Source organism: Heteronotia binoei, chromosome 17, assembly GCF_032191835.1.
Source record: "Heteronotia binoei isolate CCM8104 ecotype False Entrance Well chromosome 17, APGP_CSIRO_Hbin_v1, whole genome shotgun sequence".
NCBI lineage: Eukaryota > Metazoa > Chordata > Lepidosauria > Squamata > Gekkonidae > Heteronotia > Heteronotia binoei.
This window is the reverse complement of record NC_083239.1, coordinates 38127996-38270017: the sequence shown is the minus strand read 5'-3', so window position 1 is coordinate 38270017 and position 142022 is coordinate 38127996. Positions and strand designations below refer to the sequence as shown.

The 142022-nt window shown below is 48.4% G+C and overlaps 4 protein-coding genes across 6 annotated transcripts; all 4 read right to left on the bottom strand.

Annotated features, from left to right (window-relative positions):
* On the bottom strand, window positions 1–7837 carry LOC132585803 (lens fiber membrane intrinsic protein-like). Its single transcript, XM_060257680.1, has 4 exons — window positions 7675–7837; window positions 3949–4095; window positions 1469–1600; window positions 1–65 (listed from the first exon to the last, which is right to left on the bottom strand). The coding sequence occupies exons 1-4, from the start codon at window positions 7835–7837 to the stop codon at window positions 1–3; spliced, it is 507 nt and encodes a 168-aa protein (XP_060113663.1).
* Window positions 7838–20321: 12484 nt separating this feature from the next.
* LOC132586276 (lens fiber membrane intrinsic protein-like) lies at window positions 20322–26612 on the bottom strand. The gene is made up of 4 exons (XM_060258291.1): window positions 26412–26612; window positions 22727–22873; window positions 22095–22217; window positions 20322–20414 (listed from the first exon to the last, which is right to left on the bottom strand). Exons 1-4 carry the CDS (start codon window positions 26572–26574, stop codon window positions 20374–20376), a joined length of 474 nt encoding a protein of 157 aa, XP_060114274.1. The 5' UTR covers window positions 26575–26612; the 3' UTR covers window positions 20322–20373.
* Window positions 26613–70671: 44059 nt separating this feature from the next.
* Window positions 70672–78978, bottom strand: LOC132586161 (lens fiber membrane intrinsic protein-like). Of its 3 annotated transcripts, none has more exons than XM_060258131.1 (5): window positions 78844–78978; window positions 77259–77457; window positions 75794–75958; window positions 74451–74585; window positions 70672–70855 (listed from the first exon to the last, which is right to left on the bottom strand). In XM_060258131.1, the coding sequence occupies exons 2-5, from the start codon at window positions 77431–77433 to the stop codon at window positions 70794–70796; spliced, it is 537 nt and encodes a 178-aa protein (XP_060114114.1). In that variant the 5' UTR covers window positions 77434–77457; window positions 78844–78978; the 3' UTR covers window positions 70672–70793. The 3 variants fall into 3 exon arrangements, with proteins under 3 accessions (XP_060114114.1, XP_060114117.1, XP_060114115.1); XM_060258134.1 differs by having other exon boundaries at window positions 75794–75943; XM_060258132.1 differs by having other exon boundaries at window positions 78840–78900.
* A 20105-nt stretch (window positions 78979–99083) lies between these two features.
* On the bottom strand, window positions 99084–119501 carry LOC132585801 (NACHT, LRR and PYD domains-containing protein 12-like). The gene is made up of 7 exons (XM_060257679.1): window positions 119161–119501; window positions 117490–117573; window positions 114053–114109; window positions 110091–111855; window positions 107391–107477; window positions 105090–105257; window positions 99084–99420 (listed from the first exon to the last, which is right to left on the bottom strand). The coding sequence occupies exons 1-7, from the start codon at window positions 119477–119479 to the stop codon at window positions 99084–99086; spliced, it is 2817 nt and encodes a 938-aa protein (XP_060113662.1). The 5' UTR covers window positions 119480–119501.
* Window positions 119502–142022: the final 22521 nt, after the last annotated feature.

Below are 142022 nucleotides of genomic sequence, written 5' to 3'. Positions count from 1 at the left end.
TCAGACCACGGCAGCAGATGTGGCTTTGAGTGTTGTCCCAGTGTGTTCTTTATAAGCAAGCCCACCTGTCAGGAGAGAAAGCAATGTGATACAGAGTTGCCAACATCCAGGTGGGGCCTGGAGTCCTCCAGGAATCACAACAGATCTCTGGGCCGCAGAAGTTAGTTTATCTGGAGAAAATGGCAGCTTCCAAGAGCAGACCTACAGCAGAGGTCTCTAAACTTGTTGAGCCTGCAGGCACCTTTTGAATGTTGAGCTATGGTTGGCAACCTCCAGGTGGGGCCTAGAGATCTCCTGGAATTATAAGTGATTACTAGATGACAGAGATCAGTCCCCCTGGCTGCTTTGGAGGATGAGTTCTAAGATGTAATTTCTCACTAAGGTCATCATACCCTCCCCCAAGCCCCATCATCCTCCCAGGCTCCACACACACACACACCCAAATCACCATGAATTTCCCAACTGGAAGCTTCCCACTCTAATTTTGACACCGTTAGGCTTCCCAACCCTCCCGCACTGGCGGGGGACCCCAGGATTCGCAGCCTCATCCCCCGCTCTCTAAAACAACGGAAGCGAGGGGAGGGGGGAAACGGCGCCAAGGAGCGTGGTGAGCCGCCCCATCTCGGAGTGGGCGACGCTGCTGCGCAGCTGCTGCCTCTTCTCTGCTTCACCGTAGCTGCTCCTCCGAGATGGGCTCAGGCTGAGCCCATCTCGGAGGAGCAGCTATGGTGAAGCAAAGAAGAGGCAGCAGCAGCGCAGCGGCATCGCCCGCTCCGCCTCTGAGGTGAAATCAGAGAAGGGGAGGGTGGAGGCAGGCCAGGAGCATGGCGAGCCGCGAATCTGGGTCCTTCTAGGACCTGGACTCGCGGCTCGCCACACTCCTGGCCTGCCTCCACCCTCCCCTTCTCTGATTTCACCTCAGAGGCGGAGCGAAGCGGGCGACGCCGCTGCGCTGCCGCCTTTTCTCCGCTTCACCGTAGCCTCTCTTCCGAGATGGGCTCAGCTTCGGAGGAGCAGCTACGGTGAAGCGGAGAAGAGGCGGAAGCAGCACAGCGGCGTCGCCCGCTCCGCTCCGCCTCTGAGGTGAAATCAGAGAAGGGGAGGGTGGAGGGAAGGAAGGCATTTAAAAAGTTGTGAGGTCCCTTTAATTGTGATGGACAGAACTCCCTTTGGAGTTCAATTGTGCTTGTCACACCCTTGCTCCTAGCTCCACCCCAGTGTCTCCTGGCTCCACCCCCAAAGTCCCCAGATATTTCTGGAATTGGACTTGGCAACCCTACACCATGTGGTAGGTGCAGCCAGAAAACGACTGCCACAAAAGAGGTGCTGCAGGAGGCAGAGCCGGCCACAAAATGGCTGCCATGGCTTACCTTCCATCGACACAGGGAAGATTCTTGTGCTGCTGTGGCAGCCACTTTCTATATAAAAAGCAGTATAGAAATACAGTAAGAAATACTATTTCACACACCTGTTGCAAGGAACAGAGGGCCGGAGACCCAGCCCAAAACAAAGGACCATCCAAATGATGCATGTGTCACAGGTATGTAGAGATCGGCATACACTCCTGTGAATATGGACATGGCAAGCAAGGCACAAAAACCTAGAACCAGAGAGACAGAGACAGAGAGGACATTAATCAACACTCCTTTTGAGAGATACGCATTTTTGCAGAGTTACCAGCTGTGTCTTGCTAAAATCATGTTATTTATTTTCCCTTAAAAATTTAGCAGTAGAGCAGGGGACATGGACTCAATTAACAAAACTAGGAGGAAGTTGAAGGGTTAAGCCCCCTTCCCTTTCCTACATAGCCCTAGGGCTAATTAAGGCTGCAAGGGCCTGCAAAGGGCATTTTGGGTAGAACTGTATGATCTTCACCTCATCCGGCTATTAATATATCTTCTGGCAACAAATTCCACAAATACATGGGTGCAGGGGTGGAATTCTAGCAGGAGCTCTTTTGCATATTAGGCCACACACCCCTGATGTAGCCAATCCTCCAAGAGCTTACAAAAAAGAGCCTTGTATGCTCTTGGAGGATTGGCTACAACAGGGGTGTGTGGCCCAATATGCAAAGGAGCTTCTGATAGAATTCCACCCCTGCATGGATGTGTACTCCTACTTTATGTTTCTTACTAGACCAAACAAGGGCTTGTGGGAGGAAATACTCACTTTTATGACTATCAATTAAAAATGTTAACTGTGGGGTTTTATAATGAAGTTAGAGTACAGTGGTACCAACAAAGTTTTACTCAAGATATGAGTTTTCATGCGGATGCACACCTCCTCAGATACATTGAAATGCAGGCATCTGTCTTATATATGAACTGTTAATGTCAGTTTCAATGAATCTGAGGAAGTGTGCGTCCACAAGAAAGCTCATGCCTTGAATAAAACTTTGTTGATTTTAGAGGTCTCACTGGACTCTACTGCTTCAGAACAACATGGCTGCCCACCTGGACCTATGGGGTTTTATGCCCTTGTTTGCTTTTGTTGAAGTGAGCGACTCAGAATGCCTGAACATTGGGGTAATTAGGGGGCACTACAACACTCTAAGTGTGTATAAGTGTTACTTTTTTGAGTGGAATCTCTCTCTTTGTCTTAAACTGGGGGTTGGCCTCTGATCTCTTTTCACTCTGTGTAGCTTTGTTCTTCTCCACTCTTTCACATGGCTTTAAATGGAGTTACAGGCCTATACAGGTTTTCTCTTGTAGAAACAATGCCCTCATACTCCTGTACATATAATGCTGGATTACCTGGCCATTTTGGTGTGGAGAGCCAGTTTGGTGTAGTGGTTAAGTGTGCGGACTCTTATCTGGGAGAACCGGGTTTGATTCCCCACTCCTCCACTTGCACCTGCTGGAATGGCCTTGGGTAAGCCATAGCTCTGGCAAAGGTTGTCCTTGAAAGGGCAGCTGCTGTGAGAGCCCTCTCCAGCCCCACCCACCTCACAGATGTCTGTTGTGGGGGAGGAAGGTAAAGGAGATTGTGAGCCGCTCTGAGACTCTTTGGAGTGGAGGGCGGGATATAAATCCAATATCTTCTTCTTATCTTCTTATTAGTGATAGGGAAAATACTCTGTAGATTAGGCTTGTCTCCCTCCTTTTGCGTGCAACATGACAGTGAACTGAATCTACTTGAATAAATGTAAGTTTTTACTTTTTGTAATATGCTTCCTGGGAGTTTTCTTTACTGCACTAAGAGCCATGCTTCTATGACTTCGTAAACTCTGCTGTATTAATCAAATATAGGGTTGCTAAGTCCCCACCAGTTGCTGGCAGGGGACTTTTTTCATATTCATGCAGTGCCCATGGCACAATGACATCACCCAGAAGTGATGTATCACACCGGGCACATCATGTAAGGATGCTCTAGGAATTTGTGGTGGGGAACTCTTTAGTTTTGCATGGGGCTGCTCTAGCAATTTGGAGGGAAACTCTATGGCGCCATAGAGTTTCCCCCCCAAATTGCCAGAGCATCCCCGTACAAAGCCATAGAGTTCTCCCCAAATTCCTAGAGTGTTCCCACGTGATGTGCCCAGTACGATATATCATTTCCAGGTGACATCATCATGCTGCCGCACATGACGGGGCTCTTTGGGGGTCCCTCTGGCAGCCTGCTCTGTACTGGCGGGTTGGGGGTCTCGAAAATGGGGGAACCTCTGCCTCCAGCAGGAGCTTGGGAAGCCTAATCAAATATCCCAATTGTTTTTATCCAGCCGTTATTGTTTTCACACTCTACTGTTTATAGCTTGTTTTTAAGCTGCTGTTCTACTATTGGATTCTATTGTTTCAATTGTGAGCCGCCTCCAGCAGTTCTCTGCAGAGGTGGCGACGACACATGCATCTTCTAAATAAATAAACCCCACCGAGCAATAATTTTCTTTTTAAAAAACCATGAAGCACAGAAACTTGCTTCTCCTATACACTTTTAGCTTCTTCCATGTGATACCTGCAGCAAAGCTGGCTATGGCTGCAATCTTGATTGTCGAGATGGAGCCAGCAGAGGGCTGAAAAAACGAAGCGCAAAGCCCAAAGAAGGAGGTGGCGCCAGCGAACGTCCCCAACAGCATGAAGGCTCGGGTGGCATGGATGTAATCTGCAAGGGAGACCGAGAAGAGGGAGGGAGAGAAGACCATCATCATGGCACCAGTGGCAAAAGCAATCACTGCAGAACAGAAAAGGCCCAGCAGGGACTCATTTGCATATTAGGCCACACCCATTGCTGCCAAGCCAGTCGGAACTGCATTTCTGCTCAAAAAAAGCCCTGCTCTTATCCACACTCAACCCCTGCCTCACCGAGTAAGATCAACGAAAGACCAGGGCTTTTTTTCTGGGAAAAGACGGGCCAGAACTCTCAAGAGGGAAATGAAGGAGAAACACATGGGTGCCCTTCATGAACTTTTAAACCTTTTTTTTTTTTTTTTGAGAATTTTGTTTCCGCTAAGAGGTTTTAGAACTCCATTCCGCTGCATTCCCCCAGAAAAAAAAGCTCTGTTCCTTTATACCTTTGTGCAGAGGTAAGGATTGGAGGATTGGCTACAACAGGGGTGTATGGCCAATATGCAAAGGGTAAAAATACGAAGCTGCCTTATATGAATCAGACTCTTGGTCTGTTAAGGGCATTTTCCAGTCTGCCAAAATTCCATTTTCATTCCCTGACGTTACCGGTTTTCATCCTAATGTGCAGACAACTTTGTAAACATCCCAAAGCTGTCCCAGCTCTTCCCTATTTTCTCCATGTTCCTTTTAGAACTGGTTTCTCCCGTATTTTTTGTTTCCATTGCAAAAGGAATTCTCAAAAAGCCTCTTCCTGGGAACCTGAACGTTTCTCCCTGGAAAATGCCAAGGTCGGCATTGTCCTCTGGGACTGGCAGCAGCTCTCTGGAGCAGGGGTGACCCAACTGGGGCTTGAGAGCCACATGTGGCTCTTTCACACACATTGTGTGGCTCTCGAAGCCCCCACTGCCCCATCGGCTGACTTGGGGAAGGCATTTGACTCTTTAAATTACTTCTCCAAGCCAAGCCAGCTGATAAATTTAAAGTTGCTTTCTTTCTACCTCCCCCATCAATTTTCCTTCCTTCCTTCGACAGAAATCCTGTCTTGCAGCTCTCAAATTCCAAACAACTGACATTCGTGTCTTGTGGCTCTCAAACATCTGACATTTATTCTATGTGGCTCCTACATTAAGACCAGGGATTGAACCTGGAACCTTCTGCATATCAGATGCTCTACCACTCAACCATGGCCCCTACCCCAACCTGAGAAAGGAGGTTTTTAGTGATGATATCTTGCCTGTGGAATTTCCTCACCTTAACACCTACTTTATTGTGGTTAAGGCTTAAGAACATGGCCAACACATTTCTATGGCTTTTAACGGAGAGCTTCCATTCTGTGTTTAGTTGTTTTTAAGTTTTCTGTTTTGTGTGAGGACAAGGGTTGCCAGCCTCCAGGAAGGGCCTGAAGATCTCCAGAACTAGAACTGATCTCTAGAGATCAGCTCTCCTGGAAGAACGGCGAGAGCCAGTAACAGAAAGAGCAATTAACATGTGTTGATCCAAGTTGTTAAATGTTGTACTGAGGGTGAGTGTGCATTGTCATATAAAATGTGTATATTATATGCATGGTTAATTGTTATTAGTCTGATATAATTTTTTGTGTAACAAATAGCTCCAGGATAAAACACTGAGAGAAAAAGGCTGACGAAGGTCTGAAACCCTGAGGAATCCCAGGCTGCGGTTCCTTACTCTCTCGGAGACAAGCTGTGCTGGAGATTTGAGGATTCCACCCAAGTTGCTGAATATAAGGGAGAACAGCAGGAAGGCAATTACCTCTGAGGAACTGTACCTTATTATCTTCATACAGCAGACAGTGTGGGGGAGTGAAAAGAACTCTTTTTCCAGCTGCGTTTGTATTATGAGTGTTTGTGAATTTAGTATCAGGAGTGGTTTATAAGTTACTAATGATGACTATTGCTATGCATGTGTTTTGATAAATGTAGCTTGCATATACACTATATGGTGTAAAAGTGTTATTGTTATTCCGGTGTTTTTTGACTTTATTACTCCTGGAAGAAACAGCCGCTTTGTAGAGTGAACTTTAGCAGGGATGGCCAACGGTAGCTCTCCAGATGTTTTTTACCTACAACTCCCATCAGCCCCAACCTGCATGGCTGATGGCTGGGGCTGATGGGAGTTGTAGACAAAAAACATCTGGAGAGTTACCGTTGGCTACCTCTGCTTTATGGCATTCTATTCTGCTGAGGCCCCTCCATTCCATAACCGCCCCCACCCCCGCTCCATCGCTAGGAATTTTCCAATCCGGTGTTAGCAATCCTAGCTGAGGACTGTTTTATGGATAACACTTTGAAGCTTCTAATTTATGAGGTTTTTATGCCACCCCGTAAGTTTATTAATAACATATTTGTTGTTTTTAAACGATTTTTATTGGGTTGGGTTTTTTTTTTTACTTTAAGCAGTGACTTGAGCATGTCTCCAAAGAAGCATCACATACTTTTTCTAAACAAAAATAACATGGTTGCCCCAACAATGCCATAGTAGGAAAGACCAGTTTATCAGGTTTCCACCCCCCCCCCCAAGCAGAGTTTCTAGCAGGAAAAGGGGTGGTTCATTGTTTGAACAGGAACAGGTAGGACATTGTTGTAGACAGGGGTCATTTCATAGAAAAATGGAGTGCCAGGGCTCATTAGCAAAACTCATTTGCATATGCCACACACTCCTGACATCCCTGGAAGGTGTACTAAATTATATCGGCTCAGCATCTACCTGAAAATGCTTTTTGAATTATAATGGTCATGATAAAACCTCACTCCAATCATACTTTTAAATTACTTTCTCCTACATGGCCATAGTGGCATGAGGAAGATTTCCATCTGTCTGCTTTATATGTTTTGCCATTTTCCCATTTTTTTGTGTGTGGAGGGAGAAATATGAAAAAGTTTGTCAAATCTTAGTGTTCAGCAAAATTCTCAAAGAGGGGTTGAACAATGGAGCCAAGAAGCAAGTTTTTTTGGGGGGGGGAGGGTGGAGTTAAGAAAGAAAGAACACAATAATAGAGGTTCCAGAGCTCCAGTCCTGTGAACTCCTTCCCAAAATGAGGCCTGGTTGTATGCAGACCTTGAATTCAGCTCCTGAACCTTTCTGATGGTTCCCCCCTCCTCCCCACCTACCTTGTCCATTGAATAGTAGGTTCAACTGCATACCAATCCCTGGATTAGGAAAGCAGGCAGCCAATCAGCCAGCAGGAGCTTTGCCACACCCCCAGCAGCCCTCATTAACCCCTGGAGAAGTCCACACACCACTCTTTCTCCACTTTTTATGTGATTTTGGGTGGTGGGTGGCTTGCTGGCCTTTTGACTGGGGGGGGGGGTAGGTAAGGAGAACCCCAGGTGAGCAAGGCCTGCTTGGATCTCTAGCCAGCCCAAGCAGGCCTCGTTTGCCTGGGGCTCTCCTTTCTTGCATCAGGTTGCTTTAAGCTAGTAGGGAAGGCAGCATATGCTAATGAGCTTCAGCACCTATTTTTCTACAAAATGACCCCTGGTTATACAGAAGCATAAAAAAAAGTGCACAACTGAGGTTGATCTCACATTGAGCAAGCGGTTGAACAAAATGGCCTATACAGCCCCTCCCACTTTACCCAGAAGAGGGAAGATCTTACCGAGCACCTTGATGCCATAGGATTGACACAAAGTACTTTTGCAGACTTTCCACAGGCCCGTGTGGTTAGAAGATTCCACCCAATAGTCTGAGACCAGGGAAGCGAGAAGCAGTATGAAGCTGAGGAAAGAGCAGATCGCAGCGCTCACCTGCAGGCAACCCATGGGGATGATTGGTCAGGCCTGGGGACTACACAGAACAATGAGCCTGCGGAAAGAAGCAAGTCATATTATTCCAGGGCAGTGGCAGCTTGTGTTGAGCAAAACAGTACCAGTTGCTGCTGTTCTAGCCAAGGTTGATTTCATGTGAGTGCAGTTTGTTCCAAAGAGGGAAGAGCACAAGAGTTGGAATTCTAGCAGGAGCTCCTTTGCATATTAAGCCACACTCCTCTGATGTAGCCAATCCTCCAAGAGCTTAGAAAAAAGAGCCTTGTAAGCTCCTGGAGGATTGGCAACATCAGGGGTGTGTGGCCTAATATGCAAAAGAGCTCCTGCTAGAATTCCACCCCTGGAGAGCACCATTCAGGTGCAAAAGGATATCGTCATCCATCGGTGCAGATCAGACTTACCATTTACTCACCTGGGCAGGGGTGGAATTCTAGCAGGGGCTCCTTTGCATATTAGGCCACACTCCCCTGATGTAAAAAGAGCCTTGTAAGCTTTTAGAGGATTGGCTACATCAGGGGTGTATGGCCTGATATACAAAGGGGCTCCTGCTAGAATTCCACCCTGCACCTGGGGTAAAAACTCAGTCCCAATCCCATCACCCTTAAGAAGTCAAGGAGTAGGAGAAAAACTGACCAGGAAATGACCTCCAGGGTGACACTCTAGGGATTTCCCTCATATGGACTTTACCATAGAGAAAGGGGAAATTCCTAGTGTCACCAGAAGTGATGTCACATCCTCCTCAAAACTCCACCCTCCCCAGGAACAACCCTCAAAATCTTGTGGCATTTGCCAATACTCCCTCTAAGTTGTGGAGTCTTGTGAGGAAAAATTCTACTTTGTGAGCGACTGGCATGAAAGCTGTGAGCTACAGCATAAATTTGTTTGCTCTGGGGCCATTCTTCCTGAGCTAAGACAAAAATGTGTGAGCCGGAGGCTAAAAAACGGTGAGCTAGTTCATGTCAACTCAGCTTAGACGGAACACTGGCATTTGCCAAGGTGGCGCTGGCAACCCCAGCTGCAGAAGCTGTAACTCTATATGTGAACTGGATTACAAAATGACAGTATAATTCCATACCATAAACAAAGCCAGGCATACAAAAATAGGCACACAATGGAAAATGGCTTGCTATGCAAAATGCATGCAATGGGAAATGACAGCATCATATTTACAGTAAACAGTGTAATAAAAACAGTAGTCTAAAAACATCTATCTGCCCATAAATTGGGGCGGGGGAGATCACCCTCTGCCTCCCCCTCAACAAATGCATCTCCTCACCTGCCTCAGAATCGCTTCTGGATTCTTCTTGAGCTGGAACAAGCTGTAGCACGTTCTGACTCCATCCACCACCACGGCAGAGGGTTTTATCAGGGATGGGACTGGCTCCTCCCCCGGCCAAAGTCCACAGAATCTCACTGGGATGGCTCTCATCTCTCCCACCCCAACCCTTTGTTCCATCTTTGTCATTTCCTCTTTTGGCCTGAGCCAGAGCAGGCTCTTGGTTAAAAATTATCCCCCCACTCCCAACCCCTTATGCTTTGTGCACCTGACCAAAAGTGGGGATGCCAAGGCCTCCAGGTGGCACCTGGGGATAGGATTGCCAGGTACCTCCTGGCAACTGGTAGGGGAGGGGGGGACTAAATAGGAGCAGCAGGAAGGTCCATTGGACATACAATGACATCTCTGCATCATTGCCCAGGTGATCCCAAAGTGATGTCATCACATCTGGGATGTCAGCAGGCCTTGAATTCAGCAGGAGCTCACAGGAGCGCAGCTCCTGAACCTTTCTGATGGTCCCCCCTCCTCCTCCCCACCTACCTACCTTGTCCATTGAATAGTAGGTGCAGCTGCATAGCAATCCCTGGATGAGCTCCACCACCTATTTTTCTACAAAAGGACCCCTGCTCGTTGGGGTGATGCTCTGGTATTTGGGCAAAAACTCTATGGTAGATTTGGCTTCTACCATAGAGTTTGTGCTCAAATGCTAGAGTTTTGCCCTGATATCTCAGATGTGATGACATTGCTTTTGAGTCATGTGGACAGTGAAGTAGACATGTCACTGAAGATCGGTGGATCTTCCTCTTTTAGGGGGTTAGTTCACCTCTGTCAGCCAACTGCTTAGTAGTGAGGAGGCGGGGCCTGTCAGCCAAGAACTCCCACCTCCACTGGGGTGGGGTCTGAATACCCTAACAGGGAATTCCCCAGAATTATTGCTCATCTCTAGACTACAGAGATCAGTTCCCCTGAAGAACCTGGATCTTTTAGAGGGTGGACTCTGTGGTATTGTACCACACTGAGGTCCTTGTCTTCCCCAGGCTACATCCTCAAATCTCCAGAAGCTTCCCAACCTAGATATAGCAACCCCCTCCCCCCATCCAGGGTTGCCAATCTCCAGGTGGGCAACAGAAAAAAGTCACACGAATAGGAGACAAGGAATAAGCAACATCTCCGTGTAGAATGTACCTCTTGTCAATTTCCTATCATCAAAAAATCCCCTCGAAATATTGGTTTTATATTCCAAATTTTTACTTTTTTGAATAAATCTGGATTTGCACAATTCATTTATTTGTTTGTTTGTTTGTTTTGTTTTATTTATATCCCGCCCTCCCCGCCGAAGCAGGCTCAGGGCGGCTCACAACGTAAAATCCCACAAACAATTAAATGAATAAGTATTAAAATTACACATCCATTAATAAAACAGATATGCAATGATTAAAACAATTAAAACAGAATATTGAGTATGGTTCTATTCTGGTGGCGATGGCCTTCTTCCACTTCTCTTCTTCCCTGGGCCAAAAGAGGCTAGACTGAAGACAACTAGAGAGCAAGCCTTTTCAGCAATGGCCCCCCGATGGTGGAATCAACTTCCAGAGATGGTGCGAGCCCTGCGGGACCTGAATCAGTTCCGCAGGGCTTGCAAAACCTCTCTGTTTCAACTTGCTTTTGAGACAGAACCTGGCTAAACGGATCTGTTCTGTACCCATCCAGCCATCTTGTCCATGATTGTGATCTGTAGCATTTTATAGCACCTGTTTTATCTATTTAATTAATTAATCATGTAACTGTATTTTAACTGAATTGTAATTTTAAAATTGTTCATTTATATTGTATTTCATGTATATCATGGTCTTCCATGTCTGTGAGCCGCCCTGAGCCCGCCTTTGGCGGGGGAGGGCGGGATATAAAAATAAATTTATCTTATCTTAAATACCGGTGCCGAGTCAATTGAATGCCAGCCGGAAGAGGACAGTCTTGCAGGCCCTGCACAAGGCTATGTAGGCAAAAGATACTTCAATACACTTTTTAGTATCAGCTTACAAGCATAACCGGTCTAAATTTTCCTGTTTCACGACTGATTTATCCAAGCCATATTTTAATCAATAATTTGCTTATATTTCTCACATTTCTATGTCATTCTCATTAAGTTTTCTCCAACCTTCAAAACTTAATGAGAATGACATAGAAGTGTGAGAAATATAAGCACATTATTGGTTAAAATGTGGCTTGGATAAAGCAGTTGCGAAACAGGAGAATTTAGATCGGTTATGCCTGTAAACTGATATCAAAAAGTGTTTTGAAGTATCTTTTGCCTACATTGTGCAAATCTGGAGTTATTAAAAAAAGTAAAAATCTGGAATATAAAATCAATATTTTGAACGGATTTTTTGATGATAGGAAATTGACAAGAGGTGCAATCTGCACGGAGCTGTTGCTTATTCCTAATCCCCGGGTGGGGGCAAGGGATCCCCTGGTTTGGAGGCCCTCCCCCCCGCATTAGGGTCATCAGAAGACCGATTCCCATAGGGTATAATGGTGACTTGATCTGCTGGTATCTGGGGTCTGGGGGCCCCTGTTTTTTGAGACAGAGACACCAAATTTGCAGCATCGCATTCAGTGCTTCTCTTCAGGGGGCCCAGTTCTATGAGCCCCAAAAGGAGGTGCCCCTATTCTTCATGATTTCCAATGGAGGGAAGGCATTTTAAAAGCGAGCAGTCCCTCTAAACGTTATGTCCAAAACTCCCTTTGGAGTTCAATTATGCTTGTCACAACCTTGCTCCTGGCTCCACCCCCAATCTCTCCTGGCTCCGTCCCCAAAGTCTCCTGGCTCCACTCCCAAAGTCCCCAGATATTTCTTGAATCGGACTTGGGAACCCAACCCCTATCCCACACCAGTGGCCAGGGGTAGGCTTGCCAGTCCCCAGGTTGGGATGCGGGGATCCCCCAGTTATGTGGGCTCTGGCCTGCCACTGGTCAGTGGGCTGGCAAGGGAAACTCAGCCCCCAAACAGCCATCCCCTCACCTCATCAGTGTGTCGGTGACATTGGGAGGCAATGCTCTATTTTGGGGGCAAAACTCTATGGTTTGTAGCTATTTTTACCATAGAGTTTTGCCCCAAAGGTAGAGTGTTGCCCTGACATTGCCAACTCAATGATGCCACTTCTGGAAGTGATGTTAACATGTTGCCGATGTCCCCGCCAATCCCTGGAACACGCCCCCCCCCCCAAATCCCCCTGCCAGCAGCCAGAAGACACCTGGCGACCCTAGCCAGAAGTTATTTCCTGTGCATAGATCTTCCCAGCCTTATTCCCTTTGAGGTTCTCTATGACAGGGGTTCCCAACCCCCAGTCCATGGACCGATACCAGTCTTTGGCTGCTAGCAACCGGGCTGTGAGTTGTATAATTATTTCATTATATATTACAATGTAGTAGTAGTAATGATGAAGAAGAAGACAACAACATTGGATTTATATCCTGCCCTCCACTCCAGATCTTAGAGTCTCAGAGCAGCTCACAATCTCCATTAACTTCCTCCCTCACAACAGACACCCTGTGAGGTAGGTGGGGCTGAGAGAGCTCTCCCAGAAGCTGCCCTTTCAAGGACAACTCTGCAAGAGCTATGGCTGACCCAAGGCCATTCCAGCAGCTGCAAGTGTAGGAGTGGGAAATCAAACCCAATTCTCCCAATAAGAGTGCACACTTATTCCATGCTACGGTCACCTCAAGAATAGATCACTGTAATGCTCTCTACATGGGGCTACCCTTGACGCTAACCCGGAAACTACAACTAGTGCAGAACGCTGCGGCACGGCTGTTAATGGGGCTGCCGCGACGGGAGCACATTCAGCCAGTGCTGAGAGAGCTGCACTGGTTGCCTGTTGTGTTCCGAGTTCGCTTCAAGGTGTTGGTATTAACCTTTAAAGCCCTCTATGGTCAGGGACCTGCCTATCTACGGGACCGCCTTTCCCCATATATCCCCCAGAGAGCACTGCGATCAGGGACAAAAAATCTGTTGTCTGCCCTTGGCCCAAAAGAAGCCAGGCTATGTATAACGAGATCCAGGGCTTTTTCGGTGGCAGCACCAGAACTCTGGAACACCCTCCCAGAAGCCATAAGGGCCCTGAGGGATTTGTCTGCGTTCTGCAGGGCCTGTAAGACCGAATCGTTCAAACAGGCTTTTGTGGTTTGATCGAAAAAAAGGCTGCCACCGGACATCCTACAGAATGCTGGCGATCTTGGTCGAGAAGTCAATACCGCCTATACTGGACTGAAATAGCGCTATAGAATGGTTTTAAAGTTAATATATGTAAATTATGGTTTTATATGTTTTATTGGACTGATTGTTTTTATAATGTTGTAAGCCGCCCTGAGTCCGCTTGCGGAGAGGGCAGGATATAAATGGGAAGTAATAAATAAATAAACACTTAACAACCACACCAAGCTTATAGAAATAGTGCACATATGTATCATTCCAAAACCATCCCCCCCCCCCCGCCCCAGTCCGTGGGGAAAAAATGGCTTCCACAAAACCAGTCCCTGGTGCCAAAAAGGTTGGGGACCGCTGCTCTATGAGATGGGATGCATTTTGGGAAAGCGGGATAAGAAGTGTAGCATTTCCTTCTTTTCTCTTTTCCCTACTTCACACAAGCAAATGTAGCAGAATGCCTCCTCTCCCCATGAGCGGAGAATATTAGAATCTGGCTACACTATACACGAGGGGTGGCCTGGAAAGTTAAAGTGGCCCACGAGCCAGCCAATCTGAGAGGCCCTTCCAGCTTGGGCCTAACTGCTGGGTTTTGTCTAATCTTTCTCCTGGCTACTAGGAGCCCTCCAGGTAGGGTTGCCAATTCAAGAAATATCTGGGGACTTTGGGGGTGGAGCCAGGAGACTTTGGGGGTGGAGCCAGGAGACATTAGGGGTGGAGCCAAGATAAAGGCTGTGACAAGCATAATTGAACTCCAAAGGGAGTTCTGGCCATCACATTTAAAGGGACGGCACACCTTTTCAATTCCTTCCTTCCATAGGAAATAATGAAGCATAGGGGCACCTTCTTTTGGGGCTCATAGAATTGGACCCCCTGGTCCAATCTTTTTGAAACTTGGGGGGTATTTTGGGGAGAGGCACTAGATGCTATACTGAAAATTTGGTGCCTCTACCTCAAAAAACAGCCCCCCCAGAGCCCCAGATACCCGTAGATCAATTCTCCATTATTTTCTATGGGAATAAATCTCCATAGGGAGTAATAAAGTTCCCAGAAGACATTTCCCTCCCCCGCCCCCCGCTTTCTGAAGACCCTGAAGCGGGGGGAGGGTCTCCAAACCGGAGGATCCCCTGCCCCCACCTGGGGATTGGCAACCCTACCTCCAGGGGAGTGACCCTCAAGAACTTGCCCTGTAAGTTAAACATAGGGTTGCCAGAACTTACCATAGAGTTCTTTATGCAAATGCTAGAGCGTCCCCACGTGATGTGCCCGGCAAGATTATGTTACATCTGGCTGATGTCATCTAGGGTTGCCAAGTCCCATTTTTAAAATATCTGGGACTTTGGGGGTGGAGCCAGGAGACACTGGGGTGGAGCTAGGGGGAGAGGGGGGAAACGGCGCCGGGGAGTGTCGCTGCGCTGCTGTGGGTGCTCCTCCAAGATGGGCTCAGGCTGGGCCCATCTCGGAGGAGCAGCTGCCGGGGGGGGAGGCGGCGCATCGTCGTCGCGCGCTCCGCCTCTGGGTTGGAATGGGGGGGTGGAGACGGGCCAGGAGCGTGGCGAGCCGCGAGTCCAGGTCCTAGAAGGGCCCGGATTCACGGCTCACCATGCTCCTGGCCTGCCTCCACCCTCCCCTTCTCTGGTTTGGCTGCTCTTCCGAGATGGGGTCAGGCTGGGCCCATCTCGGAGGAGCAGCTGCCGGGGGGGGGGGGGCGCGGCGCGGTAGCATCGCGTGCTCCGCTCCGCCTCTGGGTTGGAATGGGGGGGGTGGAGGCGGGCCAGGAGCGTGGCGAGCCGTGAGTCCGAGTCCTAGAAGGGCCCGGATTCGCGGCTCGCCATGCTCCTGGCCTGCCTCCACCCTCCCCTTCTCTGGTTTGGCTGCTCCTCCGAGATGGCTCAGCCTAGGCCCATCTCGGAGGAGCAGCTGCGGGGAGGGAGGGGGCGGCAGCAGCGCGGCAGCGTCGCCCGCTCTGGGATGGGGCGCCCGCCGTTTCCCCCCTCCCCCCGCTTCCGTTTTTTGGGGGAGCGGGGAAAGAGGGTGGAAATCCTGGCATCCCCCGCCAGAGCGGGAGGGTTGGGAAGCCTAATGTCATCACACCAGGCACATGAGGTGCTAATGGAGCTCTTTGAGGGCAGGGCTTCCCCATTGGCCAATCCTGTGTCGGCATGTTCAAGGCCCTGAAATCAGGGGGAAACTCACCCTCCATAGGGAGGCTGGGAACCCTACTTAAACAGCTAGAAATAAGGTTATCAGTCTCTAAACGGTGGCTGGAGATTTCCCAGAATCTGGTCTCCAGGTTACAGAGATCAGTTCCCTTGGAGAAAATGGCTGCCTTGGAAAGAAGGCAGTATGGCATTACACCTCACAGAGGTACCTCCCTTCCCCTGGCTCCACCCTCACAAATCTCCAGGAATTTCTCAACCCAGAGCTGGCAACCCTTAGACTTGCATGCACTGATGGGCTACACTTTGGGGAAACTCAGCGTCCCTCAGAACCATGGAGCACATGACCACTTGACAGGATATTGGGCAAACACAAGGACATGCCCAGGAACGGTGTGTTTGGTATACTGTATTGTTAAGCCCTGAGAAAACCTAGTTTCTTGTCTGACTCACTACAGTTGGTGCCTTCTTATAATACCAACAGGAAGTACTGGGCACAAGATTCCCAAAGGTGTTGTCTCTTTGTCAAGGCCCTTTAGAGTTACCACAGGTCAAAGACAATACGTCTTTCTTCCTGTGTAACGGTATGATGACTAAAGACAGTTAAACTTTGATGAGTAAGATCTTTCTTAGCTACCTTGTAAAAGAAACCAGCTTGTAAAAAGGCAATGCTCCATCTGCTCATGGAAGTTAAATTTGGGTGATGTTTCCTAACCAAACAGTCAAATTACTGAATGACATGCTATATCTTTACAGAAATATTACGTCTGTGGTGTCAACACTGCTTCCCCCCGCCCCCCCCCCCATGTTGTAAATTTTTATGGAGAGGGAGGCGACATGGATTGCCAGATCATTAACTCAACGTTTGTGCACACTCTGCCCTTTCAGAGGTGGTAGAAATCTTCCAGGACTATCCTTCAGCACATTCATTTTCCTTGTGATGACACACCCAAGGATATTTTCATGCTCTCTGTATATAGTGACAGAGCATTGTAAGTTGGTTGAATGCATGAACACGCAAAGCTGCTTTATCCTGAGTCAGATCATTGGGCAGTAGGGTTGTCAATCCCCAGGTGAGGGCAGGGGTTCTCCTGGTTTGGAGGCCCTTCCCCCCACTTAAGCTCATCAGAAAGTGTGTGTGGGGGGGAGGGAAATGTCTGCTGGGCACTCCATTATTCCCTATGGAGATCGATTCCCATAGGGTATAATGGAGAATTGATCTGTGGGTATCTGGGGCTCTGGGGGGGGCTGTTGTTTGGTAGAGGCACCAAATTTGCAGCATAGCATCCGGTGCCTCTCCTCAAAACACCTTCCAAGTTTCAAAAAGATTGGACCAGGGGATCCAATTCTATGGGCCCCGAAAGAAGGTGCCCCTATCCTTCATTATTTCCGACGGAGGGAAGGCATTTAAAAGGTGTTCGGTCCCTTTCAATGTGATAGCCAGAACTCCTTTGGACTTCAGTTATACTTGTCACACCTTGCTCCTGACTCCACCCTCCAGTGTCTCCTGGCTCCACCCCCAAAGTCTCCTGACTCCACCCCCAAAGTCCTCAGAAATTTCTTGAACTGGACCTGGCAACCCTATTGGGCTGCCAAGGTCAGTATGGTCTCCTCTGACTGACAGCAGTTTTCGAGGGTCCCAAGTATATTTGCAGTATTCCAATGTATTTCTCTTTTAGAATAGTGTATCAGAATAATGTTTTTTTGTATTGACGTACTCAAATAAGGAATATCGGCTGTTTTTCTCATTACATATACTAAACCCATCTTCCACAATATTTTAATGTATTTTTTTTTCTAATGGAAAACTCGAATTATGTTTATATGTATGTTACATGCTAAAAGGTAAATTAGTTGAATGGGCGAAAACTTCTGAGAAAGAAATGCCCTCATTTTGGCCCAGGCTTACCAGTAATAGAATACTTTGCAGACATTCTCATACTCCAACATGTTACTGTTTTATTGGTTTTACATGCTAACACTTCCCAGATCAAAGGTTTTCTCAATTTGTTAATTTTGCTATTCTACCATTGGATTTTAACTTTGTACCACTTTGTATTCTAAACCACTTCCCGTCAGCTCTATGTAGCTCTGCTCACTGTACTTCATTCCGCGTCTGAAGAAGTATGCATGCACACGAAAGCTTACATTCTGAATAAAACCTTGCTGGTCTTAAAGCTGCTACTGGACTCCTGCTTAGCAAAAAGAAATGGCACTGATGGGCCCCTACAGACACATAAGGACTCTAATCTGAAGACCAGGGCTTGCGTCCCTGCTCCTCCTCCACATGAAGCCTGTTAGGTGACCTTGGGCCAGTCACGGTCCTCTCAGAGCTCTCTCAGCCCCACCTGCTTCAAGGTGCGTTCGGGGGGAGACAAAGGGAAGGCAACTGTAAGCCGCTTCAAGATTCCGTAAGGCAGACAACAGCGGGGTATAAAAACCCCTCCTCTATTTTAAATAAACATTCAAACATGCCACCGTGAAGAGTGCTTGAGACTCACAGCTGCTAGTTGATGCTTCCTTAACGAATCTCACAAAATGTGTTTTTTTAAAAGAGTATTTTGTTTTTAAAAACATTGAGATAAAAGCACAGCATTTGCCAGCAAACAAAATTATCAACAAAGTTGGTGATGCCATTAGACAACTTGTTTGGGAGCAAGGAATGTCCCCCCTCCCCCCCGCCAAATAGTCTTTGCTTCAGTGGTGGTCACAAACCTAGTGTGTTTGTGTACCAAGGACATGAATTATCAATATGAGGCCTTGTTTGCATTGTTAAGAACAGATGAAAGATTGAGAAATGGGTAGTTCTGGGCAATAATCCTGAAACACTCAGCAGCAGGGGTGGAATTCTTGCCGGAGCTCCTTTGCATATTAGGCCACACAGCCCTGATACAGCCAGTCTTCCAAGAGCCTACAAGGCTCTTTTTTTGTAAACTCTTGGAGATTGGTTGCATCAAGAGGCATGGCCTAATATGCAAATGAGCTCCTGCTAGAATTCCACCCCTGCTTAGCAGTAATGAAAAGTATTTAGACTGGAGGGGGGGGTCACTTCACAGATGACATATTTAATGGAACTTTGTGCAGCGCTTTGAAAAATGTACAGGATGAATAAAACAAAGTTGTGTTTGCAAAGCCAAGTATCTGACAAATGCATAAAGTAGTTCCTTGCTATGCACATGGATCTGTTTTCAGAAACACTGTTAATGGGAAAATTCACAAATACTGGGGGGGGGGGGGGTCTACTGTCTCCTTTTAGGAACCTCCCCCCCCACACACACACGCATCATTTCACACAAAAGTTAACAATTTAGTGATTATAATGATGGTGCAATGGGTAAAAACAGGATAGAAACCATGTCAAGGGATCAAATCATGGACCATGAATCAGGTGAAATAGTGAATCATGAATTCTTGAATGCCAAGGGTCTATTGCAGGGGTGGCCAAACTGTGGCTTGGGAGCCACATGTGGCTCTTTCACACATGTTGTATGGCTCTCAATGTCCCCATTGCCTGGCTTGCAGAAGGCATTTGTCTCTTTAAATTACTTCTTTCCACCATTCTCTTTGTCCTCTCTCTCGCCAATCTGTTTTCCTTCCTTCCCTTTTTCCTCTCTCCCTCACTTCCTGTCTTGCGGCTCTGAAACATCTGACATTTATTCTATGTGGCTCTTACATTAAGCAAGTTTGGTCATTTCTGGTCTATTGTATATGGAGTTGATAACCACCAGAAGGAGCCTGAAGATCTCCAGGAGCGATAGGTGCTCTCCAGACCTGGGATGCCAGCCTCCAGGTGGGATCTGGGGAATTCTCCAGAACTACAACTCACCTCCAGACTACATAGATTAGTTCCCCTGAAGAAAATGGATGCTTTGGAGGGTGGAGTCCAGGGCATTGTACCCCACTGAGTTCCTTGTCTTCCCCAGGCTCCATCCCTAAATCTCCAGAAGCTTCTCTACCTGGATTTGGCAACCCTACCACAGCATCTCCCAGCAGTGAGAAAGGGGGCTTCTATGGCATTATACCCCACTGAGGTCCGTTCCCTCCATAAATCTAACCCTCCATAGTCTTCACCTGCAAATCTCCAGGAGTTTCCCAACCTGGAATTGACAGCCCTAACTCTATATTCTACCAGTCTTATCTGGAAGCTTGATATACTTCAGTTGTATTGTAAGCATATAAATAATAGCAGGAGTGGAATTCTAGCCGTAGCTGCTTTGCATATTAGGCCACACACCCCTGATGTAGCCAATCCTCCAAGAGGTTACAAAAAAGAGCCTTGAAAGCTCTTGGAGGATTGGCTACATCAGAGGGATGTGGCCTAATATGCAAAGGAGCTCCTGCTAGAATTCTGCCCCTGCTCAATAGAATATCCAGATTTGCCTCAGGGTAATGTGTGAATTGGACCTTGGAGTGCAAAATATTGTGTAATCCTAATCTTTTTTGTCATCACAACTACCCCTAAGAGTGATTAGGTGGCACAAGGGTTTTGGAAAGGTTAAGGGTGGCACAGGGGTTTTGGAAAGGGTAAGGGTGGCACAGGGGTTTTGGAAAGCAACAGACAGACAGGAACAAAACATATTATTTGCAAGAACGAGAGGCAAATTTGGAACACCTGATACACCACCAAACTAAGGTTCATTTCAAATGATGGAAAGAAATTCAGGGGGGGGAAAGTTATTTCCTCAAACCAGTCTTACGCATTATGGACAGAAACAGGCAAAGACGACAGGGGGATTGCCAAGTCTGACTTCAGACCCAGTCTTCTGCTTTCAAAAGAAGATGCTGCAGGGGACAAAAATTTGGCCCAGGTCCAGTTTGGCCCAACACAGACTCTGTCAGAGCCCAACACTGCTCTGGACATCATCTCAAAGGCAGAATGGTCTTCCTCCAGAGTTCACATCTCTCTTCCAGCATGTATTTGGAAAGCAAGCCCACCTGTCCGAGAGAGAAAAGCAATGTGATTGGGGTTGAAGATGAAGCATAATGGAGCACCACTGGAAGCATCCAGACCTCCAGCCTGCAGGTATCTCCCTCTTTGTGTCCCTAGAATCATTGTCCAATCCGCCAAGTTGGTATGCCCTTGTATAAATCTATGGTGCAGCCTCATTTGGAATACTTGTACCAGGGGTGGAATTCTAGCAGGAGCTCCTTTGCATAATCGGCCACACACCCCTGATGTAGCCAATCCTCCAAGAGCTTACAAAAAAGAGCCTTGTAAGCTCTTGGAGGATTGGCTACAGCAGGAGGTTGTGGCCTAAAATGCAAAGAAGCTTCTGCTAGAATTCCACCCCTGCTGTGTACAGTTCTGGTCACTACACCTCAAAAAAAGATTTTCCAGCATTGAAAAAGATGCAGAAAAGAGCAACTGGAATGATTAAGAGGATGGAGCACCTTTCAGATGAAGCAAGGCTGAAGAGGTTAGGGCTCTTTAGCTTGGAGAAGAAGAAGATGAAGAAGATATTGGATTTATATCCCGCCCTATACTCTGAATCTCAGAGCAGCTCACAACCTTCCTCCCCCACAACAGACACCTTGTGAGGCAGGTGTGGCTGAGAGAGCTCTCCCAGCAGCTGCCCTTTCAAGGACAACTCCTAGGAGAGCTATAGCTGACCCAAGGCCATTCCACCAGGTGCAAGTGGAGGAGTGGGGAATCAGACCCAGTTCTCCCAGATAAGAGTCCGTGCACTTAACCACTACACCAAACAATGATTGAGGGGTAACATGACATGACAGAGGTTGAGTAAATTATGCATGGAATGGAGAAGGCAGAGAAAGAAGTACTTTTCTCCCTTTCTCACAATATAAGAATTCATGGGCACTCAATGAAATTGATGAGCAGTCAGGTTAGAACTGATAAAAGGAAATACTTCTTCACCCAAAGAGTAATTAACACATGGAATTCATTGCTGTGGGAAGCGGTGCTGGTTACAAGCTTCAAGAAGGGATTGGATAAACATATGGAGCAGAGGTCCATAAATGGCTATTAGCCACAAGGTCTAGATGAAACCAGGGCTTTTTTTGGGGGGGAAAGAGATGCTGGAACTCTTCCTTGCTGGTGGAACCAACTGCCGGAGCCCTGCGGAACCTTGGGCAGTTCCGCAGGGCCTGTAAGACAGTCCTCTTCTGGTTGGCATACATCTGTGCATCTGTATATCTGAATATCTGAATACCTGAATATCTGAATTTTAAGGAAGACTGTAGCATAGCACGCTGACAATTGTGTTTATTTTATTGTGTAAATTATTAATGTATTTTAATTTTTGTTTTTATTGTTAGAATTTTGTGTTGTGAGCCGCCCTGAGCCCGCTTCGGTGGGGTAGGGCGGGATATAAATTGAATGAAATAAATAAAATAAATAAACCCTACATTACTTCTGGGTTTTCCCAGGAAGTGATGTCACAGCATGACAATGACACACCCCAATCTCCCTGCCCCAACCTTATTTGCATGGGGAAGGATTGATCTCCCCATGCAGCATAAAAATGTTGTATTCCCAGGAGGACCCCTTCATATTGAAGCACAATCATGTGGTGATGAAACATACCAGAAATGTGTAATAAGTGAATGGGGTGTTTGGAGGGGGGATAAATGCATCCCTGTTTGGCACATACTCACCTGTTAACAGGAACAGAGGGCCAGAGGCCCATCCTACAGCAAGGGACCATCCATATTGCCCCTGGCTGAAGGAACGATTGTACACTCCTGTGAAAATGGACATGGCAATAATAGCGCAAAGACCTAGGAATGGGAGAGGAGATATTAATATTCCTTCTGATCTACATAAGCTCCTAACCATCCTTGCTAGAGAGCAGACCTGACGGAAATATATGTGGGATGTCTTGAAAACAAACAAACAAACAACCCTGAGAAGATCTTTGCTGGATCTGACTAACAGTCCATCTAGTCCAGTTAGGGTTGCCAAGTCCCTCTGCTGCATCGCTCTGGGCATATTGCATGGATGACACTCTAGGAATCATGATACAACTCTATGGTACCACAGAGTTCTATTGTGATTCCTAGAACGTCCCCCGTGTGACATGCCTGGTGTGATGATATCACTTCAGGGTGGCATTACTGCACCGCGTGCGCAAAAGTATGCATGAGAGAAGTCCCCCACTGCAACAGCAGAGGAACTTGGCAACTCTACCACAACACCAAACTGGAGAAAAGGGGAAAGGAGAAAAGGGTCTTCCTCTCAATGTGGAAATTGGCTTGTCTTCACATTGTAGCCCTCTTTGATGGAATACCTGCCACCAAGCTGGCTATGGCTGCAATCTTGGCTGTTGAGACTGATCCAGTGTAGGAACGGCAAACCAAGGCCCAGAGAACGAAGAAGGAGACGGCACCAGCTATGGCCCCCATGAGCAGGAAGGCTCGAGTGGCATGGATAAAGCCTAGAGCAAACAAGAAAAGAGAGAGAGAAAGGGAAGGTGACCATATGTATCAACTGGCAGGCAATACAGGAAGTCCCAGGAGAAGGTGACTATAGTGGCATATGGTGGAAGACATTTGTGATTCGAGGAGATAATGTGGTAAGCCACAAGCTTCTCTCTCTGTGCCTAGATCGCTCTGTGACAGCATCAGGCTGCAAGGGGTTAAATGCACATTTCCTACTGGACTTGAATCTAATTGTTCTGCTCTCTGAAATGATCTTCCACAGTTCTGTCAATTATATCATATGGGAGTTCCATGCTTAGTATTTATTTCCAGACACATGCAGTCCCAGGACTGAGGAGTTATGGACTTTAGGCCATCCAACAGGAAACAGTGTGGGGAGCTGGAGTTTTGAACTACTGCCAAAGCTGAGGCCAAAATAGATGAGATGGATGATCCTGGTAGGGTTGCCAATCCCCAGGTGGGGGCAGGGGATCCCCCGGTTTGGAGGCCCTCCCCCCGCTTCAGGGTCAGAAAGCGGAGGGGAGGGGAAGGAAATCAGAAAGCGGGGGGAGGGGAAGGAAATGTCTTCTGGGAACTCTATTATTCCCTATGGAGATTTATTCCCATAAAAAATCATGGAGAATTGATCCGCAGGTATCTGGGGCTCTAGGGGGGGGGTGTTTTGGGGGGTAGAGGCACCGAATTTTCAGTATAGCATCTAGTGCCTTTCCCCAAAATACCCCCCAAGTTTCAAAAAGATTGAACCAGGGGGTCCAATTCTGTGGGCCCCAAAAGAAGGTGCCCCTATCCATTATTTCGTATGGAAGGAAGGCATTGAAAAGGTGTGCCGTCCCTTTAAATGTGATGGCCAGAACTTCCTTTGGAGTTCAATTATGCTTGTCACAGCCTTGATCTTGGCTCCACCCCAATGTCTCCTGGCTCCACCCCCAAAGTCTCCTGGCTCCATCCCCAAAGTCCCCAGATATTTCTTGAATTGGACTTGGGAACCCTAGATCCTGGGTTTGCCCTGTGGACATGCCACCATTTTAAACAGTGAGTTCCAACCTGGGAATTCCTTTAAGCTGTGCTAGGGTTGCCAGGTCCAATTCAAGAAATATCTGTGGACTTTAGGGGTAGAGCCAGAAGACTTTGGGGGTGGAACCAGGAGACTTTGGAGGTGGAGCCAGAAGCAAGGTTGTGACAAGCATAATTGAACTCCAAAGGGAGTTCTGGCCATCACATCTAAAGGAATCGCACATCTTTTGAATGCCTTTCCTCCATTGGAAATAATGAAGGATAGGGGCACCTTCTTTTGAGGCTCATAAAATTGGACCCCCTGTTTCAAACTTTTTGAAACTTGGAGGGTCTTTTGAGGAGAGTTGCTCGATGCTATACTGAGAATTTGGTGCCTCTACTTCAAAAAACATTCCCCCCAGAGCCCCAGATACCCACAGATCAATTCTCCATTATACCCTATGGGAATTGGTCTCCACAGGGAATACATTTTCCTCCCTGCCCCTTGCTTTCTGATGACCCTGAAGTGGAGGGAGGGTCTCCAAACCGGGGGATCCCCTGCCCCCAACTGGGGATTGGAAAAACTAGAGAACCACAGTGAAGGTTAATAGCAAACAGGCAAACAACTGTGGAAAATCACGAAATACAATGAATAGCTATTAAAAATACTTAAAAATTCAAAAAGCAGCAGCAACAATAATTTCATAAAAAGTTTTTAGTAAATATGCAAAACACTGATCATTACAGCACCTATTAGATCAAAATAACGACAATACGATTAATAACATCACTCATAATTCATTATAAACAGTTCATTAATATCCTAAAGCATGTCGTTCCTCCAGACGACTTCCAAGAGTTTAGCAAGACGATCCTGCGGCGGATTAAAGCGCTAGTGTGCTCCAACAGCCCTGTGGCCAATATCGATTTTATATGTTGAGAGATGTTTTCATAGAAATTCCAATCCAGCCAAGATTAACACTTCAGTTCTTGAAAAATTATATACAAACAAGTGGGTGTGTAGAAAACCTCTGACGGGGACGCACATATATCATCGTTTCTGACCCAGTCTTTTATCGAAGAGGCTTCTCCCACTCATCAACTCGCCCAGGTAACAGCCACACAGCAGTACGCACAGAGAAGGGAAGCGGCAGGATCGTCTTGCTAAACTCTTGGAAGTTGTCTGGAGGAACGCCATACTTTAGGATATTAATGAACTGTTTATAATGAATTATGAGTGATGTTATTAAATGTATTGCTTTTTTTTATCTAATAGGTGCTGTAGTGATTAGTTTGTGTATTTACTTAAATTTTCTATGAAGTTATTGTTGCTGCTGCTTTTTGAGTTTTTGTTTAAGTATTTTTAATAGCTATTCATTGTATTTCGTGATTTCCCACAGTTGTTTGCCCAACTGGGGATTGGCAACCGTACTGGCAAAGCTTAGGTCAAATTAGATGAGATGGGTGAGCCTGGGTTTGCCCTGTGGACGTGCCACCATTTTAAGCAGTGAGTTCCAACCCGGGAATTCCTTTAAATTGTGCCATGTGTGTGTGGGGGGAGGGGACAATTCCATCTGGGCTGCCTCACTTGCTGAGAAATGTATCTGAGGGAGAGAAGAGGATGAAGAAAAGTGATCTGAGGCCCCCACGCATATCTTGGTATGTGGACAGATGGGCTAGTACCAGTTTCGCATTGGCTAGTAACTGAGGGCAGCCTCTAGTCCAGGAGTCCCCAAACTTTTTGAGCCTGTGGGCCTCTTTGGAATCCTGACACAGGGTAGTGGGTGCAACCACAAATTGGCTGCTGCTGGAAGAGAAGCCACACAGAGACAGTGGAATTCCAGGCACAGGGGAGAAGACTGCAATGTTCCCTCTAAGCCATGGAGTCTTGTGAGCAGAAATTCTACTTTGTGAGCTACTGGCATCGAAGTTGTGAACAACTGCTCAAATTAGTTTGCTCTGAGGCTATTTTTCCTGAGCTAAGACAAAAAGATGTGAGCTAGAGGCCAAAAATATGTGAGCTAGCTCATGCTAACTCAGCTTAGAGGGAGCACCGGAAAAGAGGGGAGAGTACAAATTAAACAGGATGCTGGCATCTGTCACTGAAACAGTGCTATTTTAATTTGCAGAGCCAATCAGCTCTTTGGTAGGCAATCAGAAGACCTGTTGGGTAAAAACCTCACATGGCCAAACACCCAGGGCTTTTTTCGTAGCAGGAACTCCTTTGCAAATTAGGCCGCACCCCCTGATGAAGCCAGTCCTTTTGGGGCTTACAGTAGGCCCTGTACTAAGAGCCCTGTAAGCAGGGGTGGAATTCCAGCAGGAGCTGCTTTGCATATTAGGCCACACACCCCTGATGTAGCCAGTCCTCCTGGAACTTACAGTAGGCCCTGTACTAAGAGCCCTGTAAGCTCTTGGAGGATTGGCTCCATCAGCGGTGTGTGGCCTCATATCCAAAGGAGTTCCTTCTACAAAGAAAGCCCTGGCCATGTTGGGGACCCCTGCTCTAGTCATCCTATTTCAATCCAGGGCAGTGCTTACCCAACACATCCATCCCATAAGTATGACAGATGGAACCACGGCATAATTGCCAGAGGCCTGTGTGGTCCGAGCCCACCACCCAGTAGTCCGAGGCCAGGGCAGCAAGGAGCAGCCCGAGGCTGATGGAAGCAAATATGGCAGTGCCAATTGTCAGTGAGCCCATCCTGGGAGGTTGTCCGGTGTGGATAGCAGAGCTGGGAGGAACCTAGAGAGGGCAAGAGGATAATGGTTAAGCCACAGCCAGCCTGCAAGAGGAGGAGCAGTGTCCTCAGAAAGCAGACAGATGTGAGCCTAGAATCATAGAATCACAGGGTTGGGAGGGGCCATACAGACCATCTAGTCCAACCCCCTGTTCAGTGCAGGATCAGCCTAGCACAGGGGTGTTGAACTCATTTGTTATGAGGGCCGGATCTGACATAAATGAGACCTTGCCGGGCCGAGCCATGTGTGTCATAAAATAGGGTTGCCAAGTCCAATTCAAGAAATATCTGGGGACTTGGGGGTGGAGCCAGGAGACCTTGGGGGTGAAGCCAGAAGACACTGGAGGTGGAGCCAGGAGCAAGGTTGTAACAAGCATAATTGTACTCCAAAGGGAGTTCTGGCCATCACATTTAAAGGGACTGTGCACCTTTTAAACGCTTTCCCTCCAATGGAAATAATGAAGGATAGGGGCACCTTCTTTTAGGGCTCATGGAATTGGATCCCCTGGTCCAATCTTTTTGAAACTTGGAGGGTGTTTTGAGGAGAGGCATTGGATGCTATGCTGGGAATTTTGTGCCTCTACCTCTAAAAACAGCCCCCTCCCAGAGCCCCAGATACCTTCAAATCACTTCTCCATTATACCCTATGGGAATTGGTCTCCATAGGGAATAATGGAGTGTCCAGCAGACATTTCCCTCTCCCCCACTCCAATCCCCAGATGGGGGCAGGGGATCCCCTGGTTTGGAGGCCCTTCCCCACTTCAGGGTCATTAGAAAGTGGGGAAGGACCTCCAAACCAGGGAATCCACTGTGCCCGCCTGAGGACTGAGATAATTAGGAAACTTGCAGTGTGGAATTTGGTAAGACGAAAGAAACATCCTGTACTAAATGTTGCAATATAAGTGGGCATACTCAAACAATATAACAAAACCTAAACAATATAGCAAACTTTACTCAAACAATATAAGAAAAGAATTCCTGAATGTCTCTTAGAGCAAAAAATCAGTCTGTTGTAGAAACTTAGACTTTAAATATTGTCAGGTGCAAAGTCTGCTGTCATTCTCTTCCTTCTGTTGAAAGACGCAGATAGGCCCGACTGTTCCTCTTTGTAGAATAATTCAACAGGTGTAGCAGCGGCGACATGAGTCCTAGGTTCAATTCCGTGTTTCCTTTACACTTCTTCTGGCCACAATTATTACACCCCGGAACCTGTGCTTAAGGCAACAGCTCACAGTCACATATTACTAAATGCACAAACAGTTCTCAACATGAGAACCGAAGGATTCCATTATTATGCTGTGAACTTTATGTCCGGAACACTGAGATGCTGAAATCAGGTTCCATTGAAGCAGCCTACTAGATGAATTTTGCAATGGATGAAGAGAAATTGAAACACCACAATTTCTGGAATGGGTGTCTTATTGCTGCTTAACTGCGTTTATGATTTATATCGGCTGTCACTGTGTTCCTTTTTGTGACTTTGTATGCACTATTTGATTTGTATTGGAACTACAGTGTTACTTGCTCAGTACTCAAATTGCACTATATGTTTACATATTAATGTGATGGTATTTACTTAGCGTGCCTTTTTGGCTTGCTCCTCTACACAGTCAATTATGTTAAGTTCCCCTTGTATCTGTATAAGCGCAACACTTCAAATACTTATAGCGGAGCAATCGTGTCCCCCTTCAACCTCCTCTTCTCCAGAATGAACATGCCCAAGTTCATTAACCTTTCCTTATAAGGCTTTGTCTCCAGGCCTCTGATCGTCCTCGTCACTCTCCTCTGCACCCATCCATTCTATCCACATCCTTCTTGGTATGAGGCCTCCAGAACTGCACAATATACTCCAGGTGTGGCCTGACCAATGCCGTGTGCAGCAGGACTATGATTACTTGCAATTTGGATGTTATGCTTCTGTTGATACACCCCAAGATGGCATTAGCCTTTTTTGTCGCTGCATCACACCGGCTGCTCATATTTAACTTACAGTCCACCTGTACCTCACGATCTTGTTCACACACAGTTTCACCTCCAAACTGGGGGATTCTCTGCTTCCAACTGGAAATTAGCAACCCTAGGGCAGGACCAGGTACGGCTTTTGCTCCACAGGGCTTCTGATTGGCCATGAGAGATTTGATTGGCTGTGCAGACTTCTTAAAAAAATATTGCTTTGGCAGCAGCTGCCACCACAGCCCAAGGATCTTTACTGTGGGATTGGAGGTAAGCTGCAGCAGCCATTTTGTGACAAATTCTCCATCCTGCAGCAGCCATTTTGTGGCAGCTGTTATGTGGCTGTATCCTTCACAGGGTGTTAGAATTTCACAGGTGCTTGAAGGTTTAAAAGGGTGGGGACCCCTGGGCCTAGGATGAGGGAGACCCAGGTCAAATCCCCACCCTGCCATTGCCAGATGACCTTGGGCCACCTTCTCAGCCTCAATTACCTCACAGTGTTGTTGTTCAGGTAAAAAGGAGGAGGGGGAAACATTGTTGAAGAAGAAGAGGAGGAGAAAGAGCTGGCTTTTATACCCCACCCTTCACTACCCAAAGGACACTCGGGGTGGTTTTATAATCGTCTTCCATTCCTCTCCCCACAACAGGCACCCTGTGAGGAAGGTGGGGCTGAGAGAGCTCTGAGAGAACAGTGACTGACCCAAGATCACCCAGCTGGCTGCATGTGAAGAAGTGGAGAATCAAACCCGGTTCTCCCAGATAAGAGTCCATCACTCTTAACCATGACACCGTGCTGGCGTTGGGGAGAAAGTTGGGATACAAATGAAGAAGTAAATCAATTTTTTCCAGCCTTCAGCCAAAGAGTTTCTTGCCTACATGGCCCTCCATTTACCCTCACAACTACCCTGTGAAATAAGGTAGCCTGAGAATGTGATCAGACCAAGGGTCTACCACAAGAGTGGCCAACAGTAGCTCTCCAGATGTTTTTTGCCTACAACTCCCATCAGCCCCAGCCATCAGCCATGCTGGCTGGGGCTGATGGGAGTTGTAGGCAAAAAACATCTGGAGAGCTACCATTGGTCACCCCTGATCTACCACATTACAAATCAAAATTTCAGGCAAAAAATGCCTGCAGTAAAATGGCCACAGCATCCTGGTTTGTCCCCAAGGTCTCTGTAGTTGAGCTCTTAGAATTTAGTCCAACTCTTGAACTGCTATACTGTGCAGCATCTATTGGGTACCTCTGCATTTTCCAATTCTGAGGAGCAAAGAGTTTGGGCTACCCACAACCGGTACTCCCTCTAAGCTGCGGAGTCCTGTGAGCAAAAATTCTACTTCATGAGCTCCTGGCATTAGCGTTGTGAGCTGCTGCATAAATTAGCTTGCTCTGGGGCCATTTTTCCTGAGCAAAGACAAAAAATGTGTGAGCTGGAAGTTAAGAAACTGTGAGCTAGCTCACACTAACTCAGCTTAGAGGGAACACTGCCCACAACTGAGGCTTTTCAGTATTGAGTGCAACTTCTGAAAACCAAAACAAGCTAGCAGAATTGTCACTCATAAGGGACAGAGATCCTCAAAACCTTTGAAGAGCTGTGATACAGCACCCAAGCCGAAAAAGTGATACTCCAAAACCCCACAGACATATTTCTCCACCCCTTAATAAGTTTCTTCTTTTTCTGTTGAACAGAACATATTGCAAGCAACTGCCTAAAGTCCAAAGAGCTCTCAGTTCCTCGGGCTGGAAGCTATGCCTACAGCTTTCTAATTTCTTGTTATATTCTTGGGTAGAAAGAAAAGGAGGAAAGTGCACATTGTGCAGTGAAACAGCTCACAAAGCAAATAGGAATGAGAAGATGTTTCAGAAAGAATTCTGCTTGTCTCCTGACTTCAATCTGAACACAAAACAACATCTTCATAAACTTACCTTTAGATGTCTCTGCCTTAGTTCTGCTCTGACATAGTCTTAAAAATTCACCTACTGATGAAAAAAAGACTGCTTTCCTTTCCCTTCCAGAGAACTATAAATAGAAATCTCTTCTTTTCTAGTCTGGAAGTGCTACCTCCTTTCTTCAACAGGCTCTGAGAAAACCATCCACAATCATCATCCACAACAGAAGCTTTTATCTGTGGTAGACAGGGTGGCTCCTCCTCCTATCCAAATCTGGTTAGGGATGGCCATCACTGTTCTATTCACTAATGGTGCATTCCTAAGGACATCTTTTCTGGGCGTAAGCCCCACTGAAAGGACCTAGGGAGGATTGCTCTCTGAGTCATCTAATGTATTGTTATTAAGATCATTTGATTCTCCTGCAATGTCACTGATATGTGCTATGATTAATTAGGGATGGGGACAAGCTGCTTTTTTTCGTGGGTTCGTTCGTGTTTCACAGTTAAGTCACAAACCGAACCATGAACCTATGCGAATTGATATACCCATTCCCAAACAGAACCCATTGGTATAGGTTCGTGAGCCATTTAAAGTTTAAACTCTGGATTCCTGCCCCCTGTGAAAGCAGCAGGAAGCACAAAGCAGAGGTTTTGCTCCCACTGCTTCAAAGTGTGTGTGTGGGGGGGGGGGGAAGCAAAATCAAAGGGTCAGATGGCTCCTGTATGGAAAATTTTTCTGTGAATTTGATGTCACTGGCTTGTTCCTGAGCCAACCCATAGACTCCTGTAACTGCAGCTGTCTTTTCCAGAGATAGCACTGGGGAAACCTCTTTTCTTTTCTTTTTTGAGGGGGAGGTCTGTAACTGGGACAAGTGATCCCTCTAAGCTTAGTGTGAGCTAGCTCACAGTTTTTTAGCCTCCAGCTCACACATTTTAGTCTTCGCTCAGGAAAAATGGCCCCAGAACGAACTAATTTATGCAGTAGCTCACAACTATAATGCCAGTAGCTCACGAAACAGAATTTTTGCTCACAAGACTCCACAGCTTAGAGGGAACATTGACTGTTAATCAATGTTAATCCACCTCCAGCTTGTTAAGAATGTAGAAGAGCAGGCAGCTGGGTGACATTCCCAGTATATTCGGTGTGAGTAGCTTGCAGGGATTTTGTTCTATACACTTTTGAACCCGTGCCTGACACTTCCCCCAGAAGCACTCTCCTGGCTTGACCTTAGTCCTGTTGAGTTTGCAGTGCTACAGTGGTACATATGAACATATGAAGCTGCCTTCTACTGAATCAGACCCTTGGTCCATCAAAGTCAGTATTGTCTTCTCAGACTGGCAGCGGCTCTCCAGGGTCTCAAGCTGAGGTTTTTCACACCTATTTGCCTGGACCCTTTTTTGGAGATGCCAGGGATTGAACCAGGGACCTTCTGCTTACCAAGCAGATGCTCTACCACTGAGCCACTGTCTGCTGCACCCATTGTACTGGTTCTGCTGGGCTTTTAAAAATCCACCCTTCCCCCTTTCAGTTTCTACTCCAGAGAGTCTTTGGAACCTTGATTCCGTTCTGTTGGGCTTCTATTACCCTTACCTTTTTGCTGATTTTTTCTCCATTGGAAATAATAGAGGATGGGGTACTTTCTTTGGAGGGGGGGCATAACAGGCCTTCCTGCTTACATTCTAGGTTTGCCGTTTGTGGGCATAGTTTCACCTGTGAAGCTCTTCATTCCATCAGGATCAAAAAACTGGGATGCGAAACAACATCATGTGCTGTTGCTTCTGTTCCTGTAAATCTGATTATTGCCAGATTTGGAGGGCTGGTAGAGGAGAGTCAGCCAAAGATTCACTGTGAGTTTGGTGTCTCTAAGTTGTGCAGGATCTGTTCTATACATTCCCCAGAAAGCACTTTCCTGGGGGCATAACTCGACCCCTGTAACGTACTCGAAGCGGAGACGAGAGTAGGGCAACATAGTTTATTAGAAGCACGTTGCAAGAGGGAGAGCACGCGGGCCGGGCCCCGCTTATATACAATTCCCGGTACAGCCTACTGGGTCGGTCAGGCCAATCCTGACCTGTTGAACTACCCGCCGCAGCTGTTGATTGGCGGGTGGTTCCGCGCCCTGCGCTGGAGGCTTCTGGGACAGCCCAGTTGCCTCCGCGCGGGGCGCATGTTGTTACTGATACACTACACCCCTCCCCCCCTAGTTAAGGAACATAGTCCTTGAGATACGCGGGAGGTCGGCGCTCCAGGGTGGACCGCCTAGGGAGGTCCGGTGGGGGAGGCGCTGCTTCCGCGGTTGGTGCTTCGGCGGCCCGTGGTGTGGCCGGAGGCGGCGGGACTGGTTCAGCGGGTCTTTCGGGCTCGGACCGTTCTGGTGTTCGCTGCGTCGGCGTGATGGGCGTTGGGGCCTCGTCCTCAGGTCGGCTCTCGGTTGGCCCCTCCCCGGACCACGCCTCTTCTGTGTCCGCCGGCTCCTCCGGTAGCGTGCGGCGGCGCAACTGGTCTATGTGCCGCCATAATACCTGGCCCCCCTCGGTTGATATATCGTAGTGGCGGGACCCCGTCACTCATAGCACTCGGCCCGCCACCCAATCAGGCCTCCTTGCATAGTTCCTGGCGTAAACTGGGTCGCCCGCAAAGAACCCCCTGACTGCGTCCCGAACCTCGGGGCTCTCGCGGGTGTCTGACGCCCGGTCGGGGTGTAGTCTGTCCAGTCGGGTTGTCAGCTTGCGTCCCATTAGGAGCTCTGCCGGGCTCACCCCTGTGACCGGGTTGGGGGTGACCCTATTGTCGAAAAGGAACGCCGCTAATCGGTGGTCCCAGTCACCCTGCACAATTCGGCCCAGGGCTTCTTTCGTGGTGCGGACCATCCGCTCCGCCTGGCCGTTGGTGGCTGGGTGGAAGGGGGCAGATCTTATGTGCCTAATCAGGTATCTATGGAGGAATGCCTGGAAGTCTGCAGACGTGAACGCGGTCCCGTTGTCTGAGACTATGGTGTCCGGGATACCGTGTGTGCATGAGACCCTGCGCAGCGCTCGGATTGCGGCGGCGGATGAGGTGGACCCTACGGGGATGACCTCCAACCACTTGGTGTAGGCGTCCACTATTATCATGAAGATCTGCCCCTGGAATGGCCCCGTGAAATCGAGGTGGAGTCTCGACCATGGTTTCCGGGTTGACTCCCACCTAGTGGCGGGGGCGCTGGGAGGCTCGGGCCGCGACTCTTGACACGTTTGGCACCGTCGGACCCAGCTCTCTATCTCCCCATCCATCCCCGGCCACCAGACGTAGCTTCTGGCCAAGGCCTTCATTCGGACTATGCCGGGATGGGTCTCATGTAAGGATTCTAGGACACGCTTTTGCAGCGGGGGCGGAATCACCACCCTACTTCCCCATAACAGGCACCCCTTGTGGGCTGCTAGTTCCTCCCTCCTGGTCTTATATGGCTTGAATTCTTCCCCCATGTTCCCCTCCGGCCAGCCCCTCACCACCCAGTCGAGCACCCGTGCTAGTGTCTTGTGTTTCTGGGTGGCCTTGGCGACCTCCGCTGCGTGGAGGGGCGGCTCCGGGAGGCTCTCCATTAGCATGACCTGGTGTGCGGGGGCGGGGTCTGGACCCGTTTCAGGAAGCGTCCGCGTGACCCATAGCCTTGCCGGCCCTGTGTACCAGTGTGTAAGTGTAGGAGTTGAGGAATTGGTTCCACCTCAACACGCGCTGCGACAGTATTTGGGGGGTTTGTCGGTCGGGGGCCAGCAGACCTAAGAGGGGCTTGTGGTCCGTAGCTATGGTGAACCTCCGCCCATACAGGTATTCATGGAACTTGCGGACCCCCGCCACGATTGCCAGAGCCTCCTTGTCTATTTGCGCGTAGTTGCGCTCGGCTGGTGTCATTGTGCGGGAGTAGTATGCGACCGGTACCTCCCTCCCGTCTGGGAGTTGGTGCCCCAGGACTGCTCCCACCCCGTATGGCGACGCATCGCAAGCCAGGATGACGGGGAGGCCCTCGTCAAAATGGTGGAGCACCGCATTAGACACCAGAACGTCCTTGACCGCCTGAAACGCGGCTGCTTGGCGTTTGCCCCAAACCCAAGGGGCTTTTTTGTCCAGCAGGCGGTGCAGGGGCTCTGCTAGGGCCGCCTTGTGGGGGAGAAATGAATGGTAAAAGTTAAGCACCCCCAAGAAGCTTTGTAGCTCCGCTTTGCAGGTGGGGGCTGGCGCTTTCACAATGGCTCGGGTCTTTTCTTCCGTTGGGTGGATCCCCGCTGCGTCTACGGCGAACCCCAGGAACTCCACCCGTGGGACCCCCAGCAGGCATTTCTCCCTCTTGACTTTGAGCCCCGCTGCCTGGAACCGGCGGAGTACCTCTCTTAGGCGGTTGCCGAATTCTTCGGGGTCCGGGGCGGCGACTAGCACGTCATCAAAGAACGGCTGGACTCCGGGGATCCCTTTCAGGAGAGCGTCCATTATACTCTGGAAGATCCCGGGAGCGATGCTAACCCCGAACTGAAGCCTCCTCACCCGGAAGGCCCCCCTGTGTGTCACAATAGTTTGGGCCTCCGCCGTCTTAGCATCTACCGGGAGCTGTTGGTAGGCCTGTGCCAGGTCCAGCTTCCCGAAGATCTTGGACCCCGCTAGGGCAGCCAGAACGTGGCTCACCACCGGCACTGGGTAGGGGTTATCCTGCAGTGCCTTGTTTATCGTGCATTTATAGTCTGCACAGATCCGCACCTCCCCGTTTGGCTTGATAGGGGTTACGATGGAGGTCTCCCAGGTGGCGTAGTCCACGGGCTCCAGGACTCCCTGGGCTGTGAGGCAGTCTAGTTCGGCCTCTATTTTTGGCTTTAAGGCGAACGGGACCCTCCTCGCCTTGAGCCGAATCGGCCTGACCGTGGGGTCTAGCGGTAGGGAGATGGCCGGCCCTTTGTAGCTCCCTAGAGAACCATCGAACACGTCAGGGAACTCTTGGCATATCTCCCCGAACCCCCTGGGTATTAGGGTTTGCCCCACCCCCTCCAGCCGGATCCCCAAGGGTTTGAACCACGCCAGGCCCAGCAGGGTGGTAAGCTGGCGCTTTACCACCAGGATGTCCAGCGGGCCGTAGAAGGACCCCCGCTCGACTTGCACCCGCGCCCACCCCGCGATTTGCACCGGATTCTTCTGAAAGTCCCGGAGTATGAAGTTCGCCGGCCTTAGTTGCAGCCGCTGGGGGGGACACAGCTTCCTCAAGGTTTCCTCTGCTATAATGGAGATGGAGGAACCAGAGTCCACCTCCATTTGGCAGGGGTTCCCTTCGATGAGGACCGTCATTTTGATTTTATCGGGGGTGGAGAGGGGCAAGTTCAGTACCTGCAGGGACGTGGAGTCCGTGGAGTGGAACTCCGCAGACTCGTGATGCGTGGTCGGCCTCCGGCGGTTGGGCTTGGCTCGGCAAGCCCTTGCGATGTGGCCCGTCTTTCCGCAGCTCCGGCAGTCCCAGGTCCGGTACCGGCAGTCCCGCCTGTCGTGGGGGTCGCCGCAGCTGGCGCACTTGGTGGCCGGGACCCTCTCCGTCGCTGGGGGTCGTTCGGCCGCTCGGGGGCGTTGGGCGGCTCTGCTGGGTGGCCCGGCTGGGCGGCGCAGCTGGTGGGCTTCTTCCTCCTCTGGGCAGTCGTGGTCCAGCTCCTCGTGCTGGGCGGCTTCTGTCCGGGCCTTGGGGAAGGTCCTGGAGGTCCTCTTGAACGCCACCGCCTCGCTGAAGGCGCTCTGGAGGGTGAGCTCTTCTTTGGCGAAGAGCTTCTGCTGGAGCCTCTCGTCGCGGAGGCCCCACGTGAATCGGTCGGCCAGGGTGTCTTCCAGCTGGGGGAAGTTGCAGTTCCCGGCGATCTTGCGGAGGGCCGCCAGGTAGTCGGTGGCTGATTCCCCCACTGCCTGGTCCCTTCTGTGGAACAGGAACCGACGGGCCACCCGCGAAGGCTGTGGCAAGAAATGGCCGGTGAGGAGTCTGATGATCTCCTCGTAGGACTTCTCCGTGAGGCGGACGGGAGCCGAGAGACCCTTGGCGATCTCGAACGTGGCTGGCCCGCAGACGCTCAGGAGAACGTCCCTCTTCGTGCCGGCGTCGGTGACCTTGTTGGCCCTGAGGTAGAACTCGACCCGCTCCGCGTAGGACTCCCAGCCCTCGGGATTGGCGGGGTCGAATGTCTCGATGTAGCCGGTGGTTCCGTTCTGGGTGGCCATGGCGGCGGCGGTCAGGACTCGTGGTTGCCCTAGATCTCCGTGGTAGCCGCTGAGGCTAAGATCCCACCTTCGTCGCCAGTGTAACGTACTCGAAGCGGAGACGAGAGTAGGGCAACATAGTTTATTAGGAGCACGTTGCAAGAGGGAGAGCACGCGGGCCGGGCCCCGCTTATATACAATTCCCGGTACAGCCTACTGGGTCGGTCAGGCCAATCCTGACCTGTTGAACTACCCGCCGCAGCTGTTGATTGGCGGGTGGTTCCGCGCCCTGCGCTGGAGGCTTCTGGGACAGCCCAGTTGCCTCCGCGTGGGGCGCATGTTGTTACTGATACACTACAACCCCCATCAATCATCAGCAAACTTGGAAGACAGGTAGTCAGTCAGAGAGTCCTTGAGAGTTTGGTGCCTCTAGTATACTGGGGGGGGGGGGGTGTATCTACCGCATCATGCACCTCACAAACCGAACCGGTTCATGCAGAGCAAAAATTTTTCGGATGATTCATGATTCATGAACTGTGTGTGCAATGCACCAAGAACCACATTTTACCAGTTCATGCCCACTCCTAATGGCAGCTACAAGCATAAAAATCTTCAAAATGGAGTTGGATAAATGTATGGAGCAGAGGCTATTAGTAGCTATTAGCCACAACATAAAGATGGAACACTATGTCTGGGCAGTGATGCTCTGTGTTCTTGGTGCTTTGGGGAGGGAGAGCAATAGAGGGAGGACTTCTAGAGTTCTGGCCCCACTGGTGGACCTTCTGATGGCACCTGTTTTTGGGGGGTTTTGGCCACTGTGTGACACAGAGTGTTGGACTGGATGGGTCATTGGCCTGATCCAACCTGGCTATTCTTATGTTCTTAAAAAGGACCTAACTATCCACAAAGATATGATAAGCCTCTGTGTACTCTGGAGACTGTATGGACACATAAAAAAAAATGATTTTGCAAATTAACCAATCATGTAGACACACACAACACAGACATAGTCTAATGAGGACTAAATATGCTCTAGAAGAAAAGATACGTTGAGAGCAAATAAGAGTCAGTTAAAGTGTGGAAAAGTGTGGAGGGGAAAGTTTGGAGAGGGGTCTTATCATGGTACAATGCCATAGAGTCCACCCTTCAGATCAGTCATTTATTCCAGCTGCCAGCTGGAGATCAGTTGTAAAAGCAGGAGATCTCCAGGCCCCACCTGGAGGCTGGCAATCCTAGTTTCTGATTGCCACTGGATGATCTGATGGGATGTGAAGATTTTTTAAAAGCTTTGGTTTGACAGCAGCTGCCACCACAGCACACCATGTGACTGAAAGTGAGACATGGGAGCCATTTTGTGTCTGGCTCTACCTCCTCCAGCAGCCATTTTGTGGCAACCATTTTGTGGCTGAGACCACCACAGTGTGTCAGAATTCTAACAGCACCCAAAGGCTCAAAAAGCTTGTGGACTTCTGCCTTATACTTTCAAAGAGGGGAGATTTTTGTGGGGTCCACGCTGTTCTCTCCTGCCATCACACATACCGCCCGTGATCCACATAGTGGCATGACATCACTTAGTCACATGGGGGTGCCCTATTTGACACCCCCCAGAAGACCAGCACCTTAGGCAATCACCTAGTTTGCCTAGTGGTACAGCTGCCCCTGCTTCCCTCTCACCACAAAAGAAAGGAAAGCCATCAAGTAAACATGGTCAGTAGCAACCATGGGAGCGAGTGGGATGCAGAGACTGAGTTCACCGTCTCAAGCTCTTTGTCCTCCAGTCGCCGGCAATGACTTGGTTTACATTAGTGGTCTAAGGGAGCTCCTGTCCTTGGAAATGAATGCCCACACCAAAAATTGCAGCCAGATGAGACTGTGCAGCCCTGGGGTGTCGAACTCATTTGTGATGAGGTCCAGATCTGATGTAAATGAGACCTCGCCGGGCCATGTGTGTCATAAATGTAGTGCCAGGTAGCAGAAATATAAACTTTATAAAGGACACAGACAAACACAAGTTAAGAAGAAAAAGAAGACTGCAGATTTATACCCTGCCCTTCTCTCTGAATCAGAGACTCAGAGCAGCTTGCAATCTCCTATATCTTCTCCCCCCACAACAGACACCCTGTGAGGTGGGTGGAGCTGAGAGGGCTCTCACAGCAGCTGCCCTTTCAAGGACAACTCATGCCATAGCTATGGCTAACCCAAAGCCATTCCAGCAGGTGCAAGTAGAGGAGTAGGGAATCAAACCCGTTTCTCCTAGATAAGAGTCTGCCTACTTAACCACTACACCAAACTGACTCTTTTTGTATCTCTCCCATGTGATCAAGGGCAAAGGAAGCTCTGGCTCGTTCCCTCCCTCCCTGGGGGATGAGGAGGAGGGTAGAGCCTCAGTCAATAGAAGGAAAAGACACTTGGCTCAGTAGCTCTGCTGAGCGATTGAGAGAGCCTGGCAAAGAAAGCTCTCCCACCTCCCCAATGGAGGAGCCTCAGCCAATGGAGAAAATAGAGGCTTTGCTCTGTAGCTCCTGTGCGATTGAGTAAGCCTGGCAAAGCAAGCAAGAAAGAAGGAGAAGGAAGCAGACTTGCTTGAGGGCCTAATCGGAACCCTCTGGAGACCTGATCCGGCCTGGTGCAGCCAGTACCTTATAGTGCCAAGGAATGCCACTCTAATGGTCAGTGAGGCTGGACGGGAGTTTTCCTCAGGCTGTTTCAGGGCTGGGAATTGTCACTGCATGGTCCAGGGGGTGGTGGGAGATGCCTGTGGAAATGTGTGTTTGGGGTGCCGGAAGAGAAAGGGGGGGGGGGGTTCAGTAGGTACCTGTTCCTTCTCAGTTTTCATGGGCTGTGGTCCAACCTCACATGAGCCACCCACATCCCTCGGTCATTTCCCCTAGTCTCAGCAGTGCAATAGGAAGGGCAAAATAAATTACAGCAATTCAATTAGAGGCATCTGAAAGCCAGATGTAGGCTGTTGATGGATAACAGCCTTGCCAATTACTGGTGGCTTTCAGAGTTCACAGAGACTCTGTCTCTCTCTATCTCTCTCTCGGCTGGCTGCAGCTGCCTCAGGTTAGGTTACTTGCAAACTGTAAGGTACTGATACTGGAGATGTTCAGATGGCAACATGCTTTATTACCTAGTACATCACAAAGACAATATGGCGGGGCCAGCTCCCCTGTTATATACATTTCCTGGAACAACCTTCTTCCTAGTCAGGTCCAATCCTGGCCAGTTAAACTTCCCGCCACTGATCATCATAGGCAGGCTGCATTCGTCCCTTCCAGGCACCACCCACAGGTGTGCTGTGCTGTACTTCCTGGGACGAACACCAGACACAACACTCCTCCCCCTCAGTTCAAGAATCAAGATACATAGTCTTTCAAATGAGCGGGTGGCCACTGCTGTCTGAGCGACTGCCGAGGTTTGATCTGGGGAGCTGGGGCTGCTGCCTGGGGTTCTGTAACCACTGGTTCCTCACTTTGGGCCATGGTCAGCAGAGCGTTGTCTTGATCCTGCAGAGGTATCTCCCCCGCCCTGTACAGCTCCCCTGCCAGCGACCCCGGCGAGCTCAGCAGGGTTGCTTCTTGCGGCGACACTGTCCTCTTCCCGTTCCCCACTCCCCCTGGCCCTGCTGGTTCCTCTGGCAGGGTGTGGTGGGTGGAGTTAGTATATGTGTCTGCAAAGGAGCTGTCCCCCTTCCGATGAGAACTCGTAAGAGTGGGACCCAGTGAGCCACAGCACCTGACCTGGTATCCACTCCGACCCACTCGCAAAGGTCTTGGCATAGACCAGATCCCCCGGAAAGAACCCCCTAGTGGCCTCCCCGGTCTCAGGGGAGCTGCGAGGTCCGGGGCCTGGTCAGGGTGTAACCTATCTAGCCGGGTGGTTAACCACCTGCCCATGAGTAACTCGGCAGGGCCGGATTGGAGTTGAAACCTGTTTCCAAACAGGTAGGCGGACAGTCAGTGGTCCCCAATCCCCTTGGACTATGTGACCCAGGGCCTCCTTGGTTGTGCGAACCATGCGCTCTGCTTGGCCGTTAGTGGCCGGGTGAAAGGGAGCAGACCATATGTGGTGGATGAGGTACCTATTCAGAAATTCCTGGAACTCCCGGGAGGTAAACGCAGTGCCATTGTCCGTCACTACGGTGTCAGGGATCCGGGGTGCAAAAAACCCCTCCAGAAGGCTCTGACTGTGACCGCGGTGGAGGTGGAAGTGACTGGGATGACCTCCAGCCACTTCATGTAAGCATCAACCAAGATAAAGAATATTTGCTCCTGGTATGGCCCCCGCAAAGTCTAAGTGTAGCCGGGACCACGGCACCCGATTGGATTCCCAGTGGTGAACAGGGGCACCAGGCGGATTCGGCCGGGAGTCTTGGCAGGGCGGGCACCCTCTAACCCACCCCTCAATCTCTTAATCCATTCCCGGCCACCATACATAGCTCCGCGCCAGAGCTTTCATATGCACTATCCCCGGGTGCGTCTCGTGCAATGCTTCGAGCACTTGCTTCCAAGTGGGGGAGGGACCACCACTCTGCTGCCCCAAAGAATACACCCTTTGTGTAAAGAGAGTTCTTCTGGGCGAAAAACAAACAGTCTGAATTGCAGCGTCCAATTTGCCTGTGGGCCAATCCCTCCTCCCAGTCGAAGTGTTGAAGGGCTTGCGATGCTTCCTCCCTTGATGGAGTGGGGTGCCGTCCTGGCCAGCAGACTCCCAGGGAGCTAGAGGAGGGCCCCGGGGCCGGATTCTCTGGCACTTGGACCCAGCTGAGCGGCAACTATGCCCAATAGATAGAGGCATTGGCACTTGCTGGGGCGATCTACAGAATGCAACGACTGACCGTGTATGGTAGGACTGCTTCCACGATGGCCAGCTGGACCAGAATCTGCCGGTTTGTCTCGGCCCTACTCACCGCAGACCATTGTGGTCTGTGGCAATCGTGAAGCGCCTACCATACAGGTAGTCGTTGAATTTTGTAGATGCCTGCCACGATTGCCAATGCCTCCTTATCTATTTGGGCATAGTTGCGCTCAGCCTGGGTCAAAGTGCAAGAGTAATAGGCCACGGGGACCTCTCTACCATCTGGGAGTTGGTGGCCCAGGACGGCACCCACTCCATAAGGGGAAGCATCGCAAGCTAAAATCACAGGGAGGGACTCGTCAAAATGGTGGAGTTCCTCATTTGAAACCAAGATGTCCTTGACCGCCTGGAAGGCCGCGGCCTGCTCTTTTCCCCAGACCCATGGGGCGCCCTTATCTAGGAGTCTGTGTAGGGGTTCGGCCAGGACTGTTTTGTGGGCAAGAATGAGTGGTAAAAGTTCAGGAGCCCCAAAAAACTCTGTAGCTCCACCCTGCAAGTGGGGGCTGGGACCTGTACTATCGTCTTGGTCTTGTCGGCCATTTGGGTGAATTCCCGCGGCGTCACCACAAACCCCAGGAACTCCACCCTTGGCACCCCAAGCAAGCACTTCTCCCACTTCACCTTGAGACTCGCATTCTGGAACGGCGGAGCACCTCTCCAAGGCGGCCGTAGAACTCGTCGGCGTCGGGTGCCGCTATCAAAACATCATCGAAAAAGGGTTGTACTCCGGGAATCCCTTTCAGGAGAGAGTCCATTAAGCTTTGGAAAATTCCCGGAGCCACGCTGACCCCAAACTGTAGCCTTCGCACCTTGAAAGCCCCCCGGTTGTGTAGCGATGGTCTGAGCCTCAGCCATTTGCTCATTCACTGGAAGTTGTTGTATACTTGGGCCAAATCCAACTTCCCAAAAATCTTGGAACCAGCAGGGAGGCGAGGACATGGCTGACCACCAGGGTGGTCCTGTAGCTTTATTAATTGTGCACTTGTAGTCTGCACAGATGCGCACGTCCCCATTTGGCTTGACTGGGGTGACTATGGGGGTTTCCCAAGTGGTGTGGGAGACAGTCTCTAGCACCCCCTCGGCCATGAGGCAATCCAGTTCGACTTCAATTTTTGCTAACGGAATCCGCCAAGCCTTCAGCCTTAAGGGCCTAACCGTGGGGTCCAGCTGCAACATGATAGGTGGCCCCTTGTACGTTCCCAGAGCCCCATCAAATACTTCCGGGAACTCCTGGCACACTTGGTCAAAATCTGTATGTGGATCTGTATGTGGTCCGCCCCTACAATTTTGATGCTCAGGGGCTTAAACCAAGACAATCCCAATAGGGTGGTGAGCTAGTGCTTCACCACAAGAATGTCCAGGGTCCCTTTAAAAATTTTGAACTCCACCCTAACTCTGGCCCACCCCATGATCTGCACTGGATTCTTTTGAAAGTCCTGCAATATGAACTCCATGGGCCGCAGGGCCGGCTGGTTGTGGGGGCAGAGTTTACTGATGGTCTCCTTCGAAATAATGGAGATGGAGGATCCCATGTCCAATTTCATCAGGCAGGGACCCCCCTTGATCAAGACCTGCACTTTGACCTTGTTGGGGGTGCCCTGGGGCAAGTTCATTACCTGGATGCTGTTTGCAGCTGTTGTATGTGCGTCTGTCAACTCGTGGTGTGTGGACCGGGGCCTCCTGTTGGGTCTGGCCCTGAAAGCTCGGGCGATGTGGCCCACTTTTCTGTAGCTTCTGCAGTCCACGATTTGGTAGGGGCAATCTTGGCGCTCGTGTGGGTCCCCACAGCTGGCGCACTTGGTGCTTGGCTTCTCTGCTGCCCGTAGTTGGTTTGGTGTTTTCAGCCTGCTGCGTGGCTGGCAGAGAAGCTGATGTGCCCCTTCCTCGTTGGTGCCATCCGAGATCGAGGCAACAGCAGCCTGGTTTGCAGAAGGGCTGGTGTGCGTCTGTTCTAAGGCAGTTGCCTGTCGGAGTGCTTTCACAAGGTCGATGTCTTTGTCCTCGTATGCCAGCAACTTTCGGCGCATTTTCTCCTCCCGGACGCCAACCGTGAAACGATCCAGCAGGATCTCTTCCAGGTCCCCCATGAAATTGCATCTCAGGGCTAATCCACGGAGCTCTGCAAGATACTCGGCGGTGGACTCAGCTTGTCTCTGCTGTCTCGTGTAGAACGCGTGCCTGCATGTGAGACGGGACGGCTGTGGCGCCATGTGGTTCATCATCACCTTGACCAGCTGGTCGTAGGTTGCCCTTGCGAGGGCGGTCGGCGCAATGAGTCATCAGCTGGATGGTGTCCACCCCGCACGAACTCAAAAGAAGCGCCTTCTTCTCCGCCGCTGCCTCCATTTTGTGCAGCTCTATGTACTAGTTGATCTGGTCCAGCCATGATTCCCATAAGTCGGGCCGGGTGACGTCGAATGCCGGTAGGGTTTGCCCAGAAGCCATAGCTATGGCCTCGGCCACTGGAGCACTAGAGCTTGGATCGCAGGGCTTGCAGGCAGCTGGAGGCTGCTCTCTGCTCACTGGTATCCCACCTTCGTCGCCAGTGTAATGTACTGATATCAGAGACGTTCAGATGGCAACATGCTTTATTAGCTAGTACTTCACAAAGACAACATGGCGGGTCCGGGTCCCCCTGTTATATACATTTCCCGGAACAACCTTCTTCCTGGTCAGGTCCAATCCTGGCCAGTTAAACTTCCCGCCACTGATCATCATAGGCGGGCTGCGTTCGTCCCTTCCAGGCACCGCCCATAGGTGCGCTGTGCTGTACTTCCCGGGACGAACGCCAGACACAACACAAACGTCACCCCCTTTTTTTGCCTTGCCAGTGTTGGTTTGTCAGGGCCACAGGGGTGGTGCAGTGTGCTTGACCTCTGGCTGAAGGTGCTAAGCAGGGTTTTTTTGTAGCAGGAACTCCTTTGCATATTAGAACACACACTCCTGATGTAGCCAATCCTCCAAGTAGGCCCTGTACTAAGAGTCCTGTAAGCTCTTGGAGGATTGGCTACATCAGAAGAATGTGGCCTAATATGTAAAGGAGTTCTTGCTACAAAGAAAAGCCCTAGTGCTAAGTCTCTGAGCAGCCTGAAAGGGGAGGGAAGGAGGAAAAAGGAGAACAGTTGCTGGGGGTGGGAAGTAGTTAGCCTTGACTAGGGTGCCAAACAACCTAGGTTCAGTGCTGAGTAGGAACAAACACTGAGATCCCTAAAGGCTGAAGGAGCTGGGCATGTTTAGCCTTGAGAGGAGGCAGCTGAGAGGTAATATGATCACCATCTTCAAGTACTTGAAGGTCTGTCGTATAGAGGACGTATAGAGGATGGAATTGTTTTCTGTGGCCCCAGAAGGTAGGACCAGAACCAATGGGTTGAAATTAAATCAAAAGAGTTTCCGGCTCAACATTAGGAAGAACTTCCTGACCATTAGAGCAGGTCCTCATTGAAACAGGCTTCCTCAGGAGGTGGTGGGCTCTCCTTCTTTGGAGGTTTTGAAACAGAGGCTGGATGGCCATCTGACAGCAATGAAGATCCTGTGAATTTAGGGGGAGGTACTTGTGAGTTTCCTGCATTGTGCAGGGGGTTGGACTAGATGACCCTTCCGATTCTATGATTCTCATGAACCAGGGGTGAGATCTCTGAGTCCCTGGGGGAGAGCTCAAGCAATGGGAGCCTCTGCCACCTATCCCAGAAGTCCTGCAGGAGAACAACTCTCTTTGGCTGCGGGAGCCTGGGAACTGGGTCAAAAAAAGTCCATAGCAGTTGGTTGTGGGACCCTTGGCCTGAACCATACAAATCTGCAGGGCCCTTTTTTGTAGCAGGAACCCCTTTGCCTATTAGGTCGCACCCCCTGATATAGTGGTTTCCCTGTTGGTTTGCACCCATTCTAGAAAAGAGAACTGTTGCTTTCTAATTGTAGCAGATTTCTTCAGAGTAAGTTTTCAGGAAACTGCCAGGCAAAAAATAATCATTTTGAAAGAGTCTGTTTCAATGTAGGGGATGGTATTTTATATCTGAAGGAGATGGCACCGTTAGGTAACTTCGTGTTTCAGATCAGTGTGGCACAATTTTGCAGAACTGTGGCATTTATTTCAAGGGCTTCATCAGTTTTGAAAACAGGTCATGAATGTCTGTTAGATTCAAGTCAGTAGCTCCTTAGAGACAGTTGCCAATCTACAGTTGGGCAGGAGAGAACCAAGGTTCATGATACACCAGCCTCAAACTCTCTAGGAATAAATAATCAATAAACTACTCTTTCACCCAATAGACACATTCAAAATAAATACAAATTTTCAAGCAATGTTACAAATAGGAATCCGAAGGATGAGACAGGGACCTATATAATAAACACAGTCCAAAATCATAAAGGAGAAGAATATTCACAAATCAGAATGAATGAAGCAAAGTGCGGCTATGCACCAATGTCTTAAAGTACACAGCTATGCACGATGAATCCTTAGTTCGATGGGATGGGACTCAAGTGTCCCTGTTTCACTGACCTCTTCAGCTTTCTGCTTCTAGAATCAGAGGATGGCGAGAACGCTCCAAGGCACCAAAAACTCTCAAGTGCAGAAGCTCCAATCACCTTTAAATGTGATGGCCAGAACTCCCTTTGGAGTTCAATCGTGCTTGTCACAGCCTTGCTCCTGGCTCCAACCCCAATCTCTCCTGGCTCCCCCGCAAAGTCCCCAGATATTTCTTGAATTGGATTTGGCAGTCCTATTTAAATGTGATGGCCAGAACTCACTTTGGAGTTCAATCGTGTTTGTCACAAGCTTGCTCTGTCTCCGCCCCCAAAGTCTCTGGATCCCAAACTTTCAGACACAGAAGCTTATGCCTTGAATAAAACTTGGTTGGTCTTCAAGGTGCCACTGGACTCAAACTTTGTTCTGCTGCTGACCAACACAGCTGCCCATCTGAATCTTGGCACCATATCGTTAATGAGGCAAGCAGGACCCCAAGGTTTAGGGCTGCCAGGCCTTCTGGTCCCAGGCAGGAGATGGGTTGGGATGGGGTGGAGTAGGGTTGACAGCAGGGCTTTTTTTTGTTGCAGGAACTCCTTTGCATATTAGGCCACATACCCCTGATGCAGCCAATCCTCCTGGAGCTTACAGTAGACCCTGAACTAAGAGCCCTGTAAGCTCTTGGAGGATTGGCTACATCAGGGATGTGTGGCTTAATATGCAAAGGAGTTTCCTACTACAAAAAAAACCGCCGATTGACAGATCCAGGTTGGAAACTCTTGGAGATTTGGAGATTCTACTAGGGTGGACAGGACCTCAGTGATATACAGTGCCATAGAGTCCAGCCTCAAAAGCAGCCATTTTCTCCAAGGGGACAGATCTCTGTAGTGTGGAGATGAGGTGTAATTTCACAGGATCCCCAGATCCCACCAGGAGGCTGGCATCCCTACTGAGGTTATATTCTGAAGTTTAGTTGGGATGCATTGTGTCACGTCTGATCCAAATGACGAGATTGCTCCATTTCTGAAAACAGTGACATTTGGTAACATTGTTGTAAAAAACGGTGCTGCTTTGTGGATTTTGTTACTGCCGTGTTGAAACATCAGGAGATGATTAATGTTGTATTAGTCCTCCTGTTGAAATTTGTGTAAATGACTGGGCTGGAAGACTGAATTGAGTATTGGAGGTATCTTAGGTAGGGTTGCCAATCCCCAGGTGGGGCAGGGGATCCCGGTTTGGAGACACCCCCCCACACACACTTCAGGGTTGTCAGAAAGTGGGGGGAGGGGAGGGAAATGTCTGCTGGGAACTCTATTATTCCCTATGGAGATTTATTCCCATAGAAAATCATGGAGAATTGATCTGAGGGTATCTGGGGCTCTGGGGGGGGTGCTGTTTTGGGGGTAGAGGCACCAAATTTTCAGTATAGCATCTAGTGCCTCTCCCCAAAATACCCCCCAAGTTTCAAAAATATTGGACCATGGGGTTCAATTCTATGAGCCCCAAAAGAAGGTGCGTGCCCCTATCCTTCATTATTTCCTAAGGAAGGAAGGAATTGAAAAGGTGTGCCGTCCCTTTAAAATGTGATGGCCAGAACTCCCTTTGGAGTTCAATTATGCTTGTCACAGCCTTGATCTTGGCTCCACCCCCAAAGTCTCCTGCTCCACCCCCAAAGTCCCCAGATGAATTGGATTTGGCAACCCTAATCTTAGGTTGCCAAGTCAGATTCAAGAAATATCTGGGGTGGAGCCAGGAGACTTTGGAGGTGGAGACAGAGTAAGGGTGTGACAAGCAAGTGTGTGACAAACTCCGAAGGGAGTTCTGGCAATCACATTTAAAGGAATTGCACATCTCTTAAATAGTTTTCCCCAATTGGAAATAAATAAGAATGGAGTACCTTCTTTTGGGGCTCATAGAATTGGACCCCCTGGTCCAATCTTTTTGAAACGGGGGAAGGGGTTGAGGAGAGGCACCAGATGCTATGCTGAAAATGTGGTTCCTCTATCTTTAAAAACAACTCCCCTAGAGCCCCAGATACCTGCAGATCAATTTTCCATGATTTCCTATGGGAATTGGTCTCCATAAGGAATAATGGAGTGCCTAGCAGACATTTCCTGCCCCACTTTCTGATGACCCTGAAGCTGGCCTCCAAACCAGGGGATCCCTTGCTTCCACCTGGGGATCCCTTGCTTCCACCTACAGTATCTAGAAAGTGGGAAACCCGTGGCCACATTGTTAAAAGCATGTGGTTGCTAAAGCAAGGTCTTCTTCAAACCCTCCTGTCCTTTTGCAAGCAAATAAGCAGAAGTTGAAGAATAGTCATTCCTTTTCACAACCTTCAGGAAGGTCTTCATGACAAACCACTCAGGGTCATCCTTTTCCCACATGCTAAGGGAGATCAGGTGCCAACTTTTACAGTAACGTGCAGCGTAGGAACTCACATCATGTTCCCCGGAAGCCTTTTATGACTTCTGCCATAGAGGTTCAGAGCTGGTGCTCATTTTAGGGTCAAAGGGCACATATAACCAGGGGTCGTTTTGTAGAAAAATAGGTGGTGGAGCTCATTAGCATAACTCATTAACATATGCCAGCCCCCCCACCAGCCAAAAGAAATCCAACACAAGAAAGGAGAGCCCCGGGTGAGCGAGGCCTGCTTGGACTGGCTAGAGATCCATCCAGTCCAAGCAGGCCTAACTCACCTGGGGCTCTCCTTGGTCACCACAGTCAAAAGGAGCAAGTCACCCGCTGCCCAAAATCACATAAGAAGTGGAGAAAGGGTGATGTGGGCTTCTCCAGGAGTTAATGAGGGCTGCTGGGGCTGTGACAAAGCTCCTGGTGGCTGGCTGGCTTCCCGTTCTCCTAATCCGGGGATTGTTATGCAATTGCACCTACTATTCAATGGACAAGGTGGGTGGGGAGGAAGAGGGAGAATCCTCAGACAGGTTCTCGAGCCTCTCCCAGTCGCTGAACTCTCACAGGGAAGAAGTCTTGATTTTGTTTTGTTTGCTTTAAGCCGAGCTTGGGCTTCTGCCATAGAGGTTCAGAGCTGGTGCTCATTTTAGGGTCAAAGGGCACATATAACCAGGGGTCGTTTTGTAGAAAAATAGGTGGTGGAACTCATTAGCATAACTCATTAACATATGCCAGCCCCCCCACCAGCCAAAAGAAATCCAACACAAGAAAGGAGAGCCCCGGGTGAGCGAGGCCTGCTTGGACTGGCTAGAGATCCATCCAGTCCAAGCAGGCCTAACTCACCTGGGGCTCTCCTTGGTCACCACAGTCAAAAGGAGCAAGTCACCCGCTGCCCAAAATCACATAAGAAGTGGAGAAAGGGTGATGTGGGCTTCTCCAGGAGTTAATGAGGGCTGCTGGGGCTGTGACAAAGCTCCTGGTGGCTGGCTGGCTTCCCGTTCTCCTAATCCGGGGATTGTTATGCAATTGCACCTACTATTCAATGGACAAGGTGGGTGGGGAGGAAGAGGGAGAATCCTCAGACAGGTTCTCGAGCCTCTCCCAGTCGCTGAACTCTCACAGGGAAGAAGTCTTGATTTTGTTTTGTTTGCTTTAAGCCGAGCTTGGGCTTCTGCCATAGAGGTTCAGAGCTGGTGCTCATTTTAGGGTCAAAGGGCACATATAACCAGGGGTCGTTTTGTAGAAAAATAGGTGGTGGAACTCATTAGCATAACTGTCAGAACTTGTAACTTTGATTTCTTTGCTTTAACCAAACTGACTCCATGTTGTAACTTAGAAAGCTTGACAGCGGTCATTGACCCAGGCCTCTCTGCTATGCCAAATATTTAGGGCAGTAAGGCAGGCAGCAGAGAGTCTCTGCTTAACATCCACAAGTGCCCTTTGAAGCCAGGCCGTTTGGCCTTCGCAATAGGGGGGCATCCTCCTTTGCTGATAACGAAGGCTGGGAAGAAGAGACAACCGTTGAGACCGTGTGAATTATTGTTTTATTATGCTTTGCTGTGGGCATAAAATGTAACCAACTGCCCAGAATCGCCATTACTGTTATTTCGTTACTATAGTACTGTAGTTCTTCTAATAAAGATCCTAACTTGCAACAAGTATTGGACTCTTTTGAAGTTCATCCAAGTTCTGACATTATAACAGTAATCCTTTTGTTTGGGCTTATCGGAACTGGCAACCTGGCCCGATGGCGGCACTGGCACCAGACAACGGAGAGCCCAATATCCCACCAGAAGAGGAACCCCTCGACCCAAAGGTAACTGGAGCGAGGGGGAAGATTAAAGTCCCCGCGCCGTTTTCCGTCGACGCCTTCCCCTCACGAACCTGGAGCCCGAGGAAGTCTACGGCCGCTATGGAGGCCGCGGAGCAACGCTACCGAATCATCACCACGGGCGGGGGAGAAGGGGACGAGGACGAGCCCAGAGACGAGGGGCTCGGAACTTATGGCGGAGGGGACCCGATCCGAACACTACGCAACGAGTTGTTCGATTGGGTAAAAGAGATCCACGACGAGGTTCATGCCTCCAGGACCCTGAAGGCAGAGGAGATGCAGCAGAACCTGGGAGCGGTCCGCGACCAAATCCGCATGCTCCAAGGGGTCGTGGCAGCAGGACAAATCCTGGGGGGGGGGACCGGCGGGCCCTCCGGCCGGCGCGCCGGCCGGGCCCCCGGCAGGGCCCCCCGCGGGGCCGCCGGCTGGCCCTCCGGCAGGACCCCCCGCGGGGCCGCCGGCTGGCCCTCCGGCAGGACCCCCGGTTGGGCCCCCGGCCGGTCCTCCAGTAGGTCCCCCAGCAGGACCAACCGCGGGACCGCCAGCCGGCCCTCCGGTGGGACCCCCGGCCCCACTACCCGGTGGGCCGGTGGCTCCGGTAGTTCCGGCTCCCGTCGCCCCGGCAGGAGGGGACGGGGGAGGACACCGGGAGCTGAAAATTACCTTCGACGGGGACGGGAAAGCGGTGGAATACTTTACGATCCAGTGCAACACGTTTTTCACGCACTGGGGAGCGGGGTACCCCACGGAAGCAAGCCGCGTAGACCACATCGCCTCCAGACTGAGAGGACCGGCTCAGAAATGGTACGTGGGGCTCTATACGGGGCGGAAGCCCGAGCTAGCCACCGTGGCCGACTTCCTACAGGCGATGCTCCGCCAGTACGGAGACCCCCTGCGAGAAGAGAAAGCCATCGCGGCCCTACAAAGGATCGAGCAAGGCAACCGTACTACCCGAGAGTACGCTACCAAGTTCATGGGCCACTGCGCGGCAGCCAGGGGATGGAATGAAGTAATGAAATACACCGCGTTCAAGAACGGCCTGAACGCGAACATCTTGGACCGGTGCTACCACCAGGGAAGACCAGACACCCTGGTAGGATGGATCCAACTGGCCGGGGAGGTAGAGACCGACCTCCAGCACATCGGGATGCGACGCCAGCAACAAAGCAAGAAGGGAGGAAGGTCGAGCCCCTCGCCGAGCAAGACGGAAGGGAAGCGGGGCCCCGCAACCTCGACCCCCTCGACCGCAGCGCGGAAGTGCTTCAGGTGCGGGGAGCCGAATCACCTGGCTGCAAACTGCCCAGGGAAGCCGACACCAACTCCGACGCAGCCCAAACCGACGCCCACCGCGCCGAAGAAGAAAGACGGGCTCGAGCAAGGGGAGGGTGGACTTTGGCTCCACAAAGGGAAAATCTACGTGCCTAAATCTATGAGGAAGGAGGTATTAGAACAGAGCCACTCCAACCGCCTGGCCGGTCACTTTGGGTATGTGAAAACCCTCCACCTCATCACCCGACAATTTTGGTGGCCAAAACTAAAAAGAGACGTTTCTGAATTCGTGCTAGCATGCCCTACGTGCATCATGTCCAAACGCAGAGGAGGGAAACCCCCCGGCCACCTCGTCCCTCTCCCCACGGCCAGCCGACCCTGGGCTGTTGTGTCGATGGATTTTATAGTGGAACTTCCTCCATCCCAAGGGAAAACAGTGATACTGGTGGTGGTTGACACTTTTTCAAAGCAAGCCCACTTCATCCCCTGCAAGAAATTACCCACCGCTAAAAAATTAGCCCAACTTTTCTTTAATCACGTGGTCCGCCTACACTCATTCCCCGAGAAGGTCATTAGTGACCACGGGCCACAGTTCGTTGCCAACTTCTGGCGGGAGTTTTGCAAGCTTGCCGGCATCGAACAAGGTCTTAGCTCAGCCTACCACCCGCAAACGGACGGACAGACGGAGAGAGTAAACGGGCTTCTCGAACAATACTTAAGGTGTTACATTAATTACCAACAAACAAATTGGGTGGAGCTTCTGCCATTCGCAGAATATGGATACAATAACAGCCTCCATAGTTCCACCAAAACCTCCCCTTTCCAAATAGTCAACGGCTACGAAGGGAAGCCTTTCCCAAACCTCCCCCTTCCGGCAGGACCAAAAGAGCCCACTTCTTGCCTCCAGTGGTGGGAGGGAATAAGGGAGGGGTGGAAAGTGATTCAAGAAAACTTAGAAGAAGCAAAAAGGGAGTATAAGCGGTACTTTGACAAAAAGCATGCCCCGCAGTGGGAAATGAAGGAGGGAGAGACAGTGTTCCTATCCACCAAAAACTTGCCCCTTCCGCAAGGGTGCCGCAAACTTGCCCTCAAATATCTGGGACCATTCAAAATAAAGAAAGTTATCAATAAAGTGACTGTGGAACTGGAGTTACCTAAATCCCTAAGTAAGATCCACCCTGTTTTTCATTGCAGCCTTCTTCGCAAGGATCCTGGAGCTACGCAATTCCATCCTCGCCCCCCGGAGCCGCCTCCGACATTAGTGAAGGGTCAGAGTCATCATGAGGTGTTAGATATTCTAGACTCTAAGGTCCGCAGGGGGGTGCTGTACTATCTGATCAGGTGGAAGTACTTTCCTCCTAGCTGTGATGAATGGGTAAAAGCTACTGATGTATCTGCACCGCAATTGCTCAAAAAGTTTCACCTACTGTACCCACACAAGCCCAAGCCGAAGAGCTTAGGGGGGGCAGTATGTCAGAACTTGTAACTTTGATTTCTTTGCTTTAACCAAACTGACTCCATGTTGTAACTTAGAAAGCTTGACAGCGGTCATTGACCCGGGCCTCTCTGCTATGCCAAATATTTAGGGCAGTAAGGCAGGCGGCAGAGAGTCTCTGCTTAACATCCACAGGTGCCCTTTGAAGCCAGGCCGTTTGGCCTTCGCAATAGGGGGGCATCCTCCTTTGCTGATAATGAAGGCTGGGAAGAAGAGACAACCGTTTGAGACCGTGTGAATTATTGTTTTATTATGCTTTGCTGTGGGCATAAAATGTAACCAACTGCCCAGAATCGCCATTACTGTTATTTCGTTACTATAGTACTGTAGTTCTTCTAATAAAGATCCTAACTTGCAACAAGTATTGGACTCTTTTGAAGTTCATCCAAGTTCTGACAATAACTCATTAACATATGCCAGCCCCCCCACCAGCCAAAAGAAATCCAACACAAGAAAGGAGAGCCCCGGGTGAGCGAGGCCTGCTTGGACTGGCTAGAGATCCATCCAGTCCAAGCAGGCCTAACTCACCTGGGGCTCTCCTTGGTCACCACAGTCAAAAGGAGCAAGTCACCCGCTGCCCAAAATCACATAAGAAGTGGAGAAAGGGTGATGTGGGCTTCTCCAGGAGTTAATGAGGGCTGCTGGGGCTGTGACAAAGCTCCTGGTGGCTGGCTGGCTTCCCGTTCTCCTAATCCGGGGATTGTTATGCAATTGCACCTACTATTCAATGGACAAGGTGGGTGGGGAGGAAGAGGGAGAATCCTCAGACAGGTTCAGGAGCTGCACTCCTGTGAGCTCCTGCTGAATTCAAGGCCCGCATGTAACATTACATCTGTTGATTACATTTTAAAATTTATCACACTCTTCCTCCAAGTAGGGCTGTTGCTCACCCTCCCTTTTTTGGCAGAGTAATTAACACAGCTACAGTGCAGGACCTGATTCAAGAGCCAATGAAAGTTTATTTTCGGAACTAACACAGTTAATTAGAGACCAAGCCCTATGAGGAAAGGCTGAGGGACTTGGGAATGTTCCGTCTGGAGAAGAGGAAGTTGAGAGGGGACAGGATTGCTCTCTTGAGGTATTTGAAGGGCTGTCTCTTGGAGGAGGAGGAGGAGAGGGAGCTGTTCCTGCTGGCAGCAGAGGACAGGACTCACAATAATGGGTTTAAACTACAGGTGGAAATATACCAACTGGATAGTAGAAACAACTCTTTTATGGTAAGAGTTGTTCAGCAGTTGAATCAACTACCTAGGGAGGTGGTGAGCTTCCCCTCATTGGCAGTCTTGAAGCAGTGGCTGGACAAACACTTTGTCTAGGCTGATCCTGCATTGAGCAGAGGGTTGGAAAAGATGGCCTGGAGGGTCCCTTCCAAATCTGTGAGTCTATGAAAGAGGAAATACAGAGATAGGTTCCAAATCATGACTACATCTCTAGCTGAGAGAGAGAAAGAGTCCGGGTGAATAACTTTAGAGAAGGAAGAGGAAATTGCCCTCAGATTAGCAATCTGGAGGAAAACAAAGAATGACATTTAAAAGGAGAGAGATGGAGTTTAGTGTAGGCCCTGTACTAAGAGCCCTGTAAGCTCTTGGAGGATTGGCTACATCAGGGGTGTGTGGCCTAATATGCAAAGGAGATCCTGCTACAAAAAAAGGCATGGTTCTACCTAATTGCTGCCCCCTTCAGGGTCTTTTTCTCTTCTTCTTTGTACACCAGATATTACCTTTTTTCAACAACTTTATTCTAAGTCTCTATCTCATGAGGTCAGTCAAGCTGAGAGAGTGAGCCCAAGGTCCCTCAATGAACTTCACACCTGATCATGAATTTCAATGATATCTCTCTTAACATATTATGGAGTCCTCACGTTGGGTCTGGGATCCCTACCGTTTGTCCTGTGTAACATTCACACATGAACCCCAGATATTTCTAGATTCCCATGTATGTGGTGCCTGATTCTGATGATGACCATACAATGTGTGCAAGAGGGGCCGCTTCAGTCCTCTCCCCCTTTTCCCAACTTGGAACAGTCTTGGAAACAGGCAACGCATGTTTATGAACTTTTAGGAAGAACCTGCTCATCCCATCTAGCTGTCACCACAAGAACACATGAAACTGCTTTATACTGACTCAGACCCTGGGTCCATCAAAGTCAGTATTGTCTACTCAGATGGGCAGTGGCTTTCCAGGGTCTCAGGCAGACGTCTTTCACATCGCCTCCTGCCGGATCTTTCAACTGGAGATGCTGGGGATTGAACCTAGAACCTTCTACTTGCCAAGCAGATGCTCTGCTACTGAGCCACAGCCCCTTAGAAACTCTTTACCATAGAGTTTAGATAAGATTGCCAGATTGTCACCCAGAAGTGATGACACATCCTCCCCAATGTTTGCCCGCCCCTAGCACCACCCTCAATTATCCTGGTATTTGCCAAAGCAGTTCAGTAGCAATCCCATGACAGGAATGGTGTGCAGAAAGAGCAAAAAAAGTAATCAAACATGCTAATGCTGAAAACATTTTAATCTTCAAATAAGATCCAAGAAGATTCCCCAGGAAGATGAAACATGGGGGCAGGGGGAGGAGGCACCTGATAGGCCAAACAGTGCTGGAGGAATGCTGGGACCATCTAGGAAGTGGCATTACACTCATGCCATTTCTGATGTCCAAACTGAGCTTTCTTGTTAAAGTCACACCCATAGTATGCATCAGAATCCCACGTCCAGGGCTTTTTTTATAGCAGGAACTCCTTTGCATATTAGGCCACACACCCTTGATGTAGCCAGTCCTCCTGGAGCTTACAGAAGGCCCTGTAAGAAGAACCTTGTAAGCTCTTGGAGGATTGGCTACACAAGAGGGGTGTGGCCTAATATGCAAAGGAGTTCCTGCTACAAAAAAAGCCCTGGGCCACGTCCCTCTACAAACCCACAGAGACTCACACAGCCTGTAGCCAGCACTCAGACTAGTCTGCCAAGCTGCCTTCAGGGCAAGCTGTCCTCAGGACAAACTGTCCTTGACCTCAGGACAAACTGTCCTTGTCTCCAGAATAAACTGTTGTCTTGGGGAACATTGGCCTTACTCATTCCTCAGGACAGGAACCTGCAATTCTGTGTTCTTTTCAGACCTTCTCAGCCACAGTTGAAGGGTTTCTATTGGTGGTGAAAGAAGAAATGATTAGCAGCTGTTGACGTGAAGGGAGGGGGGGTGGCTTATGAGAGCAGGGGACGGGATGGTGGTGGTAGGCTCTAGCCCTCAAAGAGTGTGGCTTTATCACTCTGAGCCCCACCCCCCTTGTGAATCTCCACCTCCATCCACAAAACTGACAGCTGTTTTGCTATTCCTGCGCTGTAACAAAAGTTTGTGACTGGAACGCCTTTGTCGTGGTGAGGAAGTACAGTCACAAAGGTATGCTGCAGAGAAACCAGAGTGTGGTCTCCAGCTGTGGGTGACGGCGGCCCCAGAGGAAAGCTGTGATCAACACACGGAGATACTTAGGAAGTGGGATTCCGTGGCGCACCCTGTGCTGAATACCAGTGTTGCTGGCAGTCCATGATACAGAAGCAGCCATTGGCAGATCAGCAGGCCTTAGCAACTGAATGGCCCTGAAGGCTCAGAAGAGGGTGGTTCTGTGAGTGATCATTATTATTATACCTTGGAGATAAGGAGGAAAGAAAGAAACGTTAGTGCTCCCAGGAAGAAGAAGAAGACTGCAGATTTATACCCCGCCCTTCTCTCTGAATCAGAGCAGCTTACAATCTCTTATATCTTCTCCCCCCACAACAGACACCCTGTGAGGTGGGTGGGTCTGAGAGAGCTCTCCCATAAGCTGCCTTTTCAAGGACAACTCTTTCAAGAGCTATGGCTAACCCAAGGCCATTCCAGCATGTGCAAGTGGAGGAGTGGGGAATCAAACCCGGTTCTCTCAGGTAAGAGTCCACACACTTAACCACTACACCAAACTGGCACTCTCAAGTTGGGGGCAGGGGATCCCCCAGTTTGGAGACACCGGTTTAGAGGCCCTCCCCCCACTTCAGGGTCATCAGCAAGTGAGGTGGGAGGGAAATGTATGCTGGGCACTCTATTATTCCCTATGGAGACCAATTCTTGTAGGGTATAATGGAGAATTGATCTGTTGGTATCTGGGGCTTGGGGGGGGGTGCTGCTTTTTGAGGCAGAGGCACCAAATTTTCAGCATAGCATCTGGTACCTCTCCTCAAAACATCCCCCGTGTTTCAAAAAGACTGGACCAGGTGGTCCAATTTTATGATCCACCAAAGAAGGTGCCCTTATCCATTATTCAAAATGGAGGGAAGGCATTTAAAAGGCATGCAGTCCCTTTAAACGTGATTGCCTTTAGAGTTCAATCATGCTTGTATCATCCTTGCTCCCAGCTCCACCCCCAAAGTCTCCTGGCTCCAGCCCCGAAGTCCCCAGATATTTCTTGAGTCAGATAGGGCAACCCTACTCCCAGGACAATGAGATATAAGGAGGAAGGCACATCTCTGCTACATAACTGGGGTAGAGGTTATTTTTTTAAAAGTATCACAAAAACTGAGAATTCGGAGAACTTGGTAGATTGATTAGTACTATAACACTGGGGTTCCCAACCTTTTGAGTCTGCAGACACCTTTGGAATCCTGACACGGTGTGGTAGGCACAGCCACTAAATCACTGCCACAAGATGGCTGTTGCAGAAGGCGGAGTCAAGCACAAAATGGCAGCCACAGCTCACCTTCAGTCACACAGTGAAGAACCTTGTGTTGTGGTGGCAGCTGCTGCCAAAACAATGTGTTTTTTTAAAAATTCTCACAGCCAATCAAATCTCCAATGGCCCATCAGAAGCCTTGATGAGCAAAAGTCCCACCTTGTTCTGCCCACTTTCTGGAAACATTTGGCATGCACCGGGAAAGATGTCAGAATTCCAAAGGCACCATGTCGGGACCCCTACTATAAGAAGATCACAATTGCCAGATAAAACAAAGATGCCCCCTGGTGGTGACGCAATAATATCACTTCCAGCATGCACTGAAAGTGACATCACCATGACACCAGCCTAGGCCTCCCCATATGGTTTGCCAAGAGGGACAACCTTAGGACAAACAAGAGCTTCCTAGATGGGAACTTCCTGCATATTAATTGAACAGGTGTAGAGCCATGAACATCAGGGCCCTCCAGGGGCTATTAGCCGCAAGGAATAGATGGAACACTTTGTCTGGGCCAGTGATGCTCTGCATCCTTGGTGCTTGGGGGGCAACTGTGGGAGGGCTTCTGGAGTTCTGTCCCCACTGGTGGACAATACTGACTTTGATGGACCGAGGGTCTGATTCAGTATAAGGCAGCTTCATATGTCCATATGTCCATGACCTTCTGATGGCACCTGGGTTTTGGCCACTGTGTGACACATAGTGTTGGACTAGATGAGCCATTAGCCTGATAAAACATGACTTCTCTTATGTACTTGGGTAAAGTACATTACAGCATGTACTTTACTTACCATCATAAGGTAAAGATGGGGGGCAGGTCTCCTGCAATATCAATAAATCTCTCAGCCTGGGCCTTTATTCCCCACAGCTGCTCTTCAGAGGAGCAAGGTGTGGTAGAACATGCCTGCTCAGGCCTGCACGCCCTAATCTGCCCTGCCCTCCTAGGTTTTTCTCAACACCTGGAGAGGCTTTTCTCTCACTCTCGCTGCCACTACCTGACCTTTTTCAAGGACTTGGCTGCTGGGAGGGTAAGGACTTCCAGCTTCCCTTCCAAGTTCTGAGGCCTTGCCTCTGTGTCTCCTGCTGCCTACTGTCTGGTCACCGTGGGGACAGTTTACTGCCTTGGGCACCCCTGGAGGAATATCAGCTTGCCAACTGCCTGCCTTCCAAGACATGTCCAAGATGGTGGAGGTCTATGTGGTACAGAGAATCACTACCAACCTCAAAAGGTTAAATTATTTATTAAAAAGCAAATGTTTAGAAGCATACTTTTAGCACAGCACCAAACTGAGTGATTCCAAAAGAAATGGACAAAAATGCGAATATTGTGTCCCTTTCCCTAGGACAGGCCCCTTTTTGCTTAGAATATTACAGATCCTGATAGAGTTACCTTTACCTTGAAGCTTGCTCTAACTCTTGATATGACCACATGGTCATTGGCTGCCTTCCCAAAGGAAAGGTCTGTGTGTGCTCTTAGACTCAGCACCTAAGGAGAAAAGACCTTCCTCCTTATCTTGTTTTCCCACCCACCCACCCCCACCCCGACCTGGTCAGGCCAGGTCAAGCAAGTGTTTCATGCAGTTTCCTCCAGAGTTTATTCCTCGAGCCTTACTAGCCTAGAGTCCTCCAAACCTCTGTTTCCTGTTAGAAGGTAGACGGAGATCTGAACTCACCCATTAACTTTCCTGCCAGATCTATTAGCATATGAATGAAGATGAGTTGAGGGACGTCTGAAAGCAATTGCACAGACTTCTTTCCCCCCCATGCCTGTTCTCTTCCCAGAGAAAAAGAGAACTTTTAAAATGCACAGTGGAAGCTTTTGCTCAGTGCCAACCTCCCAGGAGAAAGTGCATTTCTTCACACAGGAAGAAAATAGGAAAGGGAATTTAGTGGTACAAAACTGGGAGTGATATTATTGCATCAAGGTGACTTTCTAGCATTCACCCAAAGGTATATAGATTAAACCATAGAGTTTGGGGTGAATCCTAGAGTGTTGTTCCAGAGTGATGACATGACTTCCAGTTCCCCATCGGAAGCAGTGTCACATGTCAGTGCTATGTCAGAGAGCTCTTTCTTGCCCCACCCCCCCAAGTTCTCCTGCCAAGGTGCCTGCTAGGGTGGACAAACCTTGATAAAAAGATGTTTTCTATGACCCTTCCACAACTTTTAGGGACATAAGCACTGTCAGGTCACAACTGACTTATGGCTATCCCAGCAAGGGGCTTTCAAGGCAAGTGAGAATACGGTTGCCAATCCCCAGGTGGGGGCAGGTTTGGAGGCCCTCCCCCCGCTTCAAGGTCATCAGAAAGCGGGGGGAGGGGAGGGAAATGTCTTCTGGAAACTCTATTATTCCCTATGGAGATTTATTCCCATAGAAAATCATGGAGAATTGATCCGTGGGTATCTGGGGCTCTGGGGGGGCTGTTTTTTGGGGTAGAGGCACCAAATTTTCAGTATAGCATCTAGTACCTTTCCCCAAAATTGAACTGAAAAGGTGTGCCATCCCTTTAAATGTGATGGCCAGAACTCCCTTTGGAGTTCAATTATGCTTGTCACAGCCTTGATCTTGGCCCCACCCCTAATGTCTCCTGGCTCCACCCCCAAAGTCCCCAGATATTTCTTGAATTGGACTTGGCAATCCTAAGTGAGAAGCAGAGATGGTTAACCATCACCTTCCTCTGCAGTCTTCCTTGGTGGGCTCCCATCCAAGTACCAACCCTGCTCAGCTTCCTCTAGAAAGGCAAGTGAGAAGCAGAGGTGGTTGACGATTGACTTCCTCTGCAGAGCCTCCCTTGGTGGGCTCCCATCCAAGTACCAACCCTGCTTAGCTTCCCATAGAAAGGGGTTTCAAGGCAAGTGAGAGGCAGAGGAGGTTGGCTATTGCTTTCCTCTGCAGAACCTTTCTTGGTGGCTCAGTTATGCAGTAGTTATGTCGCTGTGTAGAAGATGCAGTTGTTCTTCTGGAAGAACTTCAGGGCGTACCCAGTGATTGGGCAGGTGCTTTGGAGCCCGCTGCAGAGCACAACTCACCTGTTATGATGTACATAGGGATGGAGACCCAGCACAGCCCATAGGAGGAGCCAAATATGATTAAGTGCTGGATATACCGCAAATTGCTCTTGTATACAGCTGTGAATACAGAGATGGCAATCAAAGTGAAGAAACCTAGGCCAAAGAGGAGAAATAAGAATGTGCTTCAGAAGAACATCACCAGAGCCCTGACCTGGATAGCCTAGGCAAGTCTGATCTTGTCAGAAATTGGAAAATAAGCAGGATCAACTCTGGCAAGTACTTGGATGGGTAGGGTTGCCAAGTCCAATTCAAGAAATATTTGGGAACTTTGGAGATGGACCCACCCAGGGACTTTGGGGGTGGAGCCAGGAGCAAGGGCGTGACAAGCATCATTGAACACCCAAAGTGAGTTTTGGCCATCAAATGTATAGGGACTGCACACCTTTTAAATGCCTTCCCTCCATTGGAAATAATGGATAGGGGCGCCTTCTTTTTGGACTCATAGAATTGGACCCCCTGGTCCAATCCTTTTGAAACTTGGAGGGTATTTTGAGGAGAGGAATTGGATGATATGCTGAAATCTTGGTGCTTCTACCTCAAAAAGCAGCCCCCCCCCAGAGCCCCAGATACCTGCAGATCAATTCTCCATTATACCCTATGGGAATCGGTCTCCATAGGGAATAGTGAAATGCCCTGCAGACATCCCCCCTCCCTCTTTCTGATGACCCTGAAGCAAAAGGAGGGCCTTCATACCAAGGGATCCCCTACCCTCACCTAGAAATTGGCAATCCTATGGATGGGAGACCTCCTTGAAATACCAAGTTGGGAGGACAGGGACAGGCTTTATTCAGCCACCTCAGAATATCCTCCAGGCCCCCAGTAGGGTCAATCACTGGAGATCACTATGACTTCCAGGCACACACACACAATGCACACAATTCAAACATATCAAGGAAAAGAATATCACAAGCCCTGTCACCCAGTCACGTTTCCATACACATCTCCCTTTGTGTTGCAGTAAAAAGGCCTGGAAAGGAGGGCAAGCGGGTAAGGCTTTCATGATGGCATTACCTGTGGTGAAGCTGAGGAATCCAGCAACCACCATGAAATAGATAGGGCCTATGGACACACATCTGAAGGAGATGCAAATGAAGACCAACGATGCCAGGCCACTGAGGACAGCCATAATTAGGAAGGCTCTGGTAACATGGAAGTGTTCTGTGAGGGAGGAGGAGAAGCAGCATAGTCTAGGGCAAAATGGCAACAGAGCATTTAGAATGGCTTCCAAGCAGAGATCCCATTTCCTCTGGTCCTCCCTTCCTATTCCTAAATGGTTTTCCCGTCGCCTGTCAGTCAGAACTGAACCCAACCAAGAGTGCCATCCTAAGCAGAGTTAACACCCTTCTAAGTCCATCAACTCCAGTGGTCTTTGAAAGGCTTAAGGCTGCTTAGGATTGCGCTGTGGGTTATCTGAAGAGGCACAACATGGGGCAGACTTGGCAGTTATCCAGTATGTGACATGCTCGTTCCATTTTATGCTCATCCTGTTGTAGTGCCAAAAGCTAATGCTCGTTTGAGAGAAGAAAATGGTTGCCTGACTCCACACTGAGGCACCAGGATCACATGGACCTGTGCTCCTTTGAGGCTTTTGGAGGCTGCGGTCTATTTCTCATTAACATGATCCCAGCTATTATTTCTCCTCCACAGGTCCAAGATGAACTAAGACACAAGAAGAAGAAGAAAAGGAGGAGGAGTTGTTTTTTTATACCTCACTTTTCTCTACCCTAAAGAGTCTCAAAGCAGCCTACAATCCCCATCCCTTCCTCTCCCTGCAACAGGCACCTTGTGAGGTAGGTGGGACTGAGCAGGTTCTTAGATCATCCTGCAGGCTTCATGTGGAGGAGCTAATCTGGTTTTCCGGATTAAAGTCCTGCCACTCCCAACCACTGCAACACTACACCAAGCCATGCTTTGAGTCTACAAGGCTCTTCTTGTTTAGGATTGTCTTACTCTAACTGCCAGCTAAGGTTGCCAGGTCCGTCCTGGCAACAGGTGGTGGATGGGGGGACTTACCAGGGGCTGATGTGACCCAGAAGTGATGTCATCACCCACTGACGTCAGCAGTGCTCTGGCATTTGAGCATAAGAACATAAGAACATAAGAGAAGCCATGTTAGATCAGGCCAATGGCCCATCCAGTCCAACATTCTGTGTCACACAGCGGCCAAATATATATATATATATATATATACACACACACACACACACACACTGTGGCTAATAGCCACTGATGGACCTCTGCTCCATATTTTTATCTAACCCCTTCTTGAAGGTGGCTATGCTTGTGGACGCCACCACCTCCTGTGGCAGTGAATTCCACATGTTAATCACCCTTTGGGTGAAGAAGTACTTCCTTTTATCCGTTTTAACCTGTCTGCTCAGCAATTTCATCGAATGCCCACGAGTTCTTGTATTGTGAGAAAGGGAGAAAAGTACTTCTTTCTCTACTTTCTCCATCCCATGCATTATCTTGTAAACTTCTATCATGTCACCCCTCAGTCGACGTTTCTCCAAGCTAAAGAGCCCTAAGCGTTTCAACCTTTCTTCATAGGGAAGGTGTTCCAGCCCTTTAATCATTTTAGTTGCCCTTTTCTGAACTTTCTCCAATGCTATAATATCCTTTTTGAGATGCGGCGACCAGAACTGCACACAGTACTCCAAATGAGACCGCACCATCGATTTATACAGAGGCATTATGATACTGGCTGATGCCTCTGTATAAATCGATGGTGCGGTCTCATTTGGAGTACTGTGTGCAGAGCAAAAACTCTATGGTGAGTTTGGCTTCTACAATAGGGTTTTTGCCCAAATACTAAAGCATTGCCTCAATGGCACTGATGTGATGATGTCACTTCCGGGTCACATTGGAAGTGATGTAGACATGTTGCTGCAATGTCAGCTTGGCCTTGCTCTTAAGTCCTCCCTGCGGGTCAGCTGATCAGTGGTGCAGTCTGGGAGCTGGGGACCCCTGCCTCCACAGGGGGGGTGGGCTGACAACCCTGTTGCCAGTGGTTTCCTGTTCCAAAGAGATCTTCCTTAGTGCATGCTGCCCAAGAGAGATCTTTTCATTGGAGATGTCAGGTATTGAATCTGCCTGTGCTGTGTCACTAAGCCACTTCCTCCCTAACTTTCTGTGACAGGTTCTGTAGATTAGCTTGCCAGGCCTTGGCCAGCAGTCCCTGAGAAACATATATGAGAGCCAGTTTGGTATAGTGGTTACGTAAGTGGACTCTTACTGGGAGATTCCCCAGTCCTCCACTTGCAGCTGCTAGAATGGCTTTGGGTCAGCCATAGGTCTTGCAGAGCTGTACTTGAAAGGGCAGCTTCTGTGAGAGCTCCCTCAGCCCCACCTACCTCATGGGGTGTCTGTTGTGGGAGAGGAAGGTAAAGCAGATTGTAAGCCACTCTGAGATTCAGAGTGAAGGGCAGGGTATAAATCCAATATCATCATCTTCTTCTTCTTCTTTGTCATTGTATGCATTTGGAGGCTATTTTGCAACAGGAAATGACATCGTGACACTCTTAGAATGCTTTCTAGGATCATCAGAGCCAAAATCCAGGTGGGGTCTGGAGATCGCCTGAAATTATGACTGATCTCCAGACTACAGAGATAAGAACATAAGAGAAGCCATGTTGGATCAGGCCAGTAGCCCATCCAGTCCAACACTCTGTGTCACACAGCGGCCACAAAAAACAACAAGTGCCATTAGGAAGTCCACAAGTGGGGATAGAAGTCTTCCCACTGTTCCCCCCCAAGCACCAAGAATACAGAGCATCATTGCCCCAGACAGAGTTCCAACAATACGCTGTGGCTAATAGCCATTGATGGACCTCTGCTCCATATGTCAGTTTCCCTGGAGAATATAGCAGGTTCAGGCAGACTCTATGGCATTATACCCCAATGAAGTCTGTCCCCATGCTAAACCCTGCCATCTTCAGGCTCCATCCCCAAATCTCAGGAAATTTCCCAGCATGGAGTTGACAACCCTAACTGGAGATGCCGGGGGTTGAACCTGGGTCTTTCTGTATGCAAAGCTGCAGATAAATGCTGCTGATTCTTAATGAAAAACCAAATCTTCTGCTCTTTTTAAAAAATCCAGTAAGTAGCCTGAAGTGATGACATTTGCCCACCAAAATCTCTAGGAACAAGCCTAGAGCCCATTTTTAGCAGTTGGGGGTCCCATTGGTAGCAGGAGATCTTACCTGGTACATTAAACAGCAAGAAGTGGCAGGTGGGTTCCAGGCAGACCTCCCAGAGGCCAGAGTGTACCAGACCATGAGAGGTCCGTTCCATCAACCAATAGGAAGTGGACAGGGAAGTTAACAGTACCAGGAAACTGCCCACGCTGCAGATGGCGCTGCTGAGGCGCAGGGGATGAGTCAAGACAGCGAGGTAGTGGGTGGAGAACATCTCAGAGAGACTGGTGAAGGAGGACTCCCTGGGAGGAGGAGAAGAAGAAAAAGAAGGTATTGGATTTATACCCTGCCCTTCATTCTGAGTCTCAGAGCAGTTCACTATCTCCTTTACCTTCCTCCACCACAACAGACACCCTGTGGGGTGGGTGGGGCTGAGAGAGCTCTCCTAGAAGCTGCCATTTCAAGAACAGCTCTGAGAGATTTATGGCTGACCCACGACTAGGCTTCCCAAACCTCCCGCTCTGGCGGGAGACTTCTGGGTTCGTAGCCTCATCTCCCGCTCTTCAAAACTCTGGAAGCGGAGGTGGGGGGTGGAGGGGGGGGAGAACATACCTTTAGGCTTCATGTTGTAGAGCTCCTGAGCCGTTTGCAAAATGTCTGCCCCTTTAAGGCTGGGCAGGAAGCAGAAAGGGCTTCTGAGAACGGCCCCTCCCTTTCTTTTGCTTTCGTTTTCACAGGAAGTAGAGTTGTCTGGAGGAAGATCTGGTAAGTGTGTGTGTGTGAGAGGGAGGGGGCAGGGGATTCCCTAGTTTGGAGGCCCTCCCCCCCTTTAGAAAGCGTGGGGGGGGAGGGAAATGTCTACTAGGCACTCTATTATTCCCTATGGAGAACGATTCCCATAGGGAATAATAGGAAATTGATCCGTGGGTATTGGGGGCTCTAGGGGGGGCTATTTTTTGAGGTAGAGGCACCAAATTTTTAGTATAGCATCTAGTGCCTCTCCCCAAAATACCCCCCAAGTTTCAAAACGATTGGACCAGAGGGTCCAATTCTATGAGCCCCAAAATATGGTGCCCCTATCCTTAATTATTTCCTATGGAAGAAAGGCATTTTAAAAGGTGTGCTGTCTCTTTAAATGTGATGGCAAGAACTCCCTTGGAGTTCAATTATGCTTGTCACATCCTTGTTCTTGGCTCCACCCCCAAAGTCTCCTGGCTCCACCACCAAAGTCCCCAGATTTTTCTTTAATTGGACTTGGCAACCCTACCCAAGGCCATTCCAGCAGCTGCAAGTGGAGGAGCAGGGAATCAAACCCATTTCTTCCAGATCAGAGTCCACGCGCCAATAACCACTACACCAAACTGGCTCAGAAGAGCATCATTAATGGCTGTCATCAGAGGTCATTTTGTAGAAAAATAGGTGGTGGAGCTCATCCAGGGATTGTTATGCAGCTGCACATATTATTCAATGGACAAGGAGGTGGAACTCTCAGAAAGGTTCAGGAGCTGTGATCCTGTGAGCTCCCACTGAATCTGGGGCCTGGCTGTCTTATGTATTTTATTGCATTTTGTGTGCCTGCATATCTCATGTAAAGTGCCAGATTAAATGCTGTGGAGGCCTCTAGGCAGTCAAAATCTTGGGGGCCCCCTCACAAATTAGCTCAAAGGCAGAGCGCCCACGCTACCACCCCTGGCCCCCACTGCAGCCTGCAGGCACCTTCTTAAAAGGCATTTATACTAAACTGCGGGAGAAAGTCAGAGAGAGGCAACCTTCGTGACAACGCCAGCAGCGGCTACACCTGGCAAACTGGGCAAAGAGCAGCTCAGTTGCTGGCTGCATGTGTAGGCTGGGAGGGCTGCAAGCAGGAGGAAAACTGGGGCGGGGGTAGGGTTGCCAAGTCCAATTCAAGAAATATCTGGGGACTTTGGGGGTGGAGCCAGGAGACTTTGAGGGTGGAGCCAGGAGACACTGGGGGCGGAGCCAGGAGCAAGGGTGTGACAAGCATAATTGAACTCCAAGGGAGTTCTGGCCATCACATTTAAAGGGACAGCACACCTTTTAGAATGCCTTCCTTCCATAGAAAATAATGAAGGATAGGGGCACCTTCTTTTGGGGCTCATAGAATTGGACCCCCTGGTCCAATCTTTTTGAAACTTGGGAGGTATTTTGGGGAGAGGCACTAGATGCTATACTGAAAATTTGGCACCTCTATCTCAAAAGGCAGCCCCCCCCCCCAGAGCCCCTGACACCCGCGGATCAATTTCCCATCATTCCCTATGGGAATCGTTCCTGGAGGTGCATAATAGCTATGGGGGGTGGAGCTTCCCCTGCCGGCCAGCTGGCTGGGGGAGGGGGGAAGCCTGTAAAACCAGGGGATCCCCCGCTGGGACCTGGGGATTGGAAAGCCTAGGCGGGGGGGAGGGAGCCAGCTCAGGGCTCTAGCGGCTTGCGGGCCCACAGGTCAGTGCCTACTTGGCCTAATTGTTAATCCAGGCCTGCTCATGAAAACAGCTCATATCAGAAATGGAATACTTAGTACAGACATGAGTTAAGATTTACATAAGTGTAAGAACCAACATCATACATGAGATAAATTGGAGAGGCTTTTCCACAAAGACAGATCATCCATTATTTTAGGTATTTCATTGTGTGGTGTATAATAATGATCCAGAATAGGGAACCACACAGCAGTGAAATCGGATGCTGAGGATGGATGCTCAGTCTGCATAATACGATCTGTTATCCATAATAAAGTTATCCCACAGGTTTTTTGTTTTGTTTTGTTTTGCTTTCGCCAGAGAGACATGTTAGGAGGCAATTCAGATTTCCATCTTGTGGTTTACTGCCATTGCAGCAGCAGAAAGACTGCTTCCCTTTTATATGAAGCGCAATCAGGTGAAATCCCCCCATTTAGGAGCAAATTATCCGGACTTAAAGCAATGTCTAGGTTTGTGATCATTTTAATTCTATCCGAGACTGATTCCCGGAAGCTATGCATTTGGGCCATAATGTCCAACGGTGTAAATCATAGGGCCTGCAAGACGGAGCTATTCAGTCGGGCTTTTGGCTGAGGCAGCAGGCGTCCTGTTCCAATGATTATTCCATCAGTTGGCCTCCCTTGTAGCGACATTGTGTCTTACTACAGTGCTATCCTGCTATTACTACCATCATTTAATCTGGGCCTATAATTGCTTATCCTGTATGATGTGCCCTTCCCGCCTGTGGTGCATTGTATTTATTGTTTAATTTTAATGTATAGTTTTAACTCTGAATTGTGGGGTTTTATTGTTATTACTGTATGTTGTGATCCGGCCTGAGCCCGTTTACGGGAAAGGGCGGAATATAAGCCTACAATAAATAAATAAATAATCACCTTCTATTCCACATTTCTTCCAACACAAAGGCTTAGCTGAATGTACCATATGCTAGTTTCTGTGGTGTAAGGTCAGGACCAGCCCTGCCACTAGGCAAACTAGGTGATTGCTTAGGGCGCCAGCCTTCTGGGGACACCAAACCGGGCACCCCCCATGTGATGTTATCAGTGCGGGGGAGGTGCCAGACGTTAGCCTTGCCTAGGGTGCCAGACAGTCTCGGGCCGGCCCTGAGTAAGGTACCATAAGAAGAGTATTTTAAAAGCTTGTAGTTTTATGCTAGCAGCATTGGATCTGAAAGGTGAATTCCATATAGACTCCCATTGATTTTCAGAGAGAGTGTATCCATAAAATGTATGCTATGAGAGCATCATTAATGGTGAAGGAGAAGTAAGCTCACAAACTGGGAAAGCACAGGTGCTGACCTATGACCATCAGTCTTGTGGCTCCGTCTCTGAAATGGGTCAATTGACCATTTTCTAAGTAAGCTAGACGAAGAGGAAGAGGAAAAAGGAGGAAGAGGAAGAGGAGGAGTTGGCTTTATACCCTGCCCTTCACTCAGAGTGACTTACAACTTCCTTCTCTTCCTCTCCCCACAACAGACACTCTGTGAGGTAGGTGGGGCTGAGAGACCTCTGAGAGAAGAGCTCTGACAGAACTGTGACTGACCCAAGGTCACCTAGCTGGCTGCATTTAGAGAAGGGGGGAATCAAACCCAGTTCTTCAGATTAGAGTCTGCTGCTCTTAACCACTACACTGAACTGGCTCTCAGACTTTTAAAAACTGGTTCCCTCAAATCATGTTCATGTGTCTTTCTGTCTGCCTGGCTATGGTAGGCATAACTGACCCAAAAATAAAGCTACAACAAAGACTATACCTTCCTTGAAGACTTGGTCCTGGCCTCATACTGGCTGTCTCCTCTGCCATCTTTGAAATGTGGATGAAGGTATGCCTGCTCCTAGGCTAATGCACCTGGTTGTCTAGGTTACACCTGCACCTTGTACTACTTATTCTCAGTGTGAATTCTAACCAGTTAGGTTCTGCAAAGATTCTGACCAATCAGTCATCTGGGCCTTCTAGACATGGATTCTGTACACACAGATTCTGACCAATCAGTTCCTTGAGCCTTCTAGATAAGGATTCTACACACATGGATTCTGACCAATCAGTTTCTTGGGCTTTTTTTTTGCCACATGGATTCTGACCAATGAGAGTGATGCTGCCCAGCTCTGCCCATCTGAAACTTTTCGAACACCTTTTCCTTTCAGCACAAGGAGGATACTGCCTGGTAGAGTGAAGCAGCTAGACCATTTCCTTCTTGGCTTTTCTTTTACCTGTGGCTCATTGAAACAGGAAGCGCTTCAGAAGGGTCAAGGAAGCATCACTGTTGTGGTTTCTGCACCATTCGGAAACAGCTGCATGTGGTTTAGTCACATCCCAACATTTTGCAATTTCTTCTCCTAGACCTTATGGCAGCCATTTTATCTTTGGCCAAGTGCACTCTGTGACAAAAAGTGAAGTTATGCCCAATCCTGGTCCTCAAAAACGGCTTCAAAGCCCCTTCCTGCTTCTCACTATAAAAAGAACGCTCGCTGAAGTGGGAAAACAGGAAGATAGTGTTGCTCCTGTGAGCGGGAGGGGGGTAGGGGGTGCCCATGGGGGGGGGGGGGGAGGGTGACAGGCAGTCAGTCCACCTGGGGCACCATGCGCCTCAGGGTCAGGCCTGCATACAATATACACATTTCAGATCACATATGCAACACTTCCGGTAAAAATAGGCGTGTTTTGGTGGATAACATCCTTCGTCCAACTAATAAGTTGATTATCTGGAACCAATGCTCAGTCTATTGTAGAAACAATAGAGATCAATTTCTCAAGGCTCAAAAGGTTTTCCCATAAGACATGGAAGCCACGTTTTACCAGTGGTTAGAAAATCTTGGAACCAGTGCTCAGTTACTGAAAATGCAGAAGTCTGATCAATTACTCACATTGACCAGACTTCTGCATTTTCAGTAACTGAGCACTGATTCCAGGATTTTAAGAGTCAAATCTCCCTTCTTCAAATGCCTTTAACTCTTGAAAGTTTATACCCTGAAAATCTTGTTCTCTAATAGGGATGCTTACCTGGGAATTCCCCCCTCCCTGCAATTACAGCTCATCTCTAACTAAACTCTCCAAATCGTGTTGGTCTCTACTGGACTGGTTGCAGTTAGCTAATTCTAGATGAGGGAGGGGGAATGTTTGGCTTCCCTACAAAATTTTTCTTTCCTAATCCCTTGAGAGGAATTCTGGTTTACAGACAGCCTCTGCCCATCCCATTTGACTGTACAGGAGTGGATGGCTGAGTGAGATCTGAACTCAGGGCATCGTGGTCACACTCTACACCTCCAAGTAAGACCAGAAACAGGTAGAGAGGGGGGTTGTTAATCCATAACGGTTGTGCCAAGCCAGCATTTATTAAGGGAGCATTTTCATCAGAGGCCCCGCCCACCCCCATCCCCCTTCGGTGGGCACAGAAGCATCGCCGAGTCAGAGGGGCGGCTGCCACTTTAGCGGGTCCCTGCCAGCCGCTGGCATTCGTGCATCCTGTAGGCACACATGTAGAAGATACCTGCAAGAAAAAGGAGATGGGGAAGGGGAAAATTCAGTGCCATAAGGGTTCTTGCAGGAGCCGTCTTTACAAGCATTAATAACAAGACAACTGTACTTTTAAAAAATGAACTTGGCCCCAATGGGTTAAATTGTCTGGGCATCACGCAGGAGGATGCTGGGAAGTGTAGTTCTGCAGAGGAGTTGAGCTCTCTGTGGGAGGTATCGTTTCCCCAGCAACCACAACAAAACTGTCATATTGGTCCATGGAGGGTGGAGGGACAGCAGAGCAGCATTAAGGCCAGATTATTAGAGAAACTACCAAGTTACAAAAAAGGAAGCCAGCTTTTGAATTCACCAAAATGCTTCACGTCACTGGAGGTTCATCCCCCAAAAACGGAGAAGAGGAAAAGGTTTTTGCAAGCGTAGTGTGACAGATGAAGCCCTTGTCACAAAAATCTTGAGTGGGTGAGGTTGCCAGCTCTGGGTTGGGAAATATCTGGAGCAGGGCTTTTTTTTGTAACAGGAACTCCTTTGCATATTAGGCTGCACCCCCCTGATGTAGCCAATCCTCCAAGAGCTTACAGGGCTCTTAGTACAAAGCCTACTTTAAGCTCTAGGAGGATTGGCTACATCAGGGGTGTGTGGCCTAATATGCAAAGGAGTTTCTGCTACAAAAAAAGCCCTGAATTCTGGAGATTTGGGGGTCAGAGCCTGGCAAGGGCAGGGTTTGGGGATGGGGAGGGGAGGAATCTCAACAGGGTACATACAACACCATACAATCCACCCTCCAAAGCACCCATTTTCTCCAGAGGAACTGATTTCAGTCATCTGGAGATTCATTGTGATAGAAGAAGGTCTCCAGGTGCCACCTGGAGGTTTGGCAACACAAGTGAGAATCACGGGAAAATTGGCTAGAAAACTAGGCACTGCCTCTGTGAACACCAGGGATTTTTTTGTAGCAGGAACTCCTTTGTATATTAGGCTGCACCCCCATGATGTAGCCAATCCTCGTAGAGCTTACAGTAGGTCCCGTATCAAGAGCCCTATAAGCTCTTGGAGGATTGGCTACATCAGGGGTGTGTCGTCTAATATGCAAAGGAGTTCAGGCTACCAAAAAACCCGTGGTGGACACCAAAGTTTATGAGAGGAAAGAGGCAAGTGGTTGTTCATCTTCTGAAAAACAAAGAAGCCAGCAGGTCTTCAGCTCTGTCTTCAGCACTAATGACAGCATGCAAAGGCCCTTTTAGGGCAGAAAGCAGAACATTTCGATGAACGCATGAAGCTCCCTTATATTGAATCAGACCCTTGATCCATCAGCGTCAGTATTGTCTTCTCACACTGGCAGCTGCTCTCCAAGGTCTCAGGAAGAGGACTTTCACCTCACCTGCTGCCAGGTGCTTTTTAACTGGAGGTGCCAGGAATTGAACCTGGGACCTTCCGCATGCCAAGCAGATGTTCCACCATGGTCCCTTCCCCCCAGAAGTTCTAGGAAAGTGACTGACCCCCTTCCTCTGAGTGCTTTTTGGTGATCAAAATCAGTCCTTCCCTGAGCTGCTTTTCTATTCATGGAGGAAAATATATGAGTCAGACTAGAGTTTCCAGCTCGAGCTTGGGAAATTTCTGAAGATTTGGGAACAGTATGGGGATGGTGATGCTTGTCAAGGGGAGGGAGCTCTGTGAGATTGTGATACCAAAGAGACCACCTTCTGGAGCTGCCATTTCTTTCAGGGTGATTTCTGTAGTCTGGAATAATAGAATTAGAAGGGATCTTCATGGTCATCTAGTCCAACCCCCAAAGATTCGTTGTGATTCCAGAAGAACTCTAGGCCAGGGGTGGCCAGTGGTAGCTCTCCAGATGTTTTTGCCTACAACTCCCATCAGCCCCAGCCAGCATAGCCAATGGCTGGGTCTGATGGGAGTTGTAGGCAAAAAAAAAAAATCTGGAGAGCTACCATTGGCCACCCCTACTCTAGGCTATGTCTTGAAGTTGTTAACCCTATGGAGACACCTGGTCAGAGGCTACGTGTGACCTAGCAACCAGTGGGAGACCAGAGGAAATGGGGACATTGAGGGGGGGGGGGTTGCTGTCAGTTACATTGTGACCTCACTTCTGAGGAAAATCTGGAAGTGACATCATGCCTTGCTAGGAATCATTGGAAACTCTATAGTAAAATCCTAGTTTCCAGCCACTCCCAGAAAGGACTGCCATTACTTCCGGATTTTCCACAGAAGTGACATTATGCGTTGCCAACATGGTGCAAAGGGGTGCCATGCCCCCACCAACATCTTTCTCTGGTGCCCACCAAGTATTTTCAGAAAATGGGCAGGAACAGGTGGGGCTTGGCCTCACCCTCAAGTCTTCTGATTGGGCACTGGTAATTTGGCTGGCTGTGCAGATTTTTTAAGGATGTTGCTTTGACAGCAGCTGCTACCACAGCATAAGAATTTTCAGTGTGGAACTTACGACAAACTGGGACAGCCACTTTATGGCTGGCTCCCCCTTGTATAGCAGCCATTTTGTGGCTGTGCCCACCACGCTGTGTGTTCTCAAAAAGCTTTGGGACCCTGACATTACACCATCACCCAACAGTGATTTTTTTTTTTAGATAAATATTCTCTGCAGAATGAGGGGCAAGGGTGGAAGATCTCCTGTTGATACCCTGGCAACTCAGGAAATGGGGAAGTTCTGTTTTAGTGCCTATCTCAGTAGTACAGAAGGGTCTTTCTTTTAGGGATGCCAATCTCCAGGTGGGGCCTGGGGATCCCTTGGTGTTACAGCTCACCTCCAGACTACAAAGATCAGTTCTCTTGAGGAAAAAAATGGATGCTTTGGATGGTGGACTCTATAGCACGGTACCCAACAAAGGTCCCTGTCCTCCCCAGGCTCCATCCCCCAAATCTCCACGAGCTTCCCAACCTGGAGCCAGAGACCCTACTTGGGTTTACATATTGAATCATAGAATTCTCAAGTTGGAAGCGACCTCCAGGGTCATCTAATCCAACCCCCTGCACAATGCAGGAGATTCACAAATACCTCCCCCTAAATTCACAGGATCTTCATTGCTGTCAGATGGCCATCTAGCCTCTGTTTAAAAACATCCAAGGAAGGAGAGCCCACCACCTCCTGAGGAAGCCTGAGGAACCACTCTAACTGGAGGAAGCCACCTCCACTAAGGAACCACTCTAACTGCCAGGAAGTTCTTCCTAATGTTTTGATTTAATTTTCAACCTAATGTTGAGCCAGAAACTCTTTTGATATAATTTCAACCCATTGGTCGTGGTCCTACCTTCTGGGGCCACAGAAAACAATACCACACCATCCTCTATATGACAGCCCTTCAAGATGGTGATCATATCACCTCTCAGCTGCCTTCTCTCTAGGCTAAATATGCCCAGCTCCTTCAAGCTTTCCTCATAGGACTTGGTCTCCAAACCCCTCACCATCATCATCGCCCTCCTATGGACCCATTCCAGCTTGTCAATATCCTTCTTGTGGGCAATAGGAGTTTGACTAGAGATATGGGCATGTTCTACTTGGATCCAAGCCACAGAAAAGAGCTGCTGCCAACAACCTTTCTTTGGGCTACGCTGAGGGAAAGGAAGCTGAGAGATACCTGCAAAGAAAGTCATCAGTAGGGCGACCCAGCCCAAGATGTAGGACCAGGAGAAGCGCCACTCGCCAAAGCGCTTGCCCAGGAAGTTGACGGTGACTCCTGTGTAAATCCCCATCGCCAGGAGGACAAACAGTGCTGAGGAAGAGAGGGAAGAGGAAGGACGGTCAGTGTGATGCATGGATATCAGCCCTCCTCATTATGCAGCAAACAGAACACTCCTGGACTTGTATATTTGTATGATTTTTCCACACTCCCACCCCCCAAGTGGGGATCCAAAGCAGCTGATGTTATTCTCCTTTCCTCTATTTTATCCACACAGCAACCCTGTGAGGTAGGCTAGGTAGAAAGGGCACTAGTGGCTCAAAGTTACTTGGCAAGAAGGAGGAGGAGGAGGAGGAGAAGATGATATTGGATTTATACCCCACTCTTCACTTTGAATCTCAGAGTCTTAGAGCAGCCTACAATCTCCTTTACCTTCCTTCCCCACAACACAGAATCATAGAGTTGGATGGGACCTCCAGGGTCATCCAGTCCAACCGCCTGCACAATGCAGGAAACTCACAAATATCTCCCCCTAAATTCACAGGATCTTCATTGCTGTCAGATGACCATCTAGCCTCTGTTTAAAAACCTCCAAGGAAGGAGAGCCCACCACCTCCCAAGGAAGCCTGTTCCACTGAGGAACCTCTCTAATGGTCAGGAAGTTCTTTCTAATGTTGAACTGGAAACTCTTTTGATTTAATTTCAACCCATTGGTTCTGGTCCTACCTTCTGGGGCCACCAAAAACAATCTCACACCATCCTTTATATGACAGCCCTTCAAATACTTGAAGATGGTGATCATGTCACCTCTCAGCCGCCTTCTCTCCAGGTTAAACATGCCCAGCTCCTTCAACCTTTCTTCATAGAACTTGGTCTCCAGGCACCTTGTGAAGTGGGTGGGGCTGAGAGAGCTCTCCCAGAAGCTGCCCTTTCAAGGACAGCTCTGCCAGAACTATAGCTGACCCAAGGCCATTCTGGCAGCTGCAAGTGGAGGAGTGGAGAATCAAACCTGGTTTCTCCCAAATAAGAATCGGCACACTTAACCACTACACCAAACTGGCTCCCCAAACTTCCATGGCAAAATGGAGGCTTGAACCTGGGTCTCTCAGAACCTAACCCAACACTCTAACCATTACACCACGTGGGTCTGCAAGAAGGGAAGCGAATAAGCCTGGTATTAGCCTCTCACTCTCCCCAGTCGATTACTGCCTGCCCAGCCCTATGCAGGCTTCTGTAGGAAGTAGTGCCCAAAGTGCCAAGCTTTGAATAGGGACCATGAATGATAGAAAAGGGGGACTTACTGGAAGCGAAAAACAAGATGCCAGCAGCAAACGATCTGTTGAAGCGCTGAAAGGTGGAGAACTGGGCAAAGGAGAGGATGCCCGTGATGATGCCCGCAAAGCAAGAGAGGGCAGAGAGGATCATGAAGGCTCGGGTGGTGTTCCAATAGGCTACGGGAAATAAGACTGAGAGCAGTTGACATATAGGCAATACCAAGCTAGGAGAACTTTTTATGTAACATCACTGTTTTTGAGCAAAATGTTGATTGAGATGGACAGGAATAGGTTGTATCGGCCCTTTCCCATTCAGTGTCGCCCCTGCGGCTGGTGGTTGGCTGGTTTTGCACTCATTACAGCGCTCTTTGCAAACAAGGTGACTTTTTTTTTTTACTTGAGGAACAAATGGCAGCCACCCGCTGACAGACAAGGCGGAAGTCATGCTCGATCCCTGTCCGTGGTCACTCCCTAAGTAGCAAGTTTATTCCTGGTCTGCGGAGCCTGATTATGGGTTTGTTTTTTCCCCTTGATCCCCACCAAGTGTGGCTGAGCTAAATAATAATAATAATAATGCAAACTGGCTAATAATAATTAATTATCTTATGGCAGTGTGTGTAGTATAGCCAGGAGATTCTAAGATTGTCTGACTGCTAGACATTCTAGCTCTTTTAGTGTTACGCACCACTGGGTGGCGACCTAGACTCGTTTTTTCTAGGTGAGATATTTCAGAGGTGGTTTGCCGTGGCTTGCCTCTACGTCACGACCCTGGTATTCCTTGGAGGTCGCCCATCCAAATACTAGCCAGAGCTGATCCTGCTTTGCTTCCATGATCTGACGATACCAGGCTAGCCAGGTCAGGGCTAATGATAACAGAAACCTGCCACAGAATCTTAGAATCTCAGAGTTGGAAGGGGCCATGCAGGCCATCTAGCCCAACCTCCCTGCTCAATGCAGGATCACCTTAGAGCAGGAGTGGCCAAACTGTGGCTCAGGAGCCACATGTGGCTCTTTCACATATATTGTGTGGCTCTCAAACCCCCCGCCACCCCATTGGCTAACTTGGAGAAGGTATTTAAAGTTAAAGTTGCTTTCTTTCCACCTCTCCCTCCCATCAACCTTCCTTCTTTAAACAAGTTTGGCCACCCCTGGCCTAGAGACCATCCCTGAAAAGTGCTTGTTCAGCCGCTGCTTAAAGACTGCCAGTGAGAGGGAGCTCACTACCTCCCTGCCAATACCATATGGCTCAGCAGAGTCCTCAAGCACTTTATCGAGGGTAACAGGTTCCTCTAACAACGTGCAGAGAGTTCATTCCCTTCTGATTAAGTTACCCTACCCTACCCTTTACTTTTGAGATTGCAAGCAGAGAACCTGTAACTCCCAGGCAGGCTCAAGGGCCCAGCTACCCATCCCAATGAGCTACAGAATTTGAACGCAGGCCTGTGCGTAAACACACCTCCCCCCGGAGCTCCCATTCCGAGCAGCCTCTTACCGATGCTCTCCACCTGCATGTAGCATTTCCCAGACACACAGTATCTCCAGAGTCCCTGGTGGGAGAAGGTCCCTGCCAGCCGGTACTGCATCCAGTAGTCGGTGACCGTCGAAATCACCAGGAGGACGTTCCCCACGGAGGCACAGAACAGCCCCCCACCCATGAAGCTGTACATCTCGGTTTACTTCTGAGGAAACAGCTGCTGGCAGAAGCATGGGGCTTAGAAACAAGGGTGACGGTTACTCTCTCCGGGCACACCATCCAGGATTTCAGAGGGGAGGCAGGAGAAACTAGGGTCAATTCTTTGGACACATGGTCCAAGGACAGCTTGGAGAACCACAACAGTTGCCCACCGGTGTACCATGGGGGGTTATCAGTTATTCCCCACTTTTTACCTCGGGGGTACCCAAATTGGCTGATTGATTTACTACAAGGAGTTAGCCATGTTAGTCTGTTGCTGCAAAATAGTAAGGAGTCCGGTAGCCCCTTTAAGGCTAATAAATTTTATTGTAGCATAAGCTTTTGAGGAACACAGGTCTCCTCATCTGACGAAGAGAACTGTGTTTCTCAAAAGCTTATGCTACAATAAAATTTGTTAGCCTTAAAGGGGCTACTGGACTCTTTGCTGAATTACATCTCCTCTAATAACATCTGTTCCCATAATTCCACGTATTCCAACATGCTTGACCTCTAATTTTCAACATATACTAACACACCTTTCTTTTTTCACACTCACAATTAGTCAACAGAGTTGGTTTGATTGAGACAGAGGATATGAAATATTGGTTTGTTGTACCCAAGTATTTTTTTTAGATTCCTTAAAAGTATACTCTATTTCCCAATTGTAGTGATTACCGGATTTATACTTTGTATCTTTCGTCATTTCTAATTGACCACTGCAAGTTCCAGTCTTTTTAAATTGAAGTACTCTGTATGCAACTGTCGTACCCTTATCCTCTGCCTTTCCTTGTGGCAGCTTAGAGTAATAGTTAAAAAGCCAGCTAAAAACTAGCTACAAATAGCACTCTCTTCTCCTGCATTTTACCCAAAGGACCCCGTAAAGCAGTTTAGGGGGAGAGGGACTGGCCCACCCATCAGCCAGAGAGCCACCACCATAGCAGGGATTCCAGCCTGCAGTTTTGAGATCCTAGTCCGAAACTCTAACAGCACTGGTAGTTAATGCATCCTTTATCCCACTTTTCGGCTCAACGGGAACACAACACAGCTTACATAGAACAGGAAAAGGCAATAGGAAGAAATGTGGACAAAGCGAAGCATAAGGAAAGTCGCCACCCTCCCCCCTGCCCCAAGCCATCCTGGGCTAGGCTGATACCCAACGGAGTTGGTCCATCAAGGCTGTGTGAGCCACGGGCTCCGTGCCAAAGGTTCAGCTGGCACCTGGCCATCAGCGGGCAGGAGAGGGGGGTTTGGTGGGAGAGCCAGGAACCTTCATCGGGACTGCAAAGCTCTGACCTTTGGTTAGTGGATCATGATGCATGTTGTTTGGAGACTCGTGGCCCATTCCTTATCCTCCTGCCCCTGGCTGCCCATCCCCAAAGTACCTATCCATCAATTCTCCACTTACCTGTGTATCCCGGAGTCTCTTTCCCTGCCCGTCTCTCCTCTTGGCTGAGCTGACCCCTGCCCTTTTCCAAAGCCCCCCCCCCCCGGATGTTTTGCTGACTCTGCCTGAACTTCTCCGTCCCTTGCTGAGAGCCACAGGAGAGTGACAGAGCGGGGGAGGCACTGCGGCTGATGGTTCCAGAAGGCAAAATTTGCACCGACAGCAAACGGCCTCCAGTATTGTGAATGAAATGTGCTGACTGCCCAACGGCGAAGCTGGGTTTGGGCCTCTGGGTAGGCACTGGGAATAGAAGGGATGACCCCCACTCCAAAAGCACCGTACTCTCTCGGATAGCATAAAGAAACGGAATTAAAGCAATCCAGCTGCATTGTTGTCCGTTCTTTGTGCTTAAGTAAAAAGGTAACGGTAGACCCCTGTGCAAGCACCAAGTCATTACCGACCCATGGGGTGATGTCACCAAGGGTTTATCATAGGCTGACAAAGTGGAGCGGTGGGAGAGGCTGTGGCTCAGTGGTAGAGCATCAGTAGCAGCATTCAGAGGGTCCCAGGCTAAATCCCCGGCGCCTCCAGTTTCAGGACTCTAATCTGGAGAGCTGGGTTTGATTCACTCCTCCTCCTCCTCCTCCTCCATGTGCAACCAGCTGGGTGACCTTGGGTCAGTCACAGTCCTCTCAGAGCTCTCTCAGCCCCACCTACCTCACAGCAGGGTGTCTGTTGTGGGGAGAGGAAGGGAAGGTGATTGTAAGCCACTCTGAGAGACCTTCGGATAATGAGAAAGTGCGGTATAAAAACCAACTCTTCTCCTCCTTTTTATTCATAAGAACATAAGAACATAAGAGAAGCCATGTTAGATCAGGCCAATGGCCCATCCAGTCCAACATTCTGTGTCACACAGCGGCCAATATATATATATATATATATATATATATATATATACACACACACACATACACACTGTGGCTAATAGCCACTGATGGACCTCTGCTCCATATTTTTATCTAACCCCCTCTTGAAGGTGGCCATGCTTGTGGCCGCCACCACCTCCTGTGGCAGTGAATTCCACATGTTAATCACCCTTTGGGTGAAGAAGTACTTCCTTTTATCCGTTTTAACCTGTCTGCTCAGCAATTTCATCGAATGCCCACGAGTTCTCGTATTGTGAGAAAGGGAGAAAAGTACTTCTTTCTCTACTTTCTCCATCCCATGCATTATCTTGTAAACCTCTATCATGTCACCCCTCAGTCGACGTTTCTCCAAGCTAAAGAGCCCTAAGCGTTTCAACCTTTCTTCATAAGGAAGGTGTTCCAGCCCTTTAATCATTCTAGTTGCCCTTTTCTGAACTTTCTCCAATGCTATAATATCCTTTTTGAGGTGCGGCGACCAGAACTGCACACAGTACTCCAAATTAGACCGCACCATCGATTTATACAGGGGCATTATGATACTGGCTGATTTGTTTTCAATTCCCTTCCTAATAATTCCCAGCATGGCGTTGGCCTTTTTTATTGCAAACGCACACTGCCTTGACATTTTCAGTGAATTATCTACCACGACCCCAAGATCTCTCTCTTGGTCAGTCTCTGCCAGTTCACACCCCATCAACTTGTATTTGTAGCTGGGATTCTTGGTCCCAATGTGCATTACTTTGCACTTGGCCACATTGAACCGCATCTGCCACATTGACGCCCACTCACCCAGCCTCAACAGATCCCTTTGGAGTTCCTCACAATCCTCTCTGGTTCTCACCACCCTGAACAATTTAGTGTCATCCGCAAATTTGGCCACTTCACTGCTCACTCCCAACTCTAAATCATTTATGAACAAGTTAAAGAGCATGGGACCCAGTACCGAGCCCTGCGGCACCCCACTGCTTACCGTCCTCCACTGCGAAGACTGCCCATTTATACTCACTCTCTGCTTCCTATTACTCAGCCAGTTTTTGATCCACAAGAGGACCTGTCCTTTTACTCCATGACTCTCAAGCTTTCTAAGGAGCCTTTGATGAGGAACTTTATCAAAAGCTTTCTGGAAGTCAAGGTAAACAACATCTATCGGGTCTCCTTTGTCCACAAGTTTGTTTACCCCCTCAAAGAAATGTAACAGGTTAGTGAGGCAAGATCTTCCCTTACAGAACCCATGCTGAGTCTTCCTCAATAACCTGTGTTCATCAATGTGCCTACTCATTCTGTCCTTGATAATGGTTTCTACCAACTTTCCCGGTATTGAAGTCAGACTGACTGGCCTGTAATTTCCCGGATCTCCTCTGGAACCCTTTTTAAAGATGGGGGTGACATTTGCTACCTTCCAGTCCTCAGGAACAGAGGCAGATTTCAATGAAAGATTCATGTGATGGAAAAGATCTTCAAGACCCTAGAGAGCCGCTGCGTGTCGCACACTTACCTGGATAGATGAAGACTGTGACTTCTTTAAAGGGCTATGGCTCAGGCTTAGAGCATCTGCTTGGCAAGCAGAAGGTCCCAGGTTCAATCCCCAGCATCTCCACTGAGAAAGCTCAGGTAGTAGGGGGTGGGAAAGACCTTGACTTGAGGCTCTGGAGAGCCGTTGCTTCTCAGAGCAGGGCAAGGCTGATCTTGGTAGACCCAGGATCTTAGTAGAAGGCATCTTCTTCTTTAAAGGGCCGTGGCTCAGCAGCAGAGCATCTGCTTTGCATGCAGGAAGTCCCAAATTCAATCCACAAGATCAGGCAGAATGGAGAGGGGGAGAAGTCACATCAAGCGCTGCTGCAGGTTTGAATGAGCAAACCTGAATCTGATAGACCAAGGGTCGGGACTCAGCCTAAGACAGTTCATGCCATGGCTCAGCATCAGAATACCTGTTTTGTGTCATGACCCGGACAGCCCAGGCAAGCCCAATCTCATCAGATCTCAGAACCTAAGCAGGACTGACCCTGGCAAGTATTTGGATGGGAGACCTCCGGAGAATACCAGGGTTGGGAGGCAGAGGCAGGCTGTATCAAGCCGCTTCTCTGAATGTCCTCCATTCCCCAGTAGGGGTCGCCAGAGGTCACCACGACTTCCAAACACAGGGGCACACACACATACACACAGAATGCAAAAGAAACAAGGCAACCCAAGAATATCTGCTTTACATACAAGGCCAATTCCTTGCATGTTCAGTTAAAAAGATCAGAACATTGGACTCTAGTTCAAATTCATGCTCAGGTCATTATGTTCACTCTCAGCCAGGCCTACCTCATAACATAGTTGTAGGCAGGGGTCATTTCATAAGAAAAGCAGTGCCGGAGCTCATTAGCACAACTCATTTGAGAGCCAGTTTGGTGTAGTGGTTAAGTTTGTGGACTCTTATCTGGGAGAACTGGGTTTGATTCCCCACTCCTCCACTTGCACCTGCTGGAATGGCCTTGGGTCAGCCGTAGCTTTAATAGGAGTTGTCCTTGAAAGGGCAGCTGCTGTAAGAGCTCTCTCAGTCCCGCCTACCTCACAGGGTGTCTGTTGTTGGGTGGGGGGAGAAGTTTGTCAAATCTTAGATTTCAGCAAAATTCTCACAGGGGGGTTGAAAATGGAGCCAGAAGCAAGTATTTGGGTAGGGGTGGATGGTAAGAAAAAGAGCACAATAAAATTTAGAAGTTTTGGAGCTTCGCTCCTGTAAACTCCTGCCCAAAATAAGGCCTAGTTGTAGGATAAAAATGGGATGGCTCCAGTAGTTAGAGCACCCACAAAGCAAGCACGAAAGTACAGGTTCAGTCCACAGCATCTCCAGTTCAATTGCTCATCTGTGCCACCTAGAGGCCATTGGAGGAATAGGCAGGATACTTAATACCTATTAGTATTGTACCAATAGGGTACAAAGGTTTTCCCAGAACACACAAGTAAACACCAAATAACTGCCCCAAAGAGTTTGCGAACAGGCAGATTAGACACACCAGTAACAGACCTGAGTGAAATCCTGAACGCATTTATTCAGGACTTCTTCTCATAGAGTTTGATGGCATTTAATTTCTAATAAGCGCGTTTAGGATTGCAGCTAGAACTGGCTTGTGGGTATTCAATCAGCAAATCTGTTGATAGAGAGCCGGTTTGATGTAATGGTTAAGTGTGTGGATTCTTATCTTGGAGAACCAAGTTTGATCCCCATTCCTCCACATGCACCTGCTGGAACGGCCTTAGCTCTTGTAGGAGTTGTCCTTGAAAGGGCAACTTCTGTGAGACCTCTCTCAGCCCCACCTCACAGGGTGTCTGTTGTGGAGGAAGGAGATAAAGCAGATTGTAAGCCGCTCTGAGACTCTGATTCAGAGAGGTGGACGGGGTATAAATCTACAGTCATCTTCTTCAGAATGCAACTTTTGCTTCTAACTACTGATAAGGGGTCATTTTGAAAACTGACAAACCTGGACACGTCTTCACCTAAGATCTCCTGCAAAGGGATCTGAGGAAATGTCCCTAAGTCGTGTGTTCAATGGCTACCTTTGCATTAAGTGTTTCTTCATGTCTGTAGCTTCAAACCACTGCATCTTGTTCCAGCTGTTTTTCCTCCCACCCAAACCCATCAGCACATAACAGGGGGGCCAGTTAAAAAGTGCATTCATGAGTGCAGAGTGGAGGTGCTGAAAGCCTCTGAAAAAAGCCCACCAACTTTTTAAAAACTGGAGCAGCCAAAGGATCGTGTTCTTGCATGCAGCCACAAGAGGGCGTCAGTGGATCAGACTTCATCAGCACATAGACGGGCTCAACCCTTAGTGGTTTAGCACAACTTCAAATGTGTGTGCATGAATTTGGCATCCAATACCATCCATCCCATCTAATTTATATCCCACCTTATGCCAAGGAATTCAGGGTGCATGGTTCTAGCCCCCTTTAGTTTATTTAAGAATATGAGAAGCTGTGTTGAATCAGGCCAGTGATCCATCCTGTCCAACATTGTGTCACCCATGTGCCATCAGAAGGTCCACCAGTGCGGCCAGAACTCCAGATGTCCTCCCACTGTTCCTGCCCCCAAACACCAATAATACAGAGCATCACTGCCCCAGACAGAGTGCTTCATTTATACCTTGTGGCTAATAGCCACTGATGGACCTCTGCTCCATATCTTCATCCAATTCTCTTGAAACTGTGTATGCCTCTAGCCCACCGCCACATCCTGTGGCAGTGAATTCCACGCTTTCATTACTCTTTGAGTGAGGAAGTCTTTCCTTTTATCTGTTCTAAGCCTACTGCTCATTAACTTCATTGAGTACTCATGCGTTTTTGTACTGTGAGACAGGAAGAAAAATGCATGGGATTGAGAAAGTAGAGAAAGAGGTACTTTTCTCCCTTTCTCACAATACAAGAACTCGTGGGCATTCGATGAAATTGCTGAGCAGACAGGTTAAAACGGATAAAAGGAAGTACTTCTTCACCCAAAGGGTGATTAACGTGAAATTCACTGCCACAGGAGGTGGTGATGGCCACAAGCATGGCCACCTTCAAGAGGGGTTTAGATAAAAATATGGAGCAGAGGTCCATCAGTGGCTATTAGCCACAGTGTGTGTGTGTGTGTGTGTGTGTATATATATATATATATATATATATATATATATATATATATATATATATATATATATATATATTTTAAAAATTTGGCCACTGTGTGACAGAGTGTTGGACTGGATGGGCCATTGGCCTGATCCAACATGGCTTTGTTCTTTTCTCTGCCTTTTCTATCCCATGCATAATTTTGTAAACTTCTATCATGTCACCCCTCAATAGTCATTTCTCCAAGCTAGAGCCCCAAGCACTTTAACCTTTCTTCAGAAGGATGATGTTCTACCCCCTTAATAATTTTAGTTACCCTTTTCTGCACCTTTCCAGTTCTATAATATCTTTTTTGAAGTGTAGTGACCAGAACTGTGCACAGTATTCCACAAATTTATTTAGGGAGGGGCTGTGACTCTGTAATAAGAGCATTTTCTTGGTATGCAGAAGGGCCCAGGTTCAACATCTGGAATCTCCAACTGAAGGGACCAGGTGACTTTACCTGAGATCCTGGAAAGGTGCAAACAGTCTGAGTAGACAATATACCAGGGGTGACCAAACTTGTTTAACATAACAGCCACACAGAATAAACATCAGATTTTTGAGAGCCACAACAACGTCAGACATTTGAGAGCCATGATGAAGGAAGGAGGGGAGGAAAGAAAGCAGCTTTAACTTTAAATGCATTATCCAAGCTGCCGGCTGGCTTGGCTTAGAAAAGTGATTTAAAGAGAGAAATGCCTTATCCAAGCTGGGCAATGGGGCAGTGGGGGCTTTGCGAGCCACACAATGTGTGTGAAAGCCACATGTGGCTCCCGAGTTGCAGTTTGGCCATCCCTACAAGATACTGACTTTGATGGCCCAAGGATCTGATTCAGTATAAGGCAACTTCACCCGCGCAACAACCATGCAATGTAGGATCGATGGAGAGTGACTGATTCCAGGCTACCCTGCAAACATCCATTTCCCTAGTGCTGTGACACCACCACATCAGCCCTGGAATCGAACATAAATTAAGTTCACAATCCCTCCCGTCCTCCACTTTAAAACTGTCACAGGCCATGCAGATTTAGAGAATTTCCCATCATGCCCTTGGGCTGCCACTTTATTTACTGCGCTTTAATCCACCCACCTTCCAAGGAGCTCAGAGTCGCAGGCCAGCCTCTCCCCTTGTTTCTTTGATCCCAACAAATCCAAGATAAGGCTGCTGTCTTTGCAGCAGCAGCTGATAAGATTGAAGATAATTTTGTGAAAATGTGGTTACGTACATAGGCTTTTGAAATTGTCAGATTTTTGAGCTTTTAAAAATTGCTGAGTTTTCTCTCCTAATCCCACATACACTGTCGTTTGTACCTACTGCCTGTTCAGGCGATGTGTATGGCTCATAATTTAAACCTTTGTTTTTCAAATGGGCTGCTTGTACAAATTGCCTCTTTCTACACAGGGGCATGGAATGAAGGAAACTGGCTGTAGCTTCATGAGGTGGCAAAGAACGTAAACCAGGTTTTCAGGGAAACATTGGAAGGCCTTTCTGACAGAGCAGTTCCTCTATGGAACAGGCTTCCTCGGGAGATGGTGGGCTCTGCTTTTTGAGGTTGCTAAGCAAAGGCTAGGTGGCCATCTGACAGCAATGCTGATTCGGTAAGCTTAGGCAGATCATGAGAGGGAGGGCAGGAAGGGTTACATCAGGGCTCAGTTCTCTTGGCCCTTTCTTACACGCTCAGGGAAATGATCGCCACTTTGGGGTTGGGCAGCAATTTTCTCCAGGCCAGTTTTGCCAGGAATCCTAGAGGTGTGTTTTGTTGTTGTTGGGGTTTTTTTGCTGTGTGGGCTTCGAGCAGAAGGCGTGGGGTATTTCTGCACTGTGCTGGGGGCTGGACTAGATGACCCTCAAAGCCCCTTCCAACTCGATGTCTCCAAAGCACTTCTTCATACGGCATATGGCTTGTGGAACTCACTGCTACCAGCGGAAGAGACTGTCCCTAGCACAGGCGGCTTTAAAAAGGGATTCCAAAAATTCATGGAGGGTAAGTCTGACTAGCCCTGCCCTGAGAAGCCTGAAATAGCTCGATATTGTCAGTTCTCAGAAGTGAAATGGGGTTGGGCCTGGTTACTACTTGGGAGACCCAACATGGAAGTCCAGGGTTGCCAAGCAGAGGGAGGCAGCCACAAGCCACCACCTCTGTCTCTTGCCTTGAAAAGCCTCTGGAGTTGCCATTAATTCACCTGTGACCTGATGGCGAAAAAAGGTCTCTCAACAGCTACTCACCATGATGCCTAAATGGAACCCCCATATTCAGTGGCAGTGTATCTCTCGGGGCTTTTTTTTTGTAGCAGGAACTCCTTTGCATATTAGGCCACACACCCCTGATGTAGCCAATCCTCCTGGAGCTTACAGTAGGCCCTGTACTAAGAGCCCTGTAAATTCTTGGAGGACTGGCTACATCAGGGGACGTGGCCTAATATTCAAGAGTTCTGCTACAGAAAAAGCCCTGGTACCTCTCAATACAAATGCGGGAGCCGATTACAGGGAGTGCTCCGACCGCCATTTGTAGGCCTTCCAGCAGTAGCTGGTGGGTGTTTGAAACAGGATTCAAGGGTGGTCTATGGTTCAGATCCAGCAGGTCAGCTCTAACATTTGCTGATGTAAACAAACATTTGATTGTTCAAAAGAAGCAAAATTTAATCTCTGAAACGTGTTGACCTTACTATTCCATAAAAAAAAAAAAGCAGCAGCAACAAGAAGGAATTCCAGGCAGATAATCTTGGATAAAACAGCCACACACACTTTGTTCAAAAGTGACGCCAACTTCCTCTTTATTGCAGTAAACAATAAATGAAAAAACCATATATTTAGCAACACAACTTTCTACATCTGTTTGACCCATATGGCTCAAAGGAAACAAAAGATTAAGCCCAAGGAGAGGAAGGGGGGGGGGGGGGGTTGATTGAAGACTTCCAAATGCGCACACATAACCTTTTAACATACTTGAAAAGATTACATAACCTGAACTCCAAACCAACAGAGACTTAAGGCTGACAAAATAGTCCAGCCCTACTACAAGACATATGCAGGGGTATTTTTCCCACTCTCCAAAACTAACAAATAAAAAGCACAAGCTAAAATGTATTTGCTTCTATAGAAACATTTGGCTATACTGAACAAAGAACTGCAGCAGACCTTACCATAGCAACAAGAACACTGCTCAAAATGGCACCGCAGCAAATTCTAATTCTGAACGTCTGAAAAGGAAACACTACACAACACCTCGACACCATCACCTGCTGAGTCCTGATAACCCTCTTTGCATGGCTGATAAGGACTGAAAACTCTTTTCAAATCAGCCACTGGGAATGAACGATGCCCATTCCCCGAGACCCCGGCGCTCTCAAGTATCAACCCCCAGAAACTGCAACGTGTGTGTCTGCACATAGCGCTGACCTCCTGGCTTCCCCCTACTCCCAAGATTTCGGTTCCCCCCCAGCTTCATTCTCTGGGGACTGCTCCTCCTCATCCAGCTTGGACGACTCCACATCCGTGTCGATGACCAGATCTGAGGAGCCTTCGGAGCTGGACTTCTTCGGCAGATCGGAGTAAAGGTTCTTGAGGTAGGTGACGAACCCGCCGTTTTTGCTCTGATCCGCGACCAGTGGCTTGCCTGCAGCAGCGTTGGCCTGGGCCTTGAAAGCCAACTCTGGGAGAGGAGAGACCGACACGCTTGGTTTGGGATGATCGGCAGTAGAAGCCCAATCGTCTTCTTTGGGAAGCTCAGCTGGCGCATCAGAATGAGAAGAGCCAGAAACAGCCCCTGGCCTGGCAGAGCTCTCCTGTTCTCTCTCGTAATCCGTTTCCCAGTCTTCTCCATTCTCCTGAGCTGGGTTTGCTCCACCATCATCTGCAGGCTTGTCCAGGAAACTGGCTGATTCTTTTGTTCCCTGACCTTTCGGCCAGCCCACCTTGGCATTATCCATAGACTTTTTGGCATCAGGGGCATCCCATGGTGGCCGAAAACACCCCTCTTGCGACCTTTTATTGTTGCTGTAGTTGGAGCGGAAAGGAGAGCCTTCTTTTCTCCGGTCTTGGGAGCCTAACCTCCAGGAGGCTGAATCGCCTGTGCCGTTTCTCCGGTCACCCCAGGCCCTGCCGAAACCCTGCCGTTTGCCTCGCCAGTTATCCCCGTTATCACGCCCTCTTCCTTCCCCTTGTGGCTTCTCCTGCCAGCCCACTGAGGACTGGGGCCTCTTCCAACCCCCTGCTGAGTTAGCGCTAGGCCAACTCTTCCCGTCTCTTCGATAACTACTACCATCCCTGCCATGCCTGTTATCGTGGCTCTCTGGGACCCCTACAGATCTGCCATGATCTCCTCCATACTGATGGGTTCCGCTGGGCTGGTGGACGCCATGGCAAGCAGAGGAGCAGCCACAGCAGTTTGGCACACACTGAGCAGCTGAGCCATGCTGGCAAGCGGAAGGAGGCCCTTGCCCGCCGTGGACGGACTCAAGGGGCAGAGCATGCTGTGCTCCTCTGGCAGCACTGTTGAGCAGGAAGAGGAGAACGTCCAGCCGCACTGGCACCACAACGGAGGACTGGTTGGTCGGAGACAACATGCGGCTGCGGGAGTAGGGCTGGAGCTCCGACGATCCTGATAGCAAAGGTTCACTGGATGACGAACAGGGTGATATCAGGACTGGCTTTTCATTGATGGAGCTGCCATGGGCTGGGTACTTTTCGGCCATGATGGGGTTTTCAATGCAATTCTTGACACAGACAGCAATAATCAAGGAACTGCACAGAGAAGGAGAAAACAGAAAGTGACAGAACACTCATGCAGGGGTCGTCTGCTTTTTCTTAGCCATCGTATTTAATACAAGGCAGGGTCTTTTACCTGGCATTGCCAACTTGGGTTATTCTTATGAGAACCACCCACTGCAAAGTAGCACAGGGAGGGAGAAAAGCCAAAACGTATTACAAATTGTTGTAGGGAGCAGGGTGAAGGCAAGGCCTGGCTCAACCAACACCATGAATGTATGCAGTAGCTGACTGGCTAGTCCATATCCTAATACTGCATGCATATAGTTGCTAGGCCATATTCTATTCTGACTTGGCCATATTCTAATAATACAAGTCTGCAGTCGCTGATTGGCTTGCCCATATTCTAATACTGCACTTGCCCATATTCTGGGAATACATCTATACAGTTGCTGACAGGCTAGCTCATATTCTAATAATGCATGTATGTAGCTGCTGACTGGCTAGCCCATATTCTAATACTGCACTAACCCATATTCTAATAACTCATGTTCGAAGTTGCTGACCGGCTAGCTCATATTCTAATAATGGACATATGTAGTTACTGACTGGCTAGCCCATATTCTAATGATGCCTGAATGCAGATGCTGACTGGCTAGCTCTTATTCTAAAACCACACTAGCTCATATAATAAATGCCTATATGTAGATGCTGACTGGCTAGCCCATGTTTTAATAACTCATGAACGCAGTTGCTGACTGGCTAGTTCATATTCTAATATTGCATGTATGTGCTGCTGATTGGCTAGCCCGTGTTCTAATACTGCACTAGCTCAAATTCTAATTATGCACGCATGCAGTTGCAGACTGCCTAGCCCATATTCTAGCACTACTGCAGTAGCCAATCATGGAGCACTTAACTGCACACAGTACTATCTGGGCCACACGTAACTTCCAGTTACCACATCAACAAGCTACCTCACCTGCAGCTGGCGGCCCTTCTATACAACTTTTTCCCATGCCCCCCCTTCCCCCCATCTTTTGACAGAGTTCAGCCGACACTTGCTAATGGGATCTAGCATTACTGCTGGAAAATCAAGTTAATCCAGTCGCAAAGCAAAATCCAGATGCCTTTTTTTTTTTTTTTTGCAAATGAGCGTTAAGACCATTTGGAAGACCTTATCCATTTCCTTGAGTTGAGATGCCACCAAAGACGTCTAAGGTTGCAAGACAGAGGCAAGCAGTGGCGAACTCCCTCTGACCATCTCTCACCTTGGAAACCCTACAGGGTCACCTTGGAAACCCTACAGGGTCACCATAAATTGGCTGCAATTTGAGGGCACTTTCCATCACCACCACAGAATTCATGCGGTTGTACCACTTCAGAATGCAGGTGACTTGAATGCTTCCAGGTATAGGGTGTGTGTGTGGTAGGCCACATTTTGGGCATGAGCTCACAGGAACGGAGCTCAGGAACCTCTACATTTTATTGTGCTCTTTCTTTCTCAGCCCTTCCCCCCCTGCCCCGAAATACTTGCTTCTGAGTTCCATTGTTCAAACCCCCTGTGAGAATTTTGCTGAACTCTTTAAGATTTGACAAACTTTCTAATATTTCCCTCCACAAAAAATGGGAAAATAACTAAAACATATCAAGCAGACAGATGGAAATCTTCATCATGCCACTGTGGCCACATAGGAGAAAGTAATGTTCAAAGAATGATGGGAGTCAGGTTTTATTATGACAATTATAATTCAAGAAGCATTTTAAGGCAGTTGCTGAGCTGATATAATTTAGTGCACCTTCTGGTGATGTCAGGGGTATGTGGCATGTGCAAATGAGTTATGCAAATGAGTGGCACTAATGAGCTCTGGCACCTCTTTTTCTACGAAATGTCCCCTGGTGGTAGCGGGAAATACACCTCTCCCTTCAATGTAGTCAAACAGAACGAAGAGAATAGAAATGCCTCTGCCTGGTGTGCTGGTTTTCCAAAGAAGTTTTGATGCAAGGGAATGTATTAGACCTGCAACCAATACAAAAGATGCCTTGAGGCTAACCTCGGAAGGTGGTCTGGTTTGATTCGTCCCTCCTAGTTGGTCCTCGGCACACACAGCGGTGTGCCAGTAATACCAAACCTTTGCAGAAAAAACACCTGACATAAAGCGGTTTCACAGATTCGGTACAGCAAGGTAGTGTTTGATTCGGCTAAGGTGAGTGATACCCAAACCCATTTGGATCCGTCGCAATCCAGCCAACTTAAGCCCAACATACATCACATTTTTTTAAAAAGTCCAATCATTTATTTTAATCCCTTTACAAAATATAATATAGTGCAGGGGTGCAAACTCATTTGTTATGAGGGCCAAATGTGACATAAATGAGACCTTGTTGGGTCGGGCCATGTCGGGTTGGGGCAGGCCATGTCAGGCCGGGCCATGTGTGTGCCTATTTAAGATTAGGTAGCAGAGATATAAATTTTATAAAGAACACAGACAAACAGAAATATATATTTTTTAAAAAACTTAAAACATGCTGAAAATGTTAGCATTCATTGGTCTTAAGGATGCTTTCTTTGTATTTCTCCCATGGGATGCAGGGAACTAGGCAAAGGTAGCTCTGGCTCTTTCCTTCCTTTCCCAAGGGACTGGGGGGGGGAGCCTCAGCCAACAGAGGAAGAGATGTTTCGCTCAGTAGCTCTACTGTGCAATTGAGAGAGCCTGGCAAAGCAAGCTATTCCTCCCCCCCTTCCTCCCTAAGGGAAGAGCCTCAGCCAATGGAGAAAATAGAGGTTTTGCTCTGTAGCTCCTGTGCAATTGAGCAAGCCTTGCAAAGCAAGCTGTTATGCAGAAGGAAGCAAGAGAGAGGGTGAAGGAAGAAGATGACAGCCAGTTGCTCAAGGGCCTGATAGGAGCCCTCCGAGGCCCTGATTAGGCCCCCGAACTGCATGTTTGACTCGATATAGTGGGTTCACCACATACACAACACAAAACATCTAATTCAGGGGGCTGCCTTTTCTGGAGCCCGGCAAGGATTTTTAGAAAGTGGGTGGGGCCATATGTGCCTTTCCCCTCAACAAGGCTTCTGATTGGCTATGCAGATTTTTTTTAAATATGGTTTTGGCAACAGCTATCTCCACCGCAGAAGAATCTTCACTGTATGGCTCAAGTTAAGCAGCTGCAGCTCTTTTGTGGTTGACTCTGCCTCCCACAGCAGCCATTTTGTAGCTGCACCCACCATGCTGCATCAGAATTCCAAAGGTGCCTGCAGGCTCCAAAACGTTGAGGAGTGGGGATCCCTGGTCTAATTCCTATGCCAAACACAAGTACACACTGACATGTTATTAGAAGAAAGTGTGTCTCTCTGCAATCCATAAGATCCTTTAATGCAAACCCAGGCACATAATTTTTTTTAAAAAAAGAACTCTGGTCATGCAGCCCATGTGGGTTTTTTGTCCTGCCGAATTTCCAATGTCCTCAGACAGCCATCACAAAAGCAAGAATTTTCTGTTTGGATCTGAGTCTATACACATGTGCAAAAACACTAGTCACTAACTGGCTTGGAAGGACAAGTTGCAGTTACAAAGCTAAAAACTGTTCCTCAGCGCTGCAACGTGGTGACTAAAAACACCTATATTTGTCATTTGAACCCTAAAATGCACAAGGACCCACTGAGCCACACCCCAAATGTGTGTTTTTATTTTTACCACCTGTTTGATAAGAGGTAGGGTTACCATTACCACCAGATGTGTCCCCTTTTCAAAGGACTTGTCCTCTTTTTTGTGGCTCTTAAAAAAAAATGATGGCTTTTGGGTTTGGAGATTAGGAATAGTCCTAGTTAGTAGCAATTATCCCAGTTTAAATGGTAGGGGCAGGAACTCATTTGCATATCAGGCTACACCCCCTTACACCACCATTGTTTCACAGACCTTTTTCTGTAGAAAAAGCCCCGCAGGAACTCATGTGCATATTAGGCCACACTCCTTGGTGCAAAGCCAGATGGAACTGCATTCCTGCTGGAAAAAAGCCCCTAAGTAGGCATATTTAAAGAGAGATTTGTCATAATGATCCCATGTTTGAAGTAGTCAATTGGGAAGTATGTTCTCTTATTTGCTTTTCAAAATATGGTAACCCTAAGAATGGGATTAAGGTTTCTGGCTGATTGTGACTGCAACCATTTCATATGTTTTTCTGTTCTTTTCAGCCATCATTTTAAAAGCCAAAATAAAACAAAAGTCCAATGCCACTTTACACATTTATTCCAGATTGCATATTTTTTTTGTGTGAATCGCTCTGTCAGAAAATTTACTGCGAACTCTGCTAGAGTGTACTTGGAAACCTGCTCTATTTTGCCACTAGAGAAGAAAATGGGGAGTTAGCTAATTATTTTATTTTACTTATCTAAAATATTTTAATACCACCACCCAATCAGGGTCTCTCCCAAGGTGGCGAACATAAAATCAAATTAACATTTTAAACCAAGCTAGTTTATAACTGAGAAACAAAAGGTTACCTACCATCCATCAACCAACCCACATGAAAACTGAGAAAGAGTGCAGATAGATTATTTGTAGCATGTGAAATCCACTGAACAGGCCAAAATCAGCAATTGGACGCTAGTTGTGCATTACCTAAGGAAGAAGAATATTAAACGGATTAAAATTTCAATTTAATTAAACCTCAACCTTTCCAAACAAGACGCTTATTAAAGATAAAACGGGTCCGACACAGAAAACCAATAAAAAAATATACCAAGCATGCTGAAAGCACAACATTTCATGTTAACAGCTCCATTTTTCATAACGGTCAAATCGTAATATTCGGCTTCTCGTGTTTAGTTCAGCGGCCACTCCCCTATTCCCTGCAAACCTACAAGATCGCTGTCTCCTCCAACCGGCCTCTTCCTAAACTTTAATTTCCCTTTCCAGTTGCAGTTTGCAAAGGACCTAACAAACTGGGAATTGGAAGCATGGATTTGGAACAAGGCGGGAGCCGAGAAAAAAAATATGCATCCCTGAATCACGCAGGGTTGCTCGAAGGGCGTCGGGGCGAGGGCCTGAGCGTTGGATACTGTCTGCAACCGCACATACAAGACGATCCTGGATGGAAAGGGGTTACAGAGAAGCTTGTCTAGGGGGATTCGGCCGGGGTGGGATAAATTTGCTAAACTGCTGGAGCGTGCCCAGGGAGGAAAGGCGTCTTCTGCGCACCTTTACCTGCAAGACGAGTATGGCACGTTACGAGCAAGCTCCTGCGCGAGCTTGTTCTCAGTCCCGTGCCCGCAAGAAGGCGTGCCCATGTGGACCAGCGCGATGGGTGTGTCTTGCTCGGTGAGGCCGGAGTTAAAACAAACAAAAGCCCACGGAGCACAGAAACTTCTCTTGAAAGCATTGGGGAGCGTTAGGAATAAACAGCCTTGAGGGCAACTGTGGAACTAGAAAAGGGGCAAAGATTGCAAAATCTCGCAATCCCCCCAATACCTGCGATTGAAAAATCTTGCAATTTTTTTGCTTGCAAAATCCCAGCTCACAGGCTTCACCAAGTCTTGCCGATTGCATACTATTGGAGCCCCCCCAAATACCAGGGGGCCCCCTCTTTTGTTCCCGCAGCCTTCAAATACCCGTAACAAAAATTTTGTTTGCAAAATCTCTTTCTGGCGCACAGGCTTCTGTAAATCTTTTCCAAATATTGTAGATTGCAAACTGTTGCAATCCCCCCCCCCTCCCAATACCTGTATCGTCCCTCTTTTGCTTCGGCAGTCCTTCAAATACACAACTGCCTTTTCTATACCTCCGCTGATTCTTGCTCATAGACGATCTTATTGAATCCCTACTCTACGCTTGGCGCGATTGAGAAACGGGTTTACCACCGGACCGGGGGTTTGGGGGGTGGGAAGCGGAGAATTAGGGCAGGCATGGGGCTAAAAGCTCGAGCGGGGAAGATGTAGGGCGGGGGAGAGATAGAGACAGGATGATCCTCTAATAACAGAAGAGTCTGACTGTGGTAAGTGAAAATAAATGCGGAGCGGGCATAAAATCGGTGCAATAGCTGAGTGCTCCCTCTTTTCAGAATGGGTTCTCCCCACCACTCACCTCCCAGAGTTCGGGAGTCTGTCCTAGGCGTAAACTTCTCAGGTCTGCAGGGGTGGAACTCACTGTGGATTTGACACCGGGTGGATGGGGGACGGTTATTTGGGACGCTTGGGGATAGCAAAAGACACTCGCAAAGCTGTTTGGCAGGGAACCACCTAGGTGCAATCCGCCTTGAGTTCCGAATCCTGGGAGAAAGGGGGACGACGGTAAGTAACGGAAAGAAGTCAAATACATAAATGCACAGAATTCTGCTCGTGCCATGCTGGGATCCAGCAGCAAGGTCCAAAAGGAGGGTGAGTGTTAGGTGCGTTTCACATGCCGACATGCTACACTAAATAGTGCGTTTTTAACTGGATTTTTACTGTATAAGAATAGCGAAAATCCACTTGCAAAACACATTTAGTTTAGTGTGAATGTACCCTTAGACTGCAGTCACACGCACTAAACAATGCACGTTCAGTGCACTTTCCAACTGGATTTTGACAGCAGGAACTCATTTGCATATTATTTATTTATTATTTATTTATTACTTTACATTTATATCCCGCCCTCTCCGCAAGCGGACTCAGGGCGGCTTACAATATCATAAAAACAATCAATTCCATAAAACATATAAAACCATAATACACTTATCAGTTTAAAACTATTTGCGCTGTCTCAATCCAGTCTGGCGGTAGTGGGTTCTGACTATGATCGCCAGCTTCTGCAGGATGTCCGGTGGCAGCCCATTTTCAGTCAACCAGAAAAGCCTGTCTGAACAGTTCGGTCTTACAGGCAACACCCCTGATATCTCCATTGTTTCACACGGATTTTTTGCAGCAAAAGCCCAGCAGGAACTCATTTGCATATCAGGCCACACCCCCTGATGCCAAGCCAGCTGGAACTGCATTCCTGCTAAAAAAAAAAAAAAGCCCTGATTCTCTGCAACATAATCATGGAATAACACTGCAGCTAGAAAGGTCTCAAGAAACCCACATACACACACACACAGTGGTAGCCCTTTATTTAAGAATAGTATTTCCACCATGAAATCTAATGCACATGAAAGTGCCTTGTCTTACTGGTTTATCAGAGTGTGCATGCTGCTTGGCTCGGGGAAAAGTCTTCCATCGCTTAGCAAGCTTTTCAAAGCAGGTCTACTCAGAATCCCTGTTCAATGAGACTTCTCTCTGTAAAGTGGCATCAATTCCCAGCCGACTTACGGCAGCCTCATAGGGTTTTCACGGCCAGTGATTAAGCAGAAGTGGTTGGCCATTGCTTTCCTCCGCAGAGTCTTTCTTGGTGGTCTCCCTTCCAACCTGGCTTATTTCCCAAGATATGGTGAGATCAGGCCACATACCATGCTACCATGCCTTTTTTTGTAGAAAAAGCCCATCAGGAACTCATTTGCATATTAGGCCACACCTCCAGCACCAAGCCAGCTGGAACTGCATTCCTGTGTGTTCCTGCTCCACCACCCTAAAAAAAAAGCCCTGCATGGTACCTTCTGTTCCTCAGTGGGGCTTATCCCCAGAAAAATATTCTAAGGATTAACACTGTTATAACCTGAAACCTTTTTGACTGGAGAGGCTGGTGATTGAACTTGGAACTTTCTGCATGCAGAGCAGATGCTCTACCCCTGAGTGGCAAGGGTTGCCATCTCCAGCCGGAAGAGATCAGCTCCCCTGGAGAAAATGGCTGCTTGGAAGGGTGGCCTCTGTGGCATTGTATTTGTCTGAGGCCCCTTCTCTGCCAGCTCCACTTCCAGAGTCTCCCGGTATTTTCCAACACAAACCTGGCAACTCTATCTTGATTGTCCGGAGATCAACTGTAATAGCAAGCGAGCTGCAGATACCACTTGGAGGTTGGCAACTGAAGCTGCAACCACCCTGGACAGAAGGGAGCATGGCTTGTGGTAATATACTAGAAGCACATTCTTTCTTGATGCTCCAAAGCAATTCTTCCTGTCATTTCATGTCTTGATTAAGGGTGGAAAGTGTTGTCAAGTCACACAAACTTACAACAACTGCCATAGGGTTTTTACAGGTCCTATTCCATCCTGCCCACCAGGGTTTTTCTCAACACCTGAAGAAGATTGTCTCCATGGTAACCCACCACCACCGCTTGACCTTTGAATGGGATTGCCCACTGGGGAGAGTCAGGACTCCCAGCTTCCCTTCCAAGTTCTGAGGCCTTCCCTCTGTGTCTCCCGAGGTCCAGCACCTGGTCACAAGGAGGGACAGTTCACTCTCTTGTGCGCTCCTGGAGGAATAGCCACTTGCCGACTGATTGCTTTCCCCCGGCCTCCTTTTTAGAAGAGCACGCCAGAGATGGTGGAGGTCTATGTGGGAAAGAGAACCACTACCGGGATCTAAAGTTATAAAGTATTTATTAAAAAAGAAAATGTTGACAAGCATACTTTTAGCACAGCACCAGACTGAGCAAGGGATTCAAGAAAGGGGTAAAATACAATTCCTCTGACCCTCTCTATGCATATCCTATCAGGCTCCTTTTGCTTCAGATCTCTACAGAGTTACCTTTAGCCTGAAGCTTTTTCCAGCTCTTTAGGCCTCGATATGGCCAATGACCACCTTCTCCAGACCTCAGTTAAAAAGTCTCACTGCTCTGATGGCCCCAGAACAAAAGAGGCCTCCTCCTTGCTGCAAGGAGTTTTTATCGTATCTCTTTCTTCACCCACTGACCAGGTCAGGCCAGTCAGAGAAGCTCTTCCTGAAGTCTCCAGAACTCCTTGCTGAAGCCTCTCTAGGATTTAACTCTTCCAAGTCTTTGGTCTCTGCTTGAAGGGAGGGGGGCTTGACCATCTCTGTCTAGACCAGGGGTGGCCAAACCGTGGCTCAGGAGCCACACGTGGCTCATTCACACATATTGTGTGGCTTTCAAAGTCTCTATCCCCTGTTGGCTGGCTTGGAGAAGGCATTTTTCTTCTTAAATCGCTTCTCCAAGTGAAGCCAGCCAGTAGCTTGGAAATTCAATTTAAAGTTAAAAGTTGCTTTCTTACCACGTCTCCACCTTCCCCATTTTCCTTCCTTCCTTCCTGCCTGCTTCCAAACATCTGACATTCATGTCTTGTGGCTCTTAAACATCTGACGTTTATTCTGTGTGGCTCTTACATTAAGCAAGTTTGGCCACCCCTGGTCTCGACCTTATCAGCATTTGTGTGAAGAAGGGCTGAAATAAGTCTGGAAAGCAATTGGACTGACTTCTCTTTCTACCTGTTCTCTGCCCAGAGAGAGAGAGAACCTTTTAAAACTCAGAGTGAAGACTTTGTTCATTTCAAACTTCCAAAGGACAAATGCATTTCTTTACACTCAGCAAGACACAAGCAGAAGTGGTTTGGCCTCTGCGTGCCAACCCTGGAATTCCGCAATGGTCTCCCATCCACGTCCCAACTAACACTGACCCTGCTTAGCTTTTGAAAACTGATGAGGGCGGGGTAACTTGGGCCGTCCAGGTGAGGGAAAGCCTTGTTTGCTTGGTGAAAAAAAAATCTAGCAGAAGAAAAACAGTTTCCGCCACACACGCCCCATTCCCCTTTGTTCTTGATGCCCAGTTGCCATCTCCTTTTCCATCTTCTCTCCTTTGAGTTTCCACTTCCTGCCAAGATGGCCAGCCATTTTATTGAAAATAGGAACAGGCCTTTGTTTTTTTGCAGAAAAAGCCCAGCAGGAACTCATTTGCATATTAGGCCTCACCCCTGGATGGTGAGCCAGCTGGAACTGTGTTCCTGTGCATTCCTGCTTAAAAAAAGCCTTGGGAATGAGACTTCAGGAGCCTCAAAGTGGACACACCTCTGCAAAGGATCTAGTCTGCATGTCTAGGTTTGGATAGCTGCCTTCGAAAAGAGATGTGGAGTTGGCACAGGTGAGCTGAAACCAGCCATCTTTCAGCCTCCAGGTCAATAATCCCATTAAGCCTAGCAGGCCTCGTGGTGTCCTCTTTCACACAGTTTGCCCTCCCTCAAGAGGGCTCTGATCTGTTTCTTCAGATGCTCAGCCCTTTCCCAAGCCTCTGGGCTGGCTCCCGGGTCACTGGTTTCTGGCAGAACCTCCAGCACCGAGCGCAAGGCATCTGCATTCTTGACGGACTCCATCTGTTCCGGGTCGGCTTTGATCTCCTCCACCCAGTCCAGATAGGCTTGGAGCAGCCCCATGTCGGTCAGGAAACTGCTGATGATCTTGAGGTCCGGCTTCTTGCGGCTCAACTCAGCGAGGATTCGCTTCCCAGCTTCACTCAACCGGTTCCCCACGATGCTGAGGGAAAACATGAAGATAAACATAGTAATGTGAATGGGGTGGTGAAAAAATTAGTGTTATGGAAATGAGAGAAAAACAAACAGTTCCTAATGTTACCACAGAAATGCCTCCTGTATAGGGTTGTCAATTTCAGGTTAAGAAAGTCCTGAAGATTTGGGGGTGGACCCTGAGAAGGGTGGGGTTTGGGGAGGGGAGAGATTTCAGAGTCCTTCCGAAGCCACCATTTCCACAGTGAGCCTGATATCTGTAGTTTGGAGATGAGCTGTAATTCTGAGAGACCTCCCGACTCTACCTGGAGGTTGATAACCCTAGATGTAAAGCAGTGGTGTCAAACCTGTGGCCTGGGGGCAGAATCAAGCCCCCGGAAGGTTCCAGTCAGGTCCCCTCGCAACTGGCTGTCATCTGCTTCCTTCTCCCTCTCTTTTGCTTCCTACTGTGTAACAGCTTGCTTTGCCAGGCTTGCTCAATTGCACAGGAGCTACAGAGCAAAACCGCTATTTTCTCCATTGGCTGAAGCTCCTCCCTTGGGGAGAAGGGGAGAGGAAGAGCTTTCTTTGCCAGGCTCTCTCAATCACATAGCAGAACCACTGAGCCAAGCCTCTCTTGTTTCTATTGGCTGAGGCTCCTCCCCCTCCTTGTCCCCTGGGGAGGGAAAGAAAGAGCCAGAGCTTCCTTTGCCCAGTTCCCTGGATCCCATGGGAGAGATACAAAGAAAGTGCCTTTAAGACCAATGAATGCTAATGTTTTAAGCATGTTTTATTTGTAAGGGTTTTTTTTTTTAAATTGTTTTGTCTTTGTCCTTTATAAAGTTTATATCTAATCTTAAACTACCTAATCTTAAACAGGTATTCATATGGCCCCGGCCCAACATGGCCTGGCCCAACAAGGTCTCATTTATGTAAGATCTGGCCCTCATAACAAATTAATTTGACACCCCTGGTCTAAAGAGAGTGTTATCAATAGCAAATCCTCTTAAGACTTAACACTCAGGATGTTTTTACATTCAGTTTGATCCAGAGTTTTAGAGTCTTCAAATCGCCTGCCACTGTTCCGCTTTAATTATTTTCCTTTTACATTTAAGCGTTTCAATTTGGGGGAGGGGGGCAGCTGGAATACCAGTGCTTAGTTAAATGTATACGATTGCTTGGAAATCATGTCAACGCTGCAAAAACAGTACAAATTTAAATTACTAGATGAGGCAAGCAATGATGAAGATAAAGAAGATATTGGATTTATATCCCGCCCTCCACTCCGAAGAGTCTCAGAGCGGCTCACAATCTCCTTTACCTTCCTCTCCCACAACAGACACCCTGTGAGGTGGGTGGGGCTTGAGAGGGCTCTCACAGCAGCTGCCCTTTCAAGGACAACCTCTGCCAGAGCTATGGCTGACCCAAGGCCATGCTAGCAGGTGCAAGTGGAGGAGTGGGGAATCAAACCCGGTTCTCCCAGATAAGAGTCCGCACACTTAACCACTACACCAAACTAGCTCTCTATGTAAAAATTTCAAGTGCTGTCAGTTCTCATGCAAATTACTGCACCTTGTGGCTTTTGGAGGAGTCTTTTAAAACGCATGAAAACTTCTACAATACAAGTTTGAAACGCCTGTAGAGAAAAGACCAGATCAAAACTAGTGTCGAGAAAAAAGTTGCAGCAGCAGCAGCTCCAAAACGCATCTTACTGAAACAAATGTAGATACTTTAGGCAGCAGCGATGCAAAACAGTTGTGAGAACGTTAGGTAATGTTAAAGGTGAGTTTCCAATGCGGCGATAGAGAGTCACAAACTGTCAGTGTAAAAACACCCTCAGTTTCCTTTCCCCTTCAACTGGTTTCTGAGGAAGAACATTTTTCACATCTCCACGCATATCTTCTCCTCACGGTTTCGTTTATACGAAACTTCTCTGTGGTTGGAGTTTCGTTGAAAAGGGAAACCCTTGAACCGTTACAGGCAGACACAAAAGCTGGGGACACACATGAGAGCACTTGCGTTTCTGTTTGCCTCTTTAGGCACATAGTTGCCAACCTCCAGGTGGGAACCAAGCAATTGCTGCTGCGATTACCAGCCTCAAAAAGAAATATTAACCAAAGAAAACAAATTAGAAAAATACCATATCAAAATATTTATACTGATAAATAAACCTCACAATCATTCAGTCTATAATTCATGCAAAAGACGTGTTCACCGGACACCAGTCCCAATCTTTTATAGCACTCCCATGCTGATTTTCCTTCGGATAGTCCTGGTGAAAATATATAATCAATCCACTTTGTGCAGAAATGTTCAAGGAAAGTAGACAAAAGTCCAATAAGCTCTTCACAAAAAGCAGCCAGCAGTTCAGTACAGCTTCAAGAAGTATCAACCCTACTTCTGAGGCACGCTCATTTCCTCCTCCTGCCCCACCGCTCTGCCCCAGTTCCTTGTTTTGCATCAATTGGCAGAAAGGAGAAGTGCTCACTCGCCCACTTGCATGCCCCTGCTCCCCACAAAGGTGGCTTTTGGAGCCAGAGCAGCCCAGGATTCAGGTTGCAGAACTGTGATTCCGAATGCTCTGTAGCCTGCCTGGGACCGGGAACTGGCCTCAAACAGATCAGTGGACCAGGGAGGAATCTCTAGAGGAAGCACACAAAGAGGAGGGGCTTTCCATCTGATTCTACAGCTGGCACAGGGAGAAATGGGGTGCTGAGCCTGGCTTGACCAGGGGGATCGTGAGGGCAACAACATCTGCACGAGACCTATAGTGGCGTAGAAGCTGGAAGGTAAGGCTTAAAACAGTGGGCTGGGTATGGACCTGCCACGAATCTTATTAGGTAATGTTGGCTTCTGAACTGACTAACCCAGGCTAGCCTGATCTCTTCAGGTCTTGGAAGCTAAGCAGGGTTGGCCCTGGTCGTGGGTCATTTCATAGAAAAAGAGGTTCTGGAGCTCATTAGCACAACTCACTTGCATATGCCACAGACCTCTGACACCACCGGAAGGTGTACTAAATTATATCAGCTCAGCTTCTACCTGAAAATGCTTCTTGAATTATGATTGTTCTAATCAAACCTTACTCCCATCATACTTTTTAAATTACTTTCTCCTATGTGGCCACAGTGGCATGATGAAGATTTCCATCTGCTCGCTTTATATGTTTTAGTTATTTTCCTTTTTTTGTGGGGGAAAATATGAGGAAGTTTGTCAAATCTTAGAGTTCAGCAAAATTTTCTTAGGGGGGTGGGGTTGAACAATGGAGCTCAGAAGCAAGTATATTGTTGGGGGGGGGGGAGTAAGAAAGAAAGAGCACAATAACATTTACAAGTTCTGGAGTTCTGTTCCTGTGAGCTCCTGCCCAAAATGAGGCCTGGCCCTAGTCATCACTTCGACGGGAGGCCACAAAGAAGACCAGGGTCATGACACTGAGGCTGGCAATGGAAAACCACCTCTGAGCATCTCTTGCCTTTAAAACCCTACAGGATCACCCTAAGTCAGCTATGACTTGATGGCAAGAAAAAAGAAGTTGGGTCACTTGAAGAAGATATTGGATTTATATCCCGCCCTATAATCTGAATCTCAGAGTGGTCACAATCTCCTTTATCTCCCACCCCCCCCTCCCCAACACACAACAGACACCCTGTCAGGTAGGTGAGGCCGAGAGAGCTCTCATAGAAGCTGCCCCTTCAAGGACAACTCCTATGAGAGCTATGGCCGACCCAAGGCCACTCCAGCAGCCGCAAGTGGAGGAACGGGGAATCAAACCCAGTTCTCCCAGATAAGAGTCCACGCACTTAACCACTACACCAAACTTGCTTTCTCAGCCCAACCGATTACGAAGATAAAGAGGAGAAAGAGATCTCATTGTAAACTCCTCAGAGATGGGATTTTTTTAACAAATGTAAATAGTTAGCCGCCTTGACCTGCATGGCCCGGGCTAGTCTGATCTTATGAGATCCTGGAAGCGAAGCAGGGTCAGCTCTGGTAGGCCCTTGGATGGGAGGCGGCCAAGGAACACCAGGGTTGCTACAAAGAGGCAGGCAATGGCAAACCACCTCTGTTCATCTCTTGCCTCCAGGGTGATTGCAACTCGATGGCACTTTCTGTCACCAGTTAGTAAGCAAGCAGCTCTCATCAGAAGGTCCCATGTTCAATCCCAGGCTTCTCCAGCTGGGTATTGTTTATTCTGAGCTCTCCGGTAGAGAAAGATCTTCCCCAACATCAGCTTACTGAGACGGAATCCGAGAATCACAGCGTTGGAAGGGGCCATGCAGGCTATCTAATCCAGCCCCCTGCTCAGTGCAAGATCAGCCTTCAGCATCCCTGGAAAAGGGTTTGTCCAGCTGCTGCTTAAAGACTGCCTGTGAGGGGGAGCTCACCCCCTCCATAGGCAGCGTTTAATTTATATCCATTATTGCAAGTCTTCTCCTCTGCTGTCAACAGGAATAGCTCCCTGCCTCTAAGTGACAGCCCTTCAGATACTTCAAGAAAGCAACCATGTCCCCACTCAACCTCCTCTTCTCAAGACGGAACATTCCCAAGTCCCTCAGCCTTTCTCATAGGGCTTGGCCTGTAATTAACTATGTTAGTTCCTAAAATAAACTTTTATCGGCTGTTGAACCAGGTCGTGCACTGTAGCTGTGTTAATGACTATACCAACAAAAGGGAGTGTGAGCGACAGCCCTTCTTGAAGGAAGAGTGAGATCAATTTTGAAATGTAATAAACAGTTGTAACGTTACTCGCAGGGGTTGTTTTGTAGAAAAAAATAGGTGACAGGGCTCATTAGCATATGCCACCACCACCCAGCCAAGAGCAACCCAATGCTAGAAAGGAGAGCTCTGGGCGATTGAGACCTGCTTGGGCTAGGGTTGCCAGTCCCCAGGTTGGGGGCAGGGGATCGCCCGGTTTGGAGGCCCTCCCCCCGCTTCAGGGTAATCAGAAAGCGGGGGGAGGGGAGGGAAATGTCTGCTGGGAACTCATGATTCCCTATGGAGACTTATTCCCATAGAAAATAATGGAGAATTTATCCACGGGTATCTGGGGCTCTGGGGCCCCTGTTTTTTGAGGTAGAGGCACCATATTTTCAGTATAGTATCCAGTGGCTCTCCCCAAAATACTCTTTAAGTTTCAAAAAGATTGGACCAGGGGGTCCAATTCTATGAGCCCCCAAAGAAGGTGCCCCTATCGTTCATTATTTCCTATGGAAGGAAGCTATTTAAAAGATGAGTGGTCCCTTGAAATGTGATGGCCAAAACTCCCTTTGGAGTTCAATTATGCTTGTCACACCCTTGCTCTTGGCTCCACCCTCAAAGTCTCCTGGCTCCACCCCCAAAGTTCCCAGATATTTCTTGAATTCGACTTGGCAACCCTAGCTTGGGCTGCCTAGAAATCCAGCCAGCCTAAGCAGGCCTCACACACGTGGGGCTCGCCTGGGTTGCCACCCCCCACCCCAGTCAAAAGCCAACAAGCCACCTGCCACCCAAAATCACATAAGAAGTGGAGAAAGGGTGGTGCGTAGGCTTCTCCAGGGTTTAATGAAGGCTGCTAGGGGTGTGGCTTGGTCTCCAGACCCCTGATCATCTAAGGGGAAGGAACCAGGGACTGAGCCTGAACCTTCTACTTGCAAGCCATCCCCCCTCTGCTGCAAAGCCACAATCCTTCCACTTCTCTACCATAGCTGAATGGCAGAAACTCACGTCAGGAGCCTGAGAGTCGTGTTGCCTTCCAGGGAAACCAGGATATTGTCCAAGCCGCTGTCGGTAATGCCTGTGATATCCAAATAGAGCTCTTGGAGGGTGGTGTTCTCCCGGAGGGCATCCCATAAGCTCCTCACGCCCTCTGAACCCAGGCAGTTGCCACAAAACCTTCAGAGGAGGGAGAAAAAAAAATAAGCATAGAGCTTAACTGAGGGGCCTCTTAGGTAGCCGGCCAAAATAGAAAGAGCAATTGTGATTGCAAGTCATTTGTCCTACTGCAGAACTACAGAAGCCCTCTGGTGGAGGGAAATCCAAAATGATCACTGTGAATTAAGCAAAACAGAGCTCCCTGGGGAATCAGGAATGATTTTACCAGGGGTTGTTTTGTAGAACAATAGGTGGTGGAGCTCATCCAGGGATTGTTATGCAGCTGCACCTCCTATTCAATGGACAAGGTGGGGAGAAGGAGGGGGAAACGTCAGAAAGGTTCAGAAGCTGTGCTCCTGTGAGCCTCTGCTGAATTCAAGGCATGCATTTTACTACCAGACAGCAGAACTGGCCAAAGATCCATCTGGGGCAACTATCTAGCCCACATGGGTGGCCAAACTTGCTTAACATAAGAGCCACATAGAATAAATGTCAGATGTTTGAGAGCTGCAGGACATGAACATCAGATGTTTGAGAGCTGGAAGGTTGGCAGCCAGGCAGGAAGGAAGCAAGCAAATAGATGGAATAGATGGGGAGGGAAAAGTGGAAAAAAGCAACTATTATTATATTATACTATATTTGCCGCCCTTCCCTGCAAGCAGGGCTTTAACTTTAAATGCATTCTCCAAGCTGCCAGCTGGCTTGGCTTACAGTTTATTTTTTGTTATTTGTCCTGCTCGGTTCCTCAGGAGATTTGACACCCCCCCCCCCGGGTGAGGGTTTATCCAATGCATTTGGGCAAATGACAAGCCTGTAACCAGTGTCCAAAGCAGTTTACAATACCATTCAGAAACAAAACATTACAAAATCAAAAACTTTAAAAGCAGTGCAATGCCTAAAATGGAGCCAGTTTGGTGTAGTGGTTAAGCGTGCAGACTCTTATTCGGGAGAACTGGGTTTGATTCCCTACTCAGAATGGCCTTGGATTAGCCATAACTATCGCAGGAGTTGTCCTTGAAAGGGCAGCTGCTGTGAGAGCCCTTTCAGCCTCCACCTCACAGGATGTCTGTTGTGGGAGGAGAACATACAGGAGATTGTAAGCTGCTCTGATTTAGAGAGAAGGGTGGAATATAAATCTGCAGTCTTCTTCTGTTTTCCAACCCATGGTGTTAATATATAAATCCTCATAAGCAGTGCTTTTTTGTAGCAGGAACTCCTTTACGTATTAGGCCACACACCCCTGATGTAGCCAATCCGCCAAGAGCTTACAGGGCTCTTTGTACAGGGCCTACCATAAGCTCCAGGATGATTGGTTACACCAGGGGTGTGTGGCCTAATATGCAAAGGAGTTCTTGATAAAAAAAAAAAAAAGCCCTGCGTTTAAGAACCCGTTTAGTTTGGAACAGGTGAGTCTTTAAACTAGCCCAGAAGAACCTCGGGGAAGTGGTAACTTTCACATCCTGGAAAGGACATTTCATAGGTGGGGGGAGAACAACAGGAAAGGCCATCTCTCATGTTCCAGCCAACTGAACTTGGCATAAATGCTGTTCTCTAAAGAAGTCCCCTTGTATAGATCTCAGGCCCCAGATTGCATCATTTAGGTCAAGACCGTCCTCATGGGCACTCAATGAAATTGCTGAGCAGTCAGGTTAGAACTGATAAAAGGAAGTACTTCACTCAAAAAGGTGATTAACACGTGGAATTCACTGCCACAGGCGGTGGCTTCAAGAGAGGATTGGATAAACATGGAGCAGAGGTCCATCAGTGGCTATTAGCCACAGCATATTGCTGGAACTCTCTGGGGCAGAGATACTCTGTATTCTTGGTGCTTGAGGGAGGGCTTCTAGTGTCCTGGCCCCACTGATGGACCTCCTGGTTTTGTTTTGTTTTGTTTTGTTGCCACTGTGTGATACAGAGCGTTGGGCTGGATGGGCCATGATCCAACATGGCTTCTCTTATGTTCTTACGTACTCAGACCCCACTCAGTTTAAGTTTATAGCCATAATAGCCAAGAGTAAGGACTCTGAGAAATAGATCTAGTTTCAGTTGCATCTGTGGAAAAGGCGGGTAACCTCATGAAGGCCACTACAAAAGAAAGAGGAGGGTATGTAGAGAGGGAGATGGATGGATAGCTGGAAATCCTTGGTTACTTACAGCAGCCGTTTCACCTGGCACTGTGGAGACCGGAGCACAGCAGCTTCTATGGCTGCTGCTTCCCTGTCCAGAGAGTTGTATCTTAGCCTGGAAGAGAAAGTGGAAACACCAAGCACAGTCAAGCCTCTTCTTCCAATCATAAATTTTCTCCCCCAGACATACCCACAAGTGTCACTCTGCCCTCTGACTCCCAGCTGTCCCACCCAGTGTTCCCTCTAAGCTGAGTTAGTGTGAGCTAGCTCAGTTTTTTGGCCTCTGGCTCACATGCTATTATCTTAGCTCAGGAAAAATGGCCCCAGGGCGAGTTCATGTATGTAGTAGGTCACAACTTTCATACCAGTAGTTCACGAAGAAGAATTTTTGCTCACAAGACTCCACAGCTTAGAGGGAGTATCCCACCATGCACTGGCTTCCAGTTGATTAGAATCATAGAGTTGGAAGGGACCTCCAGGGTCATCTAGTCCAACCCCCTGCACAATGCAGGACAGTCACAAATACCTCCCCCTAAATTCACAGGATCTTCATAGCTGTCAGATGGCCATCTAGCCTTTGTATAAAAACTTCCAAGGAAGGAGAGCCCACCACCTTCTGAGGAAGCCTGTTCCAGTGAGGAACCGCTTTAGCGGTCAGAAAGTTCTTCCTAATGTTGAGCTGGAAACTCTTTTGATTTAATTTCAACCCATTGATTCAAGGTGTTGGTTGTAACCTTTAAAGCCCTAAGCAGTCTGGAACCAAGATACCTTCAGGACCATCTTTCCCAGGATGTCCCATGGAGACATGGCCGGATCTTGGGGGGCAGAGGGGGTGCTAGCCCCGGGCGCCACCAGCAGGTGCCAAATTGGGCACCGCCTCCCCAGGGCAGGCAAAAGAGAGGAGAAAGATTGGCAAGGTCTTTAAATTGGGGGGGGGGGGTCAGATTGCCTGCCAGGGTGTTTAAATGGGGGTGGGGAGGCAGATCGCCTGCTTCCCATTTTTTGAGTGAGGGTGCCATTTTTTGGTTTTGCCCCCACTCTAAAAATATGTAGATCCAGCCCTGCACAGAAAGTGTTACACTTAACAGATCAACATCTACTAGAGATCCCTGGCCTGATTTGCCAGGTCCTACCTGTCAGCCAGCGGGGGGATCCTTGGTCCTCCCTGATATATTCTGCCATGTTTGCATGTGCAGTGCAATGGCATCATCCGGAAGTGATGTCATCACATTGTCGGCGCCAGGGGGTAACACTCTAGTTTTTGGACAAAACTCTATCATTTGTAGCCAGTTTTACCATAGAGCTTTGCCCAAAAACTAGAGCATCACTGCACAACATCGGCAACATGATGTCACTTCCGGGTGACAATCATGTCGCCTTTCAGGCTAGTTGCCGAGGAAAGGCCTTGCATAAGTGGGAGTTCCCCCATCTATGGTGAGAGTCTGGCAAGCCTAGGCCTGATGGATTTCTGCTTAGCCTCAGTCAGAGCCAGGGCTTTCACAGCTCTGGCACCAGCCTGATGGAACCGTCTCCTGAGTGAGATCCAGGGCCTGTGGGATTTGATGCAGTTCCACAGGGCCTGTAAAACAGAGATGTTCTGCCAGGCCTGTGGATGAGGCAGTGGGAACCCAAACTGTACTGACCTCCCCCTGCCTCGCTGTGCTCTGTTCCATCTGCACGGGTTCCATCTTGCACTGATTTCATCTGCCCGCCCCCACCCCCATCTATTTGCACACATATGGAATTCCAAGAGCCATTGACTGTGCACTGAGACAGTGACTTTTAAATTGTTTATTAGGTGCATATTGGTTTATTGTGCTGTTTGTATAATGATGTAATCAGGGCTTTTTCTTTTTGTAGCAGGAACTCCTTTGCATATTAGTCCATACACCCCTGATGTAGCCAATCCTCCAAGAGAACATAAGGACATAAGAGAAGCCATGTTGGATCAGGCCAATGGCCCATTCAGTCCAACACTCTTGTGTCACAAAGTGGCCAAAAAACCCAAGTACCATCAGGAGGTCCATCATCGGGCCAGGATACTAGAAGCCCTCCCACTGTGCCCTTACAGGGCTTACATCCAAGTTTACAGGGCTTTTAGTACAGGGCCTACTGTAAGCTCTTGGAGGATTGGCTATGTCAGGGGGTGTGGCCTAATATGCAAAGGAGTTCCTGCTACAAAAAAATTAAAGACTTGGTTATATCATGTAACCCGCCTTGCGCCTGCTTGCAGGGGAGGGCAAGATAGAATCCTAATAATAGTAATAGTAATAATAATTCCTTCCCCCCAAAAAACTGCTTCTGAGACTCAGCAATATCAACTGAGAGATCTGCCCCAAGGCTGCTCCTTTTTCCCAGCAGAAGACAGGACACTGATTGTTCTCAGATGGGGATGGAAGCTCTCCCTGTGTCCCTTCCCTCTTGAGCTGTTCAATCCTCTCATTTATTCATTTAGTTATTAACTTCATTTGTATCCCACCTTTCTCCCCAGTAGGAACCCAGGGGTGCTTAAATCATTCTCCTCTCCTCCATTTTATCCTCACAAGGAGAATGAGAATGAGGAGAAGTTGAGGTGGAGAGAAAATGACTGGCCCAAGATCACCCAGTGAGCTTCCATGGCATGAGTGGGGATTTGAACCTGGGTCTCTCAGATACTTGTCTGGCACTCTTAACCACTATTCCACATTGGCCCTCATCACTCCCAAGAAACTACCAAGTGGATACGCACTGCAGAGTTTCACACCGATGGAGAAGGCCCTGCAGCCTCCTCAGTCCCCCGATGCCCATGTTGCTGTAGCTTAAGTTGAGATTCCGGAGTGTTTTCGGCTCTGAGCAGCTCAGCACGTAGGCCAGGGCCGCACAGTCTGCTGGGTTCAAGGTCACCTTGAACAGATCCACCTCGTCCAACTTGGAAGCCACCTGCTGGGTCACCCAATCTTGGCGCAACTCTGCCAGGCAATGCAACAAGGTCAGCAGTCTCTGGTCAGATTCGTACGGAATTTTGTCCGCGAGCCAGGCAGCCAATTGTATGAGGGGATCTCCCGTCAGACCCCCAGTCAGTCCCACCAGCCTGCCCTCTATCCTGGAGGTCAAGAGGCCCATGAAGAACCTGGAGAACATTTGCAGGTTGTCCCACTGGTGGTGTCCATTCAGGAGCTCCCTGGTGGAGCAGAGCAGTCTGTTCTCGGATAGGGATGGATGTTCATTTCCATCTCGAACCGTTCCATCCCACCAGAGATCCAAGCAAGCTCTTAGCTCCTGAGCACTCAGGTCTAGGATAGCCACCGCGTACAAGGCAGCTAAGAACTCCTGTACAGTCAAATGGAAGAAACGATAGTAGTCATCTTTTTCCTTAGTGAAGATGCGGTTCAAGAAAGCACCGGGCAAGTTCTGGGGGTCAAAACCAAACTCACGAAGCTCGTCAGTGTCAAACTGGATCTTTCCTCTCAGTAGAGCAAAATAAGCAAGCTTGCCGAGCTGTAACACCAAATCTGGGGTCCTTCCCAGAGCACAGTTTGGTCCTCCTGCTTGCTGCTGCACAGATGCATAGGACCGAAGGATAGTGCATAAGTATTGACGGTAGACCTCAGTGATGGTGCTGGGTGGGGAGGCCTCCCTCACCCCAGCCTGCGGGAAGAACTCCCCCAGAGCTGTGCAGAGAATGAAGCAGTAGAGGGGGATGAAACTGAGGCTGGCTAAGCCCTTTTGGGCAGAGATATAGCTGAGCACAGCTGCAGCACGCTCAGGGTCCCGGAAGAAACGGGAGAAATACTCCTTCACTTGCTCTTCTTGGAAGCCAAGGATAACAAAATGGCGGTCAAAAGCATCTTCCAGAAGGGTGGCAGAAGGCCGGGAGGTGACCACAATGGTGGATTCTGGCAACAAAGACCCAGAGAGAAGCCCTTGCACCAGATATTTGATGTGACATGGCTGGTCCACCTGGGAGCAGGTGTTTTCCAACGGGTGCTTGAATTCGTCCAAACCATCTAAGATCACCATCAGCTCCCCAGATTGATCTAGCAACTCGTGAAGAACCTTGCTGAGGTGGGGATGCTTGCTGCAGATCAGATCCTTGAGGCTTTGGGGCGTTGTCATGAGGCCAAGCTCTTGGAAGGAGAAGTCCACCACGCAAAGGAATCTTTGGAAGGCTGCGCCCAGTGCCCAGTCATGGAGGATCTTCTGGACTGCTACGCTCTTGCCGATACCAGCTGCGCCACTCAACATCACCCGGTGAGGTGGAGAGCACTCCCCAGGCAACAAGGAGAAGACATGTTGTAAGGCCAGGCGGCGAGGAGCATGGAGGGAGTAGAGTCGAGCACGGCGAGAGGCTAGCTGCAGGTAGTCGTGGCTGGTGGAGCCAGAGCTGGAACTGTTGGAGAGCAGCAGTTCAGTGTAGCGGATCTCGATGTGCGCACAGGATTCACTGTCATCCACATTGGTGCAGAGCTTCTCCGTGCGGGTCATCAGCCAGCGGCGGTGGCTCTGCAAGGCCGCTAGTAGAGATTGAGGAGTGGAACACAAATGGTCAGAGATTCATTTTGTCAGGATGCATAGCACTGAATTTTGCAGGCCCAAATGTCACCCTGTGTAATTTAGAACCAGTGTGGCGTGCTAACAGGGATGACTTGCATTCAGATCACCATTCAGTCATGATAGAGGGTTGGCAACCTCCAGGTGGGGCCTGGAGATCCCCCAGAATTTCAGCTGATCTCTGGACAATAGAGCTCAGTTCCTCTGAAAAATATGGAGTTTGGGCAGGTGGACTCTGGTATTATACCCTACCAAGGACCTTCTGTTAGAGTGAGCAACTCACGATGCCTGGATGTGGGGGCAGGGGGGGGTGCTACATCATTCTAAGTGTGTATAGATGTTATCTCCTTGAATGGGATGCCTCTTTTGTCTTAACCTGGAAGCTGCTCTCTGACCCCCTCCCCCTCCTTTCTCCGTTTGTCATCTCCCTCTTTTACATGGCCTTCCATGGAAACAGATGTCTCTATAGTTCTCTCCTGTAGATACAGTCAGTGTTCCCTCTAAGCTGAGTTAGCATGAACTAGCTCACAGATTTTTAGCTTCCAGCTTACACATTTTTGTCTTAGCTAAGGAAAATTGACCCCAGAGCACAATAATTTATGCAGCAGCTCACAACTTTAATGCCAGTAGCTCACAAAGTAGAATTTTTGCTCACAAGACTCTGCAGCTTAGAGGGAACATTGGATACAATACCCTCATACTCTCACACACATGATGCCGCACAAGCTGGGCATCTGTAATAGGAAAAATGCTCTTTAGATTAGGCTTCTTTCTCTTCTTTCGACTGCAACCTGAATGTGAACTGGATCTACTTGAATAAATACAAGTTTACCTTTCCTTGCAATACACTTCTTGAGAGATTTATTAACTGCACTCACTATCTCACTTCTGTGTCTGGGCAAATCTCCCACCTTTAAGAGCAATGAGTGCTAATGTTTTAAGTTTTTAAAAAATCTTTAATTGCATTTGTGCGCTTTATAAAGTTTGTATCTCTGCTGCCGGTCATTACATTTTATGACACACACGGCCTGCCCCGAAAAAGTCTCGTTTATGTCAGATCCAGCCCTCACGACATCCCAGCTCTAAGGCATTACGCCTCACTGAGATTCCTCCCCTTGCCAAACTCTGCTCTCCCCATTCTTCACCCCCAAGTCTCCCAAGAATTTCCCAACCCAAAGTTGGCAACCCCACTCTAAATATATGTCCATCCTCATCCCTGTTTCCTTTCTGGGAGGGGAAATGGTGGAAGGAGCTAGCCAGGGGTATCGAACTCATTTGTTATGAGGGCTGGATCTGACATAAATGAGACCTTGGCGGGCCAGGCCATGCATGTCATAAAATGTAATGGCAGGAAGCAGAGATACAAACTTTATAAAGGACACAGGCAAACACAATTAAAGATTATTTAAAAACTTAATATAAAACATGATTAAAACATTAGTGCTCATTGGTCTTAAAGGTGCTTTCTTTGTATCTCTCCCATGGGATCCAGGGAACTGGGCAAAGGAAGCTCTGGCTCTTTCTTTCCTTCCCCAGGAGACCAAGAGGGAGAAGAGCCTCAGCCAATAGACAGAAAAGAGGCTTGGCTCAGTAGCTCTGTTGTGCAATTGAGAGAGCCTGGCAAAGCAAGCTATCCCTCCCCTCCCCCTTCCTCTCACAGGGAGGAGCCTCAGCCAATGGAGCTCTGTGTGATTGAGCAAGCCTGGCAAAGCAAGCTGTGATGCAGAAAGAGGCAAGAAAGAGGGAGAAGGAAGCAAATGATGGTCAGTTGCTCGGGGGCCTGATTCGGCCCCCAGGCCGCATGTTTGACGCCCCTGAGCTAGACAGTTTGGTCCAGAAGCATTATATGCTCACATAACACCTTCTATAACTGTGATTCTCATTCTTATACCAAAATCTCCCTTGTCTTCCATTGATCCTCTCCTCTCCCTTCCTAGGGTTTCCAACCTCCAGAAGGTGGCTGGAGATCTCCCTATTACAACTGACCTCCAGGCGACAGAGGTCCTCCCCTCTGGGGAGAAAATGGCTGCTTTGGAAGGTCAATTCTATGGCATTATGCCCCATTGAAGGTCCTCCCTCACCAAACCCCACCCTCCACCCACCAAATCTCCAAGTATTTCCCAACTCAGAGCTGGCAACGCTGTTTCCTCTCCCTTTTACCTTTAACTTGTCGGCTCTGGCCTCTTCGGAAAGTCAAATCACTGTCCTTTCCCTCATCTGCTTAGAAAGGAAAGGATCATTTTGTGAAATTATTATTTTAAAAGGCACTAAAAGGAAGTAGACACTATGCAAAGAGTAAGTCCAAATCAGGCCTTGTTCTTGCAGGTTTGTATTCTAAAATTAAGAAGTGTGTGTGTTGGGGGAGGGAAGAGATCTATTGCAAAAGCTGGGGCAAACAGATATATCTTAAGGATAGGTCTTTTTTAAAACAGGAACACACAGGAATGCAGTTCCAGCTAGCTTGGCGTCAGGGGATGTGGTGTAATATGCAAATGAGTTCCTACTGGGCTTTTTTCTACTAAAAAAGCCCTGTGTGAAACAATGGTGATGTCAGGGGGTGTGGCCTAATATGCAAATGAGTCCCTGCTGGGCTTTTTCTGCAAAAAAAGCCCTGCTTAAGAACATGCTTGAATGTACTTACAGAGGACGAGAGTGTGTGGTGTAGTGATCAGAGCAGAAGTGTCAAATATAAGGCCCGGCGGTTGGAACTCTGGCCCACCAGCAACTGGTATATATGGAAATGTAAGGTATTCCCCCTTTTATGGGATCCCTTGGAGAAAACCTAGTCTTGCGTATGATTAAACACATTTATTGGGGCTTTGGTGTGTTCCCCAGTAAATCAATCGCTTCCATTGCTAAGAATCCATTGCTTTTGTTTGTATATTGAGTAAGAATAATATTGTTCATTGGGTTTGCTTGTTTCCTTAAAAAATTTATATCTCTGGTACCTGGCGTTACATTTTATGGCACACGTGGCCTGGCCCAACAAGGTGACATCTATGTCAGATCCGGCCTCCATAACAAATGAGTTGGAACCTCTGGGTTAGAATGTGGACTAGAAGTACAGAGAACTGGGACTGGAATGGGATGGAACTGGGATCCTCAAATCCTCCCGGAACAGTGGAGTTTACTGAGTGACTGTGAGCCACTTATTCTATCTCGTTCTGCCCCACTCTGCAAGGTTGTCGTGAGGATTAAACGAAGCAGAGGAGAACCACACCACGGCATTGGAGAACCCGCTTTGAGGAGGCAAGGCTAAAGCATCTGGGTCTCTTTGGTTGAGAATAAAGGTGACTGTCTGAGTTTGGGTGTCTGTGACATGACAGAGACCTACAACACTGCGCATGTTGTACAGAAAGTGGGCCCTTTTTTCTCCCTTCCCCCAAGAACTAGAACTCAAAGTCATCCTACAAACTGGTTGGCAATAGATTCAAAACAGATACAAGACAGTAGATTCCAGACAGATAATGGCTTGTGGAACTCACTGCCACAAAATGTGACATAGATGGATTGGGCAGGCTTCTGGAGAGACCAGGTCTACTGTTAGCTATTATGGCTAGATGGGACCTCTGATCACAGAAGTAGTAGTAGAAGAAGAAGAAGACTGCAGATTTATACCTTCCCTTCTCTCTAAATCAGAGTCTCAGATCAGCTTACAATCTCCTTTATCTTCTTCCCCCACAACAGACACCCTGTGAGGTGGGTTGAGCTGAAAGCTCTCCCAAAAGCTGCCCTTTCAAGGACAACCTCTGCAAGAGCTATGGCTGACCCAAGGTCATTCCAGCAGTTGCAAGTGGAAGAGTGGGGAATCAAACCCCGTTCTCCCAGATAAGAGTCCGGACAGTTAACCACTACACCAAACTGGCTCTGTCTTTATCTAGAAGATACCCATATAGTCAAGATGCTATGGAGAAACACCTTAAGACATTATGTATAGGGAAACAAAACCATGAGATCTGAAGAAAGAGGAAGCCCAGTGAAGAGAAAATAATGCAGTGATCTACACAACAAGAGAAGAATATCAAATGAATTGTCAGCATTTAAGAGGCTTACAGTGCCGTGCCCTTCAAAGCCCATCAACTTCAACAGACTTAGAAAAGCGTAGCTAGCTTAGGACTGCACCGCTAAGCATAGAAGCAGGGAAAGCAGAACTCTCTGTTTCATTCCAAAATCTCCAAGCAAATACAGATCCTTATTTGTCCACAAGACTGTGGGTTGTCACGCTCCCCTCTGCCCCGATGGCACACAGCAGTTATCTTAGGACTTGGGGAAGTCCGTGATCCTCCTCCAGATGTTTTAGCTAAGGCCAAAAAGCAAGAATAGGAGGGGGAACTTGAGTCACAGCTGTGGTGCTGAGCAGGGTGGTGTTGATGACTAAGCCGTCACCATTTCCTTGACAGGAATTCCCGCTCCCCAGCTGCCCTTAGCCATCTCGGTGGTGGAAAGTGAGGTCAAGTTGACATCTGGTGACACCATGGAGATTTCAAGGCAAGAAAAGAGCAGATGTGGCTTGCCATGGCTTGCCTCTTGTGTAGCAACCCGGCACTTCCTTGGTAGTCTCCCATCTGCATACTAGCAGGGCCTGCTTAGCTTGTAAGATCTGACAAGATCAGGCTAGCTTAGGCCGTCCAGGTCAGGTCATTAGCCATCAAGGGGAGGGGGAGATAACATGCATGTCACCCCAGCTAGAGAGATGGACAATTCTGATGGGGACAGGGCCGGCCCGTCCATTATGCAACCATAGGTGGTTGCCTAAAGTGCAGCCCTGGAAAGGGCATCAGTTTGGGCCCTCCCACCCACCTTCGCCTCCTTGGCGAGGGAAATAGGAAAATGTGGCATGGCTCCTGCACCTCAGAGCATGCGTACTCCCAGCCGCCATTGCTCAGCCTTTCGGGACTGCACTTCAGGAAGCTTCCAGAAGCACAGGGGAGGCTAAGCAACAGCAGCCATGTGGCATGTGCGCTCTGAGGCACTCACCCTCACTGGAGGTGAGGGTGGCGGGAGGAAGGGTACGGGCAGTAGAGCAGAAGCAGCAGGGTGAGGCCTCGCCTTGGGCGCCAGACATCCTGAAGCCAGCCCTGGATGGGGAAAGTGCTGCAGGGAGAAAGACTATGGCTCAAGTCCCAATCCAGCATCCACCTTACATTGCTGGAGAGCTGATCACGGCCCTTCTATAAAGATTTTTGCCTCTCAATGGTTCCCAGTTGGCCAGTACATAAAATTAATCATTCCAGTTTGGGCCCTTCAGTGATTCTTGAGAGGCCAGCATGTAAAATTCACCCTGAGTCAACTGCAAAAAACCCAGTTGAATGAGCTACACCCCTCAGCACGGAATCAAAACAATCATCCATGCAGTCAATACAGTCAAGGAAGTTGATTCTAACATTTTTGCCAGTTCCCAGTTTCACTGTTGTCTTCTTTTTATCCCCTTCCCCAACACAAATAACACAGATAACAGCAGTGCTGAGTGCTAAATCTGTTCTTAGTATGTTCAGTGTAGGGGGGAATGATAAGACCTTAAATCTCAGGTAGAATCATAGAATTGTTTGCAGCATCTAGGAGAACATGCCAGCTGGGCAGGTGAGAGAATGACTTACCAAGAGACTTCTCTGAAATCTTGAATTTCTTATGTTTCCAGAATTTCCAGAAGGATGGATGACTTTTTTTGGAGTGGTTAGCATCTAGAGAAAGAAGAGGGCAAAAGCATAAAAAATGGTTAAGAAAGGATAAGAAAGGTTAAAACGCTTGGGGCTCTTCAGCTTGGAGAAATGTCGACGGAGGGGTGACATGATAGAGGTTGACAAGATTATGCATGGGATAGAGAAGGTAGAGAAAGAAGTACTTTTCTCCCTTTCTCACAATACAAGAACTCATGGACATTCAATGAAATCACTGAGTAGTCGGGTTAGAACTGATAAAAGGGAGTACTATTTCACCCAAAGGGTGATTCACACATGGAACTGCAAGTGGAGGAGCGGGGAATTCACTGCCACAGGAGGTGTTGGCAGCTACAAGAGGGGATTGGATAAGCATATGAAGCAGATGTCCATTAGCCACAGCTTATCCTTGGAACTCTCTGTCTGGGGCAGTGGTGCTCTGTATTCTTGTGCTTGGAGGGAGGGGCACAGTGGTAGGGTTTCTAGTGTCCTGGCTTCTGATGGCACTTGGGGTGTTTTTTGGTCACTGTGTGACATAGAGTGTTAGACTGGATGAGCCATTGGCCTGATCCAACATGGCTTCCCTTATGTTCTTATGTTCATAAGGTGAAGAGAAAGAGAAATGTAGTAATTAGGAGGACTCGGGCTGCCAGTAGGATCTGGAGATAGCATTACCAGCTCTGGGTTGGGAAATTCCTGGAAATTTGAAAGAGGGCTTGGGGCTTGGGAAGGTAGCTCAGAAGAGTGTGATGCCATAGAGTTCACCCTCTAAAGCAGCCATTTTCTCCAGGGAAACTGATTGTCTAGAGATCAGTTGTAATCCCAGGAAACTTTCAGGCTCCACCTGGAGGCTGGTAACCCTACCTAGAGATCTCCTGGAGTTACAATTGATCTCCAGACAACAGAAATGGGCGGACTCTATGGCATTATAACATTCTAAGATCCTTCCCTCTAGGGTTGCCAAACCCTGGTTTGGAGGTCCTCCCCCCAGTTCAGGGTTATCAGAAAGTGTGTGTGTGGGGGGGGGATGGACCTGGGCGCTCCATTATACCCTATGGAGACCAGTCCCCAAAAGAATCGATCTGTGGGTATCTGGGACTTGAGTCAGAGAGGGGGGCCGATTTTTGGGGTAAAGGCACCATATTTTCATCATGGCATCTGGTGCCTCTCCTAAAAAGAAAAAAACATCATAAGTTTCAAAAAGATTGGACCAGGGGTCCAATTCTATGACCCCAAAAGAAAGTGCCCCCATCCTCCATTATTTCCAATGGAGGGAAGGCATTTAAAAGGAACGTGGTCTCTTTAAATGTGATGGCTAGAACTCCCTTCACAGTTCAATCGTGCTTGTCACAACCTTGATCCTGGCTCCACCCCCAAAGTCTCCTGGCTCCACTCGCAGAGCCCCCAGATATATCTTGAGTCCTACCTGGCAATCCTATTCCCCTCCCCAACGTCACCTACCCCACGCTCCACCCCCAAATATCCAGGAATTTCTCAAACAGCAACCTTCCCCTACAAACTTTCCTGGTAAATTACAGGAAGTGTTCATCCCCTTCTCATCCCATATGCACCATTGACGCCCCCTAGAGGCAAGTTTTGTCATTACCATACCTGGCTGGGATGGAGGCGTTTCCCTCTTCTCCTCTTTCTCCCGGCAGTTCTGTTGAAGCCAGTTTTGCAGCTCCGGACAGTAGACCTCTTGCAGGGCCCTCAACTCCTGTAAGAATCTCTCTCTCCCCACAGGCTCCTGGCTGACTCTGTCCAGAAGAGCAATGACTTGGTTGGCCTTGGGGTTGGTCTCCAGGAGAGAGAAGTACTCTGGTTGACTGAGGAGCCTGCAGTCATAGAGTCCACGGAGCAGAGGGGCTGGGTTGGGCTCGATCCAGCGCAGGAGCTGGATGCGCAGTGCCTGATCCCAGGGGCCATCCATCTGCAGAGACAAAGAGCTCCTGACAGTTTTTGGAAAGGCTGAGATATGCACAGATCTGAGAGGCAGAGTTAGTTGAAGAAGGGGGTTTATGGATTTAGGTTTCTACCCCAGTTTTTCCTCCCCAATTGGATCCCAAAGCATCTTCTGTTGCTGCCTCTTCCTCTGTATTATCCGCAGAACCAGGGCTTTTTTTGTAGCAGGAACTCCTTGCATATTAGGCCACACACCCCTGATGCAGCCAGTCCTCCAAGAGCTTACAGGGGGGCATATGCTTTTATGCTAATAAGCTCTACCATCTATTTTTCTACAAAATTACCCCTGATTATCACAATAGAACCTTACTCCCATCATACTTTTTAAATGACTTTCTCCTATGTGACCACAGTGGCATGATGAAGATTTCATAAGAACATAAGAGAAGCCATGTTGGTTCAGGCCAATAGCCCATCCAGTCCAACACTCTGTGTCACAAAGTGGCCAAAAAACCCAAGTGCCATCAGGAGGCCCATCAGTGGGGCTAGAAACCCTCCCACTGTGCCCCTCCTCCAAGCACCAAGAATACAGAGCATCACTGCCTCAGACAGATAGTTCCAACAATAGGCTGTCGCTAATAACCACTGATGGACCTCTGTTCCATAGATTTCCATCTGTCTGCTTTATATTTTTTGGTTGTTTCTGCATTTTGGGGGGGGGGGGGGAATATTAGAAAGTTTGTCAAATCTTACAGTAAAATTCATACAGGGGGTTTGAACAAATGGACCCCAGAAGCAAGTGAGGGGTTTTTTTTGGGGGGGGGGCAAGGGAAGAAAGAGCAGAATAAAATTTAGAGGTTCCAGAGCTTCACTCCTGTGAACTCCTGCCCAAAATGAGGCCTGAACATGCAAAATCTATTATTGGGTCTCTTGTCATTTTTTTTTTTAATGATAAAAGGCACTGTAAGGGCACAGTTTAGATAGAGACGGTGACACAACTCAGCAAGGAGTCTCTCCCAGTCTTCCCATCAAAGTGAACCTGTGGGCAGTGTCTGAGGGTGTCTTCATTCAAACATGATGGGATCTTTTGAGGCCAGGTAAAAGTGTTGGGTCTGGGATCAGCTCCTCCCCAGGCCAGCACTGAACCCTCCAGTCCGGAGAAAGGCCTCTGTTAGTCAACAGGAGAGAAAATTGTTCCTTATTTTATCATCAAGTTTCTCCAAGGCAACCAAAGGAAGGAGCTGATAAGAGGAAACTATTGTTGACCTTTAATTTGGGCAGCTCTGCTCTGGAGATAAGGAGAATAACTTGTTGATCGAGGTCAGAGGTACGGCTTTTTGCTCCAATTGTGGAGCAAAAGTGACCTGGGGGCTGTTACCCAAGAGATATTTTTTCCTAAATGGTGTTCACTTTGGGAGAATTGGTGTATCAAGCCAGAAGCTGTGATCTGGGGACCTCAGTGGGATATAATGCCACAGAGTCCATGCGCTGAAGCAGTCATTTTCTTCAGGGGAAATGTAGTCTGGAGTTCAGTTGTAATTCCATGAGATCTCCGTGCAGCCATATTGGCAGCCAACAGGCAACCATTTGAGACTTCACAGTTTGCCTTATGAACTCCACTTCATTCCAGGGGGTAAGGGAAAGAGGAACCCTGTTGACTGCTAGGCAGTTTAGAAGGGCCCTGGAGCTTCTGAGGAAAAACACCGGCAACCTGATTTTAGTTCTCCCTGGCTAAATCAGCCGTGGGGGGTGCTACCATCTGGGCTAGAGCGCCTCAGTCTGAAATCTCTCTTCAGCCCAGCTGTTCACTGGATGACCTTAACCGGCTTGGGTCTCTTCAGCTTAACTGCCTCCCCATTGGAAGGTTAAACAAGATAAGAGTTTGAATGCACTTTATACATGAAACATGCTGGATAAACGATTAATAACCCTCATAAACTACTAAAGTCGTCTTATCAAGGATACGAATACCACTACTCTGTATTTCTTGACCCCTCCAGGGGTTGTTTCCCCCTCAAATAAAGAACTTGTTTCAAATATCAAGTGGCTGAAGGTGACATGGAACAAAGAGGGTCACCAACTCTGGCTTGGGAAATTCCTGGAGATCTGGGGGCAGGGACTTCAGTTTGTCCTGGAGTCAATGGTGCGCCATAGAGTCCGCCCTCCAAAGCTGCATTTGGTCCTGAGGGAACTGATCTCTATAGTTTGGGGATCGGTTGTCATTCTGGGGGAATTGCAGGGTGCACCTGGTAGGCAGCCATGTTGGTCTGAAGCAATAGAACAAAGTTTGAGTTCAGTGGCACCTTTAAGACCAACAAAGTTTTATTCAAAGTATGAGCTATCATGTGCATGCACACTTCCTCAGGTACACAGAAATGGAAGATAAGCATTCATACTTATTGACAGAGGCTATTTAATATGAATGGTTATCTTCCGTTTCTATGTATCTGAGAAAGTGTGCATGCATGCAAATGTTCATAACTTGAATAAAACCACCTGGAGGGTGGTAGCCTTATGCCTGGTTTATCTAAGGACAAGAAGTCCCTTCTTTTATTGGTGTGGGGACAGAATTCATTAGCTGGCAGTTTCCCAGATTGCAGCAGTCATATCTGCACTGGGCCAGTGGGCTGAAGCCAAATTCACTTAATGGCTAGCCTGCTCATGAAACTTTATAGAGAGCCAGTTTAGTATAGTGGTTAAGTGTGCGGACTCATACCTGGGTGAACCGGATTTGATTCCCCACTCCTCTTGCACCTGCTGGAATGGCCTTGGGTTAGCCATGGCTCTAGCAAGAGTTGTCCTTGAAAGGGCAGCTTCTGGGAGAGCTCTCAGCCCCACCCACCTCACAGGGTGTCTGATTCAGAGAGAAGGGCAGGGCATAAATCTGCAGTTGTCTTCTTTATATCCCATTCGGGGCTTTTTTTGAAGCAGGAACTCCTTTGCATATTAGGCCACACATCCTTGATGTAGCCAATCCTCCAAGAGCTTACAGGTCTCTTAGTACAGGGCCTACTGTAAGCTCCAGGAGCATTGGCTGCATCAGGGGGATGTGGCCTAATATGCAAAGGAGTTCCTGCTAAAAAACAGAAACAAAACCCTGATCCCATCTATCAACTCACTGGGGACCCAAAGTGACATATATCATTCTCCTCTGTTTTATCTTCACAACAACCCTGTGAGGTAGTTGAGGCTGAGTGTTTGTGACTGGCCCAAGGTCACCCAGAAAGCTTCCATGGCACTTTAATCAGGATACTATGCTGGTTCTGATTTAGGATTCTTCATACAGGCAAACGGGTTGCCAGCTTTTGAAGTAGCCCTTGTAATAGTCCCCTTAACAGCCAACTGTTTGTCGAATGATTAGGTTTAGAGTCATTCCCTGAAAAACCTAACTGGTTTCTCTTGATTCGATCCCCATTAAAAATGCAGGCATCAGTCCGGACTTTTTTTCTGGTCAGCTGGCAACCCTAAAAACACCCACAACGTTGTCTTAACAAAGAAGCAGTGCCCTTGATGGAACTAGAAAGTAGGACCCATCCTCTTTTGGATCCTGGAAAGGATCTGGAAAAGGATAGATTCTGCTTTCTATTTTTTTTTTTTATAAAGCTGACAGAAAAAGGAAGCTTTCCTAGTACACTGTTCCCTCTAAGCTGAGTTAATGTGAGCTAGCTCAGTTTTTTAGCCTCTGGCTCACACATTTTTGTCATAGCTCACGGAAAACTAATTTTTGCAGTAGCTCACAACTTCATTGCCAGTAGCTCACGAGGTAGAATTTTTGCTCAGAAGACTGTACAGCTTAGAGAGAGCATTGCTTGCAATTCAGAGCTGGGCAAATGTAATCTATACTTAACTTACTACCTATGCAGTGTTCCCTCTAAGCTGAGTTAGTGTGAGCTAGCTCACAGTTTTTTAGTCTCTAGCTCACACGTTTTTGTCTTGCCTCAGGAAAAATGGCTCCAAAGCCAACTAATTTATGCAGTAGCTCACAACTTTAATGCCAGTGACTCACAAACTAGAATTTTTGCTCTCAATACTTTGCAGCTTAGAGGGAACATTGTACCTATGTACCTCCACTTGTTCACTGAAAAACTTGGGATGGTCTACACTACAGAGGGTCAACCCAATATAGAATCATAGAGCTGGAAGGGTCCTCCAGGATCATCTAGTCCATAGAATCATAGTCCATAGAATCATAGAGCTGGAAGGGACCTCCAGGAACATCTAGTCCAACTCTGCACAATGCAGGAAATTCACAAATACCTCCCCCCCCCCCACACACAAACAGTGACCCCTGCTCCATGCCCAGAAGACGGCTACCCCCCCCCCCCAACAAACAACCCTGAGGATCCCTGGCCAAACTGCCATGGAGAAAAATACCTTCCTGACCCCAAAGTGCCAATCAGCATTTCCCTAGCCCTTTCTCTTGACAACTACCCTGTGAGGCAGGGCAGGCTGAGAACGAGGCACCAAGTCACATGGTCAACTTCTCGGCTGAGGGAAGATTTGAACGCAGGACTCCCCAACAGTGTTTCCTCTAAGCTAGCTCACAGTTTTTTTCGCCTCCAGCTCACAATTTTTTTACTTCATTCAGGAAAGATGCCCCCCCCAAAACAAACTAATGTATGCAGTAGCCAAATTGCTCGCTCACAACTTTAATGCCAGTAGCTCACAAAACAGAATTTTTACTCACAAGACTCCACAGCTTAGAGTCCAGCACTGTACCTACCAAATGCACATTGCACAAGTCCAGCGCTGCACCTACCCCATGCTGTCTGATCAGACTGGGGCTAGAATTGTATAAACTGCTGTGAGTTTCTTTAAGAAAGGCAGACTATACATGAAACAGACAAAAGAATATGTTTAGATTGACAGTTTGTGTAATTGTAGAGTTTTGCAGCTGATCTCAGCTACTGTGCTTGATCTGCAGAAATTAGCAAGTGAAGGTGTTCACAGAATGAACATAGGTACTATAAGCCTGCTCGTTGCTGTGAATGTGGGCATTATTGAAAGCTGCAGACACAGGGTAATGCATGGAAAATATGGCAATCCAACTGAAGGCTGTTAAAAACGCAAGAGCTTCCTCTGTTCATAGGCAAAGGGAGCAGGTCCAGTAAATATAGAGGGAAAGCAATGAGGGTCACATGGGTCCTTCACGTTGCCAACCTCCAGGTGAGGCCTGGAGATCTCCCAGATGTCCAGACAACACAGATCCATTCCCCTGGAGAAAAATGATTGGAAAGTGGCCTTCTACCCTACAGATGTTGCTCCCCACTCCAAATCCCCTCCTTCCCAGGCCGTCTACTCAAAACGCCAGGGATTTCCCAACTCAGAAATAGCAGCCGTTTCAGAAGGACCCTTCTCTTCCTGAGCAACTTCTCTGTCTAAGCCCGCTCCTAAGAAACCAAGCTGCAAAACCTTATCATACCCACCTCCTATGCTGAGAATGTGACCAATGTGTCTGGATCCTTTTATGCCAGGCTGGAGTATGTGCAAGCTTCGTCTTAAGCGAGCGTGTAAGACAACAGTGGCATCGAGGTGTGGCCCGGTCAAACATTTACCACAGGGAACATGGGACTCTACTCCTTATAGCCATGGGGGAAAAAACCTAAGGTGGAGACCTAGAAAGAACTTGGAAATAGCTGGGATTCAGCAGGACCAGCTTCCAAAAGGGAATTTCCAAAAGAGACATTTCCAACTTGCAAGAGCTTCTGGTGTAGTGGTTAGAGCATCTGCCTAGGGGAAAGCTGGGTTCAGATCCTTCCTCAGCAAACTTGCTGACTTTGGACCAGCCACAAGTAGAGTTGCCAGGCCTAACTCAAGAAATGTCTAGGGACTTTGGGTGGAGCCAGGAGCAAGGGTGTGACAAGCATGACCGAACTCTGAAGGAAGTTGTGGCCATCACATTTAAAGGGAGCACATGCCTTTTAAATGCCTTTCCTCCATTTGGAAATAATGAAGAATTGGGGCACCTTCTTTTGGGGTTCATAGAATTAGACCTTCAGGTCCAATTTGTTTTAAACTTGGTGGGGGGGGGTGTGTTGAGGAGAGGCAGCAGATACTATGTTGAAAATTTGGTGCTTCTACCTGAAAAAATCACTCCACCAGAGCTCTAGATACCCACATATCAATTCTCCATTATACATTATGGGAATTGGTCTCCATAGGGAATAATGGAGTGCCCAGCAGACATTTCCCGCCCCCTCCGCTTTCTGATAACCCTGAAGTGGGGGAGGGCCTCCAAACCGGGGGATCCTTCGCCCCCACATGGGGATTGGCAACCCTAGAAGTCACGACTACCTCACAGGCTTGGTGTGAGGATAAAAAAGTGGGGAAAACAGACCCATCTACACCACCTTTTGCTCCTTAGGGAAAGGTAGACATAAGAAATATATGAGAGTGACAAATGGCAACCTCTGGGAAAGGGATCCCCCCCCTCCCCAGCAGGGCCTACAAAGCACAAGTCCACAAGGTCAGGTTGGAACTGAGAAGCCAAAATATAGAGGAAACTGCAGTCAAGGGCTGGGTGCTGGAATGTTGTTTATGGCTTTCGTGCTTGTTTTTTTTTTTTAGTCCTGCCCATGACCGGCAGAAGCAAAAAGATTTCACACCAGACATTTCATGCAAATGCACAAATACATATGCAAAGCTGCTCTGTTTGCCTGATTTACACAGGTTGTCCAATTCTGCTCTTGTTGCAATATTTCGATTAGAAGAAGACGACGTTGGATTTATATCCCGCCCCATACTCTGAATCTCAGAGTCTCAGAGCGGTCACAATCTCACCTTCTCTCCCCCCCCCCCCAAAACAGACACCCTGTGAGGTAGATGGGGCTGAGAGGGCTCTCACAGCAGCTGCCCTTTCAAGGACCACTCCTGCAAGAGCTATGGCTGACCCAAGGCCATTCCAACAGCTGCAAGTGGAGGAGTGGGGAATCAAACCCGGTTCTCCCAGATAAGAGTCCGTGCACTTAACCACTAAACCAAACTGGCTCTCTATTTGTAAAATCTGGATAATGTGCACACGGGTTCTCCTGCCGCTTCTACACCCCTGTGCAGTTTGCAAGAGCACCCTGCCATGGAGATGAAGCTGATACTAGAGAGGTATTGTATTGTATTTATTTAATTCATTTATGCCCTGCCTTTCTCCCCAGTGGTGACCCAAAATGGCTTATGTCGTCTCCTCACCTCCTTTTTTATTCCTTAAAACTCACTTGTGTGGTAGGTTAGACTGAGAGACTGTCTGTGACTGGCTGAAGGTCACCCAGCAACAGGAGTCATTTAGTAAAAAAGAGGTGCCAGAGCTCATTAGCACAACCTATTTGCATGACTCATTTGCATACGCCACACACCCCTGACATCACTGGAGGGCGCTTTAAATTATATCAGTTAGCATCTACCTTAAAATGCTTCTTGAATTATAACGGTCCTTATAAAACCTTACTCCCATCATACTTTTTAAATTACTTTCTCCTATGTTGTCACAGTGGCATGACGAAGATTTTAATTTGTCTGCTTGATATGTTTTGGTTATTTTTTTTCCATTTTTTGTTGGGGGAGAAATATTAGAAAGATTGTCAAAAACTTAGCATTCAGCAGAATTCTCACACGGGGTTGAACAATGGAATCCAGAATCAAGTATTTGGAGGGGGCGGGGGGTAAGAAAGAAAGCACAATCAAATTTAGAGGTTCTGGAGCTCTGCTCCTGTGAGCTCCTACCCAAAAATGAGGCCTGCCCAGCAGATTTCTGTGGCATGAGCCACACTTCTTACTACTGCGTCACACTGACTCTCACATTTGGGGGGCAAAGACAGCTAGCAAAGCCTCACAGCGCATGGATTTTAGGTCTCTCTGTGTTAAGTGCCGTCAAGTCGCTTCCAACTTACGGCGACTCTATGAATCAATGGCCTCCCAAACAATTTATCATTAACAGCTTTGATCAGGTCTTGCAAGCTGAAGGCTGTGAAGGCCCTGACTGAGTCCATCCGCCTCTTGCTGGGTCTTCCTATTTTCCTGCTGCCTCCAACATTTCCTGGCATTATTGTCTTTTCCGGTGAGTTTGACTTCTACTCGGTCTTTCACCAATCACGGACAACTGGCCAGGGGGGAGGGGTGGCGCTATTCATACGGGAGGGTTACTCCTTCAGGGCTCTCCCGGCCCCAAAGATCGATGGCTTGGAATGTGCCGGTCTGGCGTGGGAAGTGGGGGAGGGGTTGGCGATCTGGCTGGTGTACCGTCCGCCTAACGCACCAGCCAGCGCCTTACTGGCCCTGATGGAGGCGGTGGCGGGCTGGGCGTTGGAGTTCCCAAGGCTTATGGTCTTGGGTGACTTCAATGTCCATGCAGATGACATGGCCTCCAATCAGGCGCTGGACCTAGTGTCTTCCATGGCGACACTGGGACTCTCCCAATTTGTTACCACCCCTACGCATCAGGCCGGGCACATGTTAGACTTGATCTTTGCGTCCGGGATTTTGGTGGACGGTATCGCAGTAGAAGCGGTGCCATAATCGGACCACCTAGCCCTCAAGGCTCGTGTGGGTGCGCCTCCTCAACCCTGTATAGGCGGCGAGCCTATTTTGGCTCGCCCGCGGAGTCAGATGGACCTTGAGCGGTTCCAAAGGGCTCTGCGGGACCCCTGGCCCCCTAGCAATTCCCTTGATGACCTGGTAGATACCTGGCATGACAGGTTATCCAGGGCCATCAACGAAATTGCACCCCGGCGTCCTCTGTGCCCTCGAAGTAGGCTAGCCCCTTGGTATACCTCGGAGCTACGCCAACTGAAACAGGGACTCAGACGACTAGAGGGGCGGTGGCGGCATACTCGTGATGAAGCGACGAGAACATCTTATAGAATGTTTATGAAGTCTTATGAGATGGCAGTCAAAGCCGCAAAGAAGGATTACTTTGCGGCTAGGATTGCATCTGCAAATTCGCGCCCAGCACAATTATTTAAGATAATTGAGAATTTGACCACTCTGCCCCAAGGCAGACCAAACATGAGAGAATTGGAAATAGGCTGTGAGGCTTTTGCGAAATTCTTTGTAGATAAAATCTCGTCGCTCCGCCAGGACTTTCCTGCCACATTGGATGCAGTAGATGAACCCGGGGCTCTGTGCCTGTCTTCCGATGTTATCTTGGATCACTTCGACGCGCTTAGTCTTGGGGAAGTCGACGAAATCCTCTCAATTGTACGCCCTACAACTTGTGACCTTGACCCATGCCCCTCCTGGCTAATTAAATCTTGCCAGAGGGAGCTTAGATATCCTGTGCGGGATATCATAAATAGATCCCTCTTGGAAGGGCAATTTCCAACATCTTTGAAAGAGGCCATGGCCCGCCCTCTCCTAAAAAAGAGTACAGCAGATCCGGCCGAATTGGCAAATTATCGACCGGTCTCGAACCTACCATTTTTAGGTAAGGTTATAGAGAGGGCAGTGGCATCACAGTTGCAGAGTTTTTTGGATGACACTTCCGCTTTAGACCCTCACCAGTCCGGCTTCCGTCCGGGTTATGGGACGGAGACAGTGCTGGTCGCCTTGGTGGATGACCTCCAGCGACATCTGGACCGAGGCGGCGTGGCGGTGCTGATACTGTTGGATCTGTCGGCCGCATTTGATATAGTCGATCATCAGCTACTGGCCCGCCGGCGGGGATTGGGGGATTGGCCTTACAGTGGCTTTCCTCCTTCCTCGATGGACGGGGACAAAGGGTGGCCATTGGGGGAGAACGGTCCCGGAGGCACCCACTAGTGTGTGGGGTGCCACAAGGGGCAGTTCTCTCCCCGATGTTGTTTAACATCTACATGCGCCCCCTTGCCCAGATTGCCCGGAGGTTTGGGCTTGGGTGCCATCAATACGCTGATGACACCCAGCTCTATCTACTAATGGATGGCCGGCCTGACTTCGTCCCAGAAAGCCTGGACCTAGCATTGCAAGCCGTGGCAGGTTGGCTCAGACTGAGCGGGCTGAAGTTGAATCCAACGAAGACAGAGGTCCTTTGCTTGGGTCGCGGTGCCCTGGGAAGGGAAATCCCCTTGCCGGTCCTTGACGGTGTGCAGCTGAAAGCGGCACATAAGGTCAAGAGCCTGGGGGTTCTTCTGGAGCCTTCATTATCAATGGAGGCACAGATAGCGGCCGCTGCCAAGTCTGCGTTCTTTCATCTTCGACGGGCGAAGCAGTTGGCCCCCTTCCTGGAGCGCTGTGACCTAGCAATGGTGATCCATGCTACGGTCACCTCGAGACTGGACTACTGCAACGCTCTCTACATGGGGCTGCCTTTGTGCCGAACTCGGCGGCTGCAGCTGGTGCAGAACGCGGCGGCTAGGCTGTTGCTGGGGCTCCCAAGGTGGGAGCACATACAGCCAGGGCTGCGCGAGCTGCACTGGCTGCCAGTGGCATACCGAGTTCGCTACAAAGTGCTGGTTATTACCTTTAAAGGCCTATATGGCCGAGGACCTACCTACCTGAGGGACCGTCTCTCCCCATATGAGCCCCAGAGAGCACTGAGGTCATCTGGGAAAAACCAGCTGAATGTCCCTGGGCCAAGGGAGGCCAGATTGAAGGCCACCCGGGATCGGGCCTTCTCTGTTGCAGCTCCACTACTGTGGAATCAACTCCCTGAGGAGGTGAGGGCCCTACGATGCTTAGATCAATTCCGTAGGGCCTGTAAGACTCACCTCTTCAAGATGGCCTTCAACTAGTGATAAAGCTAGGAATACTGCTGAAAATCCCTTTTATTTACTGAATTCCATTGAAGATCTAATGTTTATTAAGCCATATTGTTAATGTTAATTTTAATAATCTATAATTTGTTTTAACCATGTTTTTATAAGTAAAACTGATGTATTGTGTATTTTATGTTGTGAGCCGCCCTGAGCCTGCTCCGGCGGGGAGGGCGGGATAGAAATAAAAGATTATTATTATTATTATTATTATTATTATTATTATTATTATTATTATTATTATTATTATTATTATTATTATGTGACCCAGTTCAGTCATTTTAGAGAGAGAAAGAAGGATTTCTTCTAGAACTCACTACTTTGCCTTTTTGACGATCCACAGTCACCAGAAAACTCTCCTCCAACTCTCCTCCAACAAAGGAATCCACTTTCTTCCTGTCAGCTTTCCTCCTTGTCCAGTTTCCACGTCCATACATAGTAATGGAGAATGCTATGGCATGAATTGAGTGATGTTTATGCCCTGCACTTATCTGTGGACCTTGGCTGACATTAACCATTTTGTGCGGTAGAAATCATCAACTTAAAATGTAACATTTAGAATCATAGACTCATAGAGTTGGAAGGGACCTCCAGGGTCATCTAGTCCCGAGGAAGCCTGTTCCACTGAGGAATCGCTCTAACGGTCAGGAAGTTCTTCCTAATGTTGAGCCAGAAACTCTTTTGATTTAAGGAGGAATCCTTCTTGATATCTGAGGAAGGAGAAGGAGGAAGGGGGAGAAAGAGGAAAAGAAGAGGAGGAGGAGATTGATTTATACCCTGCTCTTCATTTGAAGTCTCAGAGTGGCTTATAATCTCCCTCCCTTCCTCTCCACACAACAGATACGCTGTAAGGTAGGTGGGGCTGAGAGAGCTCTTTGGAGAACTGCTTTTCAGAAAACAGCTCTGAGAGAACTGACTGACCCAAGGGCAACCAGCTGTCTGCATGTGGAAGAGGAGTGGGGAATCAAACCCATTCCTCTGGATTAGAGTCCACCACTCTTAACCACTACACCAGTTGAAATGAATGGGAAAGTTTTCATGTTTCATGTTAGCTTGGAGAAACGTCGACGGCGGGGTGACATGATAGAGGTTTACAAGATAATGCATGGAATGGAGAAAGTAGAGAAAGAAGTACTTTTCTCCCTTTCTCACAATACAAGAACTCGTGGGCATTTGATGAAATTGCTGAGCAGACAGGTTAAAACGGATAAAAGGAAGTACTTCTTCACCCAAAGGGTGATTAACATGTGGAATTCACTGCCACAGGAGGTGGTGGCGGCCACAAGTATAGCCACCTTCAAGAGGGGTTTAGATAAAAATATGGAGCAGAGGTCCATCAGTGGCTATTAGCCAAAGTGTATGTGTGTATATAACATTTTTTGTCACTGTGTGACACAGAGTGTTGGACTTGATGGGCCGTTGGCCTGATCCAACATGGCTTCTCTTATGTTCTTATGTTCTTATGTTTCATAGCAGATGTTGCTGAGCCCATAGCATGTCCAAAGGGGGAGGGGGAATCCATGCAAGTCTTACTTGTGGGAGAGACGGAAAGTGGTCCCCACATAGCTTGTGTTTCTGAGTCACCACTAGCCTTGCCTTACTTCTGGATTCGAGGAAAGAGTTCTGCTCAGGGCCCTGTTTTCATTTGTGCTTTATACAAGGAGAGAAGAAGCAGCTGGCCTCCGCCTACAGATGTGGTTAGGCGATGCAGGCCCAGTGGAAACCTATTCCTGTTTCGCTGCCTGTCTTTCTATTCTTGTGTCAGGGCCAGAGATATCCCCCACACACACATAGAGAGATCTCTTTGCACATTGCTTGCAGCCTGCTGCAGTTTTGGCTTCATAGGTGTGGCACAGCACTCTGCTCAACTCCTGCCTTCCCCAGGCTCCATCCCCAAATCTCCAGGAATTCTTTAACCCAGAGTTGGCAATCCTAGAGTCCGGCCTTTTTTGTATCAGGAACTCCTTTGCATGTTAGGCCACACACCCCTGATGTAGCCAATCGTCCTGGAGCTTACAGTAGGTCCTGGACTAAGAGCCCTATAAGCTCTCGGAGGATTGGCTACATCAGGGGTGTGTGGCCTAATATGCAAAGGAGTTCCTGATTTTAAAAAAAGCTCTGGAACCAATGATTGTGAATTTGCAGTGTCACTTTAAATCCTTTGTGCTATTGTCCAGGGCAGCTGCACTTGAGAAAATGCAGGGTTTTTTCTATTCCTTTGTGGAGGGCGGCTGGGGAAAGTTGTCACTGCAGCAACTATTCCCACCTCCTGACAATCTGCAGTAGTGGTAAAATGCTGGGCCCATTAGATTCCTACAAAGTCCATCTGCATGTGAAGGACAACAGCAGGGGAACAAGGATAGACTGAGCTATCCAAAAGGCTAGGTAGAATTGGGGGTGGTGGGGGTGGTTAGGGATTGAATTAGAAGCTGGAGCCTACAGGGCAGTGTTTCCAAAGAGATCTGAGCTCCCACAGTGCTCTTTTTGTTGAAAATTCAGCAGAGACTCCACTCTCCTCCTACCTTTCCTGCTTTTCTGCACTGCGATGCTGTTGCAGTTCATAAGTGGCTGTGTGACTTGCGGCTGAATGTGCGAACAATCACACGTTGGAAAGTGTTATGTCCAAGATAAGAAAATTCTCTCCATGGGGTGTTTTTAGTGAGGGCTGCAGCCAGTAACTCCAGCCCGTGACCACCTCGTGGAGGAAGCTGGGAGGAAATTATTATTATTATTATTATTTGTTTATTTATATTCTGCCCATTCCCCCATTTGGGGGCTCAGAGCGGAGTACATCAAATAGAATAAAATCACAATGAAACCATAATAAAACCAAGTACAGCATTCAGTAAAGTGCAACAAAAGGATTCAGCAAGATGATATGACAGCAATGTGGTATAGCACAAAAGGATACCACTACATCCCCTAGTGCAGTAGGGCAGCGGTGGGGAGGCCAACCAGTCTAAAATAGACGCCCGCTGCCTCATCCAAAAACCTGGTGGAACAGCTCCATTTTACAGGCCCTACGAAATGGGGTGGAAGAGAGAGGAGGGGGGTTGGTTCTTGTTTTTTGATATAGAGAAACCAGATTCACATATGGCAAAATCATCCTGGTTTTTGATTTTGCACTCAAAACATTTAAAACACGTTCAGTTGCATTTTTCTCTACGTTGTGACTTTGACTATTGTTCTCGGATTCCTTTAGGGAGCAGAGGGTAAATGATCACTTAGGGGCGGCGTTACTCTTGCATTTATTATTGCTATTGTTGGCGTGTGCGTGTGTGTTTAAACTTTTGTCTTGCATTTCTGTTTGTGCCACAATTTTCAAACTGTGATGAATGGGGGAGGGGGATGAGAGAGAAAAGGGAGGAAAGAAGAGGCTGGGTCTCACGTTGCCCCAATGGGACCAATGAGATTTTATGCACAAATCTCTTCCTGAAAAATCATCCTGAGAAGAAGATGATGATGACGACAAAGAAGATATTGGATTTATATCCCACCCTATATTCCGAATCTCAGAGTCTTGGAGCGGTCACAATCTCCTTTACCTTCCCCCCCACACACACACACACAACAGACACCCTGTGAGGCAAGTGGGGCTGAGAGAGTTCTCTGAGAAGCTGCCCTTTCAGAGACAACTATGGCTAACCCAAGGCCATTCCAGCAGCTGCAATTGGAGGAGTGGGGAATCAAACCCAGTTCTCCCAGATAAGAGTCTGTGCATTTAACCACTACCCCAAAAGGGCTCAAGTATAATTTTTCTGGGCTCAGTACAAAGTTCCAGGTGCTCTGGAGTGGTTAAAGTGCTGGATCTAGGAAGCCTAGAGGGTCAGATAGTCACAACCAGCCATGAAACTCATAAAGTAACGTTAGGACTGTTCTGTCTCTGGTGATGGCTGAGCTGGGCCCTTCAGGACTCCCAGACCGTGGTAGCCTGTTGTTTACCTCTATCCTGCCCAGACCCTGGTCCTCAGGACAGGAAATCTGGAGGAAATCTAGAAAACAGCTGGCTTTTCCAAATGCTGGAGGGACATCTAGGGAGCGCACAGTTGTTTTTTGGCTCCATCCTTGACTTTAAAACAGATTGGGTAGCAAAGGCCAATTGTGGGTGAAGTCGACTTTGGATGTGCAGCACACACAGAAACTTCAGGCAGCCCCCAGGCCAGAGAGAGAGGGAGGGAGGGAGGGAGAAAGTGATTATTTATAGTTGGCAGCAAAGGGGGAGAGGACAGAGGGGGAGGGAGGGAGGGGAGAGAGAAAGGCAGACAGGCAGGGAGGGGAAGGGAGGAGGGACGCAATGGTAAAAGAGAATGACAGGCAGGAAGAAATAGAGCGTGAGAAGGAAGCTGGCCCGCTTGCAGGTGCTGGGGGGAGCAGCCGGGGACCCCCCCTCCCTCCCCATCTGTGACAGGTGAGCCCCTCGGAGAGACATACGTGCATGTGTGTGTGTTTGTGTGCAGAAAGGGACAGCGCTGGGGCGGATTGAGAACAGCTGGCGCGAAGGGTGGAGTGGGGGGGAGAGATGCGCTGGGTGTTGACATGGTCAATCCCCGCATTGCACAGCTGGCGAGAGATGCAGACCCAAGGCGTCCTGCTGGTTTCTGGCACCCTCCTTCCCGGTGCTGCGGCGGCTGAAAGCAGGATGGGAGATAGTTGCCGCCGCAAGACTCTTCGCCTCTGATGAAGCGCAAGGGTTTTTGAGCCTTTCAAGACCACACGAGAGAATCTCCCCGATTTCACCCTAGAGAATCTAAAATCCTTTCCCCAGGGACGTTGTTTTCCCTAGCCATTCTGGTCTTGCGACAGCTAGAAAGGCTCCCCCTTCTCCCGTTCTCCATGTAAGAGAGTCCCCCTACCTCGTTCCCTATGTAAAACCAGAGACTCCAATCCATTCCCCCAGCTCAAAAGAACCTGCGAAGACTTCACTGTCCTCTACTAGACCTTGGAGTAAAAAACTCCAGAAAAATCTCAGGCTTGCCAGCACCTTTCCTATACTCTGGCTGCCATGCTTTAGTTCTCTTAATATCGTGTTCTCTTAACATCATGTTTAATTTGACTGATATCCTGATTTCAACCACCACCGCCCTTCCTCTCTCCCTACATCCTCACATCCCAATAAAGCCAAGGCATGATAAAGCCAGAAAGGGTAAACAGAAATTGCAAATTAAAGACAGATTAATGTGACCGTTCAGCCTGCAGGAGATATTCCAAATTCTGTGCATGCCTCCAGCTGGTTATATGTAGCTGGGCAGACTTATCCAGGCAAGAGAGACAAAGGTGTTTCATCGTACAATGCAGAATTGACTTATGGAACTCCTTGCCACTAATATAGAGTTGGCTATTTGCTTAGAGGGCTTTGGGACTGGGGGATGAAACAAACATGTGGAAAAATAAAAATTGTTATTGCATGACAGTGGGTGTAGTATAGCCAGGAGATCCTAAGATTGTCTGGCAGCCAGAAGTTCTAGCTCTTTTAGTGTTATGCACCACTAGATGGTGAGCTAGACATGTTTTTCAGGCAAGGGATATTTCAGAGGTGATTTGCTATTGCCTGCCCTGGCATCATGCCCCTGGTATTCCTTGGGGGTCACCCATCCAAATACTAGCCATGGCTGACCCTGCTGAGCTTCTGAGCTTTGATGAGATCAGGCTAACAAGTCAGGGTTTCTGCAGAAGAGCGGTCCCTCTACAGCAGGAGTGTTGAACTCATTTGTTATGAGGGCCAGATCTTCACCTAGTAGGGCCAGGCCATGTGTGTCATAAACTGTAATGCCAGGTAGGGGAGATAAAAACTTTATAAAGAACACAAACACACACACACAGCCTAATCCACCTCACTGGCTTGTTGAGCCTCAGCCAACAGAAGGAAGAGAGGCTTGGCTCAGTAGCTCTGCTGTACAATTGAGAGAGCCTGGCAAAGCTAGCTCTCCTTCCCTCCCACTTCCTCCCCAGGGGAGGAGCTTTGCTCTGTAGCTCCTGTGTGATTGAGCAAGCCTGGCAAAGAAAGTTGTGGTGCAGAAGGAAGCAAGAAAGGGAGAAGGAAGCAGACAATAGTGAGTTGCTTGCGGGCCTGATAGGAGCCCTCTGGGGGCCTAATTCGGCCCCCAGGTCACATGTTTGACACCCCTGCTCTACAGTTATCAGCCATGATGGCGCAAAGGAATTTGTGTGTTCCAAGCCAGTGTAGCCCTGTACTGCAACTTCCAAGAGAACAACAGAGAATGATTTAGGCCTCTGTGTACTACTTATTAGCTTCCAGGGGAGGGCATCCCATTAACCACTGTGGGAAATGGGTTGCTAGACTAGATGGCCCTATCACTTGCTCCAGCCAGCCCTGTAGCTAAGAGTCAAAGAGGGAGGGGGCCACAGTGGGGCTGTAGGAGGGGGGGCATCGGGGTGAGAGCAAGAAACTGGAGAGGCTGGGGGCCACTCCTCTCCCTCCCCCCTTCAGTGTGATTTAAATTGCATGTAAGCTCCAATTCCCCTTCTACCTTTCCTGGAGCTCAGCCTGCAGTGTCAACTTCCATTTCCGAAGTTTAAAAGAAGGCTGATTTGTATCTCTGTGCTCCCTCCCCATTTCCCTGCTTTCCTGTGAAGAAGAAGAAGATATTGGCTTTATATCCCGCCCTCCACTCCGAAGAGTCTCAGAGTGGCTCACAATCTCCTTTACCTTCCTCCCCCACAACAGACATCCTGTGAGGTGGGTGGGGCTGGAGAGAGCTCTCACAGCAGCTGCCCTTTCAAGGACAACCTCTGCCAGAGCTATGGCTGACCCAAGGCTATTCCAGCAGGTGCAAGTGGAGGAGTGGGGAATCAAACCCGGTTCTCCCAGATAAGAGTCCACACACTTAACCACTACACCAAACTGTGCCCTTCCCCAGCTGGGAGCAGCAGGGAACGCGTATGGCTTGTACACGCTGACTGAGGGAGACATATCTTGGCCATCCTCTTTCCTCCCTCACCACCCTGAAAGGACTCCAGCTGCCCTTGTAGCCTGTGCAATCCAGGGGCTTCTCTTCCCACCCACCCAAGAACTGTTCAGGCTCATGGTGGTGGAAAACAAGGCAGCACATGGAGCCCCCAGCTTTCTTGGCCAGCCTAAAGGCTGCTGGGAGCAGGGGGTGGGGCTGGCTGCCCACCTACCAACCCAACTTTCGGAATCTGCCAGCACACACACCCAACTCTGTTCAGAGTGCTTCAGGGGAGAGCTTGCCGGTGCCGCTACCTGCTTCATGTACTGAGATGATTGGGATGAGGGGTCCTGAGGGAGAAGGGGGAGCCAAGGCTTGGGGAGGGGGCCCATAAAATCCCCAAGGAGGCTGGGCCCCATGGGGCGCTACGGGCCTGGATCCAGCCGAGTTGCTGTTCAAAGTTTTGGGCATGCGTTGGAAAGTCCTGGAAGAGTGGCATGTGAGCATGAAGTTTTGTTCTCCTGCTTTCAGAACTGTCAGCCCAGTGGCTGCATGAATCTCCAGTTCCCAATGTGTACTCATAGTCATTAATTTGTATCCCACTTTCCTCCCCCGCTGGGACTCAAAGTGGTTTCTGTCACAGTTCTCCCCTCCACTGTTTTCTCACAACAGTCCTGCAAGGCAGGCCAAACCGAGAGTGTGAGACTGACCTCAGGTCACCCGGAGTGGTAGAAGTGGGAGGGGCTGTGGCTAAGTGGAAGAGCATCTGCTTGGCATGCCAAAGGTCCCAGGTTCAATCCCTGGCATCTCCAGTAAAAAGAATCAGGTAGTAAGTGATAAAGTCCACTGCCTAAAACACTGGAAAGCCACTGCCAGAAGAGTAAGCAATAAAAACTATGATAGATCAGTGGTCTGATTCAGTATATAAGACAGTTTCATGTGTTCGAGAAGAAGAAGATATTGGATTTACATCCCACCCTTCATCCAGAGTCTCAGAGTGGCTTACAATCTCCTTTCACTTCCCCTCTTCACAACAGACACCCTGTGAGGTACTGAGAGGGCTCTTTCGAGAACTGCTCTTGAGAGGAAAGGCTCTGAGAGAATTATGACTGACCTAAGGTCACACCAGTAGCTGCAAGTGGAGGAGTGGGGAATCAAACCCGGTTCTTCCAGATAAGATCTGCACACTTAACTATTACACTAAACTGGTTCATAGGGGATTCAAACCTGAGTCTCCCAAGGGGCTTGCTAGTCCCCTGCTGTTATCCATTATGCCACAATGTCTGCAATGTGGAAAACAAGAAATAGAAAATTAAGCCAGTCACATGTGGACTGCTAGCCCAGGCTGAGGGCCTGGTGTTGGTGATAACAGGGCCGGCAGTGGAGCGAGAGGTATCCTTGAGGTGACAACAATGGGGCAATGCTGGGAAGAGCATTAGACGGAGGGCCTTTCCAGTTTGCAGGATACCAAACTGCAGGGATGAGTGTGAGGCAATGGGTGGGTGGGTGGTTGGCTGCCTCCTTGACTGAGTAGAGGGAGGGGTGCAGGGTCAGGATGGGTGTGGAAGAATGGAAACAGTTGGGGAGAGGCAGCCCAGAAGAATGAACCTGATGGGATTTTATAGGGATGGGCAGAGGGGTGTGGTCAAGATGGATCGAATAGAATGCAATTACAGCTGGCCAGTAAACAGTGCTGGTTTGTGTGTGTGTGTCTGTCTTTCTAAGACTCAGCATCCATGGTTTATCATTAGGTGCCAATGACTAACATTAAAGCAGGCAGACTTCATTTGGGGCAGGAGCTCACAGGAGCGGAGCTTCGGAACCTCTCCATTTTATTGTGCTCTTTCTTTCTTACCCCCACCCTCCATACTTGCTTCTGGGCTCCATTGTTCAACCCTCCCCACCCCCACCCCAGTGAGAATTTTGCTGAACTCTCAGAGTTGACAAACTTTCTCATATCCCCCCCCCCCCCGAAAAAATGGGAAAATAAAGCATATAAAGCAGGCAGATGGGAATCTTCATCATGCCACAAAGGAGAAAGGGATTTTTAAAAGCATGATGGGAGTCAGGTTTTATTAGGACAATTCTAATTCAAGAAACATTTGAAGCTAGATGCTGAGCTGATATAATTTAGTACACCTTTTGGCAGAGGTGGAATTCTAGCAGGAGCTCCTTTGCATATTAGGCCACACACCCCTGATATAGCCAATCCTCCAAGAGCCGACAGGGCTTTTAGTACAGGGCCTACTGTAAGCTCCAGGAGGATTGGCTACATCAGGGGGTGTGGCCTAATATGCAAAGGTGCTCCTGCTAGAATTCTACCCCTGTGGGCTTTGGGTGATGTCAGGGGTGTCTGGCACATGCAAATGAATGATGCAAATGATTTGTGCTAATGAGCTCCAGCAATTCTTTTTCTACAGAATGACCCCCTGGAAATGGGAGTCCACATTTCAGAATTCAATAGCCAGAGCCTGAAATGGCAGCTTACCACATTTATTTATTTTAGTATTTGCCATCCTAACAGCTGCCTCATGGCGACCCCTTGGAGTCTTCAAGGGAAGAGACATTCAGAGGTGGTTTACAGCTCTGTAAAATGAGAAGCTTTTTTTTTTTTTTGCATTCTCTTTTTTAAATTAAACTTTTAAAAACAATATACAAGTGCAGTCAAATATTCACAAAATACTTAACCCTTTAAATCCCCCCTCCCCCCCCCAGACAAAAATCTATAATAACCAGGGATCATTTTGTAGAAAAATAGTTGGTGGAACTCATCCAGGGATTGTTATGCAGCTGCACCTACTATTCAATGGACAAGGTGGAGAGGAGGAAGGGAAACCCTTACAAAGGTTCAGGAGCTGTGCTCCTGTGACCTCCAGCTGAATTCAAGGCCTGATAATAACACATCTATACCATTATCCTAGGATCAGAGAAGTTTGAAGTGGGAGGTAATACTTAGGAAGAAGTAATACTTAGGAAGAAGAAATACTTAGAAAGATGGGGGTTCAGGAGGGGTGGGAGTTTCTTAAAAGCGAAATACTGAAAGTGCAATCACTGATGATTCCTATGAGAAGAAAAAATGGAAAAAGTCTAAAGAAGCCGAGTTGGCTCCATAAACAGCTCTCTAAGGACTTGAGAAATAAAAAAGACTCCTTTCGGAATTGGAAGGAGAGCCTTATAACCAAGGATGAATATAAACAAATCACCAGTGCGTGTAGAGAAAAAGTTAGGAAAGCTAAAGCTCAGTATGAGCTTAGGCTGGCCAAAGATGCTAAAGACAACAAAAAGGAGTTCTTTTCTTATGTTCAGAGTAAGAAAAAGAGCAAGGACATAGTAGGCCCATTGCAAGGGCAGGAAAGTGAAATTGCAAAGGGTAATATAGTGAGGGTGGAACTGCTCAATTCCTACTTTTCCTCAGTCTTCTCTTTTGAGGGAAGCGGTGCTCAACATGGCAAAAACAGAACATATAAGGAGGTTATGAAGTTCCAACCTAGGATCAGCATAGGGGTAGTACATAAACACCTAGTTTCTTTAAATGAAACTCAGTCCTCAGGGCCAGATGAACTGCATCCAAGGGTTCTAAAAGAGCTTGCGGATGTAATTTCTGAGCCTCTGGCTATTATTTTTGAGAATTCTTGGAGAACAGGAGAGGTGCTGGAAGATTGGAAGTGGGCAAATGTTGTCCCCATCTTCAAGAAGGGGAAAAAAGAGGACCTGGGTAACTACCGACCCATCAGCTTGACGTCTATACCTGGAAAAGTATTAGAACAAATCATCCAACAGTCGGTCGTGGAACATTTAGAAAGAATGGGTGTGATTACTGAGAGCCAGCATGGGTTTCTCAAGAACAAGTCATGTCAGACTAACCTGATCTCTTTTTTTGAGAAAGTGACTACCTTGCTGGATCAGGGGAATGCTGTAGACATCGTTTATCTTGATTTCAGTGAGGCTTTTGATAAGGTTCCACATATTATTCTTGTTGACAAGTTGGTAAAATGTGGTTTGGATCCTGTTACCGTTAGGTGGATCTGTAACTGGTTGACAGATCGCACCCAAAGAGTGCTTGTGAATGGTTCCTCATCCTCTTGGAGAGGAGTGACAAGTGGCGTGCCTCAAGGATCTGTCCTGGGACCTGTTTCGTTCAACGTCTTTCTAAATGATTTGGATGAAGGAATAGAGGGAATGCTTATTAAATTTGCCGATGATACTAAATTGGGAGGGGTTGCAGATACAGTAAAAGACAGAAACAGGATACAGAATGACCTTGACAGGCTGGAAAACTGGGCTAAAACCAATAAAATGAATTTTAACAGGGATAAATGTAAAATTCTGCATTTAGGTAGGAAAAATCATTTGCATAGTTATAGGATGGGAGAGACTTGTCTTAGCAGTAGTATGTGCGAAAAGGATCTAGGGCTCTTAGTGGATCATACGCTGAACAGGAGTCGACAGTGTGATGCGGTGGCTAAAAAGGCAAATGCAATTTTGAGCTGTATCAACAGAAGTATAGTGTCCAGATCATGTGATGTGATGGTATCACTTTACTCTGCTCTGGTAAGACCTCACCTTGAGTATTGTGTTCAGTTTTGGGCACCACATTTTAAGAAGGATGTACACAAGCTGGAACAGGTCCAGAGGAGGGCAACGAAGATGGTGAGGGGTCTGGAGACCAAGTCCTATGAAGAAAGGTTGAAGGAGCTGGGCATGTTTAGCCCGGAGAGGAAGCGGCTGAGAGGTGATATGATCATCATCTTCAAGTACTTGAAGGGCTGTCATATAGAGGATGGTGTGGAATTGTTTTCTGTGGCCCCAGAAGGTAGGACAAGAACCAATGGGTTAAAATTAAATCAAAAGAGTTTCTGGCTCAACATTAGGAAGAACTTTCTGACCATTAGAGCGATTCCTCAGTGGAACAGGCTTCCTTGGGAGGTGGTGGGCTCTCCTTCCT

Bases quoted from the DNA above. Each gene is read 5' to 3' on its own strand.
- LOC132585803 (XM_060257680.1), bottom strand. From the start codon at position 7,837: ATGGGTTGCCTGCAGGTGAGCGCTGCGATCTGCTCTTTCCTCAGCTTC. The intron at 4,096-7,674 runs GTAAGATCTTCC...TCTCCCTTGCAG, and splicing joins CTATGGCATCAAGGTGCTCG to ATTACATCCATGCCACCCGA. The intron at 1,601-3,948 runs GTATCACATGGA...CTCTGGTTCTAG, and splicing joins CATAGCCAGCTTTGCTGCAG to GTTTTTGTGCCTTGCTTGCC.
- LOC132586161 (XM_060258131.1), bottom strand. From the start codon at position 77,433: ATGTACAGCTTCATGGGTGGGGGGCTGTTCTGTGCCTCCGTGGGGAAC. The intron at 74,586-75,793 runs GTAAGTCCCCCT...TCTCTTCCTCAG, and splicing joins CATCTTGTTTTTCGCTTCCA to CACTGTTTGTCCTCCTGGCG. The intron at 70,856-74,450 runs GTATCTCTCAGC...TTTTTCTTGCAG, and splicing joins ACTGATGACTTTCTTTGCAG to GTATCTTCTACATGTGTGCC.
- LOC132585801 (XM_060257679.1), bottom strand. From the start codon at position 119,479: ATGGATGGCCCCTGGGATCAGGCACTGCGCATCCAGCTCCTGCGCTGG. The intron at 107,478-110,090 runs GTGCGTATCCAC...TTTCTCTTCCAG, and splicing joins CATCGGTGTGAAACTCTGCA to GCTAAGATACAACTCTCTGG. The intron at 99,421-105,089 runs GTGAGTTTCTGC...GTTTTCCCTCAG, and splicing joins ACGACTCTCAGGCTCCTGAC to CATCGTGGGGAACCGGTTGA.
- LOC132586276 (XM_060258291.1), bottom strand. From the start codon at position 26,574: ATGGGCTCACTGACAATTGGCACTGCCATATTTGCTTCCATCAGCCTC. The intron at 22,874-26,411 runs GTAAGCACTGCC...TGTTTGCTCTAG, and splicing joins TTATGGGATGGATGTGTTGG to GCTTTATCCATGCCACTCGA. The intron at 22,218-22,726 runs GTATTCCATCAA...TCCCATTCCTAG, and splicing joins CATAGCCAGCTTGGTGGCAG to GTCTTTGCGCTATTATTGCC.